At 61.1% G+C, this 132962-nt stretch overlaps 10 protein-coding genes, 1 long non-coding RNA gene and 1 other non-coding gene across 23 annotated transcripts; 3 read left to right on the top strand and 9 right to left on the bottom strand.

The window, feature by feature from the left end:
• Positions 1-5392: 5392 nt before the first annotated feature.
• On the bottom strand, positions 5393-13253 carry ARRDC2 (arrestin domain containing 2). 2 transcript variants are annotated; one of them, XM_037818536.1, is made up of 8 exons: positions 8556-8955; positions 8395-8461; positions 8106-8253; positions 7721-7823; positions 7381-7637; positions 7039-7201; positions 6793-6932; positions 5393-6536 (listed from the first exon to the last, which is right to left on the bottom strand). In XM_037818536.1, the coding sequence occupies exons 1-8, from the start codon at positions 8812-8814 to the stop codon at positions 6483-6485; spliced, it is 1191 nt and encodes a 396-aa protein (XP_037674464.1). In that variant the 5' UTR covers positions 8815-8955; the 3' UTR covers positions 5393-6482. The 2 variants fall into 2 exon arrangements, with proteins under 2 accessions (XP_037674464.1, XP_037674463.1); XM_037818535.1 differs by lacking the exon at positions 8556-8955 and adding an exon at positions 12627-13253 and having other exon boundaries at positions 5396-6536.
• Positions 13254-13996: 743 nt separating this feature from the next.
• Positions 13997-15701, bottom strand: LOC119520199 (basic proline-rich protein-like). The gene is made up of 2 exons (XM_037817902.1): positions 15686-15701; positions 13997-14893 (listed from the first exon to the last, which is right to left on the bottom strand). The coding sequence occupies exon 2, from the start codon at positions 14759-14761 to the stop codon at positions 13997-13999; it is 765 nt and encodes a 254-aa protein (XP_037673830.1). The 5' UTR covers positions 14762-14893; positions 15686-15701.
• A 1889-nt stretch (positions 15702-17590) lies between these two features.
• CCDC124 (coiled-coil domain containing 124) lies at positions 17591-22403 on the bottom strand. Its single transcript, XM_037818561.1, has 5 exons — positions 22334-22403; positions 19838-20007; positions 18316-18505; positions 18106-18220; positions 17591-18002 (listed from the first exon to the last, which is right to left on the bottom strand). The coding sequence occupies exons 2-5, from the start codon at positions 19994-19996 to the stop codon at positions 17798-17800; spliced, it is 669 nt and encodes a 222-aa protein (XP_037674489.1). The 5' UTR covers positions 19997-20007; positions 22334-22403; the 3' UTR covers positions 17591-17797.
• A 15616-nt stretch (positions 22404-38019) lies between these two features.
• On the bottom strand, positions 38020-47619 carry SLC5A5 (solute carrier family 5 member 5). Its single transcript, XM_037817901.1, has 17 exons — positions 47124-47619; positions 46632-46697; positions 46405-46456; positions 46158-46225; positions 45219-45373; positions 44662-44802; positions 44445-44574; positions 43603-43691; positions 42923-43035; positions 42782-42852; positions 42409-42495; positions 41975-42132; positions 40523-40647; positions 39854-39969; positions 38715-38860; positions 38427-38478; positions 38020-38127 (listed from the first exon to the last, which is right to left on the bottom strand). Exons 1-17 carry the CDS (start codon positions 47466-47468, stop codon positions 38020-38022), a joined length of 2022 nt encoding a protein of 673 aa, XP_037673829.1. The 5' UTR covers positions 47469-47619.
• Positions 47620-50858: 3239 nt separating this feature from the next.
• RPL18A (ribosomal protein L18a) lies at positions 50859-53112 on the bottom strand. Its single transcript, XM_037818404.1, has 5 exons — positions 53020-53112; positions 51993-52172; positions 51707-51836; positions 51137-51246; positions 50859-50996 (listed from the first exon to the last, which is right to left on the bottom strand). Exons 1-5 carry the CDS (start codon positions 53035-53037, stop codon positions 50904-50906), a joined length of 531 nt encoding a protein of 176 aa, XP_037674332.1. The 5' UTR covers positions 53038-53112; the 3' UTR covers positions 50859-50903.
• Positions 51319-51450, bottom strand: LOC119520666. Its single transcript, XR_005214206.1, has one exon. It is a non-coding gene; the product is annotated as a small nucleolar RNA SNORA68 (small nucleolar RNA).
• Positions 53113-63042: 9930 nt separating the features above from the next.
• JAK3 (Janus kinase 3) lies at positions 63043-74630 on the top strand. The gene is made up of 24 exons (XM_037818403.1): positions 63043-63170; positions 64124-64320; positions 64719-64842; positions 65128-65239; positions 65403-65548; positions 65631-65925; positions 66461-66583; positions 66656-66813; positions 67166-67277; positions 67571-67757; positions 68290-68417; positions 68611-68742; positions 69036-69120; positions 69738-69865; positions 70516-70648; positions 70720-70871; positions 70992-71142; positions 71676-71815; positions 71893-72082; positions 72366-72490; positions 72586-72758; positions 73130-73247; positions 73327-73437; positions 74056-74630. Exons 2-24 carry the CDS (start codon positions 64137-64139, stop codon positions 74161-74163), a joined length of 3315 nt encoding a protein of 1104 aa, XP_037674331.1. The 5' UTR covers positions 63043-63170; positions 64124-64136; the 3' UTR covers positions 74164-74630.
• Positions 74631-76793: 2163 nt separating this feature from the next.
• On the top strand, positions 76794-78178 carry INSL3 (insulin like 3). Its single transcript, XM_037818533.1, has 2 exons — positions 76794-76983; positions 77641-78178. The coding sequence occupies exons 1-2, from the start codon at positions 76794-76796 to the stop codon at positions 77832-77834; spliced, it is 384 nt and encodes a 127-aa protein (XP_037674461.1). The 3' UTR covers positions 77835-78178.
• Positions 78179-80413: 2235 nt separating this feature from the next.
• B3GNT3 (UDP-GlcNAc:betaGal beta-1,3-N-acetylglucosaminyltransferase 3) lies at positions 80414-92504 on the bottom strand. The gene is made up of 4 exons (XM_037818318.1): positions 92426-92504; positions 85559-85617; positions 83710-84294; positions 80414-82828 (listed from the first exon to the last, which is right to left on the bottom strand). The coding sequence occupies exons 3-4, from the start codon at positions 84268-84270 to the stop codon at positions 82277-82279; spliced, it is 1113 nt and encodes a 370-aa protein (XP_037674246.1). The 5' UTR covers positions 84271-84294; positions 85559-85617; positions 92426-92504; the 3' UTR covers positions 80414-82276.
• Positions 92505-94522: 2018 nt separating this feature from the next.
• Positions 94523-115509, bottom strand: FCHO1 (FCH and mu domain containing endocytic adaptor 1). Of its 11 annotated transcripts, none has more exons than XM_037818284.1 (30): positions 115446-115509; positions 114419-114552; positions 111197-111315; positions 110987-111075; positions 110492-110561; positions 106936-107027; positions 106126-106200; positions 105419-105560; positions 104316-104468; positions 104137-104241; positions 103143-103241; positions 102965-103061; positions 101967-102011; positions 101777-101855; positions 101202-101226; positions 100888-100945; positions 100222-100400; positions 100112-100136; positions 99734-99785; positions 99176-99264; positions 98696-98971; positions 98372-98484; positions 98231-98279; positions 97950-98058; positions 97287-97442; positions 97000-97132; positions 96383-96582; positions 95774-95829; positions 94923-95087; positions 94523-94767 (listed from the first exon to the last, which is right to left on the bottom strand). In XM_037818284.1, the coding sequence occupies exons 5-30, from the start codon at positions 110516-110518 to the stop codon at positions 94745-94747; spliced, it is 2622 nt and encodes an 873-aa protein (XP_037674212.1). In that variant the 5' UTR covers positions 110519-110561; positions 110987-111075; positions 111197-111315; positions 114419-114552; positions 115446-115509; the 3' UTR covers positions 94523-94744. The 11 variants fall into 11 exon arrangements, 10 of the variants coding, with proteins under 10 accessions (XP_037674212.1, XP_037674206.1, XP_037674205.1 ...); XM_037818286.1 differs by lacking the exon at positions 94523-94767 and adding an exon at positions 95201-95402 and having other exon boundaries at positions 94949-95087; XM_037818278.1 differs by having other exon boundaries at positions 94523-95087; positions 110987-111090.
• A 4707-nt stretch (positions 115510-120216) lies between these two features.
• On the bottom strand, positions 120217-128455 carry MAP1S (microtubule associated protein 1S). Its single transcript, XM_037818531.1, has 7 exons — positions 128307-128455; positions 127371-127472; positions 126084-126166; positions 125349-125489; positions 122527-124828; positions 120897-121102; positions 120217-120432 (listed from the first exon to the last, which is right to left on the bottom strand). The coding sequence occupies exons 1-7, from the start codon at positions 128431-128433 to the stop codon at positions 120277-120279; spliced, it is 3117 nt and encodes a 1038-aa protein (XP_037674459.1). The 5' UTR covers positions 128434-128455; the 3' UTR covers positions 120217-120276.
• Positions 128456-129665: 1210 nt separating this feature from the next.
• On the top strand, positions 129666-132580 carry LOC119520610. Its single transcript, XR_005214197.1, has 3 exons — positions 129666-129836; positions 131299-131409; positions 131607-132580. It is a non-coding gene; the product is annotated as an uncharacterized LOC119520610 (long non-coding RNA).
• The last annotated feature ends 382 nt before the right edge of the window (positions 132581-132962 follow it).

The raw sequence follows: 132962 nt of genomic DNA, 5'->3' as shown, positions 1-132962 counted from the left end.
CCTGGACACCCTCTGCCACCCACACCCCGAGATTCCCCAGTGGGCGATGGGAAAGCCCGTGGAACCAAGCCCCATGGGCACAGACAGCTCCGGCCGGCGACAGGGGAATATTCAGCTTTTACTACATTTTAAAATGGTTGAAAAAGCATCAAAAGAAGAGCGGGTGATGCAGGCAGTGGACGGGACTCTGGTTTCCGCGTGGCCTGCCAGTGACCGTCCCCACACGGCCGGGAGCTCGGCACCGACCCCTGGCCCTTGGTGGGGAATTTGCCGCCTCCTGGTTTCTTGGTGTCCTCGGCTCTCCCTTGGGACCCGCTGGCGCTCGGCGGCCTGCAGGGTCCCTGCATGTGCAAACAAATCCATCTCCCCCGTGCAAGCCCCGTCCGGCCTGTGGGTCCAACGTGGGGATTTGGCCCCTGGGAGGGTGAGGACAAGACCCCAGGAGGCCCCAAGGGACGAGCTCCAGGCTGCGGCAAGAAAGCCCCTTGTCTCCCCAGGCAGGACGCCGTGGGTGGGCTGGGAGAGCTGGGTTTCCTCCGGGGGCAATGGGGAGCTATGGAGGGTGTGGGAGCAGAGGAGGGCTGCAGGACGGAACGTCTCCTGGCCTTGGATTTCCCAGCTGGGCAGGGGGCTGAGGTGAAAATAAAGGGGTGCAGCCCAGGCACCTCTGCGTGGGGCCACTCGGGGCTCTCCTCATCCGTGCGTCAGACTCTCCGGCCCCCCGTGTGCTGCTTTCCACGCCCACGCATCATCACGTGCCCCTTAGGCACCCCTAGTGCTGCCACCCACCCTCTTGGGGACCCCAACAGTGGGAAGACAGCCAGAAAATCTAGGACTTTTTCATCCTGAATTTGTGAGGCACAAGGAAGGGGCCTGACAGGGGCCGAGCAAGAGAACAGGGAGGTGGGGGGCTCTGAGCCGGGGCAGGGGGGAGGGCTGCAGGGAAGGGCTGTGGGCCGAGGGAACAGCACGTGCGAAGGCCTTGAGGTGGAGTCGAGCTGCCTGGCTGGAGAGCGAGGCCACAGACAGGGCTGGGCAGGGTGCTCTGAGCCTCGTGTCTGCAGCCCCCACCCCACGCTAACACATGGGTGCAACCAGCCTCCGCCTGGTCCCAGGCCACCCACACACTCGCGTGCAAACGCCAGCACACGCCAGCACATGCATCACGTGGGAGGCTCAGGAAGTGCAGCCGAGGCTCCCCAGAGAGCCGGTTTCCCGTTTTCAGAGAGGCTGGAAACTGCAGACGGGCATTCTCCACAGGCCCGCCCCACCCCCACCCCCCCACCCCACCCCCGCCTGGGCTCCCCCAGCAAGGTCAGCCTGAGAAGGAAACTGAGGTTCAGAGAGGACCCCCTCCCCAGGGGTCACACTGGGTAGGAGGTGGGGACCAGCAGGCCGGGGCCACCGCGGCTCTCACCTGCTCCCTTCCTGAGCTTCATCCCCGGCCGGGGGTCCCAGATGGGGAAATGCCCCCTCCAGCCCCACCTGTGCCCCCCACAGCCCCAGGACAAGGGCCTGGCTCCCAGCCCAGGCTCAGGCCCCATGACCTGCTCGCATCACGAAGCGCCAGCCGCCAGCGAAGCAGATTGAGTCCCACCCTCGGGGAAGGAGGGAGAGAGAATTGAGTCCTGGAGCAAATAAACAAGCTCGGCTGCAGCTTCCCCGCCCCACTGGGTCACTGGGTAGCCGGGGACTCACCGGCTTTCTCCTGCTACTGTGGTCTGCACAGGCTGCTCCCCCTGCTGGAACGCCCTTTCCTAGTTCCCTGGTGAACTTCTCTTCATCCGTCAAAGCCCTAACCCCCATGCCCCCCTCCTCCTGGCAGCCCTCCCTGATGTATGGGGCTGAGTGGTCAGCATCTGGCTTTGTCCCCAGCACGATGTCCCTGGGACTCTTCTCTGTTCCACTTTCCTCTTGTCGGTCCCTAAGGCAACCCCTGCCACCCCCAGGGCAGAGATCGGGTGATTCCACTTAAATGAAATACCCAGGCTTAGCAAATCCCCCAAGATGGGAGTCATGTGCACAGCCCTGAGCCAGTCCTGCAGCTCTGGGGTCGAGGGCTCCAGGTGGCCACACCTGGGTCACACGTCACCCCCCGCAGGTGCCCCTAAAAAAATGTGGTTGTGGTGACATACGTAACAGGGAATTGGCCATTTTAACGGTTTTTGAGGGTGTAATTCAGGTCTTAATCACATTCATAATTTTGTGTCACCACCATCACTGTCCATCACTAAACACTCCCACCCCCCAAGTCACAAACTGCACCCCTTTCCCCTCCCACCCCCTGTGGCCTCCCATCTCGGGGGATTTGCTCAGCCTGGGTATTTCATTTAAGTGGAATCACTCGATCTCTGTCCTTTGGTGTCTGGCTCCTTTCTCCCCGTATGTCTCCCAGGTTCAGCCGTGTGGGGGCGTAGGATGTGCGCCCCTTCGCTTCGCGGCTGAACGATTGTCCGCTGTGGACGGAGCCCCGTGCCTCCCCATCGATGGACACCAGGGCTGTTCCAGCCCCTGTGGCTGCGGCGTTGGGGAGCCAGGGGGACACATCTGTGCGAGCCCTGTGCTCAGTCGTTTGGGGTCTACACCCGGGAGCAAAACTGCTGCCTTCTCTGGTAATTCTGTTTAGTCTTTTGGGGACCCGCAGGCTTTTTCCGCCGCGGCTGCCCCCGTTTCCATCCCTGGCAGGGCCCCAGGGCTCCTGTTTCTCCGTGTCCTCGCCAGCGCCTGCGATTTTCCGTTGTTTCGATGACAACGAAGTGAAGGCCAGGGCCCTCCCTGCCCCATCCCGGTGGGGCCCTGGGTGCCTCGGTTTCCCCAGCTGTGAGTCAGGCGAGGCCGTCACTGCTGTCCTCTCGGGCGCCCTGGGGCTGCCCGCTGCCGGCTGAGTCACTGGTTCCTCCTGGGCGCCCGGCCCGGCCACAGCTTTCTGGGACTTTCCAGCCTTCCCTAATCAGCAGGGCGCTCTGGGGAGGAGGATGGGGACGCGGAGGCGGGGCCACAGCCAGTCCGGACAGGTGTGGCTCAAACCCACACCTGCCCACACCTGTGAGCCAGAGGCCCTAACGGCCCCACCTGTGCCCACCGGTGTCCACTGCACACACTCGGCCACAGCCCCTCTGGGGCCACCTGTGACTATGACGTCTGCATGGCATGTGTTCCCACAGGTGTCAGCGCGTTTTACACACATGTGTGCACGCACTTGTGCGGGTCTGTGCTGTTGGAGGTCCCAGGCACCTGTGTCTGTGTCCCCTGGCTCATTTCTGTGTCCCAGTGTGTTGCTGACATCTGCACACACGAGTGCACGCTCGCGTGTGCATCGCAGCCGTCCTGGGTGTAAAGCCCCCCAGAGAAGCCAGCGGCTGTGCAGGCTGACGGCGAGTCTAGAATGTTTTTCAAGCCCCTCCTGTGTGTGTCAGGCCCTGGGGTCAAGAGGCCACGTCCAAAAACCAGCCTTCATGCAACTGCTGGTTAGAAGGGGCAGGAAGCAAAATGTGGTGGGGGAGAGAGGGGACTGACAGGGCCTGGGAGGGGACACAGGTGAGGGGCCGTGGGAGAAAGGCCGGCAGGTGCGAAGGCCCTGGGCCGGGAGGAGCTGCCCCCAGCGCATAGCAGATGGGGGGATTCGGGGAGGAGGCACTGGGGTGCGGGGTCCCAGGACCCCAGGACGCGCCATCCTGTAACCTGAGCCTGCCCCGGCACAGCCTGCCCGGGACGGAATGTGCTGGAGGATTCCTGAGCGGCAGCCCAGCTCGGCCCCCCGCCAGCCCCGGAGGAAAACAAGCGCCCGGAGCCCTGCCCGCTGTCACCCATGGCCTGGCCAGCCTGGGCCAGGGTGGAGGCGACAGGTGGCAGCCGGGCTGGTGAGAGACAGAGGGAGACGGGGAACCCAGGCAAGGTCTGATGCACAGGGCCCTGGGAGCACCCCGACACCACGGGAGGTGGGGCGGGGTCCCCCCCAGTGAGCCAGTCAACACCCCCCCCCCATGCCTGCTGTGAGCTGGGGCCGCCGGGGCTCAGCCTCTGGGAGGCTATAGACAAAGAAATGAATACCTAAGTATGAATTTCCGAGAGCAGGAGAGTGCACTGAAGACCCGGAGCAGGGAGAAGGGGTGACGGGGGTGGGAACCTCAGCCAGGATAGAGGTCCTGAAAGGTGAGGCCAAGGCTGAGCAGGCGGGGGAATGGCATGTGCGAGGGCCCCGGGATGGGAGACATTTGGAAGTTTAGTCACACCAGGGAGCTCGGAGCAGCTGGAGGGTGGGTGGGTGCCAGCTCCGGGGAGGAGAATCTTCGGCCGCCCGCCCAGGCCCCGTGGGCAGTCCCTGCCTCCTCAGGAGTTGCCTGAACCCAGACAGACCGGGCCAGCTCCACCCCGGGCTGCCATTTACCTGAACCAGAAATCCCGTCTCTGTCGGGGGGGAGTGCCAGCACCCGCAGGTGCAGGGGCTCCGGGGGAGCCCATCCTCCCCAGCTCCACGGAGGGGACCCCTTCATGGAACCCCGTCTGCCTCCACTGCCAGGCCCCTCTCAGTTTGGGAACTCAGATCTGGAAGCTGGATCTTTTCTTTGGCATGCCCCGGCTGACGGGAAGCTCACCCGTCTTGGGACATTCCTTCCACAGCCGCCCCAAGGAGCCCTGAATCCGGAACATTCCTGGCCCAGCTGCCTGGGGCGGAGGTGACTGGGTCAAGGGGACTGGGGGCCTCCAGAGCCGAAGGTGCCTGGAAGACAAGGCCCATCTCAGACTGGAGCAGCAGAGTTGGCTGGGGGCTGCTGAGGAGGGGTGTCCTGGGGTCTGATGGAGAAACTGAGGCCGGCTGGCCCCAGGTGGTCGGGCATCTCCTGGCGGCCAGGAACCCAGCACCCCCAGTCCCCGTCCCTGCACAGCCCAGCCCTCCGCCCCCGGCTGGAATTTGCCCCCAGCTCGGGCGATGGTGCAGGCGGGTGCTCAGCTGGGGGCTGCGAGTGGGGTCACGGGCTCCGTGGGGGACATGGGGGGCCTGGGCAGCCACCTGGCTCTCTTGCTCTCAGTTTCCCCACCTGCGACTCCAGAAATCGACTGCCTGTCACCACGTGATTTGAAATAAAAACCTGTACACGACGTCCACGCAGCCCCAAGCAGGAGCAGCCCGCGTCCGTCCACTGATGGAGACACAGGCCATGGCCCGTCCGCTGGGTGGAGCTAAACAGACCTGCCTCTCCACCCTCCCGGGGTCCACTCCAGCCCCGCTTCAGCCCCCCTTGGGCACCCCAGGACCAGGACCTCTCCGCCCTGAGCCTCAGTTTCCCCTCAGCCCTCCTTGGCCTGAATTCAGTCCCTGAGATTCATGACTCAGGAGGGGCTGTGCCAGGGGTCAGGCCGCCCCAGCTATCTCAGCAATCAGGGATTAAAAAAATTTTTTAATAAAATAAATAAACCCGGTCTCTCCTTCCACACTTTTATTTAAAAAAATAATTGTACAAAAGGGAGCAACTTTTTAAGGTTCATCAGAAATGTTCAGTCCCAGGTGGAGGCCCCGCCCCCAGCCAGGGCTGCAACTCTGCAGTTAGGGGCTCCCCAGAAATGCCCCAGTTCCCCATCACCCCAGCCAGACCGCTGGTCCCAGGCCCCACACGTGGTTTAATGCTTGACTGCGGCTGTCTTGAAATTCTCGATCATTTTTGGACAAGAGGATCCACTTTTTTATTACACAAATTATGCAGCTGGCCTTGTCTGTTCTCTGGGGCTGGGATTCCCCAGCCACACACCAAGCGGCTCGGGTTCTGGGGTCTGGGGTACCTGGAGGAGCCCACAGACTGTCCCAGCTGGGCCAGGAATCCCTGGCTTTCAAAGGCTTTGAAGGCTGAAGCTGCTGCCCCCGACCCCACAGGCCCCCGCAGCTCCAACGACCTGCTTCTGCAAACACCTCATGCCTGGGTCCTCTCACCCCCTGAACTTGCTGTGTGGCCTCAAGGCACGGGCTACCTGAGCCCCCATCTCTCCCCACTCAGGTGAAGGGGGTGGGCTCCAAAGAGCACTCAGCTCTGACGTTCGCCAACTTCTTCCTCTCACGCACCTGCCTACTGAACTCCTATTCATACGCCAAAGCCTCATCTAAAATGCCCTTTCCTCCGGGACGCCTTCCCAGCTCCCCCTCTGGAACTGATCTCAGCCCTGGATTCTCTTCCTCTGAGGCTGTCTGTGTCCAGCTGTCTCCCCTGTACTGGAGGCTCCTGGGGGACCCCAGCATTGCCCCCAGGCTGGACACACATGGGTTAAAGTCTCTCGGCTCCTGCACTTGGCATTCAGTGCCTCGTGAGGACAGCCAGACCAGATCCGTCAGATTCCAGCCTGACTCTTCATCTGTCCCGGGAACTCAAAACAGCCCCACCCGTTTCTGAGACTCAGTTTCCCCAATTCAAAGCAGTCAGACTGGTCTGCCCTGGCTCCATGGTGGCTGAAGCCCGTGTGTGGCCCTGTCCATCAAGGTGTCCGCTTGCCTCTCAGCAGGTCATGCAGCGTGGCCTGATGGCCTCTGACAGGGGGTTGGGGTCCTCCTAAAGCAAAACTTCCCATCAAGCCTCGGGGAAACCGGAGGCTCAGACATACCCCACCCCGGCCCCACACGGCCAGGGAAGGGGCTACCAAGGGGCCCCACCTAGAGCAGACTGGGCAGACTGTGGGTTGGGGCACTGAGGTATGTATAGGAGTTCTTCCATTACAAGTTAAAGTCCCTTTCCCGCATCTCCCAACCCTGTTGTGGGTTTCCGGGGTCCCGGAGAGCCATAGGGGGTTCCCAGACCCTCAGCTCACCTCGGAGTACAGGGGCGGCGGGCGGAAGCGGAACTCCTGGATGTAGGCGAAGAAGGGGTCCTCGAGGCCCCTGGAGTCCTGCAGTGGTGGGGCAGGGACCATCTGCTCGCCGGTCACCACTGCGGAGTACTCGGGAGGGGCTGGAAGGGGGAGACAGGTGGGTCAGGCTGGCAGAAGCGGGAGGCAGGAGCCGGGACCGGTGGGGGCCTGAGGCCTGGGGACCCCTCAGCAGGACGCAGAGCTCACCCTCAGGCCTCTCAGGCAGCGCCCCCAGGCCCCAGTCCATGAGGAAGCTTGTGTGGCTGCCCACGCTGGACGAGCGGCTGCTGAAGGGGTGCAGGGGGATGGTGCCGATGACCAGCGGCAGCTCCAGAAGCAGCTTGGATGTGCCAGGGATGTTCACACAGACCTGGCAGAGTGAGGCGTGATGGACGGCGCCCAGGCAGCCTCGGCCACACCTGGCTCCCATTCCCTCCTTCCCAACTCTCCCTGCTTCACAACCCAACCCTCCCTGCATCACAGGAACCCCCGGTCCAGGGGACGGAGTGGACGCAGCCCCCCGCCTGCTCTGGCTAGCGGGACCCATACCATGAGGGCGTAGTCCACGCGCAGCACGCGGCAGTGCAGGATGGAGGGGCCCACGGCCGGGATCCGCAGCTCCCGGCCCTGCCACAGCACCCGCTGCCCGGGGCCCACAGGCTCCCCGGCCAGGCTGGCCAGCACCGTCCGCTTCTGCTTGCGGGCGCCCCTGGCCATGAAGGTCTGTGTCTGCACCACGGCCGCCCGCGGCAGCACGGCGCGCCTGGAGCCATTGTCGACCTCGGCGAAGATGGGGATCACCTCGCCTGCAGCGGGGTGGGCCGGGCCTCAGTTTCCCCACACCGCCCCGATGTCGGCCCTCCAGCCCACCGCCCCGCCCGCCTGCTACCTGGCGTGTAGCCTTTGCGGTCAATCTTGGCCGAGAGGGAGATGAGGCCGCGGTCACAGTACCAGGCCCGGGCCAACTTCTCCCGCGTGCCTGCCTGGGGGACCTGCCATGGAAGAAAGGGAAACCCACGGGTCACCGTGCACGGAGGGAGCCCCAGAACCCTTTGTAAAACAGGCCCACCTTATAAAACCAAAAATTAATGTGTAGTTTGCACTCAATAAGCCGCAAAAATTGCTGAGGATCAGAGAGGGTGAGACGCTGGCCCAGAACCACACAGCAAACAGGCGCTGGTGCAATCCCCACCCCATCCACTGTCCTCCCCGTCCGCCCCCCTCCCCGACAGCTGTCACCCCAGTCGCCTGGCCAGCCCCCCGGGGCCACGCACCAGCAGGGCGGGCGTGTTGATGTCCACCGGCTCGATGACGGTGAACGCCTTCCTGGCGCGGCGGGCGGGCGCCCAGGGCCGGTGCAGGGTGGCCTTGACGCAGTAGCGGACGCTGCCGTGCTTGCCCTCGAAGGACGTCACCAGGGTCCTGGGGGCGCGCGAGGGGCCTCAGGGGTGGAGACGCACAGGTGGGGGTCCCCAACGGGGAGACAAGGGCCTGGGTGGGGCACCAGTCTTGGGGCTCCAAGGCTTCGTGGGATCCCCTGCGCCCGCCACCCCCCGCACTTACGGGGGCAGCTGGAAGCTGAACGGGAACTCGTGGCGCCCGGGCGGCAGCGTCGCGGCCTCCCCGGTGTCTGCGGGAGCGAGCAGAGCGCGGGGCTCAGGGCGGCGTCGGAGTCGCGGGGTCCCCGCCGTCGGGGCGCGCGGCGCGGGGCCCCCGGCGCCTACCTGGCGCGAGCAGCGTGGCGCGGTGGCTCACGACCTCCACGCGCTCGCGGTAGCTCTGCGTGTACGCGGTGCTCGCGCCCGCGCTGCGCGACTCGGTCCAGTGCACAAGGGCGCGGCCCCGGGCGCGCAGCCTCAGGGCGCCCACGCGCGCCGCGCCCGCCAGCTCCAGCAGCACCCGGCCCGCCACGGCCTGGCCGCCGCTGAACACCGGCCCGCCGTCCAGCTGCACCGCAAACGCCTTCACCTTGTCGAACAGCATCGCGCGGGACGCGAACCCGCCACGGAGAAACTCGCGGTGGACTCCGGCTCCAGACCAAGCCTCCCGGCGCTGGGCGGGCCGCGCCTTTATGCGGCGCACGGGGGGGCGGGGCGACGCGGATGCCCCGCCCCCGGAAGGGATCCGCCAGTGGCGCGGCGAGAGGCGGGGCTCCGTCCAGGAATGGAGGGAAAGCCCGGCCCCCGCCGGCAGGGGCGGAGCCCAGGGGGAAACTGAGGCGCGGGGGCGGCCAGGCCTTGAGGTCACCCTGACCCCCCGACTTAATCACCAACAGGCCGCTCCCTGCAGACGTGACTCGGGGCACGTCCAGCCCTCCGCGGCCAACCCCGGCCTCAGTTTCCCCGTCTGTGAGATGGGGCCAGGAGGAGGATGGGGGTGGGCCCCCCTCTCCGCCCACCCTGGTCCAGTGACCCCTCGTGAGGCCTCAGTTTCCCCGACTGTGCAGTCGGGAGAAAGCCAGGATCGCCAACCCGCCCCCGACACGCCGCGGGGTCTCGCCCTAGCCGCGCTCCCTGTCCGACGCCCCTCCCCAGCCTTCAGCCCCTGGCGAGCTCCTATTCGCCCCCTAGGGCCCCACTCCGGGCGCCCTCAGCCCCAGTGACCGCACAGGCAGGGGCAGGGGCAGGGGCAGGGGCACTAGACGCTCCAGGCACCCCGCGTCGAGGCCTGCAGTGCCCCTCAGGGCGGTGCCTCCCTGGGACTCAGTTTCCCCAGAGGCGAGCCGGCGCCGGGCTCTAGGCCGTCCTCGGGCCGCGGGCGCCCCCTGGTGCCGCGCATGCGCCGCTACTCAGACCCAAACCCCCTACCCGGGCTGATCCCTCCGGCCTGGCTCAGGGACCCCCGGGATCCCCGTCGAGGGGCAGACGAACACGGTTACCCCCAGCCCGTGGCGGGGGTCAGAACAGGACCGAAGAGAGTGGTGGGGGGCGGCGGAGACAGGGCGCACAGGGAGGAGCCTGAAGGGCTGCCCGGAGGAGGGGTCAGGGGCCGGAATGCGGCCAGGTGACGGCGCCAGGGCGGGGCTGACCCACTTCACAGACAGGCTCCGGGAGGCCCAGAGAGGGACGGGGCCTCCTGGAGGCTGCACAGCAGGCGGGCGGCTCTGCTCCTCCAGCGTTTTGGGTTTTTTTCACCTTAAATTTTTATTGTGAGAATGTATGTACAACATAACATTTTCCATTTTAACCACGTTCAAGAAATAACGAGTTCAGTGTTGCTAATTATATTCACAGTGTTGTGCTGCTGTCACCACCATCCGTGACCAAAACCCTTCCATGGCCCCAAACAGAAGCTCTGCGCCCCTTAAGCACTAACCCCACTCCCCCACATCCTGCTGGGTAACCCCTAATCTAATTCTGTCTCTAGGGATTTGCATATTCTGATTGTTTCCTGTCATTGAGATCATATGCTATTTGTCCTTTTGTGGCTTATTTCACTCAACCACATGTCTTCTGGGCCCATCCACATTGCAGGACTAGGATTGGGGCTGAGTCATACTCCAGGGTGTGGCTGGACCCCGTTTTCCCCATTCATCAGTTGATGCACAGCTTCTGGCTATTGTGAATATGCTGCTACGAACACTGGGGTGCAGACATCCCCCCGGGTCCCTGCTTGCAGTTCTTTTGGGCAGATTCCTAGAAGCAGGATAGCTGCCTTGGAAGATAATGCTACATCTAATTTTCGGAGGAACCACCAAACTGTTTTCCACAGCGGCTGCACCAGTTTACATTCCCACCAGGAACAGCCGAGGTTTCTGTTCTCTGCGTCCTCACCAACGCCCGTTATTTTCTGATGTTTTTTCTTATTTAAATACTAGCCACCCCAGCGGTATGGAGAGGTATCTCCTGGTTTTGATTTGCATTTCTCTGGTGGCTAATGATGCTGAGCATATTTCCATGTGCTTATTGGCAATGTGTTCATCTTCTTTGGAGAAACATCTATTCAAGTCTTTTGCCCAATTTAAATTGGGCCGTTTCTCTTTTTGTTGTTGAGCTGTAGGGTTTCTTTACATATTCTGGATATTAAATCCTTATCAGGTAACTGTTCCAATATTCTCTCCCATTCTGTAGGTTGTCTTTTCACTTTTTTGATGACGTCCTTTGAGGCACAAAAGTTTTTAATTTTGATGAAGTCCCATTTATCTATTTTTTCTTTTATTGCTGTGCTTTGGGTATAAAGTCTAAGAAACCATAACCTGACATGAGCTCCTGAAGATGCTTCCCTATGTTTTCTTCTAAGAGTTTGAAAGTCCTGGTTCTTCTATTTAGCTCTTTGATCCATTTTGAGTTAGCGTTTGTGTATGCTGTGAGGTAGGGGTCACCGTCATTCTTTTGGATGTGGGTTCCCAGTTCTCCCAGCACTGTTTGTGGAAGAGACTGTTCTTTCCCTGTTGAGTGGACTTGATTCTCTTGTCAAAAATCAGTTGGCCATAGACGTGAGCGTTGATTTCTGAGCTCTCAATTCAATACTATTGGTCTATATGTCTATCCTTGTGCCAGTACCATGCTGTTTTGATTCCTGTGGCTTTGTAATGAATTTCGAAATTGGGAAATGTGAGTCCTCCAACTTTGTTCTTTTTTTTAAAAAGGTGGTTTTGGCTATTCAGGGCCCCTTACCCTTCTATATGAATCTGATGATTGTTTTTTCCATTTCTGCAAAGAAGGCTGTCGGGATTTTGATTGGGATTGCGTTGAGATGTGTAGAATTGCCATCTTAACAACATTGAGTCTTCCAATCCATGATCACAGAATATCCCTCCATTTATTTAGGTCTTGTTTATTATCTTTCAGCAATGATTTATGGTTTTAAGTGTAAAAAGTCTTTCTCCTCCTTGTTAAAATGTATTCCCGGGCATTTCAGTATTTTATGGATGATTGTAAATGCAGTTGTTTTCTGGATTTCCCTCTAGGGTTGTTCACTGCTGCTGTACAGAAACACCACCAGTGTCTGCGTGCTGAGCTGCACCGGCCACTTTGCTAGCTCATCTTCTGGGCTCTAACAGCTTTCCTGTCGGGTCTTCAGGACGTTCAGGGATTCCGGAGGTTACAGGGAGCCCCGGGCTCCGCCCCAACAGAGGTTTAAGGAAGCCACTGGCAAATACCCAGGGCCAGGGACTGTGGGGTGAGAGTGCCCCAGTGTTTCCTGAGGCATCTCGGGAAAGCAAGTGCCTTCCCAGCCCCTCCGTCCCCCTCCCCTCCACCCACCCGGCCCCCAGAGCTGCCTGGAGGAGGTTTCCCATGCGGGTTGGTCAGCGACCTCACCACCCACCCATTTGGCAGAAGGGGACACCTCAGAGGGGGTGGCCAGGGGACCCGGAAAAGCCCAGTTCCCCTCCGCAGTCGCACAGCACCTGACCCGCGAGGGCCTGGGGGTGGGGGGCACAGGGGATGGAGGTTCAGGGCGGGGTAGCGACAGGTGCCTCGCATCCCCATGAGCCCTGAGGCTGCTCCCCCTCTGGGGGGCGTTCCCACCCCTCCCCCACAGACAACACCAGACTCCCCCACCTCGATGATGAGCCCATAACTGCGGACACTGCCGGGTAAACTGAGGCAGCTTCTGAGAAGGGGCTTTCTTTGGGGCCCAGGGATCCAGGACCCTGGGCTAAAAGGGGCCCCTGAGACCCAGAGGAGCATCTCCCACCTCCACCCATTGGTCCCCAGGCGCTGGATAGGGGAGTCCCTGCGCATGGCGAGGGTTCTCTCCGGAGCACAGCCTCTAGCTCGAGGGGATCCTGGCACTGGAAGAGGGAGAGCACCCAGACCCCGGGAAGGGGGTCCCGGCCGAGGGGGGCTCACCTCCCAGCAGCAGCTGCCTCCTCCGCAGGTACGTCTCGGCGGCCGCATAGTCGCTGGACACCGCGTTGACGCCCACGCTACGGACCTCGAACCAGTGCACCGCCGCTCGGCCTCGCGCCGCCACCTCGAGCGCTCGCACCCGTAGCGGCACCGCCATCTCCAGCAGCACCCGGCCGCACAGCCGCTCCCCGCCGCGGTACGCGCCCCCCGGGCCTCGGGCTAGCTCCAGCGTGAAGCTGCGCACGCCTCCGGGGCGCATGGCGCGGGCCGGGGCGCACTGCGCGCCTGCAAACCTCCGGGGTCTCGGCTCCCGACCCCGCCGCCGCAGGCGCCCCCTGACGTCCTCCGGCCTCCGCGATGTGCTGAGCGCTGCGGTCTCCGCGCGGCGGCCACGGACTTCCTGGTCCCCGGCGCCCGCCCCCTGACGCGTCCGGGCCCGGGGGACGTGCGGGCCGCGCGCCCGCCCTGTTGACTTTGCAAACCGTCCCCACCCCCGGCGCGGAGCGGGCCCCGAGGTCCTCGGGTCGGGGCTGCGGAGTCGGAGGCAGCCGGGGAGGATGTGGCTGGCGCGCCAGAGCGGCCGCCGCTCGCTGTGGCCCTCTCGCTCGCCCCCGACCCTTTCGGCCGCGATTTCCCCTCGGTCTCCCTCCCGCCCCAGCCACTCCCGCCTCCGGGCGGGTCCCGGAACTACCGGGCGCAGGCCCTGCCTCTTGGCGTTCGCACCGGCGGTTCCACTGCCGGGAACGCCCTGCCCGAGCGCCCCACGCCCAGGCTCCCCGGTCTCCCGCGGCCTGGTGGCTTTCTTCATGGCACTGTCGCTGGGGCAGAGGGGGCGCCCCCAGTACTCCTGAACGGAATGGTGCCTTCCAGGCCTGCAGATCGGCCTCCTTCCCTCTTCGGGCCTCAGTTTCCCCAGCCCGCCCAGGGGCTGCCATAAAGCCTGGGAGGAGGCCCAGCAAACGGCTTGGCCGCGCCCCAGGAAACCGGCAGGAGTCAGGAAGTGCTTACACTGGCCCACGCCCTGCCTGTCCCTTTGGGGGGTTTCCTGGTCGAATGTGCGGTTTCCATCTTCCCCAAATGGGGAAACTGAGGCCCAGAAGCAGCAGGACCAGAACCCGGGCCTGGCTGGGCCAACAGCCGCTCCCCCACATCCTCCTTCTGCCCTGACTCGGAGCCCGGCCTCTGCCGGCAGCCGTATCTTCCTCTGGAAGGCAGCCAGCGGCGTTATCAGGGCAGCCAGGGGTTCCCTCCTGGGCCCTGATGAGGCTCCCAGAGCACACCCCCTGCCCCCGTGACCTTCCCAATTCCCCATGTGTCCGGAACCCTCCCCTGCAGCCTACACCCCCTTTGCGTCCCCCCAAGAGGAGCCTCTACAACCCAGGATCTCCCGGGGCCCGGGGGTTCCCCCACGGAGGCCCCGCCACTGAGTTCATTTTGGCTTCTGCTGGGTGACCCCAGGCAGCGGCTTCGCTTCTTGGGGCCTCAGTTTCCCCATCCGAGCCTGTCTGATAGTGAGCTGAGTCAGTGTCCATCTCAAGCGCCCAGTGTTTTTCCTCATCACCGACCCCCCCGGATCTCGGGGGTCGGGGGCCCCACAGGAGCCGGGCATGCAGGGTGGAGGGTGCAGGATCCACCAAAGGCGTCAAGGGCAGGAGGCTGCCGGGTAGATGTCCCTGCAGACCAGGCCGAGCATCACCTCCCGCCCGAGGCGGAGCTGGCGCAGGTGTCCTCGGGGGGCTCGGGCAGCCGCCAGGGCCCGGCTGGTTTGGGGAGATGATCAAGGCCTCCATGGGTGCCCCACATCTGTCCTGGAACCCTGGACTGGGCGTCCCGCCCCCGCGGACGTGATCAGGCACAGTGGGCAGCAGCCCGAGCTCCGGCTTTATTCTGGATTGGCAAGGACCCTGCCCAGGCCGCTCCTTGCCCACTGGGGGCCTGGGCAGAATGGGAGGGGGGCTCCTTGAGGCACCTACCGCTGTACTGTTGGGAGGCCTGGGGGCAGCGGCCACACAATGGCCAAGATTGGCAGCTGGTGGTGGCAGGACTGTCACCCACAGTCCGAAGGGCCCCGGTTGGCCCCGGGCACAGGGCGCTGCAGACTGCCGGGACTGGGGGGCGAGGGGGGCCAGGGGCATGGGGGTTGCAGGGCCTGGGCCACAAGGCCGGGCAGGGCCTGCAGCAGGCCCCCAGCATGCCTAGGCGGCTCTTGAGGGCCCCCAGCAGCTGTCCAGCACCTCAGAGACCAGGTCACACATGAGGCTCTGGGTCTGCAGGGGAGGGACAGACAGACAGAGAGAGAGAGGGGACAGCTGATGAGCCCAGGTGGGGGGCCCACTGGAAGCATCCAAGTGTGGGGCAGCCACGAGGACACCCCAACTCTGGAACCCCACCAGCCGCAGCTGCCCAGGGACCCACCCTCGGTGCAGGTGCCGCTGTCACCAGCAGGGGCGTCGGGACCCCTACCCCAGGCCGCGCAGCCGGCTGGGTTCTCACCTGGGCAGAGGTGAGGGGCCGCTGACCCCCTCCAGGGCCTCCACAGGGGGACGGAAGGGGCTGGTGTGGGCCCCTCACATCCCCTACCCCGGCACCACCTGCACCCAGGAAGTCACCTGCCCAACACCTCGCTCAGCAGGAGGGGGCCAGACAGAGACCAGGCACCCCAGCCACCGCTCCTCCTCCATGATCATGTGCATGGGCCACAGATTTATTTCTGAGCTGCCTAGCAGCCAAAGCAAAAAGGGAAATCACTTCACAGTCCAAAGGGTAAAATCATTCTGGTTATTCTGCAGAATAAAATATGCTTTTTGCTTGTTGGGGATTGACTCGTCCCCCATAACGACACGTTCAAGTCCTAACCCATCTGTAAATAAGATCTTTGAAAATGCTAGCAGTTCAGGAGAGGACTCATTTAGGAGCAGGATCTTCAGAGATCCTATTTGGAGGAGGCCAAACTGACTGAGGGTGGGCCTGGGTCCCTGTGGCTGAGGTCAGAGACGCAGAGGATGGCGCAGGAGGGGAAGCCAGAAGCCAAAGCATGTGGCAGAGGCCGACTCGCTCACCAAGGGACTCCTCGGGCCTCCAAAACCGGGAGACAATAAATTCCTGTTCTGTGAGCGCACCGGGGTCACTGGATTAGATATAGATAGATAGATTGATAGATGATGGATGATTGATAGATGGTGGTAGATGACAGACAGACATACAACGTCCGTGGTCCTGCTCCCCGCGCCCCCCCCAACCCTTTCCTTTACTGGGCCCTCCCTCTGCCCTGTCCCGCCCACCGCGCCCTCCGCGCCCCCGGCCCCTCCGTCCCCGTGGCGCGCAGCTCCGCGCAGCCGCAGAGCCGCCCGGCTTCGCGTGAACCGCGCCCCGCACCGGGTTGCCAAGGCGACGGAGGGCGCCGGGGCGGGGAAGTCCAGGAAGACCCCGCGCTCGCCCGCTCTCCCCTCCCCCGCAAGCCCCACTCCGGTTCGAGCCGGTTTCCCCGCCCCGCCCCCACGGCGCACGGCGGCGGCCGAGGATTCCCCCTTTGAGGCGGGAGGATGACGACGCGTGCGCAGCGGGCAAGCCTTTCCCTCCCCGTCTGGCGTGCAACGGGGAAGCCCCGGCGCGTGAGGCAGGAGTCCCCGCGCAGAAGCAATGTGCACCTAACGTCCCGCTGCTCCGCCCGGAAGACCCCGGTCGTCCTGGCAACGCGCGCGGGGCAGGCTGGGAGCGCAAGGAACTCCCACGCGCGCCTGCCCCGCGAAGCCCTGCGGCGAAGTCAGGGCTTCCCCACCGCCGGCGCGCATGCGTGGGCCCGGGATTCCGCGGGCGAGGCGGAGGAAGAGAACAGGTTTTTACCGTCATCGTCGTCCAGAGGCTGAGGGCCGGCGTCTCCACTATCCAGCCCACCAGCCGACCCCCAACAGGCCCCTGAGTTCAGACGTCCCCTGTCCTGCTCCCACGCCCGCCGTGGTTTCCATGGCCCCGGTGAAGCGCCGCCGGCCAAGGCTGACCCTCCCCGGGTTGATCCCCGCGGGTCCCGGCCTTCCCTCACGCCCGCCACAGAGACCCGCCCTCTCCACTGTTCCTGTCCCACCGAGCTCCTCAGCCGAGGCCCCAGGAGGAAGGCGCGGAGGCGGGAATCGAGCCCCAGCGGCCATTCGGTCTCCTCCGCCGGGGCATCTGCAGCCCCGACCCCGGGCCCGCGCCACCCCTGCTGCCTCCATCTGCCGCTTCCCGGGAGGGACTCGGCTTCCCCGCCCGTAAGGAGGGTCGGAGTCTCCCCGGATGCCCTAGGTACCCTCACGTCCTCGCCTGGGGCCGGCTCCTGGGGGACCTCAAACTAAGCCAGTGCTCAATATATGTTGGTTATTTTTTATGCCAACATCTATTGTTCCGAGTCCCCCCAGCCGCCTGCGGAGTGTTTGTCAACTGCACCCAATTATTGACGACACCCTCCAGGCCTGGGCGCACGTGGTTCCTTTAGCCTTTCCGCGCTCTCTGCGTGAAGGACTCCTATCCATCCTTCAAAGCCTTTCATTAAGGCCCCTAGCCCCACCTCTAGACAAAGCCCTGTCCCCGCAGGTCTGGTGGAAGCGTTTAAGGCCAGGGCCTGCGGGGGAGGCAGGCGGGTCTGGACTTGCGGAAGTTGGAGGGGTGCTGATGGGCGCAGGAGGGGCCGTTGCTTGTGAATCCTCCCACCCCATGACCCCGCCTGCACCTCGTGGGCCACGTGCACGGCTTGAGGTCACGTCCCGTGCCCTGTCCCGGCGGCCACCTCTGGTCTCTCCACTGCCTCCCTCCTGACTCCTCGGCGTGCCTGCAGCGCCGGGCACCAGCCCGGGTTCAAATCCCTCTCCCGGGCCTTGCAGGCCTGCAACCATTCCATCAGCCTCGGGCTCCAGGCGGAGCTGCCCAGGACCCGCCCAGGCGCCGCCATTCGGAATAACGGGGGCGCAGACCCCGCATCCACACACAGCCCCGTCGCCACGCCTTTATTGGGCGCTCAGCCCCGGGACGCACTCGGAGCAGGGCCCCCCCCCCCCACGGGAGCAGGAACCGCGGGTGCTGCGGGGCCTGGGGGCGCAAGGCCCGGGGTGGGAGCCCGCGGCCGGCTCTGCGGCCCTCGGTGCGGGCCGGAGTGGGCGGGAAGGCTGCGGCTGGCGCGCGCGGTGGCTCCGCGCCGGTCACTTGGCGTTGAAGGCGGCGGAGCGCTGGTTCATTGGGTTGTCGGGAGAGCGCAGCCACTCCTTCTTGAGCAGCTGCTTGAGCTGCGACAGCCGCATGTTGGGGTTCTCGCGCTTCAGCCGCGGCAGCTGCGCCTCCTCGAAGGCGGTGAAGGCCGCGCGCATGCGCCGCTCCGGGTGCCTGTCGGCTGCCTCCTCCGCCACGCTGCAAGCGGGGGGCACCGGGGTCAGGGGGCGCACGAAGCCTCGCGGGGCGCGGTAGGACTGGGCGGGGAGCCCCCGGATTTCCCCGGGACCCGCACCCCCACCTGAGCACGGCGATGGCGTCCTCGATGGTGCGCGCCTCCACGCTGCCCTCCTCGGGCACGCGGCGGTTCACGTTCTCCTCCAGCGGCACCTCCAGGTGGCTCCGGGCTTTCTCCACTGGGGAGCGGAGGGGCGCGGGGGTGAGCACAGGTGCAGAGAGCCCCGGGGAGGTGAAAGCGCGCGCGAGGGGGCGCCCCCACCCCCGTGCCCACCTGGGTCAGGGGCCTCGCGGTGCTGGTGGTCCCGGCGCAGCGTCTCCTCGATCTGGGCACGCGTGACCTTGCAGGGCGCGGCCACCCGCGGGGCCCGGCCGCCCTTGAGCTTGGAGTCCTCCTCCTCCAGCAGCCGCTGCGTCTCCTTCTTGCGCTCCAGCTGCTCCAGGCGCCGCTTCTCCTTCTCCTCCTGGGGACCCGGACTGTCAGGCAGGTCCCGCCCCTCTCGCTTTGGGTCTCAGTTCTCAGTCCCCCAGTGAGGACTGAGCCCGGTGCTGGGTGCACGGGACCTGCTGGAGCCTGGGAACGGCAGGCACCAGGGCCAGAGCAGGGAGGGGCCCTTGGAGGACAAGTGGTGACCCGACCGGAGAAGGCCATGGAGAGAGCTGGGGGGCGGGAGAGGCCCGGCAGTGGGGCCAGCAGGTGCCAAGGCCCTGGGGCAGGATCCACCTGCAGGCAGGAGCAGCATGGAGGGCCCTGGGTGGGATCCCAAGCAGGGTCGGGGCTGCTTGCTGGCGGGGACAGCAAAGTGAGGCTGCCCAAGTGGACTGGGGACCTCGCAGGAGACCCGGGTTGGGGTGTCTCATGGTGCCTCAGCCCCTCAGGGAGGCCCGGAAGGCGGCTGGAGAGGGACATCCGGTGAGGGCTGGAATATTCCACCCCCTCCTGCCCAGCAGGGCCTGCATCAAGCCCCCAGCCCCCATGTTTCCTGTGCCTGTCCAGACGGACCCAGTGGGGCCGAGTGTCCCCTCTGTCCACGTGAACCCTGAGGCTCGAAGGGGGCTGACGGGTGGGGCACCTGGTCACCCTCCACACCGGGCTGCTCTGAGAAACCCCCTGTGCTGTGGTGGGGGTGGGGCACCTGCACAGGAGATGCTGCCTGGGAGCCTCAGTTTCCCACCTGCGCCTCTCAGGGTGTCTGCAGGCAGCCCCCAGGCCTGGCCAAGCCCCTCAGCCCCTGCCCCTGCTGCAGACCTGGGCCCATGCTTCCTGCCCCTCTTTGCCTCAATTTCCCCATCCAGAGACAGGCCCCGGGAGGAACCATGTGAAGTCTCCGGCTTCCCTCTCTGGAGACTGCATCTCTGGCAGTCACCACCTTTCCATCTTGGATTTGGTTTCCTATTCTATCAGTGTTTGGACAATCAATATCAAATGCAGACCTCTGTGGACCCAGCACAGCGTGGGGTGTGTGTGTGACATTCATCCCCCACTAAAAAGCAGGCGGACCCAGGCTGAGGGAGGAGTTGGCCTCCCACACTGGGCAGACGCCCACCAGGCACCTCCCCTTGGCCTGGCGCTGGAGCTCCTGGGGGTGCCCCCACCCATCCTCAGGCATTTTGGGTCTTGACCAGCTGGGAACGGGCTCTGCTGCAGCGGTTCCCTTTGGGGCCAGGGCTTTCTGCCGTGGAGCTGCCCCGGGTGCCCGCCCCACCGTCACAACCACCAGGCACCGCCCAACACCCCAGGGGGCTGCGCCAACCCGGGTGAGGCCCTGGTGGCACACGGAGAGCAGCCCACCCACCTTGCGCTGCTCCTTCCTCATGACGTGCTTGTCCTCGTCCTTCCAGTAGGCATCCTCCAGCTCCTTCTGCTTCCGGGCATCAGCGGCTGCCTGGGCCTCAGCCTTCCGCGCCCGGGCCGCTGCCGACTTAGTGTTTTCGCCCTGGAACTTCTTGGGCATCCCTCAACAGGCTACAGGGGTACGGCAGGGGCAGTGAGCGGGGCGGGGAGACCCCTACTCCCACGAGCCAGGACCCTGAGGCCACCACCCTCCGGGGCTCTGGCTGGAAAACGAGGCTCCAGACTTGTCCTCTCCTTTTGAAGCAGCCAAACGAGTGGGTTCTGGAATCGTGAAGCCCACCTGAGACAATGCACAGCTCGGTGGCATTTAGCAGCTTCACCAAGTGGTGCAGCCACCACTGCAAATCTCTTCCAGAACATTCTCCTCCCCTTGTCCCATGTACAGTCCATCCCTGTTTCCACCACCAGGCCCCGCAAACTCTAATCCATTCCGTCTCTGGATTTGCCCGTTCTGGGCATTTCCTGTAAATGGAACCAGGTACTGTCTGTCCTTTTGGGCCTGGCTCTCCCTCAGCGCTGGTGTGGATCAGAACTTTGCTCTGTTTTATGGCTGAGCTGTATCCTGGGTGTGGAAACCCCACTGCCTTTCTCCACCGTCCGTGGGTGGACATGTGGCCTGTTTGCCCCTTTGGGGTGCTGTGGGCATCTTCGGCCCATGTGTGGGTCCAGGCTCGGCCCTCAGGCCTCCCTCCCTGCGGCTGAGCCCCACACTCGGTGCTGACACCCCTTGCCCTGGGCAGGCAACCCCACGAGCTGCTCCCTTGGCCTGGCCCCGCTGGGAGAAGCTGTGACCTAGAACACAAACGGCTGGCACCAGCCCCGCCTCCCAGGCCACCGAGGAGACCTTCACACTCACCAACCTACCCAAGTCCCCCAAAGCCTCACTGTGGGGACTGGGGTTATCCCACATGGGGGTGGGGAAGCCAAGGCCCGGGGCAGATCATACAGCATGCTGGGGTTGTGAGCCGGGGTCTCTCCTCCGGGGCCTGCCTTCCAGGCCGGGGGGGGGGGGCAGTGTGCAGCCAGAACCAAGGGCTCCCCCTCTAGGCTGTGGGGCCCCGGCTCTCCTCGCCTGGGGGCTGGGCTGATGGCCCCTGGATTGTGACTCAGTCCCTTGCTGAACCTTGGAGAAAGAGGCCCAGCTGACCCTCCCGTCTCCAGGACCTGTGGGAACCCCAACACTGGCTCCCGTGTGCATGCAAGCTGAGCGAACCTCGTTTAACTCTCACGACCACCCCAGAAGGCGGCAGCAGAATGGGAGCCTTGCAGGTTCGGGGTGACTCTGCGGGGGGTGGGGGAGGTGGTTAGCACTGGGGCAGAGGCAGACACCAGGCCATGCTGCAGGAAAGGCGAGGAGGCCAGTGGGACAGAGCAGGTGGGCAAGGGGGAGCTGGAGGGGGCCAGAGGCTGGTGGACAGCTCTGGACAGGGCCCAGACACACTCCAAAGCCCCTCCAGCTGCTGTGTGGAGAAGGAGCAGGCTGAGACGGTGCCGAGGGGGGTGTGGGGGCTCTGGAGTTTGGCAGAGCAGGGCTGGGCTACGTGTCTGTCACAAACCATCTCATCTCAAAGGCCCAAGGCCACACAGTGGCTTCGTGGAGGGACCGGGATTTGAACCCAGGCCCAGCCCATCAAGTCCCCACCTTTGTTCCTAACCGCCCCACCACCACCACCCACTGGGTCCCGCTGTGCCCTGAAGTCACTGGGGCCAGGGGGCAACACACAGGGGCAGTACGTGGCCCCACTGTCCAGCCAAGATGCCGTCCAGAGGCCAGGGCAGAGTGGAGCTAAGAGGGGGAGGAGCTCAGCCCCAGGAGACTAGGGTTCGAGTCCCGGCTCTGCGGTCCTGACGGAGGTGCTCCCCTGAGCCTCGGTTTCCACACCTGAGACTGGGAGAGAATCCCAGCCCCTCTCTCAGAACGACGGGAGAGCTGCTGCAGGCGGCCACGCCAGCCCGATCCCACGCTCCTGCCAGCTGCTCCTCGGCCCCCTACCATGTACCAGACAGAAAACGCCCCCTGAACACCCCACGAGGGCACCAAGAGGGGGTTCACTGCCCGGGTTCAGGCTCCCGACAAAACTCCTCCCCTCCCTGCTGCTCCTCTAAGGCCACCTCGGGGCTCTGCACTGGCCGTGTCCCTCCCCTTTTATCCCAGTTTACTCCTGTGTTAACTTCGGGGCCCAGGCGTCGGCACCTCCAGGAACCGGGGGCCTCGGAGACACCCCCGAGCCTCGCCCAGATCACAAGCCTCTCTCGGAGCATCTCTCCGGGCCTCAGTCGCCCGGCCCGGGAAATGGGCACCGCCCCGCGGGCGCCGGCAGCGCCCCGGCCCCCGAGCACCCCACCTCCAGCCCTCCCGGGGAGGGGCCCCCAGGACGCGCTGCCCCCGCCGGGCCCGCCCGGACCCCGGCTCCACCCGCTCCGCCGCCGCTCCTACCTCCTTCCCCGGCGCCGGCCCGGTCGCGCCTGTGTGACGCCACAGGACCGGCGCTCCGAGCTACCAGCGGCGCGCCGCGCGCGCTGATGACGTCTCGCCCCGTCGCCATCTTGGTTAGGGGGACGCAGGCCCGGCCACTGGCTCAAGCCAACGGAATCGGCCCCTTATTTCTCCTTCCTCTTCTAGAAGTGGGTATTTGATAAACGCTCATCCCCTGAGCTTATCTCGGATGCGGGTGAGCCGCGCGGGGCGGGTACAGGCTCACAGCCTGCAGCGTTGCCTTTACCAAGATGGCCGATGCCCGGACCAGAGAGCGGCGGCGGCTCACACGCAGCGCGGCGGGGTCCCGGAGTCGCCCGGCCGCCAGGGTGCGCCAGAGTCCGCGGTCGCGGCTTTGAAGACCCTTTCCCGACCCGGGTGCTGTGGCGCCGGGGGCCGGGGGGCCGGGGGGCGGGGGGCGGGGATCCACACCGGCGCCCGTCCGGGGGAAACTGAGGCCGGGGAGGCCGGGATTGAATGTGGCCGAAGTCTAGGTGCCAGCGGTTGGGGTCCTGCGTCCTGTACCCCCGCCGGGCCCCCGCCTGATCAGTGAACCCCAACCCCAACCCCAACCCTAACCCCAGGTGGCTCTTCCCCAGTGTGAGAAACAAGCACATTCCTAAAAGGAATAAACGCTCACCCCCTTGTGGAGAAGATCTTGCAAGAATCCGTGCCCAACCAAGATGTGGGGGCGTTGGCGGCAGAACCATAGACCCAGCAGAATTTATTCCCTACGCCTAACCGCAAGTCCCTCCCCTGTTCTCCATTGGCTGATACTTCAGAGGTTACATTCTATTCCACAAGCCTAACTAGCCTGCCCAAATTGGAAACTATGAAATAAGTTTCCCTGGGGAATTTGCAACATTTGGAAGGGTTGGAACAAATCTCCACTGCTGACTCTAATGGTGATGCCCAGGCCTCTTTAGAGCCAGTCTGGGCTAGTTTGGTAACAAGTTATGAGGCTGTTTTAGGAACCTCTACCCTTGAGTCTCCACCTTGCAAGGATAGTAGATACTGGGTGGATAAGCAGGGGAACTGACCGTAGATAGTGGGCTGATAAACGGGGACCGACCCTGGACTACAGTTTGTCTTGTTAACATTCTGCCAATTCCTGCACTGCCCCACCCCACCAGGCACACCTATCCTGTGTGAAAGCTAAACTTAATCTCATTCTCACAAATCCCCCTTTTTTTAAACTCTCTTTAGCTTTCACATTCCAGTCTCTCAAATCTCTGAAGAGCTTTCTCACATTCTTCATCGTATAAATCCTCATCTCTGAGGGGGTGTAAATTGTTTCGCGTGTATTGAACCAGCATTTGTTTGGTTAGGGCCATTTCAATAAGTCTTTGAGTCAACCCCGGGACACATGGGTTGATACAGCAGCCGACTGCTGTGAGTGCTCCAGCTACAGTGATAAGAGAGGTCAAGACGGACAACGTCACCCCTTTCCACTTTCCAAACCAGCTTTCCAACCATCCAGTGAGAGGATTATTAATACCTGAATTCCCTGCTAAGTCTTAGGATAAAGCGGTTAGACCTTGCAAAGCTTTGGTGATGGTCCCATTAGGTGCTGTATTATTTGGGATAAATGTACAACAACTGCCGCCAATCATTACATAAATGCCTCCTTTTTTAGCAAGCATCATGTCTAAGGCTGTTTTATTTTCCCATGCCATTTGGCTAGTAGCATCTTGCTGCTTTGTGATTCCCTTACCTGCATCTTTGGTCTAATTGATAAATTTTTGTTGGTTATAATATATGTAATTAATCCAGTCAACATTCTTATTAATCATGACCCATCAGAAAAAAATGACCCAAATCCTGTAGCTACCTGATTTTTAGCCTTAAACTTATTTGGGATTCTCTGTGGAACTCCTATACTGTCTAAATAGATTTGGTCATTGAAAGGACCAGGTAAACTTCTTTTCTCCCTTTTCTCTTGGGGTTCCACGTCCTCCCCTTTCTCAAATGCCAGGGTGAATGGGATGGCCAATTGGACGAGAGCACAGGTCCCTTCCACTTTTCAGGTAACACTGGTTGGAGGATGCCCTTCCTGCAGCACCACCAAAGGTCTGCTCGGGGTTAGACTGGAGAAACCGCCAGTACTATCCTCAGTCACATCCCACACTGGGGTACACGAGGCCATGGTCCTGAGATCCTGGAGCCCCTCTCCCCGTCCAGAGAGACAGGCAGAGTGGTTTCCTGGACCAAGGTGAGGAGCTAGCCTGGCCTTGGTGTTTCCACTCCTGATGGGAGGAAAAAGGGAGGACAACATACTGCAATTTTCACCAGGGGTAGTATTCTGGAAAAGGAGCACCACACACTTGAACTCCTTCTCATGCTTTTCCACACCAAAGGGAAAGGGCTCGATCCGAGCAGTGGGTCAGTCTGTTGCACAAGCTTCACAGTTACTTTTCTCTAGGCTCTGGAGTGTATATTTAACCCATTCTATCCAGGCATTTGCATCCCTGTATCCTGTTTCTATTTCTGTGGTTTGCTTTAAGTTTTCTGCTTTGATTATTCTAATACCTTGCCCCCTTAAGTATTACTGAAGGGCTAACTGGAGAGAATGTTGTTAATGACAAGCTTAATGGAGGGGAAAGGACTTGTAGATGGAATCTCCCCAGAGGATCTCTACCAGTAACCACTACCCCTATGCCATATACCCCATCATCTCCCCCACTGGTATTGGGTCATTTATCAGCTCATTTAATAGTTATTACCACTGGGTTGTATTGATTCCTGCAATCTGGTGGGGTATTACCTTTATAAAAGGTTATTTTATCCTTTAATTTCCAATGGGTTGGGCGGATCCAACTCGTATCTACAGCCCATCCCTTGTACTGGGTTGTCCTCCATGCATCAGCCCAAGAGAGGCAAGGGGAGATGCAGCTGAAAACACTTTTTACTGGCTCTGGGCATAGATATTTATCCCTCCCACTCAGCCACCGCTGGTACTCCAAATTCCCACAGTCCACTGCCTGACATGCATCAAACTGCACTGTTTGAAACTCTAAGCCCTCAGTTATATTTATTACTACTTTGACAGGACTCAGTGCATTCTGAATTGGGAACATTATGGCTAGCATAATCATCCCCATTCCTAGTCTGAGCTTTAAGCTGCCCATTCTTCCGTTTTCTAAAGCACCTGACCAAGTGGTGTGGAGACACAGGGCTTGACTGGCCCCCCACCTTTTCTGATATTCCCTCCCAGCTATTGTCTTTTTAGAGTGACCCTTAAGGGATCTGAAGTTGGAGTTATTTTCCAAGATTTGGGTGGAGTTGCTGGGTACTTATCTTCCGGTTCAGATACTGGTCTCTTTACTCGGGTGTAGTGAGTCCAGCCTTTCTCTGCCATCCAGACTACTGTTTCAGTTGTTAACAAAACTTGATAAGGTCCCTCCCAGGCTGGTTGAAGTCTGGACTCCTTCCATGATTTGATCAGGACCCAGCTGCCAGGTTGGTGTTGATGGACAGCAAATTCAAGGGGTGGCATCTGGGCCAGCAAACCAGGGTGCCTGAGGGATGACAGAGTGGGCGACAAAGCCAATACATAATTTTTAAGGAAGAGGTCCTTTGACTCTAAGGAAGGGAGATCTCTAGTTTTAGCCGCCCCACTGGGGCATCTCAGTGTAATTAACTTGAATAGTCTGAAATGGCCTAAGGCCTTGTTCCTTTACCCCATGTTCTTGTTTCCTTAGGACTTTCTTATTAACCCTTTGGCAAATTATGCATCATTTACATATTTGTTTAGCTACAGTATAAAGGCCCACACACCCAAAATACTTAAGAACCAGATCACACATGGTCTGTGCTCCCCGATGACTCCCCTGGTGTAAAACTGCTAACACGTCCCTCAGGTACAGACACCCCTGAACTCATTTACATGAAGCGCAGCAAGAATTTAGCAACATTTAAGGCTATTTACTGGTAAAAAGAATGGAGCAATTAGACTATAGAACAACAATAATTCAGAATAACCCAGGATTAATGAACAAAAAGGCTCACAATTCCCAAACACCCACTGAAAATCCAGTCTTCAATACACCCAGTTCAGTGATGCCTGAATGTAGTTGATTCACATATATGTACACCTTAAACACACACACAAGGTTTGCTGCCAGATGAGTAATAACCCACTTTTCAGAGGGAGGAGGACAAGCCTTGGTGTGTGGCATTTGACAATATAAGTGGTGCCTCTATTCCCACCAGAGCCAATTTCAAGCTAGCAACCTGCCATCACCAAACACAGAGCTGGGAAGAGATCTGCACCACTCACTGTCCTAAGTTCATTCGATGCAGCTTTAGTGAACCTTAATCTCTTTTACAGAAACATGTGCATACAATCCACTTGCACCCTGATTATGAACCTTTTGCTTTTGCCCAAAATACATCAGCAAAACTATACTACAAATCAAAAGAACACACAGCTCCTTATATATTTGGAACAGACAGAGACATACAACTTACACATACTCAAACCACTTCTATCTAACTAAGGGAAAACGCTGCACACAGTAAAATTCATATATACACACCCATAACCATACAGAACCACACATTATGCCTGTTTACAAGCATGTACAGCCAGTGTCTTTCATACTTTTAAATAAAGAGTTGTCTCATTCTCCACACTATTGTGAACCTGCACACAATTGCCCAGCTTTGGAGTACACACAAACTAGTATATGCTACAAAGACACAAAGAAGTATCTCCAGTCTGCCATAGATGAGTACACAGGAAATAAGCCAAGTCCCAAACCATACACTGACAAACTCCCACAGCTTTAAAGACTCCTACATAATCGTATCACATGCTTTTATTACATACAAATATAATTATCTCACATCCCTGTGTAAACACACAACTCAAACTTCCATTAGATACACGAATCTTCAACTCCCAGAATGCATACGCTAAAATATGCAAATGTGTCCACCAATACCTGTCCAGCCCCACATCACTTAAGTATACAGATGGAGAATCACACAAACCCCATGCCACAGAATCCTTAAATCTAAACATATATGGCACCCCACCAAACCCAGAAATTTCCTTACTTCCCTTTTTGTCCAGGGAAGAGACAAGCCAACCATGGCCTGAATTCCCTCAAGATCAATCCCCCCTCTTTCTTTCTAACTGGCCCCGACTACTTCTCTATCTCGCCCGTCTGTCTCCCCCCTGCTTCATCCCTAATCTCTCCTTGACCATGAGGTCAGCCGTGCTCATCATGGCCTTAGCTTTCTGCTTCTGCTTTTCCTCCTCTTTCTCACAAACACTTTCTGAGACTCTCTCAGTAACTCCTCCAATGGCTTATCCAGCCATCCGTCCATTTTTCGGATCTTTTTCTGAATATCAGGCCAAGATCCCTTTACATAGCTGACCTTTAGCATTCCCTGGGCCACAGGATTACTGGGATTCATTCCTGAGTATTTTGTCACCTGGTCCCTCAATCTTTACAGGTGGGCTGAGGGCGTCTCATCTTTTTCCTGATTTACCTCAAAGGCCTTACTTAGGTTCTGGGATTTGGGTACAGCCAATTTTATCCCCAGTATAACTAGTTCTCTAAGATCTTCCATGTGTGTTCTAGCCCCCTGATCATTATTATCCCAATTGGGGTCCACACTGGGGAACTTCTGCTCTGCTGCCCTCACCCCTTGTCCAGGGGGGTGCTGCCTCTCGCATTCTCTCATAGCCGCCCTCCTCACCATTCCCCTTTCCTCTCCCATAAAGAGGATGTTTAGTATGGACATAAGTTCAGACCAGGTATATAAACTGGGGCTAAGAATTGATCTAATTGTTCAGCTAGCCTCGCTGCATCTTCCATTAATGATTTCATTTCCCTCTTCAAGTTCCTTACTTTTATACACATCAATGGGACATTTACATAACCAATTTCTCCTGATCCAATAGGTACTTCTCTGAGAGGGTACAAAGACTCAGTGGGTTTATATACTCTCACCCTCCTTTCCTCAGAAGCCTCTGGAAACAGAAACAACTCCGAATATTTTTCTTACATTGTTCCAATTCTTTTCTAACTGTTGGTGGGGTGTAACCAGTGGAGCATTTGGCACCAATTGGCTCTCCGACTGCACCTCTGGTTGCCCAGAGATGAAGCCTGGTTCCATTGAATTTTTATGGTTCAACTGTTCCTGCCCCAGTGGGGAAGGGGAAACTTAAGGCAGGGGAATGGTTATCAAAGGATCCCAGGTTTCAGTTTCTAAAGATTCAGTCTCTGAATCTGGGCTCTTAACATTCACGGAATAAAAACTGGTGTCTTTCCCTGCAGCCAGCACATGGCATAGTCAGATTCCTCCTTGGTTTCTTTTTATTAACATAATGCATGAGGTCAGCACAAAACCATTCCTCATCTGCCCCATATTTTGGCCAGAATACATCGGGTGGCAAAATGCTTTCTCTTGTGCAAGCATAACAACAATATTTAATCATTTTCCGATCACTTTTGGCCCAATGTTTCAACATCCTCCCCAATGGACTATCCAGAGAAATGTTCCCTGGGGGACCCTACAGGTACCCCCTTCCCTTTACCCCCAGCCAGCCGGCTGCCTCTATTCCCCATTCTGAGTCTTGTCTGGGCGTCTTTCCCTCAGGATCAGCCACAGACTCACCAGAATGTCCCCCCCACCAAGGTAATACTTAATAGTCCTTTTTTCTTACCTTGGTCTGTGCACCGAGTTACCTGGTGGCTGTGAGGCACGTTTTCCCTCCGCCTTTTCTTGTCCACAAGCAGCAGACCCAAGCATCTGATCGCGGGTCTCACCAGCAGTCAGAGGTGGGCCCCCGATGTTGGAGTCCGAGACTGCTCAAACGGCGGGGCGTGCCTTCCCTTCCTCCATCCCGGGGGTCCTCCTCGGTGCTTTGGGTCCCGGACGAGCCCCCAAGAAGTTGTGAGAAACAAGCACTGTTCCTAAAAAGGAACAAACGCTCACCCGATTGTGGAGAAGAAAAGAATTTATTCAGGATCTTGCAAGAATGGACACCCAACCAAAATGTGGGGGGTTGGTGCACAGAACAATAGACCCAGCAGTATTTATTCCCTACACTTCACCGTGAGTCCCTCCCCTGTTTCTCCAGCGGCTGATACTCCAGAGGTTACATTCTATTCCACAAGCCTAACTAGCCCGCGCAAATTGGAAACATTTGAAATAAGTTTCCCCACAAATTTGCAACATTTGGAAGGGTTGGAACAAATCTCCACCCCTGACCATAATGGTGATGCCCAGGCCTCTTTAGAGCCAGCCTGGGCTAGTTTAGTAACAAGTTATGAGGCTATTTTAGGAACCTCTACCCTGAGTCTCCACCTTGCAAGGATAGTAGATAGTGGGCAGATAAGCAGGGGGACTGACCATGGATAGTGGGTGGATAAACGGGGACTGACTGTGGCTAGTGGGCAGATAGGCAGGGGGACTGACTGTGGACTATAGTTTGTCTTTTTAACCTTCTGCCAATTCCTGAACTGCCCCACCCTGCCAGGCACACCTATCCTGTGTGAAAGCTAAGCTTAATCTCATTCTCACACCCAACCCTAACTCTAGCCCTTTATCGCTTTACTCGTGGGTTAGCTGCAGGTGTCTGTATGTCCTGTGCACCCATACTTTAGGTTTTCCACGTTTTTTGGACCTCAGTGTCCTCCTGTGTAAACAGGGGGGTCCCCGGTCCAGGGCTGGTCTCACGGGGCCTGGCTGTGCAGACGAAGAGGGGACGGGTTAACCTCAGAGGCCCCAGATGTCCCCACACCCCATCCCCCCTTGGGGCCAGGAACGCTGCGCCCCAGCTTTTCCCAGCTGGTGTCTGCTCACCCAAGAGGAGGCTGGGGGCCCCCTGCTACCCGGGCACACGAGCGTCCACGCCGCTTCCCAACCAGGAGGGTCACTTGCAGCCTCCTCGGGGGCAGTTACCAGGCTCGGGAGACGGCCTCCAGGGCGAGCGGCTGCCGGCCCAGCTTTCTCGCTGTGCCAGCTCTGTCCTCACCATCAGTGGATCCCACCAGGATCCCGAGCCACATTTAATTGTCTCTTTGGGCCGGAACGCATCATCTCAGCGACCACTAGAAGCCGATCCCACCAGGAGATCTTCAAGTGAAGATTTTAAAGAATTCTCTAGAAACATACAGCTTCAGGGGTAAGCACCAAGCCGTCCCCTCCGGTGGTGCCAGCCAACGACTGAGGACGCCAACAGCTCCTGCCCGGAAGCCGGGGCAAGGGCACCTTCCAAGGCCTGTAATTGTAGTCGACACCCCTATTGAATGGCTGAAAGTCTCCCCAAAATTGCCTCTAAGACCATCATGCTGTAATACTGACCTGCTGTTGTTTCTTATGCCGCCTAAGAAATACCAAAACTCTCCTGCTTGGTTCTCACGACCACAAGCTCTGCTCTGGGTTTAACTGACAGCTGGTTCTCCTTTCCCCATGTGACCCTCCTACAAAAATCTATTAGCTATTTCTTTCACAGTTCAGAAGATGGATTTCCTCCTGTAGCACACGCTCCCCCACCCCACCCCCAGAGCGTGCGTGTCCCTCACGTGCTTCATTCCAAACTTCTGTCTTGTAAAAACTGGATCTTGGTCCATGCCAACAAAAGGCCTCTGCTGACGTCAAGCCCGGCCCATCGGGAGCGAACACGATTTGGGGACCTCTCCTGTGCTCCTTAGGGGCACCCCAGCTGCCAGGCAGGAACTGTTAAACTCTAGTTACAAAATGCCTCCACTTAAGGGACTGGCTTACTCCTGATAAATAAACGAAATAAACAATATTGCCCTCTGAGTGCCTCTCTGCTCCCCTCTCTCCTTCCCTGGAAGTCCCACAAACCAGTTGAGCTCCTGAGCCAGTGTTGACTTTCCTCTTAGCCGGCCAGGGGGGCTTGTGCTACAGCAAACACTTCTTGCCGAGGACACTCAAGGCCGGTGGAAACCTGCTGCGAGGCGGTGGGGAGAGGCCACGGGGTCTCGGGAGCAGCCCAGCTGGGTTTCAGGCATGTTTTCATCGCCTGGGTGTGGAAATCCGGGCTCCCAGATTTGGGGTTTGTGGGGGGAAGCCTGCGAGATGGGGACCACGGTTTTCATATCCTGGGGGTCGTGTCACCGTGTGACTCCTTCCTCTTGGGTGTGAGCTGTACTTACTGATCCACTTTAGGGAAAACTGCAGCGGGGGAGATGGGATTGGGTTTAAACGATCGTGCGTCTGTCTCGCTGCTTTCTCACCCACTCACACACGTGAGTGAGCAGGGAGGTAGTGCACCACCCACGGGACGGTGACAAAATAAGTGCGCCTTGTTTAAACTGCTGCGCTCCGGGGTAACTTGTTACCCAGCCGTGGCTAACCAACACAGGGCCTGTCATGAGGGCAAATTGAGGTTGTGTTTCTGGCACTGCCCGTGTCATGCTGGCTGGTGGATCCCCCCAGTCTTCCCGTCTACTGCACGGCTCGCTGGCACGTCGGATCATCCAACAACCACTACAAAAAGTGCCCTGAGGCCCAGGGCAGCCAGCTGCAGGCCAGCTCCCCGGACGGCCCCTGGTGGCAGAAGTGGCATCAGGGTGACGGGCTGGACGTCGTGGATTGAGGTCGTGCACCTGATTTTATCCGTCCTCAGCCAAAAGGAGGGGGCAAGAAAAACGTGCAGCCCCGATAGCCCTCGTCTGGGAGCTGACCTGGCGACTAAACATGAGGTTTCACAGACCCTCAAACAGGGCCTCACCGGCCGTGATGGGGGTGGAAAGCCCGGTGACCGCTCCGGCGCAGCATTCTGGTCTGGAAAACATCCTGAAGCTTTACGAGGTGCTGCTGGGGGCTGGGCACGTGGAGCTCGTTGTTGCATTTTTGCAACTTCTTGTGAGTTCATAATTATTTCAAAATTAGAAAATAAGAAAGAAAGACCCCTCCCTGTTTGCGTCTGAGCACAGAGGGAAGCAGGGACCGTGCAAACCACAGAGATGAGTGGCTGTCACCCCTCTCCCCAGGGCCGCTGCCCTGAGCCCCCTGCCCGCCCCGGCAAGCTCGCTTGGCTCGGCCCTGCTGCCTCCCAGAGAGAAACCAAGAAGCCCAAACAGGGACTCGCCCCCCTGCTGTCTGCACCCACCCAGAGCAGAGTTCCACCTCCCGAACCCTCCACAAAAATCACTCAAACCCAAACACCCCTCCATACCCCTTCCTCACCCACTCTGGCTGCAATGACCGTGGACACTCAGGGGGTCCCACACTGCGTGGCCCCCCATGTTGCAACAAGGCAAGAACCCGATCTCATCTCTCCGCAGCCCCTGGGGTGGGCACAGAGGGTCTGAGTGGGACCACGGGCAGCTGACCACATTGGTAAGGTTTCTGTCCCCAAAGCCCCCAAATTCCAGGAATCTGAGGTTTGAAGGTTGAAGATGCTTTTTGATTAAAAAAAAATCATTTTATGTATTTATTTTTTATTGTGATGAATTTCACATAACATAAAACTGATCGTTTTGAAGTGGAGAATTCAGGCACTTGGTACACTCGCGATGCGGTGCAGCCACCGAGGCAGGATTAGAATTAGGGCAAACTCCAGGGCGCGTCGGGCTGCGGGGAGGATGGCAGCAAACAGCACCCGGCCCCGGAGTGGGTTTTCTAGGATCCGCTTCAGCAAAGGAGGGAGACGGGGAGGGCAGCAGAGCGGTTAACAGAAAATCACAGAAGGAGCAGGACAGTGAAAAAGGAAACCCTCTCGCCCGCCACTCGGGCTGCACCATGGCCTTGACTTCTCGCAGTCCACCACCATCACGTTCCGGAACATTTTCGTCACCCCCAAAGGAGACCCCATCCCCAAGAGCCGTCATGCCCCGATTCCCTCCCCGCAGCCCTGGCAACCACTGAACCACTGTCTGTCTGTCTGTTCTGGACGTTTTCCATAAATGGGACCGGACGATACGTGGCCTTTCATTGCACCCCGGAGCAGATCAGCACTTCTCTCCTTTCTGTGGCAAAGGCTGGAGGTTTCTGAGGAGGATCCCCCCGCCCAGGATCCCAGCCCCCTCCCACAGGCCAGGGCCCTGACCCCGGGTCCAGGGCATGAACCAGAAGTGTCTTGTCATGTTTGACTTTGCATCTGAGCCCAGCAAACGCCCCGGGCCTTGTGCGGGATGGCGGGGAACGGGCCGAGCCCCTTGGGGACACAGCAGCCTCTGTTTGCTTTCTGAGGTCACCCTCAGCTCTGCGACCTCCCTGCGGCCCGTCCCCAGCCGGGCGGGGGCCTGCTGGCGGCGACAGGGCCAGGCTGCTGCCCCTTTCCCCTAATCAAACACAGGCCTCCCTCAGCCGCAGGACCCGGCGCCTCAAGCCCGTGCCACCCTAGCCAAGGGCAGGGCCCTCGCCACACCCGGAGCCACCACACCCCAAGTCCTGGCAGCTGAGGCTCCAAGGCCTCTACAGGGGTTCAGCTGGTAGCGGCAGAGCCAGGATTCAAACCCTGTTCCATCCAGTTCCAAGTCCCAAATCTTCGCCGCCGCACTCGGGTGAAGGGGAGGGAAGAGGGAGCAGGGCCAGGGTATCTATCAGGGCAGTGGACAGATTTTGTTCTGAGGGCGGTGGGAGCCATGGTGGGTGTGTGAGTGAGGGTCTGGGGAGGGGATCTGGGGAGCAGACACCCCCTTTCCCTGAAGCCCTGGCATCCACCCCGCCCCATGGGAGCCTCCAAGTTGGGCCAGAGCAGGGACAAAGAGCGACAACGCAGATGCCTCCAGGTGGTGTCAGGGCTTTTCTGGTCCCTGCAAAACATCAAAGCCGTTCCCTGTCCGGATCTTTCTTTTCCCGCTCGGAGCCCACTGTGCTGCCGGCTCGACCCACCTGGCAGAATTTCAATTTGCCGGGTCAGGGTTTGGGAGAAAGTCATGTGGACAACACAGAGATGGGCAGAGAGTGGGTGCAAGTGGCACAGCCACGGCTGCAAGACTCCACATGGCTGTGGGGTGGGGACGGGGGTGTGGAGGGCCCTGCCCCAGCCTGACCCTGGCCTCTGGGAAGGCAGGCAGGGGCCATGTCCTCCATCCTGGCACTGCTGCCCCGGGTGCACCTAGAGCCAGCTGAACCTGAAGCTGACACAGCCAGAGCGCAGGTGGGGGCTCTCCCCAAATCTGGGTTTGTCGCCCGGTGCAGCCAATGTGAGTCACACCGAATGGGTTAAGGAGGCAAAAAAAGGTTTATTTATGCCAGCGGGAAGGCATGGGAAATTTCCCAAATCTCCCCATCGTGATTTTTCAATTGGCTTTTATTCAATTGGCTTTTTATTAGAGACAGAGAGAGAGAAGCTTCTTGGGTAACAGGTAACAGGCTGGAGAACTTCAGTAGTTTTTATGTCAGTTATTTACTACTTCCTTTAGGATTTACTTGCTCCATGACAGCTGGGCATGGTGCTTCCGAGTCTGGGGTGACAGACGAAAGTACACTTGTGTCTGGGTGCAGACTTTGTGTTCACATGCTGATCCTCTGGGAGCCTGAGAGCTCCAGCCACAGCTTGTTCAGTCTTCAGGCCATGTTTGAAAGGCTCCTTCTGGAGCAGGGCTGTGGAGGATGCAGGTGGGGACTTACCTGTGTCCTGTTCATCCTGCCTTCCTCACAGGCCTCCCCCCTGCCCCAGGCCCCGGAACAAGCAAGAATCCGGGGCCTTGCTCCTGGCCTCACTGCTGAGATCAACAGGGGTGTCCGTGTGGCTGTGTCCCCTACCCCACCCTGGCCATTTAGGTGAGCACGAGAGAACAGGCCGGGGTGCAGGCACCCGGGTGGGAGGAGGAGCAGGTCTGGGGTCTGGGGGTCTGGGGAGCTGGGCTTGCGCAGATGTTCCAGGCAGACACCACGCAGCCCCCTCCTCCTTGTGATCAGCTCAGCCGCGGGGTACGGAGATGCCAGGAAGGGGTCAGGAGCCTCAGTGCATGCAAAAAATGCTAAATAAAACATTTGCAAATTGAGCCCAGCTGTGCTATCAAAAGACAACCTCCCAGGGGCAACGGGCCTGAATCCAGGACAGGGAAGTTCAACCTCAGAACACGCCTGGAAGTCATTGGCTCAGTGAAGAGATGAAAGGAGAAAATACTGAAAGGTCATCTTCTGTGGGCTAGAAAAACATTGGGTAACATTCAGCAACAACTTTGGATTTTGTTTTAAGATTCTTCTTCAGTGGAAGGCCAGATAGGGGCGACGATTCAAGAGGACGGCCCCCCTGGGGCTGGGAGGGGAGGCAGGAGCAGTGAATGCAAAATGCTGATACAGAGGAGGTGGCCAAAGCAATAAGACAAGAAAAAGAACAGGAGAGCAGACGATGCGACCTTCCACAGAAAATCAAAAAGAACAAACCAAGAGGGTTGACAAAACTGATGAAGGGGCTGAACGCAAGACCCAGGTGCAAACAGCTCTCTCTGAACTAGCAATTTCTGTCCAGGGTAAAGATGGCCCCATCCCGATGGCCACAAAATGTGTGATATGCCCAGAACAAACCCAATCTAAAATACACGAGGACTGCACAGAGCCAGCTTTTCCACTGGGCATAGGGGAGAACTGGAGTGAGTATTCCCAGATAGAAATCAAGACAACAGCATTTTCATCCTGGGTTAATTTTAAATTCAATGCAATGCCATTCAAAATCCAGCAGGATTTTGTGTTTTGTTTTTTCTTTTTAACTTTTTGGAAAGCTGAAAGTAAATGCGTAAAAATAGCCTAGAAAATATTGAAAGAATAAGAATCATAATGGGGGGCAATGGGAAATTGCCCTTTGTGGTGTTGGCCATTCCACAAAAGTGCGGGAATTTAAACAGTGTGGTTTAGACAGGACGAACAAACAGACCCGTGTGTGTTTGGGAATTGGGGAAAAAGCAGCCGGGGCCAGGGGTCGCCAGAAGAGAACGTGGAAAGCACTTCCAACAGGCCCACAGCAAGTGCTGAATGGTCATCAGGAGTTCCAGAATGTTCTTTTCTTCTGGGTATAAAGGCAAGTTGCTTTTAAAGTGGAACACACACCGTGGAGAAGATCCTGTGCCCTTCTTGGTTCTCTCTGGGACACAGACCCCGGTGCTCACGTTGGGGTGACCCTGCCCCTGGCCGCTCGGCCAGGCCTGGGGCATTTCCCACGGTCCGACTGGGTTCTGTCCCCTGGAGGGGTCACGTCCTGCTGCCCAGGCCATCGAGATGGACACCCGGCTTGTCCCCTCTCGGAAGCCAGGGGCTCCTGTGTTCTGGGGACAGAGCCCAGCGGCTGAGGGGCCCGTTGGTGGTGTCGTCAGAGCTCCGAGTCATCGTTGCTGCTCTGGTGGATCGTCCCCGGTCCCCTCCCGGGCTCAGGGCTGCAGCCACCCCCGGCAGGGCCGACTGGCTAGGAGCTGTCCCGCCCGGAGCCAACCCGCCCGATTTGCATGTGGTTCCCAGAACCGGCCTGAGCCCCGCCCCTCGGTACCAGGCTCCGCAAGGAAGTGAGGACGCGGGTTTCCCACTGACTCAGGAGACCCAGGGCGGGGCGGGGGTGGGGGGACCCGGAACGCACCTCGCTGGCCCCAGAGGGCAGCCCACCCTCTGCCCTGTCTAGACCCCCCAGCACTGACCCTGCCTTTGAATCACCCACCCAGGAACCCTGCCACGCAGTCCTGACACTTCAAATATAACATCTATTTTGTCAAGTTTGAACAAAACACATGCAAAATCTTGTGCAAAAATGTCCAAAGCAGCATGATTCACAACAGCTGAAAGATGGAAGCAACAAGTGTCCACGGACAGGTGACGGGCGAACTGGCTGCAGGGATATTCTCCAGCTGCGAGGGAAAGTGGCACTGGCCCTGCCCCAGGCGCAGGGGGCAGGCAGTGTGTGGTCACACACTCGTTCATGAAATACTCAGAATAAGCAAACTGAGAAAGATGGAAAGCAGAGGAGAGGTTCCCAGGGAAGGGAGCGGGGAATGGGCGCTGTTGCTGAATGAGTTGGAGTTCCGGTTCGGGATGATGCAAACAGTATGGAAATGGATAGAGAGTAGTGACAGCTCCACGGTCTCGCCAAAGTGCTCGATGTCAAAGAATTGTCCACTTGAAATTGTTAAAATGATTTTTATTTTGTATATATTTTCCACAATTAAAACTATAATTTTTTGTAAAGCACACAATGAGATACCACCTTATATCCACTAGAATAGCAAAAATTATAAAGACAGACCATCCTAAGTGCTGGCGAGGATGGGGGTCACCTGGGATGTGCAATGCTCCAGCCCCTTTGGGAACCAGTGTCCTGAGTTACGCGTACACCTGAATCGGCCCTTCCACCCCAAGGTTTCTGCCCGGGAGAAGTGAAAGCACAGTCCACACCAAGACAGGAACCCAAATGTTCAAAGCAACTTTATTTGTAATCACCCACAGCTGGAGACAAGCCGGACGCCCACCAGACTGTGGCCCATCCGTAGGGGACACTGCTCAGCCACGATATGGACGAGTAGCGGTTACACAACAACACGGAAAGGTCCCCAAAGAGGACCCTGCCCCCCACACCCATCCCCACCCTGGGACGGGCCCAGAGCAAGAGGCACTGAGGGCCTGGGAAGTTGGTTCCCACATTACTCAGGAATTTCTTTAAAAGCTGTAATGTTGGTTATTAGACTAAATCCAAAGGCCTCTACATGCAAACACCTGCAGGAAGGTCAGATCCCGGGGGGTGGGGGTGGGGGGTCACTACGAGCAGCTGGGGCCTCCCGCGGCGTGTCAGCTCTCGGGGTCCCATAGCCCCCAGGGGCCGTGCAGGGTTCAGCCTGGAGGAGGTGACACTGGGGTGGGGGTGCCCGGAGGGGTTTGGGGGAACACAGAGCCCCGACCCGCGCCTGACCGGGTTTTCAGAGACACAGAACCCCAAGGTGCAGCTCCACCCACGCGTCCACCCGTCTGTCCATTTATCTGCTGCACAGGGATGAGGCTCCAACGGGGGCGGGGGTCAGGCCACCGGCAGGGACGGACCCCCCCCCAGACCACCCGACCCTTTCGCGCCGATGGAGCTTTTCCATCAGCCAGCACCGGGCCGGTCCTTGCTGTGTGACCTCGGCCAGGCCGCTACCCTGTCTGGGCCCCATTTCCCCGCCAGTGCACAGGGGCCTGGACGTGGAGACCTGCAAAATCCCGAGACCAGACACATCCCAGGGGAGAGCAGGGGGGCTTTCTGAGACCCCGATGCTGGACGCGGGGGCTTCTCGCGTCGCCCTCTTTTGGGGGGAGCGGGTGGGGGCGGGGCCTCGACCAAAGAACCTCCGGGGGCGGGGCTTCGCGGCTTCCCACGGGGCTCATTTGCATACGGCGCATGCAGCCAGTCCGAGCCAGGCCCCGCCCCGAGGCCCCGCCCCCTCACAGGTCCGTCTCCCGCACCTCTGCGCCTGCGTCCGGGCTCGGGACGGCCGCCCCCTCCTCCTTCCGCCCTGGGCAGAGCGCACGGTCCTCGCCGGCGGGCAGGGAGCCGGGGGGCTTCTTGGTTTCAGGGACAAGTTCCTCGGGACCCTGGGGGAGGGGGAGAAGAAACACCCGGTTCCCCTCCGACTCAGCCCACCAAGCAGGCGGGTAAACTGAGGACTTGGGAGGGTGGGACGGCTGGCGCCCATCCCCTCGGGCGCTCCACGGACCAGACCTGCCCCCTCCGCCTCCAAAGCCTCCATCCACCCCTCCTCCCCATGCCCATGTCACCCGCACGCCAGGCCGTTGGCCCCTGAGTGGAAGCCCGCAGCGCTGCCTCCCCGTTTCCCACAGCAGCTGGAGGGAGCTTTAAAAACTTGGACCAAATCCACCCAGGGCCCCTGCGCCTGCACAACCTTCCCCAGCTCTCCCCACGGCTGATTCTCTCGAGGGGCTCCAAGTCGCCTCCTCCGGGAGTCCCCAGCCCGACATCCCTGGCTGAAGTCGCTCCCCCATCACCGTCACCCTTTGGTTTATCGTCTTCCAAACGCTCACTAAGTTGCTGAGGTCTACTTGCTTCTTGCTTTCACTCTCATCCGCCCCAGAGCGGGGCCGGGGACGTAGCAGGTGCACCCTACGGGAGGACACGCGTGGGGGACCCAGAAGGTCCGGGCCTGGGATCCGTGTCTCCCAAACTCCGGGCAGCCACGCAGCGCTGGCTGAAATCAGCCAGTTCCCTGTCACGTACCTCACGTGAGATTGTCTCTAAATCCACTTGCTTTTAAGTTAAAGTAATTTTATTTACAGAACAGATTTGAAGTCAGTGCTGTAAGGCAAACCAGCTGTGCTTGCCATACATGGGAAGTAACCATAAAATCAGATACTCTGAAAATAAACGGGACCAAACTCCGCTCGCTGTTTATTAAAGAGGACAAGAAAGCGTTGACGCCGTCTCAGCTCCCGAGTGTGTCCTCCCACAGGAGGGGACGAGAGTTGGAAGCCGCGGGATGAGCCGCGTCCCCCCCTGGGTTGCAGCCCCGCTCCCAGCACCCAAAGGCGCTGTGCCGCCACCCGCTCTGGGGCCCGGACACTGAGACTGACCTTGGCGGTGCTGCCATCCAGGGGGGCCGCTTCCTCTTTGGGGGCTACCGAGGCCATCTGTCTGGCCAGGTCCCACCACAGCAGCCCGGGGCCCAGGGTGCTGCGCTTGGTGGGGCCTGAGGGGCAGAGAGAAGTGGGGGCACTGAATGAAGGAGCGGTGGGGGCCCCAGGCTCCAGGCTATGATGAGTCCAATGCCAACACCGACAGCGACCCACGGTGGGGGGGGATCCTTCAAGGCCGTACTCCTCTCTGAGCCTCAGTTTTCCCATCTGCACAGTGAGGGGGGGAATCCAGTGCCAGGAGGACCAGGAGGGTCTAACCAGTTGTGCTCCCAGTGCCTAAAACATGCTCCGAGCAGCTCAGCGAAAGCTGGCTGGCTGAGTGAGCCTGAAGATGGGGCTCAGTTAAAGCCACTCATTTCTCTTCGTCCCTTTCCACCTTCTCGACTGGATTCAGAATCCCCGTAGGGGCGCAGCGTGGCCCCGCCCCTGCGGAGAAGCTATTTCAGCACCAGGGACAGCGCCGAGACCCCTCGCCCGCCCTGCGCGGGCTGATCTGGCCGGTGGGTGGGTGACAGGGGCTCTGCAGAAGGGGACAAGCCTCTGCCCCCTCGCGGGGATGTCGGGGGCGCGGCGGGCGGACGCGTCCCTCCTCCCCGCCCGGCTCACCCGTCAGGTAGCTGGCGAGGGCCCCGCACAGCACGGTGCTCAGCGTGCCCAGGGCGCCGTAGTAGAGGTAGGAGATGGCGTAGAGGCTGTCGGCCAGGGCAGGCCGGCCCGCGTCCGCTCCGGGGCTGGGGCGGGAGGGCAAAGCCGTGAACCGCCTCCTGCGGCCCCCAACCCGCCCCTTCCTTCCGTCCCGCCTGCCAGGCCTGGCCCAGACGCATCCAGAAGCCAGCTCTCCGTCCTCTCGCGCTGAACGCTCCCGGGTGCAGAGCGGCTCTAAAGTGCAACTCAGATCCCGCCCAGCCTCACCTCATCACCCTCTTGGGCTCCCCACTGCCCTCAGAATCAAACCAAATTAGTGTGGCCTTGGGTTAGGAAACAGTTCCATAGCTATGACACCAAAAGCACAAGGAACTGAAGGCAAATAGATAAACTGGTCTTCATTCAAATTAGAAACTTGTGGGGTTAAAGAATACTATCAAGAAAGTGATAGAATAGGAGAAAATATTTAGAAATCATAAGGTTCTAGCGTCCAGAATATATAAACAATTCCTTCCAACTCAGCAATAAAAAGACAACCCGATTTAAAACTGGGCAAAGGGCTTAAATAGACGTTTCTCCAAAGAAGATGTTCGAATGGGAAATAAGCACATGAAAAGATGCTCATTGTCATTAGCCATTAGGGAAATGCAAATAAAAACCACCCACAAAACTAGGATGGCTATTAAAAAATAATAATAAAGTAGCAAGTGTTGGCGAGGATGTGGAGAAACAAGAACCCGGGTACATTGCTGGTGGGAATGTAAAATGGGGAAACCACTGTGGGAAACAGCCTGGTGGTTCCAACAGCCAAAGGCAGAAGCCACCCTGGTGTCTGTCAACGGGTGGACAGAGAAACAGAATGTGGTTCCCGCACACAGTGGAATATTATTCAGCCGTAAGAAGGAACGCAGTTCTGATTTGTGCCACTGCACGGATGACCCTTGAAAACACGAGGCTGAGTGAAAGAAGCCAGACACAAAGGAACAGATGCTCTAAGTCCCTCTATATGAAAACGTCCAGAACACAGGTTCGGGGTGCCGGGGGGCTGGGGTCAGAGGGCGATGGGGAGTGACTGCTACAGAGTTTGGGGTTTCTTTCCGGTTACGTTAATGGCGACGGTCGCACTTGTGACTGTACTAACTATTCCTGATGTGTAAACTTCCAAATGATTAATTTTATGGCATGCGAATTATGTTTTAATTAAGAAAGAGAATCAAACCAAATCCCTGTCTGGACCTCATCTCCCACCCGCCCTCCTGGAGCGGGACCCATTGAACACGATGCTACCTCCGGGCCTTCGCATGTGCGGTTCCCTGGGCCCAGAACACCCTTCCCTCATCTCGCCCCCCCTTCCGGTCCCCTCTCTGGCCACGCCCCCTCGGCCCGCCTCCCCCCTCCGACCAGCCTGCTCACCTGAGGGCCCCGAGGGAGGCGTTGGCTGCGGGGCCCGAGCAGCCCGCGGCCGACGTCGGCAGGACCCCCATGATCTGCGCGCTGGGCGGGTACACGGTGGCGCCCAAGGCCACCCAGAGCGCCAGCGCCAGCCCCGCGCCCAGCCCCGCCAGGACGCCCTGGGGGCGGAGCCGGTGTCAGGGGAGGGGCTGCGCGCCCCGCCTTCCACAGCCCCGCCCCCACACCACCACGCCCCGCCCCACAGTCCCCGCCCACTCCATCATGCCCACCACCACGCCCCTACCCCACCCGGCCACGCCCCCAGTCCCCGCCCACTCCACCACGCGCCGGTCACGCCCACACAGCCCCCCGCGCCCCCCCCCGATCCGCCACGCCCACCCGACCACGCCCCGCCTCTCCCGCACTGCCCCTCGCCACGCCCCCTCCCCACTCACCGCCGTGTTGCAGGCCGGGAGGAACATCCCTAGGATGAAGGCTCCGAGGAGGGGGCCGCTGATGACGCCCATGACCGTGAAGGAGCCCTGGGGGTGGGGGTGGGGGTGGGGGGTGAGGGGAGTGTCGGCCCCTCCGCGCCTCAGTTTACCCGCTGGGAAGGGGATTCCTGAGGGTTTCCACTGGGGACCCTGAGATGCCCCCGTGCCTCAGTTTCCCGAAGGGGGCTCGCCCTGTTCCCGCTCTCCCCCTGGGTTAGCGGGGCGCGAAGACGCCGAACCCCAGCCTCCCGGCCTCCGCCCCGCCCACCCCCACCTGCCCCCTCATCACAATGGGGAGGAGGCCCAGCCCCTCGGGGGGCCTGGGGTTGCCTACCTGGAGCACGCCGCCCCCCATCAGCGAGGACAGAGCTGCCATGGTGAGACAGGCCGAGCCGTAGATGAGCGCTGCGGCAGGGGGAGGCCACGGTCAGGGGCGCAGAGGCCGGCCCCCCTCCACCCGGGACCCCCAACTCACAGAGCCCCTTGGAGATGATCGTGAGCCTTCGCGGGGGCAGGCCGGGCAGCCGCGGCTTGATGAGGTCCTCGACGGTGACGGCGGCCATGGCGTTGATGCTGGTGGAGGCCGTGCTGGGGGAGGGGCGGGCCACATGCGGGACTGGCAGCCGCCTCCCCACGGGCCCACCTGCCCCGGCACCCCAGCCGTCCACACTACCTGGCCTGGCCCACCCAGTCCCCAGGGAAGGGTGGCAATGTCTCTGCGTCCCCCAATCCTAGGGCCCCGAGACACCCCCTCACCCAGTAGGAACTGGGACTTGGGGGGGGGGGTCACAGCTGGCTGCTTGCCAGGAAGTGGGGAATGCAGTGTGGCTCCATTTGGGGGGATACCTCGGGGTGGGGGCTGTTTGGTCAAGGCTGGACCCCAGGACTTGGAACAGCCACACCTGCTGGTAGCGACTCAGTAATACGCGTTGCAAGGAAGGGTGATCAGGTGAGGAGGAGGGGAGGGCCCCGCGGCAAGGGTCCCAGGGCCTGGGGTGTGCCCGGCCAGAGCCTGCCTGAGCTGCCTGCGGGGGACTGAGCGGGAACGGTGGCTGGCTAATGGCCCAGAACATTCCTCCCCTCAGAGGGCAGCTGGAGGGGACAAGGAGACCCCCAGGGACTTGGAGGTGGCCGAGGCGAGTGCGGGGCCCTTACCTAAGGGTGCCGCTGTACGCACAGGCCAGGAAGAGACCCGGGACACCAGGCAGGCCCTCGAAGATCTGCAGCACCAGCAGGGGCATGTACTGGGGGAATCGGGGGTCAACCTCTGGGAGCAGCAGCGCCGGGGGGGCAGGGCCTCGTCTGTCCTGACCCTGCTGGCCCCCAGAACCCAGCACAGCCAGCGCCCACCAGGGCTCAGTCCCCGTTTGTTGATTGACTGCATGAATGCGGTGTTGTCCCCGAGCCCCCCATTCACCCTGGTTTAGGGATCCCGGCCGCTGTCGCCCCCACTTAGCGGATGAGGACACTGGAGCCTGAGGTCACACACTGGGACAGCCTCGCAGCCCCTTCCAGCTCTGAACCCCCAGATGTGGCTGCTGAACCCAAGGTCAGAGCTGCAGCCTGGAGCTGCCCCTGGCTTGCCCCCAGAGCCTCAGTTTCCTCATCTGTAAAGTGGGGGCCACAAAGCCTTAGCCCTGTCCGCTCTTGGAGGATTTGGTGGGAAACAAACCGCTTGCAAAGGGAGCAGTGTGAGGAACAGAGGAGGCGATTGGGAGCTGCTCATCAAGATTGTTGACATCAACACCCTCATTTGGAGCCAGACCATGGCCCCATCTCCTCCTCGATCCCCCCAGGGGGCTCTCCCTGCCTGGGCCTGCCCTCTATGGCTCCCCACTGCTTCCCAGATCTGCTCCGAGCCCCGCTCCTGCCTGCCTCTGGACCTCTGCACAGGCTGTTCCCTCTGTGAGCCATGCTTTTCCACCCCCACCACCAAGGTGCGGATCCCAGGCAGGGGGAGCGGTGAGACCCACTTGCCAGGACCCCCTGGGTCTCACCTGGTCGGGGGCAGAGATGCGCCCCGTGAGGAGAGGGTCGCAGTCGCTGTAGAGCGCAAACATGACGATGCCGCAGCCGGCGGCACTGGACACGATCAGGAACAGGCCCAGCTGGTTGACAAGCAGGGCCCTGGGGGGTGGGGGCGGGGCGCTCAGGCCGGAGGGGGCAGGGGCGCCGCCCCCCGGAATCCCCCACTCCACCCCCCTGAACACTCACAGCTTGGCCTCCCTCTCGGTGCGGCAGGCCACGTAGCGCTGCACCTGCGCCTGGTTCACGCCGTACATGGAGAGCCACAGAAAGGTGCTGCCCCACAGGAAAGTCCAGAATGTGTAGCGGCTCCGAGGGTCAGGGTCAAAGCTGGGCAGGGTCAGGGTGAGTCAGCCATGTGGGGCCACAATGTGCACACACACCCCCCTCCCCAGGGCCCCGAATGGCCACTCTGGGCCTTTTGGCCCTTAAGGAGACATTTGGGGTGGGTTTTGAAGGGTGAGTAGGAGTCTGACACTGACAATTCATTCCTTTTGATCCTTGAGTCATTCAGGTTTGAATGACTCTCTCTGGACTGGGGTGGGGTGGGGGAACAGAGCTGGATGCAGACCCCCTTTCCAGCCTAGGGTGGAGGAGGTGAGGCTGGGGCAGACAGAGGGATGGGGGCTGGGGGAGCTCAGAGAGGGGGAACCAGGATTCTGTTTTGGGGGGGGGCTTCCAGCAAGAGGGGGTATGGGCTGGCTTCTCCAGGGCACAAGGGAGCTCAGCTCCAGCCCTTCACTCACTCCAAGAAGTTGACCCGGGAGTGGTTCCGGGCGAGCTCGAGCACCCGCCCGGGCCCGCCGACAAGCACAGTGCCGCGGACCAGGATGGCCCAGAATCCAACCAGCATCACCAGCACCTGGAAGACGTCGGTCCAGACCACCGCCCGCATGCCGCCCTGGGTGGGCCGGGGGGGCAGAGGCTCAGCTGGCGCCCGGCTCGGCCAGCACCCCACAGCCCCCTGCAGCCGGGACCAGTGCCCCTCTCCAGTGCCCCTCTGCGACTCGGTTTCCTCTCCCCTGAGCTGGGGTTAACGGTAGGACCTCCCTCCAGTGCTGGTGTGGAGTAGGTAAGTGTTAAACCCTTGGAGCAGCAGCCGGCGCACACAAATGCTGAGTTCATGGTTTCTGCTGGTTTAAATGTTTCAAGTCTTCCTGTCGTTTTGCCTGTTTTTCCTGCCTCCATGTCTTTGCTTTCTGACCCAGCCCTTGATTTCCCTCTAAAACCCTCATTCGGGGGAGATCGCCCTGCCCCAGCTTCAGAAATGGCCAAGCTAGGAGCCCCCACCCCACTGTGGAAAGGCTCCACCGGGGCACAGAACCCGGGTCCCAGCGGCCCCAATGGAACCAGCCCGGTCCTGAAACATGGGCTCACTTTCTGTGGGACAGAAGCCAGAAGGGGAGGAAGGCTAGACCAGAAGGGGGTCAGAGAGATGGGAGAGGGACCTAGAGGCACCCCTGGATCCAGCCATGCCTGATGCCAGCCTAGTCCTGGATGTAGGAGCACAGAGAAGCCTTTTGGGCCACCTCTCATTGTACAGATGAGGAAACTGAGGCCCAGCTGGGACAGGGACTTCCCTGGCAGCACTGAGGAAGGGGATAGATGGGCTGGCCCAACCTCACCCGGCAACCCTGTGACCCAGCAGGCACCGAGCCCCGGCGAGGGGGGAGCTGACCACTCACCACAGTCGTGTAGATAGTGCAGATGGCACCGGTTGACAGGAGCGATGCCCAGATGTCCAGCCCGGTCACTGCGCCGGAAACCACCCATGAGGCCACTGCGCTGGGGCACCGCGCGCCCTGGACCCTTCTCCCTCCAGCCTCGCGCCGCGGGCCCCTCCCGTCTGCCCCGCCCCGGGCCAGCCTCTGAGCCTTTGCCTCGTCCGTGACCGCCCCCACCACACCCTCCCGGGGGCCCCCAGACCAAGACCTTGGTTAAGGATGAGCGCGGGAGCGTAGATGACGATGCCCGTGTACAGCACCTGCGGGGGGGGCGGCGGCGTGTGAGGCGGGGCAGGGGCGACCCAGTGGGTGGGTCGGGGACGGAGGGAGAAGGGTGGCGGGGGAGGGGGGGGGTGGGCAGGGTCGGCCTGTGGGCGGGGCCAAGAGGCCTGTGGGCGGGGCCAGGACTGCGCGCGGGTTCCGTCGGCGGCTCACCGTGGCCGCCAGGTACTGCGTGGTCCCACAGAGGCGCACCGCGCGGCCGAAGCGCAACTCCAGGTACTGGAAGGAGCAGCCGAAGGCTCGAGGTCACCCGGGCCCCTGTCCGCCCTGCCGGCCTCTGGAGGCCAGTGCTCTCGCCGCCCGTTTCCCCCGCGTATCCCACAGCTGCCCGCAGCGCACCATGGAGACCGTGGCCTGGTCAGCGGTCACCGGTCACAATTTTAATCGCCTTACCCCGCGCCCTGGAGAGAGGCTCGGGAATTGGCCGTGTTTGCCGGCCGGGCAGCCCCAGGGAGTGACGTCGGGTTCCGAACCCCAGCTCGAGCTCGCGCGCGCGCCCGGCGTGTGGGGGAAAGTGCGGGTGGGGGCACTCGCGCACACCTGGCGGGCCCCGCCTCCACCCGCGCGCCTCGGCCCCTCTTCCTCCTTCCTGCCCCTCGCCCGCCGCCTCTTCCTGGAACCCTCGCCTCGGGCCCGGCCCGGTACCTGGTAGGTGCTGATGAGGCCCAGGCGGTAGAAGACGGGCAGGAAAAGCGCGACGGTGAGCAGCGAGTTGAGCGCCTGGCCCAGGCACATCCACAGGAACTTGAGGCCGTAGCGGTGCGCCTCAGCGGGCACCCCCAGCACCTGCACGGCCGACATGAAGCTGGCGGCCAGCGAGAGGCCCACGGGCAGCGCGGACAGACGGCGTCCTCCGGTGAAGAAGTCGTCAGCGCTGCGCGGCCCGCCCCGCGCCAGCCCGACCCCCAGCCCGATGCCCGCCGACAGCAGCAGCATGGCGGCGAAGACCCCGTAGTCCCAGGGCCCGAACGTCGCCCGCGCCCCCGCCATGGGACCCGGCTGTCGGGGAGAGGAGGCGGCAGGGCCCGCGGAGGATGCCCGGCGCCCCGGGGGACTCCGCAGGACTGGAGGGCTGCTGGGCCGGGGTCTGCGGGCTCCGCGCGGCCGCCGCCCGCCTCCTGTCCTGGTGTCTGCCTGTCCTCTCGCGTCCCTCCCCGTCCCTGTCTTCCCTCCGCCGTCCGTCCGTCGCCTGGCGCCCTGCTCTGCGCTGGCAGCTGGAGGTGGCGGCCGGCTGCGGATTTATTTTGCCCCGGGGTCAGTGCGGCTCCGCCCCCAGACCTGGAGCGGGCAGGACCCGCACCCTTTCCGCCCTGGACTGGGGCGAGCAGGCCGGGGCAGGCCACCCTGGAGCCTCCTGGGGTGGGGCCGGGGGCTCCCCGTTCTTTACTTCATGGGGCGCGGTCTCCTGTTGACAGATGGGGAAACTGAGGCTCAGGGAAGGCTTGTCATTTGCCCAAGGTCACTCAGTCGGAAGCAGGGGCTCCGGGATTCAAACCAGCCCTGCCCTTCTCCTCTGTGCTTGAATACTCTGGAGCCACGGGGAGCTCACTCTCCCACAGAACTGGCACTTGCTTTCAGGGCTGCCTGGCTTGAGCCCAACCCCAAGTGGCACCCGAATCCCCCCTTTCTCTAGAGTCAGGCGCCCACAAACTCCTCTTCCAGCTGAGTCAGGCAGAAGACCTGGGCTCAAATCCTGCTCTGCTTACGTTCCTAGTTCTCAGTTTCCCCATCTCTAAGTGGGGATTAAGTAGCTCAGGAGAAAATCGAACCTGCATACCCCGAGGTGGCACGTGGCAAAAGCTGGGTCACTTGTTCCTTTACTTAGTCCTTCAGCAAAAACCAAGCCCCTGCTGTGTGCCGCGGATTTGGACAGGGGCAGAGTCAGTAAACCTGAAGAAAGGGGCTCCTGGATACCTGGGGACAGGATGAGGTAACCAAGGCAAAAGGAGGGAAATCAGTGCCTGGGATCTTATAATCCAGGGGCAAAGGAGCTGCAGTCTTGAGCCCTTTCTGGGGGCCTGGAAGGGGCCCGGGCAGTGGGGGGGGAGGGATGGGGGTGGCTCCCAACTTGCTGAGTGACCGGGCACAGCACAGCTCCAACTCCTCCTGCAGCCCCTGACGCCCTCTGGCCCCCACTGTGCCCCGGGGTGACCCCCAGCTCCCTCAGGGTGCACCCCCTGGCTGCGACGCCCACTGGAAACCAGGAGAAAGGAGGCCCCAGAAGGAACCCCCTTCGTGCAGGGCCGCACCAGGGGGTGCAGAGTAGACGGTCACTGGTCGGCCCAGGGAGGCTGTGGGGGGGTCCCTGGCCCTGCCCTCGCACCCCACTTCCCCCAGTGGATGTTCCCGCTGCAGAGGCCCCCCTATGGCCCTTGCACCTCCTCCCACCGTGGGCTCCGAGAGCCAGGCGGACAGAAACCAAGGGAGCCGGCAGATCAAACCCTTCTCAGCAGGCGACGGACGGCCGCAGGGAGGACGGGGCCGGGCTGCGGGGAGGCCAGCGAGGCCAGCGTGACGGCCCCAGGCGGGAAGGAGCGGAGCAGCCGGGCACCGAGCTGGGCAAGCAGCCACCGGGGCTCAGGGGTAGAGCAGGGAGGACCACGACCGCGCGGTGGGTGCTGGGGCGCTGTGGGGACGTTCAGAGCAGGCGAGGAGCCCGGTGAGATTTCTGGGTTCTGAAAAGCCCCCCATGGCTACTGCCTAGGCGGAGGGCGCGGGGTGGGAAGAACGAGCAGTGGGAACGTGCTGCGAGGACAGGCAAGGGGTCAGCGTAAACTACACAGGAGGGCCAACCCTGAATTTACCCGATAAACTAGGTAGAAGGGAACTTGGGCAGGGGAACGCCAGGGTGCCGATCGGGGCAGAGCTGAGGCCACCGGGCACAGGACCCGCCCCTGATCCCCCAGCGGTGCAGGAGCAGGGGAATTCATTCCAGGTTAACAGCTGGGGATGGGGCCAGGCCACCCCTTCCAGGACCCCACAATTCCACTGGGTGGACCCCGGGAACTGAGGCCGCCTCCGGAGAGGGGCAGGACAGCCCCGGATACCAGCGGCTGTGCACCGAGGAGTGTGGGCACGCTGGGTGCCCGTCCCCTGCCAGCATCTGCTCGGGAACCACCGTCCCACTCGGTGCCGGGAGCCGTGAGGGCCTCAGCTGGGTTTTGGGCCCAGGCCACCCAGGCTTAACCACTGCCCCCAAGATGCTCAAATAACCCTCGGGACGAAGTCGGGGATCTCCCTTGTGTCCTACCTTGTCCCCCAGACCCATACCCAGGACACCCCCCACCTCACCTGCCCCAGGGGATGTGTTCTATTGGGGCCCAGCCCCCAGCAGGGTCTGGGGCCTCACTCCTCCCTCCTGCGAGGAAGAGATGAGGTGCCCAGCACCCGGAGAGCAGCACTGACCGCTGCTGAAATGGAGGGAGGATGGCCAGACTGACAGATAGCTGGGTGAGCAAATGGAGGGTCCCCAGCATTCCCCAGAGGGGAGCAGCTGGGAATCCTAAGATGCGATGCACACACCCCAGAAACTTGAACCCCCAGGATGGCACAGGTCAAGGGGCACAAGCCTGGTGTGGAGGGAGCCCAACTGGGCCATTAGGCAGGACCCAGACTAAGTGGAAAACCATGGCCGGGCCGGGCCTGACACAGACATTAACACTGCCCTTCTCTGGGCCCTGTCTGTCTGCCCCTCCAATCAAGGCCCAAGGGGCCCTCCTGTGTTCACCATGACACCCAGGACACAAGCCTGGTATCACAGACACGCACATGGTATGTAATTACTTTACAAGGGAACTGCACAGCAGGTGCACAGGCCTGGGATCCCCTGAGCCCCTTCCCCAGAGCAGTGGCCATGATCTGGGCCCTGGAACTGCCCCACTGGCCCTGAGGGGTCACAAATGGCCCCGGCGCCTACAGTGGCCGCTCCCCAAGGATCACTGAGCCTGAGCTTCACAGTCATCAAGGCTCAAGGGCCAGAGCTGCCCAAGATCATGTCAAGATCAGCCAGACACAAGGCCTAAGTGCTGCTGGCCTGGTCACTGCAGTCACTGCAGCCCAGGGGGCTCTGTCTGGCTTCAGGGTGGGCCTAGCTGTGTGTCTGCAACTTTCTGGGATGAGGCTTCCTGGAGGACCCACGGGGAGATTGGAGTCATCCTGAGGGGCCTGTGAGGAGGAGTGAGACACCTCACAGCCCATGTCCCTCCTGGGGGCCTGGGGAACTGGTTGGTGACCTCTAGGCGGCCAGGGCCCCACCCCGCAACAGCCCCCAGCAGCGGGCAGGCCGAGCAGGGTGGGCTCCAGCTCTGGGAGGCTTGGGCACGCCTCACTGAGCCCTTTTGGCTTCTGCACAGTGTGCAAAAAAGACAAACAACATCTCAGCCCCTTGGAGCTCCACGGGTTTACTGAGCCAGTCCTGGGCGGGGCCTAGAAGAAGGTGTTGGGTCTCTTGGTGGTGAAGCGCGGCTTGTGCTGGCGCCGCAGGACGCGGTGGGGCAGTGGGAACTTGATCTTGGAGTCCTGCAAGAAGAGGCCAGGTGAGGAGCCAGCCTTCCAGCCCCTGCCCATCCACCAGGGTCACTGAGGTGCGGCCACCCCTGGGATACCTGCGTCAGAGCCCCATGAGGGGCCCCCCACCTGCCCGGCCCACGGGCACTCACGTGGAACTGCTTGACGGCCGGCCGTCGGCACTTGCTGGCCGCGATCTCCTCCACCTTCATGATCTGGATGGAGTGGGCACGGGCGCGGTGCCGGGCCCCCATGTCGCGGTCTGGGGGAGGGGGCACAGGGAGATGCATCACCCCCAGCTCAACACCCCTCACGCACTGACTCAGGCCCACTGGGGTGTAGAACCTCCACTTTCACTCTGTGGGGCACGGCACAGCCCCCCAAAGGCGACGAGATTCACTTGCTGTTCGCACCTCTGTTTAAACCGCTGTTACCAGAAACTGCGGTTCTTGGGTTTGGGTGCGAGCAGGTGAGCCACACCTCAGGACCACTTGGGGTGGGTGCTCAAGTGACTTGACCAAAAATAGGGCCGAGACAGAAGACTGCAGTCCCCACACAGGCTGACGCCCAGATGGGGGGCCCGAGTGTGTGGGTGCAGCGGCCCCGCCCAAGGTCCACTTGCTACTAAGTCCCCGGACAAGGCTGGTTAGGGGGCCCGCGTCAGTGCCACTGCTCCCCGAAGACCCCTGCTCCCGCCCTGCCGCACACGTCCGAGGGCTCACAGCATTGGGTGACGGCGCCGGCCGTGGTCAGGTCGCGGTACTCCCGGTACATGTTGTGGGTGCCGCTGCGGGAGTCGTAGCGCAGCCAGATGCCAAAGTTTTTCACCCGCAGCGGGGACTTCTCAAACACCTGTGGGGCAAGGAGATGGCAGCGTGAGGGCAGAAAGTCCCAGGTGCAGCAGGGCCAGGCGGCTCTCCCCGTCCCGGGCACACCCCAGGTCTCCGGAGGCCCCAGGGGAAGGGTTGGATCCACTGCAGACCCCGCCCTGCCCGGCGACGCCCCTACCTGCCCGCAGTACACAATTTCCCCGGAAGACTTCTTCATCTTCTTCAGCTGAGACACAAAGTACCAGAAGCGGGACTTGGCGACAACATGGTTAGGAGCAAAGATTCGCATGCGGTAGAGGGGCGGCGTCCGGCACTTGGGGGTGGGCAGGCAGCGCCCCACCACCTTGTACTCCCGTAGCTGGAGTGGAGACGAAAAAGATAGGCAGCTGCACCCAAGCCTGGCGAGGCCAGATTCAGGGCTGAGAATCCAGACTGCCCCCCTAGCCCCACCCACAAACGGCCTGAGGGCAGGAACGGGGGACAGAGGTGCCTCCAGCCCCTCCCCTCCTCCTCTCCAGCGGCCAGCTGAGCCCCGCACCAGCTGCCCCGGCCTTGCAACCCCCCGCTCAGTCACTCTGCAGCTCCCCCCCAACACGGAGCCACAGCGTCTTTTCATTCCGAGGCCCAGAGACAGAGAGTAACCGGCCATGAATTGCACAGCCAGCTTGGGGCCGAGCTAGGACTCCGGGGTCTCTGCAAAGGATGCGTGGCCACCTGCAGCTGCCTCAGTTTCCCCAGCTGCGGCGGCCGGCCACGTCCAAGCCTGTAGCGTGCTGCAGGGGAGAGCCCCTCCACATACGCCTTGCCAGCTTCTCCCTAACACCAAAGAACGACGGCCCCAGACACCACCGGCCCCGTACCCACCTCCATTCTGAGTCGTGCCCGCCGGCGTCGGCCAAGGGGCAACACTGCGGGCCCCGTTCTCGAAACCGAGGCTGGAGGGCTGCCAGAGCGCGAAGCCGCGCGGCCTGAGCCCTTCCCGGGGCGGGAACCCGGCGCCCTCAGGCCCCCGCGACCCCGGGCCCGGCCCTGGCCGCCCCCCGGGCTCCCCACGCGGCGGCCGCCATGTTGGGTGCGCCCGGGACCGGCGAACACGAGGGGCCCGGCCGGGAGCGCGCCCCCCACCAGGCCCGCGCCGCCCCCCGGAGCCCTCGACTCGGCCCACGCCGCGTCCCCGACCCCTGGCCCCGCCGCGCGCGACTTACCATGCCCGAGGCCTTCATGGCGACCTCTCCTCGCTCGCCACCACCCGCGAAAGGAAGTGGCCACCCTCGCGCAGCCGCTCACCTTGCTTTGCCTGCCGGAAGTCCCGCCCTCTGGTGGCCGCACGCCCATTGGCTCGACGGCCCCGCGTTCCTCGAGATCCGCTTCTTCATTGGCTCCGGATCGGCCTTTCGCTCCCAGCGCCGCTTCGCCACACGGCAAGACTACATCTCCCAGGAGGCAGGGCGGCGAGTCCCTCCTGTTCCGCCTGCGGCCGTAAAGACGCGTCGGCGCGCGTGGCACCACGGGAGTTGTAGGCGCTCCGCGGGTCTCGGTCAGTTGGCGCGTGTGTCTTCCCAGGTGTTTATTTGGACGCGGAAGTCTGGAGCTGTGGCCTGAGCGTCCTCTTCTATAAAATGGGAAAAACAGTAGCATTTTCCTGCTGCAGATGGCGTCGTAATTCAATGAGAGGGACTCAAAAGGTGGTGTCGGTCAGTCTCAGCCTTGGGAAAGTGATCATCATTTCTTGTCTCTAACTAAAAAGAAAAAAAATTTTAAATCTTTTGATTGTGTGTTTAGCTCTGTACAATGATCAAAATGGATTAGCATTTTTCATATGGATATTATTTTGAGTTTTGTTTTCATTCATAATGATATTTGAATTGTGTTCATAGGTGCTCTTTTCTAATAAAATCTGTATTTTCCTGAAAAAAAAAAAAAAAAAAAGGTGGTGTCGGAGCCCGATTAGCTTTTGTTTGATTAAAATCTTTATAACAGCTTCACTGAGATACAGTTCATACCGTACAATTCACCCACTTAAAATGGACAAGTTAATTTTTTTAGTGTATGCACAGAGTTGGGCAACCACCACCATCAATTCTAGAACATTTTACTCACCCCTGAAAGGAACTCGGTGCCCCTGAGCAGCCCTCTACCTTCCCCGGAAGCCCCCTGTCCCTGGCAACCCCTAACCTGCTTCCTTTCTGCCTCTGGATTTGCCTATTTCTGGATATTTCCTATAAGTCAATCAGACACTTAGGCCTTCTGTGACTGGCTTCTTGCTCTCACCATAATTCCTTCCAGGTCCACCCGTTCCTTTTCATGCTGAGTGACACTCCATTGCAGGACCGACCTCTTTTTGTTTATCCGGGATCAGCTGATGGGCACTTGGGCTGTCTCCGCGTTGGCCGTGATGATGCAAGCTGCTGTGAACGTTCTTGCACGACCATCGCGTGTGGACATCCGCTTCCCCTTCTCGTGGGTTTACACCTAGGAGTGCAATTGTTGGATCGAATGGTAACTCCACGTTTAACCTCTGCAGGTGCTGACGGATTGTTTTCCAAAGTTGCTGCACCATCTTACATTCCCACAGCAATGTCTGCAGGCTCCAGTGTCTCCACGTATCTGTCAACAGTTTTTTCATTTGTCTTTTGGGTTCTACGCGTCCCAGTGAGCATGAAGTGGTTTGGATTTGGCTATTGATGTTGAACATCTTTTCAAGGGTTATAGGCCACTTATATATCCTCCTAGGAGAAATTCAGATCCATTGTCCACTTTTAAAATTGAGTTGTCATTTTATTCTTTAGTTGTAAGTGTTCCTTTATTCTAGATACAAGTCAGATACATGATTTGCAAAAATTTTCTCTCATTCTGTAGGTTGTCTTTTCACTTTCTTGAGGGAGTTCTCTGAAGCACAAAGGTTATTAACTTCATGAAATCTCCAGTATTTCTATTCTTCTTTGGTTGCTTGTATGTTTGGTGTCATAGTACTCCCTAATCCAAGGTCATAAAGCTTTATAGCTATGTTTTAGAAGAATTTAATGCTTTTTATCTCTTACATTTAGGTCTTTATTCCATTTTGAGTTAATTTTTATGTACGGTGTGAGGTAGGGGACCAGAACCATTTGTTTATTTCTGGACTCTTGATTCTATTGCATTGGTGCATATGACTATCCTTATGCCAGTACCACCCTGTTTTGATTATTGTAGCTTTGTAGTACGTTTTGAAATGGGGAAGTGTGAATCCTCCAAGTTTGTTCTTCTACTTCAAGATTCTTTGGACTATTCTGGATCTCTTAAGTTTCCATATGAATTTTAGGATCAACTTGTCAATTTCTTCAGAGAAGCCAGCTAGGATTTTGATTGACTGTAGATTGGTTTAGGAAGTATTGTCATCTTCACACTATAACATCCACTATTTTATTATTCTATTCTCTATATGCATGTTTCTTTTTGTTCCTCTATTTCCCCTTTACTGCCTTTTTCTTTTCTTTTCTTTTCTTTTCTTTTCCATTAAAGGAATGTTTTCTAGTGTGATATTTAAATTCCTTTAATTTTTTTTCTCTATATTTTTGAGCTATTTTCTTAGTGGTTGCTCTCAGGCTTAACATATAACTCTTATCAGAATCCATTTCAGATATATATTAATTTAATTCCCATAAGATATGGATACCTTACTCTATATAAGTCGCTGCCTCTTCCTCTTTTGTGCTGTTACTGTTAAACATTTATGTATGTTACAAACCCAAGGATACATGGTTATGATTATCACTTTATGGAATTTATGTCTAAAGAAGCTGAGAAACAAATGGGGAGTAAGTATATATTTATGGAGTTTGTTCTATTAACCTCCTTACCCCCCTTTGTGCTTCTCTCTCTCTTTTCCTTTGGATTCAGGTCACTACCTAGAGTTCCTCCCTTAACCCAAAACAGCTTTTCTCTCACCCACCTCCTTCGAGTTTTTATTGTCAAATGTATTACATGTCTATATGTTATGGGACCCACAATACAATTTTTTTTCTACAGTTGCTTTTGTAAAAATTTAATTGTGGTGACATACACAACATAAAATCTGATTTTAATCACTTTTGAGTACACAACTCGGCAGCGTTAATTACGTTCACAATCTTGTGTTACCGTCACCGCCATCCCCACCTCCCCACACAGAACCTGTGCCCCGGGAGCCATAGCTCCCCTGCCCGGGAACCTGCCCGGGAACCTGCCCGGGAACCTCCGTCTTCCTCTGGCTCTGGGATTTGCATATCCTGGCTGTCTCCTGTAGGTTGGATCAGATGTCCCTGTCCTTGGTGCCTGGCTTCTTTCACTCCACGGGATGTTCTCTGAAGTTCAGCCCTGCTGCAGCCGGAACCCCGTCCCTCTTCCTGGCTCACGAGGACTCCACCACGTGGCTGGGTCACTCGGCTTATCCTTCCACCTGTCACGGGCACTTGTGGCTTCCACCTTTTGCCTGTTATGAACATTGGTGTACAGGTGCCTGTCTGCATCCCTCTTTTCAATTATTTTGGTATACAATTGGCTTTGTTTTTTAGATGCAGTTTTTTTGAGATATATTCACACACCATACAATCCATCCAAAGTATATAATCAGTGAATCACAGGATCATCAAATAGTTGTGCATTCATTGCACAATCAATTTTAGAACATTGTCGTTACTCAAAAAAAAAAAAAAAAAAGAAAAAAGAAAAGAAAACCCAAATCCACCCATACCCCTTATCCCTCTCTGTTACTGACCCTGGCATTGCTGTGGTGCATTGTTACTGTGCATGAAAGAATATTAAGATATCACTGTTAACTCAAGTCCATAGTTTGCAACAGGTGCATTTTTCCCGGTGCAGCCCTCCATTATGCACTCCTTGCAGTATGTCCTACATTTGTTCTAGGTCATGGAAGAACTTTTCTATATCTGTGTAGTTAGTCACAAGCATCGTCCACCCCGTGGTTCGCCGTGTTGTACGTTCCCGGGTGTTATCCTTCGGCTTTCCCGCTGCTGACGTGCAGGACCCTCAGCTTCCCGTCCCACCACCTCACACACTAGTGATTATCCTCACGAGAACGTGCCGCCGTCACCTCTGTCCGTTCCCAAACGCTTAGGTCCAACCCGGGTAAACATTCTGCACGTTAAGCAGCCACACAATTGCTTTTTAAATCAACTGAGAGACGAAAAGATAATGCATTTTTATCACTTTTCTAATTACCCAGCCACCTCCTCCAGCTCGTTGCTTCCTGCTGCGGATACAGGTTCCCCGGAGGCCTGGCTCGCAGCCTGCAGAACTTCCTTGAGTATTTCTTGGAAGCGATTAAGCTAAAGCCGCTAGCTAGTTCCTGGCGGACACTTAGGCTGCGAAATTCCGGGAAATTGGCGGGAGCAGAGGATTTGGGGGTCCGCGGCCAGGCCAGCCCCCGGGCGAGTCCTTCCCAGCGCACTCCCGCTCGCGCCCGCCAGGGGGCAGCAGAGCCCACGCTGCCCGCGGGACGAGGGTTCGAGTCCCACCGCCGGTCCCGGCGCGTCGCGGCTCCGGGCCTCAGTTTCCCCATCCGTAACATGAAGATAGCAGTCCCCACCTCGCAGGGTTGCTGGGAGATTTAATTGGGGTGTGAGTGTTTGGACTGTTCCTTTTGGCTGGGACTGTAGGGGACCTCCTCACTCCTGGCCTCAGTTTCCCCAGGCTGCCGGGAGGGAGCAGGTGAGTGCAAAGAGGTCCTGGATCGCACAGGGCAGGGCCTGGGAGGGGGCTGGGGAGGGAGGCCAGCCCGGCCTTGGGGCCTGGCGCTTCTATCTCCAAGGCCTGGGTCTGGGTGACCCGTAGCTGGAGCGAGGACGTGGGCGGGGCTGGGTCAGCTGCCTAAAGGGTTTCGAAAGGCTGGGTTTTGGCATTTTGGCCCTGCCTGGAGGGTGCAACCACTGCCCCTCGGTGCCCACGGCCCCCCAAAGCCCTCCAGCCACTCCTCACACCCCTTGGGAGACTCTGGGGTCACTGGACATCCTGTCCCCTTGTCCCCAAGACACCCCAGGCAGCTGGCTCCCCTGCACCTGGGCACCCCCTCCAGGCCCTGACCTCCTGCCGCCCCCAGACCCTGCTCCCAGCCCTGCCAGGGCATCTCCCCATCCACCCCCCCATCCATCCATTCATTTATTTAGTGCCTTCTGTGTACCCAGGCCAGACCCCACCCCACGCCCACCCCTCCAGGGGCATTCATGTTCTACTGGGGAGACGAGAAAACCAAGGTAAATAAGGAAAACACGCCCTGTGGCAGAACGCTGTGTGCTGGGGGTGGGGTGGGGGGGTGTCCACTGCTGCGTGCAGCTGTTTGCCCCCCACCCCATGCCCCCCAGCCAGGGACGAGGCTCTCTGTCTCTTCTCCACCAGATGGGGGTCCTTGGGCATTGTGGGGAGGGGACGCCAAGCAAGCTGGGGCTGCTTCCTTCCTGTCACATGACCTCCCCAGGCCTCAGTTTCCCCTCTGGGGATGGAGACCCCACACCCAGGGCTTGCAGGGAGGCCTAAACGCGTTGCCGCCTGCAGACGGCCCCAGGCAGTGAGGACCCCTCTGTGGGCTTCAGAGCCGGGAGCTGCATGGGGGGTGAAGTGCAGACTCCCGAAAAGACATGTCAGAACCTGAGCATCCGGCTCCACCAGGGAGCAGGGCCTTTGGGGATTTAACTATATTGAGGATTTTGAGATAAGATCATCCGGACCACCGGGGTGGCAGGTGTCCTCCTCTGCAACAGAAGAGATGACGGAGGCTACATGGGACGTGGAGGCCGAGCCCGAGGGATGTGCCACAGCCCAGGGGCCTCCAGGAGCTGGAGCGGCTGCCAGAACCAGGAATGAGCCCGTTCCTGTGGTTGAAGCCAGCCGGGGTTCGGCGATTTGTGACTGTGGCCCCAAGAGACCTGCACAGCTTGGCGCTGTTTGCTGCTCGTTGTCAGCGCTTGTCTGGATCCCAGCTCCCCTCCATCCCTCTGTGTTAAATACCTTATTTTTCAAACATTATTATCATTATGCACATGCATTTACAAATGACGGTAAAAGGAACAAAAAGGTAACACGTACGAACCACCCCTCCTCGCCCCCGCTGCTCCCCACTCCCCTCCAGGAGCCGCCCCGGGAACAAGCGGCTGTGCCCCTGCGGGGGTCTGGGCAGGCACAAGGGTCCTCGTCGCCTGTTCTCTGCTCCATGAGCTGAAGCGTCCTGCTCTGCGCCGGGCCCTTGGCCACGGGGCTCCAGGAGTGGCTGCTTCAGTGCCTCGAGCTGCTGCGTCCTGAAGGGCTGTGTCAGCTGCTTCAGTGCCTCGAGCTGCTGCATCCTGACAGGCTGCATCGGCTGCTTCAGTGCCTCGAGCTGCTGAGTCCTGACGGGCTGCGTCCTGTTCCAGTGAGCTGGCAGCCACCCCCGCCGGCCGGGCATGCGCCCGTTCCCGCTGAGCCACAGGGTTTACCACGTGGGCCTGGCGTGGAGCAGGAACCCAGCCTGCTTTCAGTAGCTGTCAATGACTTTGCGTGTTCCGGAATTTTCCACATGTGCCTCATTTGGCTCCTTTCACTCAACAGAATGGAAATCTATCCTCCTGCTGATGGACTTGGGTTGTTAGCAATTTAGAGCTTTTCTGACCAAAGGTGCTAGGAACACTCACATCTATCTTTTCACCAAACTGTCTTGATTTCTATATATCTCGAGTAAGTCCTGAAATCAGATAGGCAGCTCCTCTGACTTTTAGCTTCTTTTTAAAAATCACTTTGGCTATCCCGGGTCCTTTGCAATTTCATGCACATTTTAAAATTAGTACCAGTTTCTACAGCAACAAAAGGCTGCTGGAATCTTGACTGAATGCATTGACCGCTAGGTCTGCTTGGGGAGAAGTGACATTTTCATGCTATCGAGCCCTCCAGTCTGTGAACGTGCGATGATCTTTCCATTTATCTCATCTCCGTGAATTCCTCTTGCAATATTTTGTAGCTTTTAGTGTAGTGGTTGGCTAAGTTCCCTGACTGCTGAATCAAATACCCTGTAGTGGGTTGGCTTAACGGGAATTAACCGGTTCACGCTTTGGAGGTGAGGAGAGACACACACGACCCTAAACATCCCCTTCCCACCACAATTGCTCCCACATGTCCCCGCTGTTAGTTACACTCACAGGAACGTGTTCCCTGCACCTCCATCCACTTGCAAACATCTAAAGTCAACCTTTTTACAGATTCTGCATAAATTAAGTCTCAGCTCCTCATTCTCCACCCTCGTTCTTCTTCTGGTGACCCAGGAGAAAGATGTTTTTTCTCAGAATTTAGATCAACTTAACCACAAGGTCCGAGACATCTTTTGGTAGATTCATTCCCGGGTATTCTATTTTATTTTTTGGGTGCTACTGCAAATGGGATTTTTAAAATTTCATTTTTCAACTGTGGGCTGCCAGTCTATAAGAAGTCAGTGGATTTTATACCTGGGGCTGCCAAACTCAGCCCAGTGACCTTGATTCTTGAAGATGATTGTATAGCTATGTAGCTTGTACACTGTCACTGTGTGAGTGTGAAAACTTGTGGCTCACACTCCCTATATCCAGTGTATGGACAGATGAGTGGAAAAATGGAGACAAAAATTAGATGAAGAATATGGAGGGATGGGGGGATGGAAAGATTTAGGTGTCCTTTTTTGCTTTTATTTTTATTTTGGAGTAAGGAAAAGGTTCAAAAATTGATTCTGATGATGAATGCACAACTGTATGATGGCGCTGTGAATAATTGTACACTGTGGATGACTGGAGGGTGTGTGAATAAATCTCAATAAAACTGTTAAAAAAAGTAAATGAGCAACGGGGGGGAGGAGGGCAATGGGATGTTTTGGATGTCCTTTTTTGTTTTATTCTTTGGATTAATGAAAATGTTCAAAGCTTGATTGTGGTGATGAAAACACAACTATATGACAATACTGTGAACAACTGATTGTACACTTTGAAAGAGTGCATGTTATGTGATTATATCTCAATAAAATTGTATTAAAGAAAAGTCAGTAAATTTTAGCTTTTTAGCCTGTGATGCTGCTCATTTATTACGTCTCAGAGTTGTCTGCAGATTCCCTTGTATTTTTTGTGTGAACATTCATATCTGCAAACAGGCCGAGTTTTGCATCCTTCCTTATTGAATTTCTTTTTCTTGCCTTATTGCATTGGCTCAGCCGTCCTGCATAACACGGACAGAAGTGGAGAGAGCAGGTGTCCTGCTCTGTTCCTAACCTTGGGGGAAATGACGCATCTTCCACCCGTGGGTGTAAACTGGGAGGGTTTTGTAGATACTCATCATCTACTGCACCAGTTCCTGCGAGTTTTCATCATGAGTGGGGACTGCATTGTGACAAGCACTTCCCAGCAGTCTGGATGTGACCAGGGCCTCATGGGCTGTGGTTTGCTTTTCTCCTGGCATGAGAGGGGCTTGACCTCTCTGTATGGGTTCCAGAGCCCTTGGAACCTCACGTGATGGGACTTCTGGGTCCATATTCTACTAAATTGCTGGTATTTTCTATTGATTTCCAGGAGCTGCTTATAGAATGATGTCATTTTTGTCCACGATGTGAGTTCAGTTTTGTGTCCAGTTTCGTTTGTTCTTTGAGTGTATTTAGGGGCTTTTGGCCAGGGTGATTGCATCACCGTAGTTCCCAGACTTTTCTGGGCAGGTCCCAGGGTTGGCCCCTCAGGGGCTGTCAGAGCCACCTCTGCCCTGACTCCGTCTCTGTCCTGCTCTGTCTCCAGATGCTGCGGTGGCCGTCGCCAGCCGCCCAGAAGGGCGCTGTCCTTCCTGGGGGGCAGGGGCCGTCTGCTCTGCCGAAGCCACCCAGGAAATGAGAGAGAGCCACAGCTGAGCCCGCCTGGCACTTCCTAACACAAGCTGCTGTGACTGAACTGCACTGAGGACATGTCCCTGCCCCTCCATCACCCGGGGTCACCTCATCACCGTGCAAACCTGGAGCCTCTCCCGGGCAGCTGATCCATGGCCACAGGCAGCCGCCAGCCTTGCCCCTGCACACAGTGGCATCTAGGGGCGTTTATTGGTGTCATTTCTTTATGAGGCCATTTCTGTGCTGGGGTCTGTGAAGGGGACTCCTAAAGTCCACCCCAAAAAGGCCACTTCCTGGGGTTCGTGTCGTCACCTGCTCCAAGGCAGCCGGAGGACTTGAAAAATGTTCAGCGCTCTTCAGAGGGTTAAATGCAGAATCACCTGAGACCCGGCAACCCCACACCTGGGAGTGTCCCGGGGGGGAGGGACCGAGAGCAGGGACCCGCAGACACACGTCCCCCACGTTCATCACGGCGTCCTCCTCAGTCCCCAAAGCGGGAGGCAAATCAAGTGTCCCTCGACTGGCGAATGGAGAGACAGAACGTCCATCCCCGCGGTGGACTGTCCCTCGGGTGTGCAAAGGGACGGAGCTCGAGACACGCAACCACACACATGGACCCCGGACGTCGCACTGAGGGAACCAAGCCAGACACAAATCCCGTCTATGTGGACATCAGAGGCAGCTCAGAAGCTGCTGGGGCCAGGAATGGGGTGACTGCAGATGGGCTCGGGGGTCCTTCCTGTTTGGGGTGACGAGTGATGGGGACAGCAGCTCAACACTGAATGTGATCGACCCCACGGAATCACACCCTCGAAAATGGAGAAAATGAGAAATTTCGTGTTCTGTAGATGTTACAACCAGACAAATACAAATACATGTGGAGTCGCACCTGTCGCCCACTCCAAGCCCTTCCGTGGTCACTGGTCACTCCTGGACCCCAGGCCCCGTGTGAGCCCCACAGACCCCTCGCTGCCCCTGCCCACTCTCACCCCGCCCCGGTTTCCTTGATCCCCAGCAACCGAGCTCACCCTTCAGTGCTCACTGCCTCCCCGCCGGACCAAGAGCCCCCCGCAGACAAGCTGGGGCTGCGCTTCCAGTCGGGCCACAGGGCCTGGCACTGGGGGGCTCTGAGCCCCCCAAGTCCCAGAAGAGAAATTCCTCAACAGGGAACTTGACCTTGTCCAGGGCAACTTCCTGGGCACATTCAGCCTCTGTCTTCACGGCTGCCCGACCCGCTCCTGCCTCCAGTGGGTAAACTGAGGCCCGAGGGGGTCCGGGGCCCACGGAGCCCCCCAAGTGACCTGGGGCAGGGGGCTTTCCGGCGGCCCGTTGGAGCAGGGCTTCCGGAACTTTCTGCCCCTCCCTGCCGGGGCCCTCGTGCCTCCCCGCCCCCACCACCAGGCCCAGACTTTCCGTAAGTGACAGCGCTCAGGAAGCGGCGGCTCCGCAGGAAGGGGCCGCGGGGACTTTCCCCGGGGCCGGCGGCTCTGCCTGTGCGTGGCCCGCCAGGGGTCTCCCCGGCAGGTAAGGGTTGGGGGTGCCCGGGGGGCAGCGAGGGGCTGGGGGGGGGGCGGCAAGATGCGTCTGAAACACCCTGATTTTATCCTGGCGGGCGGGAGACGACAGAGGGCCCTTTGCATAAAGCAGCAGAGAAAGCCCGGGCCTGCGGGGCCTGCCCGCTGGGATGGGGGTGCAAGTGGGCTCCGATTTGGGGTGTCTCTGCCCCGTGAAGCTGCCCCAGGGCATTGCTTCGAAATGTAGACTTTTCACCCCACCCCCTCCTCCAAGCTCCACGCAGGTGAATTTCGGTGGCTGCCGACCGTCTCCCCACTTTTCCCGCCCAGGGGGTTCAAAGCTCAAACCCTAACCCCGGCCCAGCGGTGGCAGGGGGCACGGGGTGCTGAACCCCGAGGTCCCCCAGGGACCTTGTGTTGGGGGGCGGTTTCCTCCCATGCACCCCAGGAGGGCCTCCGAGCTGGGGGCCCCAGGGGTATAAGTAAGATGCTGGGGGCAGATAAATGCAGGAGCCGAAAGGGGACAGGGTGAGGTGTCAGAGCAGGGGGAGACAGACACAGAGACCCCTGCCCACTGGATCCACAGGCCGGCCATGCCCCCAGGCCCACAGGGAGCTCAGCCCCCCTGCACTCACGGCGACACCCAGCCAAGCCCCCTCTGCTTTCTGGCCCAGCAAATTGTGACCGTCTGTGATCAGCTGCCCATGCCTGCCCAGGGCCCAGGCTGGGCTGGGGATAGGCAGACGATTGGTGATGTCTGTCCTGGGCACTCCTGGGGCTTGTGCCTCCCCCACATTCAGCCCTGTCTGAGGGGCTAAGGCCCCCAACGCTCAGCAACGTCCCTCCTCCATTGCCAGCACCCACTACCACCCCCACCTGCTCAGGATCCCTGAGCCCCTCTGCCCAGGGACGGGCCAGGCTCTCCTGGCCGGGACTGAGGGGCTGCCTCTCCCTGTGCCGCAGGTAGCCTGCACCCATGGCCCCTCCGAGCGAGGAGACGCCGCTGCTCCCTCAGCGCTCCTGCAGCCTCTCGTCCTCCGAGGCTGGTGCCCTGCACGTGCTGCTGCCCACTCGGGGCCCTGGGCCCCCTCAGTGCCTATCCTTCTCCTTCGGGGACCACTCGGCTGAGGAGCTGTGCGTGCAGGCCGCCAAGGCCAGCGGTGAGTGGGCTCCCAGAGAGCCAGACCAGAGGGCAGGGCAGGGGTGTGGGGGCTCAGAGAGAGAGCCAGAATCACTGCCTGCAGGAGGTAGCACTGGATCTGGGGCTTTGAGGGATGAGTAGGAGTTTGGTAAGAGAGGAGTAACTGAGGCAGAGGGAATGGTATGTGCAAAGGCTCAGAGGGATGGCAATGCAAGACGGGAGCCGCTGAGCATCCCTGAGATCAAGGGTAGAGTGGAAGGGTTAGGGGAGCTGAAACACAGGCTGACAGAGGGTGTGTGAGCAGGGGTGGGATCCAGTGTCAGAGCTGGAAGTGAGAAAGAGCCTGTGGGTGGTGTGGGGTGACCCATGCAGGGGACTGGGTGACTCGGGAGGGAGATGACGCTGCCGACTCCCCAGGCATCCTGCCTGTGTACCACTCCCTGTTTGCCCTGGCCACGGAGGACTTGTCCTGCTGGTTCCCCCCGAGCCACGTCTTCTCCGTGGAGGATGCAGGCACCCAAGTCCTTGTCTACAGGCTCCGGTAGGAAGCGCCCCCTCCACCCCCCACAGGTGGGGGTTAAAATGATAAAATGACACCTGCACAAGACACCTTGTGTGGATTAGGGAGTGGGGATTTAAGGCAACAGTGATCCCACAATTTTACCACCAGGGCTGGAGGGACCTGTGCCCGATTCACAGGGGCAGGGCCAGAGAGGGTGGCCAACTTCCCCAAGGCCACACAGCCAGCCCACAGCACAGCCCTGAGCCCCACGGGAGTCCTCCCGGCCCCGACCTCCACCCTAGGGCTCCCCCACCCCACCCGCAGCTTTCACTTCCCGGACTGGTTTGGGCTGGAGAAATGCCACCGCTACGGGCTGCGCAAGGACCTGGCCAGCGCCGTCCTCGACCTGCCCGTCCTGGAGCACCTCTTTGCCCAGGTGGGGCTCGGCCGGGGTTGGGGTTCAGTCCTGTTTGGGGGTCAGCCCTGGGTGGGGGTCTCCCTGGGTTGTGAGCCGCAGGGGTTGGGGTCACCGGGGCTGGGGGCCACCAGGGTGCCGCGGGCCGTGGGGGCGGCCTGGCTGACCCCTGTGCGGCCCCCAGCACCGCGGGGACCTGGTGAGCGGGCGCCTGGCGCTGGGCCTGGGCCTGCAGGAGCAGGGCGAGTGCCTGAGCCTGGCGGTGCTGGACCTGACGCGGCTGGCGCGGGAGCGGGCGCAGCCGCCCGAGGAGCTGCTGAGGACGGTCAGGTGAGGGCGGCAGTGTGGGGGTGTCCCTGCGCCCCGGGGGCCCCGCCCCGCCCCGCCCGCGCTGAGCCCCCGCCCCCCGCAGCTACAAGGCCTGCCTGCCCCCCGGCCTGCGCGACCTGATCCGGGGGCTGAGCTTCGTGACGCGACGGCGCATCCGCACCACCGTGCGCCGGACGCTGCGGCGCGTGGCCGCCTGCCAGGCCGACCGGCACGCACTCATGGCCAAGTACATCATGGACCTGCAGCGGCTGAGCCCGGCCAGCGCCGCCGAGACCTTCCGCGTGGGCTTCCCGGGGGCCTCGGGCGGCCAGGACGGGCCGGGGCTGCTCCGCGTGGACGGAGGCCGCGGCCTCGCCTGGAGCCCCGGGGAACACGAGGTGGGCGGGGCTCGTGGGGAGGGCGAGGGAGTGGGAGGAGCTGATGGGGTGGGCGGGGCTGGACGGGGCTTTATGGGGAGGGCGAGGGCGTGGGAGGAGCTGGCGCGGTGGGCGGGGATGATGGGCGGGGCTTGTGGGGAGGACGAGGTAGTGGAAAGGGCTGGGGCGGGGTCTGGTGGGTTGGGCGGGGCTGGTGAGTGGGCTGGGCGGGAAGGGTGGGCGGGGCTTTGCAGGGATGGGCTGGAGAGCGGGAGGGACTGGGGTGGGTGGGACTGATGGACTGGGTGGGGGCAGTGGGCGAGGCTGGTGAGGCGGGCGGGGCTTTGTGAGAGTGGGCGGGGTGGGCAGGAAAAGGCGGGGCTTCTCGGTTGGGGCGGGTGGCGTGGGTGGGGCTGGCGGGAGTGGGTGGGGCTGGCGGGAGTGGGTGGGGCTAGAGGAAGCGGGCAGTGGCTGGCGGGGTGGGCGGGACTGGCAGGTGGGGCGAGGCGGGGCCAAGTGGGCGTGGCTCCAGGCCGCACCCCTCCCGGCCCTGCAGCCCCTGCAGCCATTCTGCGACTTCCCGGAGATCGTGGACATCAGCGTCAAGCAGGCCCCACGCGTGGGTCCAGCGGGGGAGCAGCGCCTGGTCGCCGTCACCAGAACCGACAACCAGATCCTGGTGGGTGCGGGAGGGCGGGACGCGCGGGGCGCGCCCTGGGGTCGCGGGGGCGCTGACCCGGTTCCCGCGCAGGAGGCCGAGTTCCCGGGGCTGCCCGCGGCCCTGTCCTTCGTGGCGCTGGTGGACGGCTACTTCCGGCTGACCACCGACTCCCGGCACTTCTTCTGCAAGGAGGTGGCGCCGCCGCGGCTGCTGGAGGAGGCGGCCGAGCTGTGCCACGGCCCCATCACGTAAGGGCCACCCCCTCCCGGGGCCACATCGGGCGCCCTGTCTCCCACCTGCTCCGGCCTCGGCGGCCTCGCCCCAGGCTGGCCTGCGGAGCCTGGACAAGGGGTCAAGCCTCGGAACTGGCCTGCTGCCCTGCTGCTCCCCTCTCTCACCACCTGGGGCTCAGGGCCATTGCGGGGGGGGGGGCCACACAGAGTACCCAGCTTCACCAGGGGCCGGTCATTTAACCCCCCAGCCAGGGTCCCCAAGTTGGGGCTCATTTGAGAGACGCCAGGGTCCCAGGGCCGCAGCCAGCCTGTGACTCGAACCCAGGTCTGGTGTATTTCTCTAACTCCCCCCCACCTTTCTCAACAGCCTGGACTTCGCCATTGAGAAGCTCAAGACGGGGGGCTCAGTCCCGGGCTCCTACGTCCTCCGCCGCAGCCCCCAGGACTTCGACAGCTTCCTCCTCACCGTCTGTGTCCAGGTCAGGCCTGCTCGCCTCCACGGCCCACCCTCGGGAGGGGGCTTGGCTCAGAGTGGGGCCAGTGTGCTGGGGACCAGGAGAGCAGGGAGGGCTCCCTGGAGGCAGCGGCATTTGTGCTGAGGCCTGGAAGATGAGTGAACATGTGCCTGGTGAAAAAGGGGAGGGAACAGCATTTCTGGTGGAGGGAACAGCACACACGAAGGCCAGGAGACCAGAATGAGCTTGTGGTGTTCGAGGAGGGGCAGTGAGGGCAGGGGGTGCCCACTCGCACTCACAGACCACTTCCTTTGCAGAGCCCACTTGGTCCCGATTATAAGGGCTGCCTCATTCGGCGTGACCCCACGGGAACCTTCTCCCTGGCTGGCCTGGGCCGGCCCCACAGCAGCCTTCGTGAGCTCCTGGCATCCTGCTGGGATGGTGGGCTTCATGTGGATGGGGTTGCACTGAACCTCACTTCCTGCTGCCCCCCCAGACCCAAAGGTGAGCCCGCCCTCTCCCCTGAGCTGAGCAATCTGCAGCCTGATTTTCTGTCTGTCACAGCTCTTGACAGGTCAAGGTGATTTAGGGAAAAAAAAAAAAAGTGATTTATCGGCTTGTGGGAAGACAGCTTCAGGCATGGCTTGATCCAGGCACAGCCAGAGCCTGGGATGGTCACTAGCACATAGTCTCCATCTTTTGCCTGTTCCTCTGGGTGAATTTCACGCTCAAACCCCTCAGAGGGGACCACTCAGGTGTGTGCCCGATGCTGTCTCCCCAGGGTCCCCGGGGGGACTGGGTCCTACTTGCCCACCCTGTCCTTTGCTCATGGCACCCCTTCCTGGAAGGACCCCTTCCCTTCCTGCCTCATGTCCCCACCCCAGGGGTCCCTCCTGGGTAACCTGCGAGCCCTCAAGTCCTCATCTCAGTGTTGGCTTCTGGTGGAGCAGACCCCAAGCAAATTCAGGGAGCCCGCTAACCCTGGGGTACCTTTCACCCCTGACCTTCTCTGCTTCCCTCCCCTGCCCCCCCACAGAAAAGTCCAACCTGATCGTGGTCCGGGGGGGCTGCAGCCGGCCCTCGTCCTCTGCTGCCCTGGCGCAGACCTGCTGCCAGCTGAGCCAGATGACGTTCCACAAGATCCCCGCTGGCAGCCTGCAATGGGTGAGGGGCCGGAGGCGCGGCTCAAAGCTATCTCCACCGTGCAGCCTCAGGAGGGGGCGGGGGAGCTCCCTGCGCCTCTGTTTCCCCAGCTGTGAAATGGGCCCAGCCCGTGTGCCTTTCTGGGACCAGGGCTGGGGGCTAGGGTCCCCCGGGAGCCCCTCACCGGCCCCTCCTGCTGTTCCCTCACCCCCAGCACGAGAACCTGGGCCACGGGTCCTTCACCAAGATTTACCGTGGCCGTCGCCACGAGGCTGTGGACGGGGCGGCCCGGGAGACGGAGGTCCTGCTCAAGGTGATGGTCGCCAAGCACAGACACTGCATGGAGGTGAGAGGGGTGGGGGCGCCTGTGGGGAGAGGGCACCTGGGTCTGACTCACACGGGGTCTTCCAATAAGAGCAGGGTGGCCACAGGGGCACGGCTACAGCCCTTTTCTCACCCCCAAGCTCCCACTTCAGTGGGAAACTACAATAAGAACTTCCGCCTCCGACAGAAAATCAGGGTACAGGGTATGGGGTGCAATGATGGAGGACCTCAGATCTCCTCTGGAGGCTTATGTGTGAGCAGCCAGTTTGGGGGTCCTTGGTGTGATCTTGGGGTGCTTTCTCCTCCCTCCCCCAGTCTTTCCTGGAAGCCGCCAGCCTGATGAGCCAAGTATCCTATCAGCATCTCGTGCTGCTCCACGGCGTGTGTGTGGCCGAAGACAGTGAGAGCCCCCCTGCTCCCTGCCAGCCTGCCCTGCCTGGGGCCCCAGCCCCAGTGTCCCCACCGAACCCCACCCCCAGCCAGAATCATCCTGAGTCCCACAGCCCTGGTCCCATTCTGGGCTTGGATGTGTCCCCGCTCGGTGGCTCTGGGTTCCCCGATCAGCTTGAGTCAGTAGCTGTTTGTCCAGAGCCCCAGATGTGCCAGGAGCCGGGGACACGGTGGAGAACGTGATGGATTGGGTGGGGGTGTACGATGGGGGCCGCAAAGGACAGTGTGGGTGGCCAGGGGAGGCCACTGAGCCCTGGAGTTCGGGTGCAGCTCCTGGGAAGGCGAGGATGGGCAGAGATCAGGGGAGGGCAAGACGGGGAGTCAGGCTGACGGCGCAGCTGTGCAAAGGCTGGCAGCTGGGAGCACGGGGCTCAGCGCTGCCTAGGCGTTTCGACCAACAGCCCAGCGCGGTGGGCGGTGGGAGGAGTGGTGGACGGAGAAGCCGGGAGGACCAGCAAGCGGGGCTGGGGGCTGTCGGCATGAAGAGTTCCAGAGACCCCGAGGGTGGGCTGTGGTCAGAGCCTGTCAAGCACAGTGATGCCAGCCCCCGCCTTGCCCCTCCACCAGGCATCATGGTGCAGGAGTTCGTGCCCCTGGGGGCCTTGGACACGTACCTGCGCAAGCACGGCCACCTGGTACTGGCCAGCTGGAAGTTGCAGGTGGTCAAGCAGCTAGCCTATGCCCTCAACTACCTGGTGAGAGGCCTCCGTCTCCTCCACCCTTGACTCTCAGAGAAGGCTTCCTCTGGGTGGAAGGGACATTGGGGGTGGGCTCTGAGGTATAGGAGTTTGGTAAGGGTCCATGATGGGAGGGCATTTCAGGCTGAGGGAAGAGTGTGAGAGCACACGAAAGTCAAGGGAGTAGTTGATGAGGCTGGGCAGCAGGGGAGTCTTCCCAGAAGAGGGGGCATAGGAGCTGGGGCTTTGGTGATTGAGTAGGAGTTCACCAGAAAGAAAAACGAAGGCGAGCATGTCAGCTGAGGGCACAGCATGGGCAGACTTGCAGGCTAGACAGTGTGTTGTATGTCCTGGGACCCATCTGGCAGTTCCACAGCCCTCAAACCAGGGTGGGGGTGTGGAAGAGAGAAACTCATGAGAAGAGTAAGGGCTGGATCTCAAAGGGCCTTGAATGCTAGGCTGAGGAAACTTGACTTTGTTCCAAAGACAATGGGACTGGTGGTGGGAGATGGAGGGGACACCGGTCAGCATGGGGGCTGGACTAGAGGGGAAGACAGGATATCTAGGGAGGATGCTGGAGCAGAGTCTGAGCAGTACCAGCTGGGCTTTGAAGGATGTGTAGGAGTTCACCAGCCAGAATATTCATCCCTTAAACCCGGCCCACCTAGGAGGACAAAGGCTTCCCCCATGGTAATGTCTCGGCCCGGAAGGTGCTCCTGGCTCGTGAGGGGGTCGATGGGAGCCCGCCCTTCATCAAGCTGAGCGACCCCGGGGTCAGCCCCACCGTGCTAAGCCTCGAGAGTAAGTGCCAGGGGGCGTGGAGGGTGGGGCCTGGCCGAACGAGGAAGCCCTAACCCCACCACGCTCCCCAGTGCTCACCGACAGGATCCCCTGGGTGGCCCCCGAGTGTCTGCAGGAGGCGCGGACCCTGGGCCTGGAGGCTGACAAGTGGGGCTTCGGGGCCACCGTCTGGGAGGTGTTCAGTGGTGTGGCGATGCCCATCAGTGCCCTGGATCCTGCCGAGGTCAGTGTGCCCTGCGCGCCACGGCCCTGGGCAGCCCCCGGGGGGCAGAGGGTGGGCTGAAACCCGGCCGGCGTGGCTGGGGGGGACTGCCAGGGTGAGCAGCCCACCTCCCGCCCCCAGAAACTCCAGTTCTATGAGGAACGAAAGCAGCTGCCGGCCCCCAAGTGGACGGAGCTGGCCCTCCTGATCCAGCAGTGCATGGCCTACAAGCCGGGCCAGCGGCCTTCCTTCCGGGCCGTCATCCGGGACCTCAACGGCCTCATCACTTCAGGTGCCCACCGGGGCGCGAGGGGCTCGGGGTGGGGAGTGTGAACTCCCACTGCCATGCGAGGCTGGAACAGCTGGTGACTGTAATAGTCAGCGAGAACTGCCGTAACAAACAGGCCCCTCGGCTCAGGGGTGAGTGTGATGGATGTTTGGTTCTCATTCCCTAAGGACGTCCAGGTTAACAGGCTCTGCCCACCCCAGGGCTGCAGGGTCCCTTTGGATCCTCTGCAGACCAGGACCGTGTCACCCATCAGCCCGAGCTCGGTCTCATGGCCATGCCTCACAGCAGTGGAAGCTGGGACGTGGGGGTCTTGCTCTGCCCCTGACTGCATCTCCATAGGCATGTAGAGTTGCACAGGATGTGCACTGCACAAGGGGGCTGCCTTCGCCTCACCCACGAGGTGCCCTTTGGCTGGCGGTAACTCTGTCGTGATGCACAGAGAGGGTGACCGTGCAGGCTGGGATCACACAGCAAGCCAGGTCAGGAGCTGAGCCCTGGCTGGGACGCGCTGCTCACCCCCTATCTGCATGCCCCAGATTACGAGCTCCTCTCAGACCCCACGCCTGGTGCCCTGGCGCCCCGTGACGGGCTGTGCAATGGTGCCCAGCTCTACCCCTGCCAGGACCCCACGATCTTCGAGGAGAGACACCTCAAATACATCTCGCAGCTGGGCAAGGTGGGACGGGCAGCCGGGCCGGCAGGCGGGGGTGGATGGCAGGGCCCCAGTGGCATCACCAGCCCTACCCTGCCCAGGGCAACTTTGGCAGCGTGGAGCTGTGCCGCTACGACCCGCTGGGCGACAACACGGGTGCCCTGGTGGCTGTGAAGCAGCTGCAGCACAGCGGACCAGAGCAGCAGAGGGACTTCCAGCGCGAGATCCAGATCCTGAAGGCGCTGCACAGCGACTTCATCGTCAAGTACCGTGGCGTCAGCTACGGCCCGGGTGAGCCCCGAGGCGGGGGTGCCCGTCCCACCCCACCTGCTCCCGCTCCCGCGGGGTCACTAGGCGATGGCCGCGATGCCCTCGCTCACCTGCTTCAGACCGGCCGCGGGTTCGAATCCCCGCTCCGCCCATTGCCGGCGGGGCGGCCTGGGGCAGGCGATTTCGCCTCTCCGAGCCTCAGTTTCCCCACCTAAAAATTGGTCACTGGGAATGGGGGACAGGCCTGGGGCAGAGGGGGACGGGGCGCCGGGCCGGCGGCGGTGACCCCTCCCGCGCCCCCTAGGCCGCCAGAGCCGGCGCCTGGTCATGGAGTACCTGCCCAGCGGCTGCCTGCGCGACTACCTGCAGCGGCACCGCGCGCGCCTCGACGCCCGCCGCCTGCTTCTCTACGCCGCGCAGATCTGCAAGGTGCGGGGGCGCGCGGGGCCGCGCCGGGGAGGGCCGGGCCGGGGGCGAGGCTCGGGGGGCGGCCCCTCACCGCGGGGCGTGCCCCCCGCCCGCAGGGCATGGAGTACCTGGGTTCCCGGCGCTGCGTGCACCGCGACCTGGCGGCGCGCAACATCCTGGTGGAGAGCGAGACGCACGTCAAGATCGCCGACTTCGGGCTCGCCAAGCTGCTGCCGCTCGACAAGGACTACTACGTGGTCCGCGAGCCCGGCCAGAGCCCCATCTTCTGGTGTGGACCCCGCCTGGCCCCGCGCGCAGCCCCTTTGCGCCCAGCCGGTCCGGCCCCGCCCCCCACAGCCTCTGGTCCGGCCCCGCCCACAGTCCCCGCCCACAGCCTCCGGCCCTGCCCCGCCCACAGCCCTGCTCCGGGCCCCGCCCTGCCCCCCCACAGCTTCCGGCCCGGCCCCGCCCACAGCCCTGCTCCCGGCCCCGCCCACAGTCCCGCTCCGCCCACAGGCCCCGCCCACAGCCCCGCCCCATCTCGGGACCCGCCTCCAGCCTCCCGACTCCCCCCACGCCCACCAACCCCCCCCACGCCCAAGGCTGCCCCCTCCCTGTCCCCGCCCTCCCGCGCACCCCAACACCTCCTGGGCCCGCCAGGTACGCGCCCGAATCCCTGTCAGACAACATCTTCTCCTGCCAGTCGGACGTCTGGAGCTTCGGGGTCGTCCTCTATGAGCTCTTCTCCTACAGCGACAAGAGCTGCAGCCCCTCAGCTGTGAGTCGCCGCGGCCCCCTCCCGCCCGTCCCCGCCCCGTGGCCCCGCTCCCACCACGCTGACGCCCCCCTTTCCCCAGGAGTTCCTGCGGATGATGGGGTACGAGCGAGACACGCCCGTCCTCTGCCGCCTCCTGGAGCTGCTGGCCGAGGGCCAGAGGCTGCCCGCACCCCCTGGCTGCCCGGGTGAGGTAAGCACAGCAGGGCCAGCCTCAGTTTCCCCATCTATAGGTTCACTCGGGGTCTCCGGCCAGTGAGCAGGCTCCTCTGGCGCCAGCCCCTACCAAGCTGTCTCTCGGTTCTGGCCTCGACCTTGCCACCCACTCACCCCTGGACAAATAGCAAATGCTTTCAGAGCCTCAGTTTACCCATTTACTTGGGGTGTGGGGGAGGGGAGGCTGGTCATGCAGTCCACAAGCCCGTGTCACCCTGTCCTCCTGGTAACCAGCAAACACAGGTGCAGAGAGAACGTTCCAGGGGTGACAGCACAGAGAAGGAGATGAATGGAGGGATGAGGGGGTCAGGGAGGGGCCTCCTGGGTGGCACCTGGAGGAGAAGGGGGAGCCGCCCTTCGGGTGCAGGGCACGGCTGGTGCAAGGGGCGTGTCCACGTCAGAGCCAGACGGAGGCCCGAGTGGCTGCAGTGAATACTCTGGGGAAGGTGGGGGGAGGCGGGAGAGGAGAGGGGGTTTTGTTCGAAGGGCCATAGGGAGCCATGGATGGTTTGGAGCAGGGGGCGGTCAGCATCTAATCCATGTTGGAAGACTTGGACGGGCCTCACCTCTTCCTTCTGCTTGGCCCCGTCCCCAGGTCCATGAGCTCATGAAGCTGTGCTGGGCCACCAGCCCCGGAGACCGGCCATCCTTCAGCACCCTGGGTCCCCAGCTGGACGCGCTGTGGGGTGGGAGCCGGGCCTAGTGCCCTCACCCCCAGAGCAAATGCACCACCCCATCCTCCCAGCTCTCCCACACACCGACCCCTGGGTTCCAGTCCACATGGCCTGCTGTGTGACTGCGGGCAGAAAAGCCCCCTCTCTGGGCCTCAGAGTCCTCACGAGTGTCCCCAGCCTCTCAGGGACTCCCATGGAGCAAATGAGGTTGCATCTGGGCCACAGCGTGACCCTGGAATCTGTCAAGATCAAGATAGTTGCATCGGGGGCCCTTCTGAGTCCTGAGCTCCATCCGCAGAAGCAACAGGCTGGGCTCAAGCCCCCTGCCCCCCGGTCCCTCCCAGCCTGGGGGTGTCCAGTCCCGTGTGGTATTAGTTAGGGTTCTCTAGGGAAACTGAATCAATGAGAGGTGTCTCTGACTATTAAATTATAAAAGTGACTCATGCAACTGTGGGTATACACAAGTCCAAGTTCTGTAGAGCAGTCAGCAAACTGTCAACTCCAAGGAAGATGTCCGATGAACTCAGGAAACAAACTGGCAACTTCAACGAACTCCTCAGGAAACGCTTCACTGGGCCGCCGATGAAGTGAAGGTCCTCTATCTGTCTCGCTTATAAGTCTTCAACTGATTGATTGAATTAAATCCAGCCAATTGTGTTCTCTCATTGTGGAAGTCACGCCCTTTGGTGAGTCATCAGTCACAGCTGCAGTCAATTGACTGATGATTTAATCAACCAGCCTGTTGGTTTATTAACCAGCTTCAAACGTCCCCACAGCAATTGTTAGGCCAGTGTTTACTTGGCCAGACAGCTGGGTACTGTCACCTGGCCAAGTTGACACATGAACCTGACCATCACACCTGTGCACCGGGGACGTCAGTGGGGCTCCAGGTTAACGCTTTCGGGCCTCCTCTCCCCACTGATTTGCTGGAGGAAGCCAAGGCCGAGGGCAGCTTCTCAGTTGGAAATTCGCTTTCTGGGGGAGCCGTGGGGAGGCTCCCGGTAAGATGGGGTCTTTTCTGTCCTGACCCTTCGAGGGTCACATGAGAGATGACATGGGAGCCCGACGGGAGCTGTTCAGGCCGTTGGGCAAGGAAAGGCATTCCCACTGGGTGGAAGAGCATGTCGAGGGCTCAGAGGCTCAGCGTGCGGAGGTCAAGAGCTCAGGGGCTGCAGCCATGTCTGCTGCTCACAGGCTGTGTGACCCTGGGCCGATTGCTTTCCCTCTCTGGGCCTCAGTCCCATCTGCAAAATGGGGTGTGAGATTGCAGCAGCACCATGTGAAAACCTCTGCATCTTGTGCCCCTCTCCAGGGTAGACACCACCGTCTTGGTCTCCCTGCAGGGCCTTTCTGACCCTCTGCCTCTCTGGAAAACTCTTATTCATCTTTCAAAACCCCAGCCATCACCTCCTCACGGCCTTCCCCAGCCCCCATGACTCTGCTCCAGCCAAGCCTGGACCCCAGACTATCCAGTCCCTGACTGGCTCTGCCTCCACCCCTACCCTGGCCCAGGGGCTCTTGGGGGAGCCAGGCTGAGGCCTCCAGCCTGGGGTGGGCACAGAGGGGGCACCAGGAGTGTCTGTTGACTGAATAAAGGAGTTCAGTGGAAAAAGTGGTTTGTTGCTGGACCTGGGGTGATGGGGGTGGGGGCATGTGGTTAGGGCTGTGGTTAGAGACCCTGGGGGCTCCCATGGCTGCCTCAGGGTGGGCTGGAGGAGGGAGCCCCTGAGGAGAGGACAGCTGGGTGGGGCCTTGGCTGGAGCCCCAAGGATGCCCTCCCCCCCCAGTCCCAGCTGGTGACCTTGGCTCCGTCTGGGGGAGCTGACTGCAGGCCTGGGGGGTGGAGGGGGCTGCTCCAGGGCGGGGGTGTCGGGGCGAGACTGGGGGGGGGGCAATGTCAGCAGGGGCTGGGCGGGTCCCTGTGTCCACCCAGGACTGCTGACGGCTGGAAAGATGCAGAAAATGACATAGATGGAGAGAGACAAGGGGAGAGAGACAGACAGATAAACAGACAGAGGTCCAGAGAGCCCAAGACAGGAGAGCTCTGACTGTGCTTTTAGTGCTGGGAAAATTGAAAGGGGGTCCCTGGGATCAAGTGAGACCTGGGGCCCAGGCGCTCCTGCCTCTGGGTGAAGGTTCTCCCTGACTCCCAGCCTCAGTTTCCCCTTTTGGTAATCGAGGGCATAAGTCCCCTGGGCCAAGGTGGGACCCTAGCAGAGGCTGAGAACCTTCTGGGCCTTCTGTCCCGGCCCAGCTGGAGGAGCCCCCAGTCCCGGGTCTGGGCGAGGCCAGAGGGGCTGGGCTGTCCCCGCTCTAGCCCCACCCTCTGAGCCTCAGTTTCCTTATCTGTGAAGCAGCAGAGATGTCCGGGCGCTGGATGCCTTTTCTGGGCTGACCAGATCTCCCTGAATGCCGGGGTGACTTCGCCTGTCTGTTTCACCTCCTTAAAACGGTTTAAAAGCCCAGACCCCATCTCCTGCCCCCGCAGGCAAGACGCCCCAAGGCCCCGGCCCTGAGGAGCGACTCACGCCCTGACCCCGCCCGTGACCTTCCCCGCGGACAGCCCTGCCGGACGCCCGGTCCCTGCGCCAAGGCCGCCGCTGAGGGGGGCGGGCCTGATAAATAGGGGGGTCTCCGCCACGCCGGCGCCTCCGCCGCCATGGACCCCCGCGCGCCGGCCTGGGCGCTCGTCCTGCTGGGCCCCGCGCTGGCGCTCGCCCTGGGCCCCGCACCCGGCCCCGCAGCGCCCGAGAAGCTGTGCGGCCGCCCCTTGGTGCGCGCGCTCGTGCGGGTGTGCGGGGGCCCGCGCTGGTCGCCCGAGCCCCGGCGGCCCGCGGCCCGCGGCGACCGTGAGTGGGGGGCTCCCGGGGGCGGCTGGGGGGTCCTGCTGCCCCCGGGGTTCACCTGCCCAGCGAGCGCTCCGCGGGGCTCCCCACAGACGGGAGGGGATGAGGCCGGGAGGGACCGCGTCACTAGTGAGGATGCTCGTGGGCCTGTTACACACGCGCGTGCCCCTGTGTGTGTTGACGCGACACGGGGCGGACGGGTCTGCAGAGGTGCATGTGGGGGAGCGGGCTGGGGTGTGCGTGTGTGCCCTCCACCTGCACGCACACGCACAAGCGTGTCACCCCTGCTGTCCTCTGTGCTGAGAGGCGTCTGTGTGTCTCTTTGGGGGTCTTGTGTCTCTGAACCCCTGGGATGCACTGAGAGCACCCCCAAGGTCTGTGGCTCCAGCACCCCACCCCCCTAGGCCACGCTTGGGTCATTGGGGGTTAGCTGGGGCTCTGGGGGTGCAAATGGCGAGGTGACCAGCGAGTCACCACAGGGGGAGGAAATGAACATCCAGTATACAGTAGGTGCTTATAAGCGCTCGCTGCTTCTATTCATGTGCACGTCAGACTGTGGGGTGGGGTGGGTCACTGGGTGGGATGTGAGCGTGCAGGTGTGTGCAGGTGGCGGGTGGAGGCCCCCAGGGACCCTGCCCCTGAGTTCCTCTCTGTCCCCAGGTGAGCTGCTGCAGTGGCTGGAGGGACAGCATCTCCTGCAGGGGCTGGGGGCCGACCGGGATGCCGGCTGGGAGCCCCTGCCCCAGGCCTCTCCCCATCCCCGCCGCCGCAGGGCAGCCACCAGCAACCCCGCCCACAGCTGCTGCCTCAGTGGCTGTACTTGGCAGGACCTGCTGACACTCTGTCCCCAATGACCCCTCCCAGGCCCGGCCTCCGGGGTCCCCAAGGTCCAGGCAAGCTCCTGAGGCCACAGAGCACCCATAGAGCCCCCTGCCTGGTGGGGGGCATTGTTGATTACCTCCAGGAATGGGGAGCTCACCACCTCCCCCAGGTGACCAGTGCCCCTTGTCCTCTGTCGGGGGTGGGGGGGTGAGTGGCACCCTCCAACCTGGCCTGGAGGGTCCTCGGTTTTACAAAGTGCCAGAACAGCGAGGGCCAAATGCAGAGCCTTGAACACCACCCCACCCCCTGCTTACCTGGCACCCCTTCTTGCTCTCTCCCTAGCAGCAAATAAACAACCCTCCTGCAGAATCCAAAACTGCTTCTTGCATTTTCTCTGGAGAGGGGACAAGGGTGGGTCAGCCCCGTGCGAGCTGTGTCTGCTGGCAGCCATGGACCGCCAACCCCTCCAGGAACTCAGAAACAGCGTGGGAGTCATGACAGCATGGAGTGGGGAAACTGAGGCCCAGGGAAGACACTGCTTGCCCAAGTCAGAAGGGAGGGAGCGGCCAAGCCCAGGATTCAAGCCGGTTCTCTCTAAGCCTAACTCAGTTCTCTGCCAGGGCCTGTGGAGGACCCCAGCGCCAAGTTCCCCTTCACCCTGAAGTGGGGATTTTATGATCTGACCCCCTCGTAAAAGTGATCAAACGTTAGATGATGGGGTTTTAAAAATTTATGAGAAACTTCATCTCTCTTTCCCTCTGACCCCAGCTCCACCCCACTCCTCACAAGCAGCTGCTGGCTTGTGTCTCCTTCCGGCCAGGAGCATCCACCTGCATTTCAGAATTCCCCACCCTTTACACATGCTGCGCTCACTCCGGTCACTTGAGTGACCGTCCCCGCTAATGGGCTCGTGGGCATCTCCAGCTCCCGCTGGGCAGCGGAGCTGGGACTGTCCCGAGGCCACAGGGAGCCACAGCGGGTGTGAAAGCAGGGGCAGGGGAGGCCGGCTCTGTCCGCCAGGAGCCCCCGCAGCCCGGCGCCCCCAGCCGCCCCGTCTGACCCTGCCTCGGCCTCCACTGCTTGGGAAAGCTGCTCGGCGGTTCCTCAGAAAGTTAAAGGGAATTACCCCATGACCCAAGGGCAATAGGGAGCCATGGAGGGTGTGTGAGCAGGAGAGGGCGAGGCCAGTGCCACCTTTAGAATCCCCTGCAGCCCCCACCACACCCAGGCCACTTTCTAGTGGAAATGAGCCCTGGAGATGAATGTAGAGTGACTTGTATTGAAACTTTTTATTTAAAAAAACAAACCCTCCAGGTCTTCACAAAATGTTCAATCCTTGAGGAGCCACCTCTAGCCCTTGCTCTGCTGCTGAGGTTTCCCTCCCAGTCGGGAAGCCCGGGTCCCAGACACCTGCCCACGGCCAGCAGAGCAGGGGGCCACAGGGCTTTCCCCAGTCTAAGGGCTCAGGGCAACCGAGGACCAGAACCTTCCCTTCTCGGTGCGGTGGGGGGAGCATGAGCTCTGGCCCCAGCGCAGCTCCCCGAGATCTTGGAGGGCACAGATGTGGGGGCTGGGCCCCGCCAGGGACCCCGGCAGCTCTGAGCCCCCCCAGAGCCCAAAATGGAGAGCCATCCCCCTCCTCCGCCCAACACACCCCCCTCACAGCCCCTTCCGGGCCTTCGCACCATCCGAGGGGTCCAAGGTGGGGGGAGGGGAGGGTAAGAGCAGGACTGGCGTTTCCAGGCTAAAAGCAGCTGCCCGCTTCAGCTGTACGTACACCCAGGTGTCCTAAGGTCTGGCTGGGCAGGGGGACCAGCCCTGACGGGACGGAGACGTGGCAGGGATGCTTCCACCGTTAGCCACATAGGAAGGAGAGAGGGTGCTGGAGCATGGTCTGAGCAGTTAGCAGGTGGGTTTTCAAGGATGTGTAGGAGTTTGCCAGTAGGAATTCATTCATCAAACCCTCCCTGGTTACAAAGCCACAGTAACCAAAGCAGCATGGTACAGGCAAAAGGACAGACACAGAAACCAAAGGAATTAAACTGAGAGCTCAGAAATCAGCCTTCACATTTATAGCCAATTGATTTTTGGCACGGGTGCTAAGTTCACTCAGTGGGGAAAGAATAGTCTCTTCAATAAATGATGCCAGGAAATCTGGATGTTCATGTGCAAAAGAATGAAGGGGGACCCCTACCTCACACCATATACAAAACTCAACTCAAAATGGATCAAAGACCTAAATATAAGAACCAGGACTATAAAACTCCTAGGAGAAAACGCAGGAAAGCATCATCAGGACCTGGTGTTCAGCAATGATTTCTTAGACTTCTTAGACTTTACACCCAAAGTACGGCAATAAAAGAAAAAATAGATGAATGTGACCTCATAAAAATTAAAAACTTTTGTGTCTCAAAGGACTTTATCACAAAAATAATATGACAACTTACACAGAGGGAGAAAATATTTGGAAACCACATATCCAGCAAGGGTTTAATATGTAGAATATATAAAGAAATCCTTCAACTCAGCAACAAAAAGATAATCAACCCAATTAAAAAAAAAAGGGCAAAAGACTTGAATAGACATTTCTCCAAAGAAGATATACAGAGGGCCAAAAAACACAAGAAAAGGTGCTCAAACATTAGCTATTAGGGAAACGCAAACCAAAACCAAAATGAGGTTCTATTTCACACCCATTCAAATGGCTGCTATCAAAAAAATGGAAGATCACAAGTGTTGGCGAGGACGTGGAGAAATAGGAACATGAATTCACTGTTGCTGGCAGTTCCTCAGAAAGCTAAGTATAGTATTGCCCTAGGACCCCCAATCCACACCTAGGTATGTACCCCAAAAGGACTGAAAGAGGGACTAGAACAGATATTTGCACACCGATGTTTATAGCGGCATTATTCACAATTTCCAAAAGACGGAAGCGACCCCAGTGTCTATTAGCTGATGAATGGATGATCAAAATCTGGTGCATACACCAGTGAATAAAATATAGAAGCCCCCACTGAGCCCCCCATCAGCAAATCCAAAGCCTACGCTGGTTTCTATTACATGTAAATGCCCGGCTTGTCCAGAAAACCACAATTACGGCTGATCAGTTCTTGCCGGCTAACTCCTCGTCCCTAAGCAGCCACCTGCTCCCCACTTGGTAAGACACCCCCCCCAAAATAAAAAGGAAACTCAGTGTCAGCTCACCCTCCATAAGCCCCCTGCCCACCCCTCGGGGGACACCCTGACCCTTTGAGAATGGGGCGCTGCTGGATTCATAAGTCTCTGAATAAAGCTCCTAATCTGCGGGAAAGTTTTTCTTTAACACCCGTAAAAAGGAGTGAAGCCCTGATCCGCATGACAACACGGACAGACCCAAAAGATGTCATGTTGAGGGAAATCAGCCAGACATGAGAGGACAAATATCATCTGATCTCACTGACATGCAGTGATTAGAACAGGCAAACTCCTAGAGTCAGAATCTAGAAAACGGGTTGCCAGGGGACAGGGTGTGGGGAGGGAATGGGGGTTGAGGCTTAAATTGTACAAAGTCTCTGTTTGGGATGATGGACAAATTTCGGTAACCGATGGTGGTGATGCCAGCACAGCTTGGCGATTGTAATGAATGGCACCAAATTACATATTTGAATGTGGCTAAAAGGGGGAAATACTAGGTTGTGTGTGTTACTGGAATAAAAATTAAAAAAGAAAGCCATGGAACGCCACTAGACAACCAGTGAAGCCTGAGTGAAACAGAGGACTTTGGTTAATAGTACAATTATAAAAATGTGCTCTCACAGGTTGTAACAAATGCTCCACACCAATGCAAGAGGTTAATAATGGGGTGGTATATGGGAAGCCTGTATTTTACACATGATTTTTCTGTAAACCCAAAACTTCTTTAATAATAATAATAATAAATCACTCCAGAGAGTAAACAAGTCTGCTGACTCATGGGTTTATATCGAGAATTCACATCGCCTGTGAAGTCTGAACAATTTCAAGCCTAAACTTTAACTTCAAATGGTCCTGGGCAGGTGACTGCGGAAATAAACACAAACCTTCTTTGGAGAAACTCAACTTCAGAGCAGACAAAGCCCAGGTACAATGACATCCCTTAGTTAGAGATCACAAAACACACAAGGCAACACCTCCCCGTACAGCTAGAAGGCACAGAAACAGCCAACAGAGCCAGACCCTTAAATACCAAGATATGGGCACCACTGGGTGTTGGCAAATAAATAAATTTAGGCTACTTAGAGAAATTCAAAAAGAGTTTGAATGCTCTTAAAAGCAACCAAGCAGATTTAAAGAAATAACTAAAATTTAAGAATAATAATTGAAATATAAACAAAACAAAACGAAACAGCGTCCCAGGCGCTCTCAGCGCGCACGCACTCGGGCCCAGCGCCGGGGAGGAGCGCGCGGCTGCGCCTCCGCCTCCGGCCGCGCGCGCTCTGGTGACGATCCCGGCCGCTCAGTACACGCGCGCCCGCCGGCCACAGGCCAGGTCGGGCCTGCTCAGCGCGTCCCACATGAGCAGCATCTCGTAGGGCACGAAGCGGTGGACCAGCAGCAGCTCCCGGTAGAAGCAGGGGTCGAAAGAGGGCAGGCGCGCTGAGGGCGCCTGCACCCCAGCCGTGCGGATGCCGCTGTGCGAGGCGGGCGCCAGGCCCTCGTGCCGCAGGCACATGCCCAGGAAGACGTCGTCGATGGGGAAGAGGTCCAGGGCGCGGGCGGCCCGCTGCAGGGCTGCGGCAGTGAAGCGCGACAGCAGAAAGCCACCGCCCCCGCAGTAGGGCGGGTAGCGCTCGGCCCGCGTCACCAGGAGCGGCACGTAGTACTTGCTCCAGGGAAGCCGGATGGGACCCACCTGGCGGATCAGGTGCCCCACGAAGAGGTGGCGGCCGGGGTCCTGGCCCTGCAGGTAGGTGACCATGTTGTCTGTGTGTGCGAAGACATCGTCATCCCCGTTGAGCAGGAAGCTGGCGTTGGGGCACCGGGTCTCCTGCCACTGGAGAAAGAGCACCTGTGGGCCGGGCACAGAGGCTTGAGGGCTGTGGCCATGGTCTGGTGTCCCCTTTGGCCACCACAGCCTGGGGGAGCCTGGGAAAGAATGTCTGCTCCTGTCAGCCCTGCCTGGGGGATGCTGGGGTTCATGGAGATGACGTTCCACAGAGGGCTGAAAACACAGAGGGCTGAAAAGTGCTTGAAAATTGTCACGTTTACATTTATTGTTATTTCTTCCAACTCCTGGTGGGAGCCCTGTCTTTAAGTCACTGACTGTGTGGTTGTCATTTAACACCTGCCTCTCCCACCAGGCTCTGGGCTCACCCAGTGTGGGACTGTGACTCTCCTCCTGGCCAGCCCCTGTCCCCCAGCACCCTGTCGGGCCGGCACATCAGAGCTCAGGTTTTCCGGCTCTAAGATCAACCTTGGAGCCTCCTGGAAGCCTTCCTTCCTCACAGCCAGGCAGAGCCCTTGGTCCCTTCTCCCAGGGCTCCCTCAATGTCTTTCTGTCTGGGAAGGTGGTGTCTGTGCTGTTTCGCAGCCCTGAATTAGAGGCTTTTCTTTCCAGTGCAGCATGAAAGTGTTGGATTAGACCCAAGGCAGGACTTCCCTGTTCAGCAAACACTTACTGGCTTACCCTGGAGAAGTACCAAGCAGCCCAGCATTTGAGGGCACAGACTCTGGAACCCAGCTTCTGGGTTTGCACCCCTACTCCACACCCCCTGGCCGTGTATCCTTCCTAACCTGGACCTCAGCCCCTCAGCTATAAAGGGGGCGTCTGAGAAGTGCCTGCCTCCCTGCCTGGAAGAAGACTTCAGAGTCCAGTGGCTGCAATGGGGACAGTAAGGGGGGGTGTGGCCCTGGGAGGGAGGACCCCATCGGGCGACCCTGCCGGCCCACCTGCTTGAGTGTGAGGTTGAAGAAGGAGTCGTGGAAGTCCCACTGGAGGATGTCGCCGTGCGCTCGCGCCTCCAGCGCCAGCAGCCGGTTCACCTTGCGGGCCTCTAGCGCGCCTGCCGCGGTGCCCACCAGGAAGAGGCGGCGCAGCGGGGCGCCCCGCACCTCGCGCTCGCGGCCCCAGGTGCGCCGCACCACCTCGCGCCGCTCGTAGTTGCCCGGCGACGACTTGACCACTAGCAGCAGGAAGACGTGCGGCGTGCACTTGTCCCGCGGCGCGTCCTGCAGCAGGGGGAAGTCGCGGCAGTGCTTGTAGAGGAGGAAGTCCTTCACGTGCCGCGGCTGCTCCGAGAAGCCGGGCTGCGCCGCCGCCGAGGCGTTGGCCCGGCACCGGGGGGCTGCGCGCGGGCGCGCGGGGGGCGCAGCGGGGGCCGCGGGAGTGCCCGCTTGCTCCTGGGGCACCGCGAGCGGGCAGGCGGGCGGGGAGGCGCGCAGATGGAGGAGGACGAGGGTGAGGGCGCCCAGGGCCCAGGCCAGGCCCACCTGGGGCCGGAGACACCTCATGGCTGCGGCGTCCCAGGAGGCCCCCTGCAGAGCGAGACGCGTGCTAAACCTGCGCCAGGTGCTGCGCGCTTCCCCGCGAGGCCCCGCCCCCGGCTCACCTGGGCGGTGGCTCAGGTTGTAAAATACTTGTAGCTTAAGCCCCGCCCAGCCCCGGGGCCCCTCCACTGCCCCAACCTGTGTGGATTCTGAGATGCCCAGACCGGCTGGGTTCACTGCGATCCCCATCACCTCCTTATACCCCAGCATGGAGATATCAAGGAGGGCTTCCCAGAGGCAGCGTGCTCAAATCCACCCACCAACCTGGTCCTCCTCTCCTCCCTGCCTCAGAGATGCCCCAGGAGCCTCCCTGAGGGGCGGATGCTGTGCTGAGGAAGCTGGACAATCCCCTTTTATCAGCTCAGAGCTTCTGGGAACCCTCCTGCTTCCCTTTTCACTTACCCCTCCAGGAAGCTCATAGCTCTGGTTTCCAGGTGCAACCACCCATGACCCCGGCTCCTCAGAGGTCCCTCAGGCCCTGCCCGTCCCAAGCCTCGGTCAGTGTCTTCCTAGGAAAACTCCTGTTTTTCCTTTAAATGCCATCTCAAAGTATCCTGCCTCCAGGAAGCCCTCCTGGATTCTTCAGGAAGAGTCCTGGCTCCCTGTTTAATACCCCCAATCTCTGTCTCTGTCTGGCCCTATCCTAAACCCCCGGCACTGGGGTGTTTGGGTCTGGCTCTGTCTTCCCCAGACTACCAGCTGCCTGGGGGTCCTGGCATTGCCCAGCATGAGACAGACACATGGAGGAGACCCGAAGGGTTTGAGGATATCAGAAATAATTGTGAGTTTGTTAATTCTATGTCTGGCAAACTCATGCATCCTTCAAAACTCCAGCTCAATGATCTTTCCTCCTGGAAGCCTGCCTTCCTCACAGCCAGGCAGAGCCCTTGGTCCCTTCTCCCAGGGCTCCCTCAATGTCTTTCTGTCTGGAAAGGTGGTGTCTGTGCTGTTCTGCAGCCCTGTATTAGAGGCTCTTCTTTCCAGTGCAGCATGAAAGTGTTGGATTAGACCCAAGGCAGGACTTCCCTGTTCAGCAAACACTGGCTTACCCTGGAGAGGTACCAAAGCAGCCCAGCATTTGAGGGCACAGACTCTGGAAACCGGCTTCTGGGTTGGCACCCCTACTCCACACCCCTTGGCCATGTGTCCTTCCTAACCTCGACCTCAGCCCCTCAGCTATAAAGGGGGCATCTGAGAAGTTCCCAACTCACAGGATTGTTTGTTGAATGAACATGTGACCCTCAGTTCTTACCTCAGACTGTCTTGGGGTGTCCGTGCTTGGCCAGGGTTACCCTGATCTCCCGACAGTGCCTGAAATAGGGTGGGGCAGAGTCAGTGGATCCTCTTGGGCCCCCTCCTGTGTCCAAGAGGCCATTTCCCCCCCACACCCACCACACCACTGCCCACTGCCTGGCCACAGCCTCTCCAGCCACAGGCAGATTTGCAGCCATAGCCTGGGCTCAGGCCCTACCCCACGGGTTTTGCTGTGTGGCCTTGGGAAAACAGCTTGGTGTCTCTGAGCCTCAATTTTTGAGATGTAAAATGGGGGGAATGAACCTTAAGTGAAAACGTTGTTCTGGGGATTTCACCCTCACACACCCTGGGCCCGGCGTGGCCCTCGGGACCTAGGTCCCGGCCATGTCTCCTGCCTGGGACGCCCCACCCCCACCCCAGCTCCCCTTCTTGCCTCCCTCCTGCCTTTGCCCAATGACCCCTTCTCGGGAGGCCTCCCCAGGACACCCCATTTCCTCAGCAGCCCCAGGCCCCTGCCCTCTTCTGCTCTTTCCTTTTTCCATCACACATTTAACCTCTTAAAATACATAACAGTAATTTTTTGATCTGCTATGCTTCTTGTCCATCTCCTCCACCATAATGAAAGCTCCACACAGCCCGTCTCGTTCACCATTTTACCCCCAGACCCCAGGGCAGGGCTGGGCACACAGTGGGGGCTCAAGACGCAAGGCTGAGGGGGCGAGTGAACGAAGGGGCGCTGAGTGGCCACAACATCTGAAGGGCATCGGCTCTCACGACGAGGGTTGTCTTTCTTCACTCAGGCTGGCATTGGCCACAGCCTTCTGGGCCCCGGGCATGCCTGGAGACCCTGCAGTGGCAGGATCGGGGCACACAAGGCTCCGTCCCCTGGGCAGCCCACGCCACGGCGGGGAGCAGACCCCAACCCAGCACGAGGGTCCCGGCACTGAATGAGGCCCCGGGGTCCCAGCGGCTGGAGTCCAAGCTCCAGGGGATGTTTCAGGTGAGTGGGGACAGCAGGGAGAGACCAGCCCAGGATGGGGGCAGGAGCGGGCTGGGTGGGCCGGGGGAGCCGGAGACCCTGCTGGGGGTGACCCCTGGCTCCCAGCCCAGGGCACGGCTTCCCAAGGGCAGTTCCCAAAAGGCGAATGGGGGGGTCTTGAAGAGAGACCATGAACGGTGAGCAGGTGTAGGGGCTGGAACTCGGTCCGTCTGGCAGCCCCTCAGGGTTACACATGGAGCTGCCTGGGACCCCACAACCCCGAGGACTGAGAGCAGGGCTCAGACAGGGGCTTGCACCCCAACATTCACTGCAGCATTGTTCACAAATAGCCAAGAGGTGGAAACAACCAGCGCCCATCAACAGATGGGGGAGAAACACAACGCAGCCCACCCAGACGACGGGATATCACTGAACCCTAAAAAGGAATAGAGCTCTGCTCCCCGAAGAGATCACATCGACTGAAAGAAGCTGGACTCGGAAGTCCAAGTATTGTCTGATTCCACTGAAAGGAAACATCTAGAACAGGCCAATCCATAGACACAGAGAGGGGGTCAGAGGTGACTGGACTGGGGGGTGCAGAGCGTCTGTCTGGGGTGGTGGGAAAGTTCTGGGAATGGAAAGCGGTGATGGTTGTACAATGTTATTAAAGTGAGCGATGAGTTTAGGGACATGTGTGTCACCAGCAGGAAAGCTGGACGTTAAAGCCTGGGAATGTATAACCCAGTGAACCTCTGGGTGGACGATGACTGTGATTAATTTACAAATACAGAAAAGTTCTTCCATGAACTAGAACAAATGTACAACACAAGAAAAGAAAGAAATGAAAGATCATGCCGAATCCCAGAAGGATTGGGGGAGGGGGCGGTGCCACTGGCCCTGAGGCTGGGGTGCTGCTAAACGCCCCACAATGCACAGGGGAGTCCTGACCCCATGGAATGCTCTGGCCCCGGACACCCGCAGCCGCAGCTGAGAAACCTCAGCAAATGTGGATATTGACAACTCAGCAAAACCCAGGTCCTGGGGCTGGGGACGAGCGAGGGGGTAAAACTACGAAATGGATCATATTTCTGGGATGGGGGGTGGGCACATCAGGGGAAAAGAGAACCTCTTGGGGGAGGCTGTTTTGTTTTGTTCGTCCATCAGTGTCTGTTTGCGTATCTGCAATTTTTTTCTTTCTTGTTTACTTGTAAGAACTCTTTACATATGAGGCACTTAACCCTTTGTTGGCTACCCACATTCCCCATTTTTTCTTCCCAGATCTATGGATTCTCAAGTAGAGGGATCCCATGGATAATCATCACCCCCAGCCCCCGAGGTCTCCTCAAGTTTCATTGGTTGGTTCTGAGTAGGCCAGCCCGGCGGCTCGCTCCCTTCCCTTCCCCTGTTCAGTAGACCTCTGTTGATGCAGACAAGATGCCCTTCCCTTTCCCATCTGCCGAGACCAACCCAGCCGCGTGGATCTTATGGTCTAGAGGGGCTGGGGCCCCACACCTGTGATGGAGATGCTTGAGCTCGGGGCCCTGCAGGGGTGAGGGACGGCTTCACTGGGGAGGGGACCCTCCGGCAGCGGAGGAGGGGAGGAGCCCTTCACTGGGCCGGGCTGGGCCGTCAATGGGAACCCCACCCAGCCTGGGTTCGGGTCCCTGAGCCCCCACCCCAAGGGCTCACCCCTCCAGCACCAACTGTAAAACAGGTTTATTGGACTGTTGGAGTCCAAACAGCTGCTCACTCTGAGGTTCGTGGGGTCTGAATGACGGGTGAATCACCACCTCCCATTTTATACTTGGGGAAACTGAGGCTCAGGGAGTTGCCCAATTGGTCCAGTGGGTGCTTTGTGTTACTATGGAAACAACCATTTTTCTCTTGGCTCCTCCAGTCCAGAGAAGGGTCTCCAATGCTTATCCCAAAATATGTATAAGAAAACATTCATTCATTCATTCTTTTATTTAACACATATGTGCTGGGTACTTCTGGGAAAACTGAGAGACCAACCCTGGATGTAGCCCCTAAGAAGTCCCTAACCTGAGGAGACAGAGTTGGACCCCTTCAGGCTCAGAGCTGGGCTGGAAGAAGGGATGGGGATATTGAAGCCGAGGCTTTGCGGGATGCATAGGAGTTCACTGAGCAGAACCGGGGACTTCAGGTGAAGGGAGCGGCAAATGCAAAGCCCTGAGGACAGAGCAGACCAGGCCCGCTTGGGGAGGTGGATGTCGTGGGGTGAAGAGCACCCCTCCCCCAACTCATGTCCACCTAGAGCCTCAGCATGTGGCCTTATTTGGAAATAGGGTCAAATAATCAAGGTAAGATGAAGAGCAGCTAATCCTGGGCCAGGGCCTGGTGTCCTCAGGGGAAGAGGGAAGGCAGAGCGGAGACGCCGGTGAAGACGGACAGAGAGGGGAGCGGGCGAGCCAGGGGTGCCTGGAGCCTCCAGGGCTGGACGGGGGCAAGCAGCCTCGGGTCCTACCACCAGGGTGTAAGTTCCCGCTGTTCGCAGCCGCCCCGTTTGTGGTTCCCTGGTTGTGGAGGCCCCAGGGAACTCACAGGGAATTTGGGGGCCCTGATTTCTGACCCCTCCCACACCTTGCCCAGCCTCCTCCCACTGAGGGCACCCAGACTCTCAGGGAACAGCGGGCTTGGCCCCAAACCCCCGATGGGGACCTCAAGGCTGAGTTGGTGGCATCAGCCATGACAGACGCTGCCGAGGACGAGGGGCTCCCGGGGGGCCTGGGGGGGTACCGGGGGGCCTGGGGGCCATGGAGGCCGAGCAGTGGGGGCCGGGGTAAGTGTGGGAGCAGGAGAGCCCCTGTGGACCCCGAGGGGCGGGGGTGGCGTCAGCTGAGCCCCTATCTCCCTGGGGTGACAGCCCAGTCCCCGCTAAGTCACGTTCCCGGTAACTTTATAGAACATGAGCATGACGGGCAAGAAGCGGCTGGACGTAAATGCATCCGAGACTGTTAACTCACTAAACAGCCCCCGGGTCTTCCTGATGCAGAATATGAATGATGTACTCGATCTGCATATTCATGATCATTGAATATTAATAAGCTACTGCTGAATATTAAGAAGCCTGGAGGGATTGGCCGCTCCGGAGGCTCATTTGGGGCTCCCCTCAGTGGCAGGAGGGCTGGGCCCCTGTCCCTGGGCTGCAGGGACCCCCTGTCCCCTCAGGCTCGTCTCCCTCCCGTCCACGGGGAGGCGGCCAGAGGGGCCCGGCCGGGGCCCAGGGGAAAGGGACCCCCGTCCCTCCCTCACCCTGTGAGACCAAACCCCTGCAGGGTCTTCCAGGATGTCCACGACGAGGAAACTGAGGCTGGGAGAGGGGCCGTGCCTGCACCCCCAGGCCCGGCAGACCCCAAGCTCCATCTGGGGGACCCCCTGAGCAGCCAGGCCGCGGGGTCCTCGTCGTGGGGACGAGGGTGTGAGCCGCACTTGGCCCAGCCAGGAAGGATGCACAGAGCCTGGCCCAGGATGCCCACTGGCCGCGGGGGCCCCCTGCCCTGCCAAGCGGGGTCACCGCCGGCTGCACCCACGAGGCGCACCCCGCGGTGCCGAGGGCCAGCCTGTGTGGCCACTGTCCCTGCTCCGGAGCTCACTGGGGCTTGGCGGCCTGGCCAGCAACATGGCTGCAGGGAGCTGAGGCCAGGGAGTGGCTGCCGGAGCTTCTGGAAGGTTCCCAGGGCTGTGCGTAGAACCTGAGCCCGGGATAGGCCAGCTCCGTGTCCAGACACCAGCTGGGGTCTGGGGCCACCGCGAAGAGGATGGGGAACAAGACAACCCCCTGAAGCAGACCCCATTGCCTGAGTGAGCCCCTGCTCCCCGCCGGGGGTCCCTGGCTTCCGGTCCCAGGGGGGTGGGTGGGGCACACATTTGACCCCCACCTGCCCGGCTGGGCCTCCAGGAACTATGGGCTCCTCCCTTCTGATAGGGAGCAGGACTCACTATTGTTACAGACACAAACAAATAAAACCGGGGGTGGGGGGCAATTCTTCACAAAGGCGTGAGGGGTGGACCCACCGGGAGGGGAATGGATCTCACAGCCCCGCGATGGTCGCACCCTGAACGCCCGGTGTTGACGATGGTGGGAAGATGGGGTGCAGCGGAGGGTCTGGGTGCCCTTTAGACCTCACCATCGTCTTCTCCAGTGACTCACCAGATCAGCAGCCCTTCCCTGCCACAGGGCCTGCTCCTGGCACCTGGCGTGAGTGCAGGAAGGGAGCCGGGCTGGGCAGGGGCCCCCCAACAAGTGCCAGCTCTTCCAGCTGGGGCTTCAGGGTCAGCCCTGGGCTCGTTTCCTTCAGAGTTGTGTGGTATCTCCCGGTTTGTCTGATGGGGGCAGCTGAGGTCTCGTGGGGCCTCCTCCGGGACCTCCGGACCCCCACACCCTCCAGCTGGCCCAGTCCCTCCAATATTCCCGATGTTATTTCTGTCGCGCAAAGCTAAATGAGCCACATAATGGGGATTACAGTCTTACATGTAGGCTTTCCGCCATCTGCTCATCTGAATGTGACTCCCGCATCTGGAGGAGGGCTGGGTTAGCCCTATATTTACAGAAAGGGAAACTGAGGCACTGAGTGAGGCAGCCTGATGGGAGCCATCACATGACGGGGCTTCTCTCAGTTTGCACTGTAGGTAGTGAGCTCCCCAACATGGGGGGCAATCAAGTTGAGCCTGGAGGAGAGACAGCAACTGGAGTCCTCCCTGGCTCATGGGGCCTCAGGGCTGCTGGCAGGGTGGGGGTGGGGGGTCTGGGCGCGGCTGGGCAAACAGGAGCCTCCCACCCAGACCAGGTGTGGGCCCAGCTGTCGGCATGGGAGCCACACCTCTTCCTCCTGAACCCAAGGACGTCAGCCCTGCCCAGCGAGCCAGTCACGGAACCGCCAGAGGGGTGAGGAGGAGGTGGCAGGGCCCCTCCCTGCTCCCCCGGTACCCCAAGTCCCAGAGCCGCAAAAGGGGAGGCCTTCCCGACGTAAGAAATGAACATGAAAAAAAACAAATCGGACCCTGGGAAAACTGATCAGAAACCTGGAAAGTGGAAGGGATGGAAATGGGGGCCGTGATATTATGATTATTAATATTATAATCATGGCCTTGCTGGCGGCCCCTGGGCGGGCTCTGGGTTCATTTCACCTTCACCGCAGCCCTTCACACCAGGAAAGTGAAGCTTGGAGCCCCACGTCCACTCTCCAGAGGTCCCCAGGAGCCAGAAGGGCCCATCAGAAAAAACACAGCCCAGTCCTTGATTCAACTCACAGTGGGGTAACTGAGGCACGTTCAGAGGCTGGGAGTCCCCTGTCCAGGTCCCACAGCCAGGCGCAGGCTGAGCCGGACCCGAGCGCCGCGCTGCGCCTAGAGCGACGCTGGAGAGACGCGGAGAGGCTGGGGTGCCCCGTGGTCCTCTCCAAGGACGTGACGAACGCAGCTTGGGGTCTCCGGGCCCGGCGCAGACTCTGCCAAAGGGCGCCAGAGCAACCACAACAATAGCGACAGCAGTAATAGTAACGGCCGCCGCGTTCTGAGCGCGCCCAAGCCTGGGACTGGGCGGGGTCCGGGTTCGCGCCCCGGACGCGCAGGGTCGCCTCCCGGTGTCCGTTTCCGAGAGCCGACGGCGGGGCCCGGGTGCAGCCGTGCAGACCCTCCGGGCCGCGGCCGCCCCTCCGCAGGCGAGCGGGAGCCCCCCTGCTGGGAGCCGGCGACCACCGCCGACGGGCCATGGGGGCTATGGCCTGGGGCTCCGGGCCCTCTCAGGATGCGAGTCCACACGACCGAGACGCGACCTCCAGGAGTCGGTTCAGGCCCCCTAGAGACCCACATTCCCCCACCCCTCCCCAGGGATCCGCCAGGACCTCAGGGGCCCCCAACGCTCACCCCCAGGCGACGGTCCGGCCTCTGCGCCCTGGTCCCAGCTCCTCCCCGCCGGCGAGCAGGAGGTCGAGCCGCACCGGAGCCTCGGACCTCGCCTCCCGCGAGGACCCTCCCTCGCCGCCCCGCCCCTCCCCACTTCCAGCCCCGCCCCTCACTCTCTAGCCCCGCCCTTCCGGGCTCTCCACCCCAGCTGGGTCCTGTCCGGAGCCCCGCGCGCTCCCCGCACCCCCCCAAGCAGCGCCTGCCCAGCCCCCGGCACCCCGCCGGGCCCACGAGGAGGAAATGGTTGAGTGGGGGGCGGGGGGTGGGGAGCAGGGAGGCAGGTTGAACCGAGGTCTCTGCAGGGGGCCGAAGATTCCAGAACTGGCAGCCCGGCCTGAGCCCGGCGAGGTCCGGATGCGCCCGCAGAAGTCCAAGGTCAGATTCGAAAGTTCTTGGGGTGGGGTTGGCGGGGTTCGGGGGTGCGGTTTCTGATCTCAGAAGCTTCCGAACTTTGACCGGCTGGCGTCGGGAGGGCTGGGGGAGCCTTGCAGTGGGGGGATTCACCCCAGCCTCCTCCCCGCCCCCCATCCCTGCTCCTTCCTGAGGAGGAGGGGGCGTTGCTGGCCGAGCCTCAGTTTCCTCGTCTGGAAGGTGGGGGCCCTGGGTCCTGGGGTGGGCGAGGGCTGGAGGAGGCGCCTCACCCCCGGGCGAGGGGAAGGCCAGCACCCATCGCTGCATCCAGTGCCCGGACTTTGGAGCCCGGGGAGCTGCCTCTCGGCTTCTCTCTTGGGGGCCTCCGTCCTCGCCATAGGCAGAGCCCAGGCCCGCCCTATGGGGGTTCCCGGGGCTCCCCGAGTGCGTGAGCGTCAGCGCGGGAGCTGTCCCCATAAAGGAGGGGACCCGAGTGTCCACACCCTCAGGGACATGCCCCTGCCCCAGGCGGGGTGGCTGAAGTTTGAAAAAGTTCTGCAGAGACAAAACGTCAGGTTATTTTATGATTCCCCGTATGCGAAGTACCGGGAGCAGGGGGAGCCTAGGAAAGCAGAAGACAGGTTCTCTAAATTCCTTCTCAGGAAAAGAGGAAATACATCCCGACTAGGCCACTCCGCCCGGCTGGGGGTGGCCTGGGGCTGGGGCTCTGGGGCCCCTAGGTGGGGAGCACAGGGGATGGTGCCCCCCCCAGCAGTCTCCAGGTACCAGGGCTGTGAGCTGTGCCCTCGCTGGGAGTGGGCACCTCCTCCAGACTCACCCACCCCAGGACCCAGGGCCACCCACCTTCCAGATGAGGAAACTGAGGCCCAGCCATCACCGTCCCTCGGGTGGACTCCAACGGAGGATCAGAGAGAAGCAGCTTTGGCCCCAGTCCTGCATCCTGCTCCATCCAGCCACGGTGGCTCTGGGGTCTGCTCAGCCTCGGGCGGCATCCAGGGTCACCCTGGGCCAGCAGACGTGACCCCTGCCCCCTGCCTGCTGCCACCCCACACCACCTGCACAGAGACCCCCCCTCTGCTCCTGTCTCCCAACAAATGAAAGATAAAAGCCGCCAGCCCCACTGATGTGCTCACTCTGCCCAGCACAGTCTGAGCATCCCCAGTGAGGGGGCTTACATATGAGGAAACTGAGGCCCAGAGTTGCTCATGGCCAAGCAGGCTCCACACCCAGGCCTCTGGCTCCAAGAGCCTTGTCCTGCTCACAGCTGTGCCTGGTGCCTGGCATACAGTAATCACTCAATCCATGTTTGTGGGTTGCCTGACTGCTTCACCAACCTTCTGCTTGGGATGCCCTGTCCCACTTTGCAAACTCCTACTCATCCCACAAAGCCCCACTTATAATGCCCCTGAATCAAGGAGCCTTCCTGACTCCTCTGGCAGAGCCCTGGCTCCCCCCATCTGGGTTCCCCTGGCCCCCATCGCTCCCTGCAGCCCAGCTCTGACCCTGCAGGGGGTGTCTGTAGGGCTGGGGGTACCACCTTCCAGCTCTTTCTCCCCCAGCATCACCCTGCTCAGGTTGGGCAAGCTGGGGGGGGGGGGGGCAGCATTAGGAAAATCAGCTCTCTCCCACACATCCCCCTCGTCTTCCTCCTCTCTGTGGCATGAAGGAAGCTTCCCAGCGCAGGAAGAGAATGTTTATCGTTTTATTAGAAAATAGAGTGTTTATTTAAAGAACATTAAAAGGCCGGGACCTGTGCGAGGTTGGCATGAAGAGGGGGGTCTCGGGCCCAGCCAGCAGGGCTTGGGGCTCCTCCACATGGAGTCCGGGCCTCGAGGAGGCCGGGGTGGGGGTCCCCAGTGAGCACCAGGCGCGAGGGCAGAGTGGGGCCTGTGGGGCGTCGGCTGCGGCTCAGCAGCTCACCAGGTACATCCCTGGGGAGGGGGCGGTTGGCATGGGGGTGGAGGGTCTCGGACTCTGGGCCCCTGGCCCCCACCCTGGGGTCCCCCAATCCTCCTCAACCCCCCTCTATAGCGCACTGCCCTGGCTGCCCAGAAGCTGCTGGTGGGGGCGGGGGGCCGGGGCGCACCTGTGGCGAACCTCCTCTTCACCAGCGACATGCGGTAGCCGCTGCCCACCAGCTCCACGTCCACACCCGAGAGCGTGGTCCCCTCGCTGGTGAACTGCGCAGCCACGGGGCTGGGGGTGCTGGGCCCCGAGCACGGCTCCCAGCTGGCGGAGAGGCGGCCGGACCCTGGGGGGGAGCTCAGGGGTCAGCTGTGCCCCGACTCCAGCCAAGCCCCCCAGACCCCTCATCTGCCCCCTCCGGCTCCCCTCTCCCTGGGGCGCCCAGGAGGCTGCCCCTACCTGCCCTCCCCTCCAGCTTGCCCGACGCCCGTCCACGCCGGCGTTCACGGCGGCTTCACTGATGGGACCAAGGGGAGGACACAACCGTGTCCGTCCACAGGTGGAGGAACAAAACGTGGTGTGTCCACGCAACGGGATATCGCTTCGTTGCAAAAAGGGGTGATGCTCTGACACCCGCGGCAACGGGGCTGAACCCTGAAAGCTTCTCGAGTGGAAGAAGCCAGACACGAGAGCACGTGTTGCGTGATTCTGCTTATAAGAAATTTCTAGAAAGGGCAACTGAATAGATGCAGGAAGCCAAGGAGTGGCTTCCAGGGATGGGAGTGGGGTGGAGAGGGTCCCTTAACAGGTGTGGGGTCTCGGGGGCCGTGAGAAGGGTTTGCCCGTGGCTGGTGGTGAGTGTGACTGATCTCACCAAAGCGAACACTCAAAAACGGCTAAAATGGGAAACCTGTGCCCTGTGTCACCACACGCCTCCCAGCTCTCGTGTGCCCACCCTTCCTGCCCCCCATCTCTGCTGAGTGTCCCCAAGGGGGACACCCCCGCCCGAGGCCCCACCCTGCTGGAACTCACCCCCTGCCTCGGACACGTCCGGAAGCTTCCATAGGAGCCGCTTCTCCTCCAGGTTCCTGGCAGCCAGCGGACCTCGGTTAGGTTTTCCCCAGAGGGGGCTGCGCCCCAGCTCAGCCGCCTCCCTGCCCGGGACCCCAGCCGGCCTGCAGCCCTCCCGCGCCTCGGTTTCCCCACCCCTGAAATGTGGGCTCAGCGTAGGGTGGCCTGTCAAAGGGCCCCACAGCTTTGCGGTATTTTCAGGCGATGCTTTTGGGTCCTGCATCCCCTTCTCGTGGCCCCTGTGTGGCAGCCGAGACCCAGGTGGCCAGGTTCAGATCCTGGTGTGAACTTGGACCAGTGAGGGAGCCTCCCCATGCCTCAGTTTCCCCCCTGGAAGTGGCGAGGTGGCGGCCCACGCCTCTTGGGGTTAGGAGACCTTCAGAGGGCACACGCCTGGGGCACAGGGACACACCCAGCACGTGGGACGTGCAGGTCACCCTGGAGCAGGGCAAGCCCCTGGCGTGTGACCAGAATGGCTGTGCCTGGGGCGGGCTCTCGAGGGGCTCCTCGGGGGGAGCCTGGGGTCCCGGGGCTCTGCCACGTCCCCCTGTGGTGCCCACACACCCTCACCAGGTGGCGGCCGGCTGCAAGCTGACATTGGTCACTCGCTCCCCCACGGGCAGCAGGATCTGGAAGTTGGTGAGAGGTGTGGACACAGCCGTGGCACCAGGCCGGTAGCTGTACTCCACCGAGACCTGGGTGAGGGTCGCACTGCACTGCCAGTGGGCGCTCAGCTGCAGCGGCACCGCCTGGGCACCCGGGCGGGAGAGCTGGGCGGGGAGAAAGAGGGAGGAACTTGTTCAACCATCCGTCAGGCCAATTGCCTGCCCCTGCGCCGCTGTGTGCCACTCAACTGCCCTGATGCTGCCCCACTGTGCGCCATTCAACCACCCTGCTGCCCCACTGCGTGCCATTCAACCGCCCTGATGCAGCCCCACTGCGCGCCATTCAACCGCCCTCCCCTGCCCCACTGTGCACCATCCACCTGCCCTGCCCCTGCCCCACTGTGCGCCATCCCTCCACCCCTACCCTCCGCTGCACACGCCTCTCCAAGGGGCGCCGCTCCTGGCAGGTGTATAGCCTGGAGCCTGCTCCCCCGCACTTCCAGCAGAGGGCAGGAGAGGGCCTGGTTCTACCAAACTCTCCCCGACAAGTGGATGCTGCCTGCCCGCCCCATCCGTGCCCACCTGGTAGCGCAGCAGCACCACGTTGTAGTAGGACGCGGCCGGGTTCTGCTGGGCCTGGCGCTGCAGGGCCTCAGTCAGGGCCGCCATGTTGAGCCAGAAGTCTTTGGCCTCAGGGTCACTCTGGGAAGGGTCACTGTGGAGATAAGGGGCCACGGCCCGTGCCCTCAGGAGCCGCTGCCCCAGGGCCTCCCAGCCCAAGCAGGGGAGGGGGCCCGAAGGTGAGGCTCAGGGAAGGCAAGCAACTTGCCCAGGGCCACACAGCAAATCCTGAAAGCAGACTTTCATACCTAAAGAGCAGGTCGGAGTTGGGCTGGAAGTGCTCGATGGGGGCCGTGTGCACAAGGCGGAAGCTGAGGACGGGTGGGGGCGGGGTCCCACTGAACACGCGCACGATGCCGGCCGGGAAGGTCATGGTCAGCTCCCCAGTCACTCGCGCCAGGCAGCTGGGGGGGGTGGGGGGCTGGGCATTGGCTCAGGACCCTGGTCCTTCCCCCAAACCGCTTCCCCTTACATCCCTGCCCTGAGGGATCCGGAGGAAATCCACACTCTGCTGAGGAAGCAGGAAGGGCTCCCTTCCTATTTTCCCTTTTCTCCTAGGCTACCAGGAAACTCATAACAAAACATCCCGTTGTGTAATTGTCTTGGGCTTGGATTTCACCCTCCTCTTCTTTGTGGCTTTACTTTACAGTCTTTTCTGCTGGACCCCAAGTTCCCAAGTTATCCCACCCACCAGCCGCAGCCCCCCACTTTGCTGGGCCTGGCCTCTGGTCTTGCTTCCTTATCTTGATGCCCACAGCAGCTTCAGAGGAGTCTAAACTACAGCCACGACCGCACCTGACTCTGCTCCTCACCCTCGGGACAGGGACCCGGTGGCTGAGCTCAGTGCTCAATGTCGCAGGTGACGACGCACCTCTGGTTTGCCCCCCTCGCCGTCCCTGATGACAGCATACCTGGGGTTGTGCCCACGGAAGTAGGCATGGACATACTCCGTGAAGGCTGTGGCCACGGGCAGAGCATCCTGGGAGCCCAGGACCACCGGGCTTGGGCCCCGGGAGACCCCTGGGGGCAGGGGTGGGGAAAGAACAGGGGACACACAGACAGTGAGCACATGTCCCAGGACCCAGAACCAGCCCTCTGCGGACGTCACCCCCCATCACATCACTACTACCACCCAGATCAGAGAAGAGGAAACTGAGGCCCAGAGGACACCCCCACCCCCAAACCCCCTCACCGTGGGGGTGCGATGAGAAGCTGGGCCGCTCTGGGCTCAGGGAACGAAACTGGGGGAAAAGGAGACGGGCTGGGCTGCAGACACCCCAGTAGGAGACCCCAGCTGTGCCTCCCCCGCCCCCGCCCCCGGCCCCGGCCCTACCAGGTCCCCGTTGCTGCGCGTGAGGGGGCAGGACGTCTGCTTGGAGCGCGCTCTGCGAGGCGGGGCTGCCAGGCCCTCCCTGGCTGCGGGGTTGGCGGGAGCGGGAGTCAGGTCTGCGGAGAGGGGACCGGGCATCGGGAGACGCTGTCCCGGGGGGCCGAGGCCTGGGGGACCCCGACGTCCCCGCGGCGCCTTCCCGCACCGCGGTCAACCCCCTCGGGGCCGCCCCCACCGCCGCACCGACCGCGTTGGCCCTGCGGTGTCCCAGCACCCCGTTCAGACCGGGGTCCCGCCCGCCACCCCCAACCCGGGACCTGGCCTCACCTCCTCCGGCCACGGCCTCCAGGCCCCAGGGGCCCGGCGACGGCGCGAGGGGCTGCGGCGAGTCCGGGGGCAGCGGGGCCCGCAACCCCCTCGACTCGGGGGGCGGCGCCCTCCGGCCCGGCGGGCTCTGCGGGGTGCCCGGGCGGGGGACCCAGGAGTCCGGGGACGGGCCGGGCGCCGCGTGGGACGGGGAGTCCAGCCCCGAGTCTTCCACGTTCTCGGGCGACGAGGAGGAGAAGGGGGAGGGGCTGGAGGTGAAGCCGAGGCTGCTGGAGCCTGGGGGAGGGGAGAGGAGGGGGCGGTCGGTGCCAGGCCCCGCCCAGCAGAGGCCCCGCCCACGTGCAGATCCCGCCCCCGAAGGTCCGCCCCCAATCAGGCCACGCCCTCCGGTCCTGTACACCTCCCCATGGAGCCCCGCCCACTCCACCTCCGGCGAGCACGCCCACCATGTGGCCCCTCCCCCGGCCCCGCCCACACCACCTGTAAAGTCTTCGTGGTCGAACGCGGACTCCAGGGGCGGCCAGAGGCTCTTGGAAACCTGCTCCTCCGACTGCGGCTTCTCTGCACAGCTGGGCGGGTAGGGGGGCCCCACCTCGCCTGAGCGGTGCCGTGTCCTGCTGGGGCTCCGTCCCCCCAGCTCTCCCGCCCAGCGCGAAGGCCACCCCTGCAGGCAGGCCCCACCCACCACCCCAAAGGGGGTCGCCCCTCCGCCCCCAGCAGGTGATCTGCTTTGTTTCCTTCTCAGCGCTGGGCAGCGTCCAGGATGCCCTCACTTATTTACTACTTTACACAGCTGGAGCACTCGCTCACACGGGACTGTGGTCACCCCACTGCCTCCCTGGAGCCCAGAAAGCACTAGTACATGGTGCGTGCTCCTTAGATGTCCACTGAAAGGATGGCAAAGTGGTCCCCAAGATGGCACAGCTCCCACTCTCCACCAGTGTGAGAGAAGGGGGCAGAGACACGGAGAGGCAGGGGGACCGGGCGGGAGGGGGTGCAGCGGGGTCGCACCTGCCCCACCCCGTGCGTGGGACCCACCTGCTGGTCCTGGGGGCGGATCGAGGCCTCTGCGGTTTTCCGGCAGCGTCCCCTATGAGAGATGCACCCCTGAGCCTTCCCGTCACAGGCCAGGGGACCCGGGCTTGGGGCTGTCCAGCTGGTTGCCCAGGGGGACCAGCACGCAGGATTTGAACCTGAGCCAGCCTCTTCCAAGTTGGGCCCTTTCATTTAATTCTCACAATGATCCCATTTACAGATGAAGAGACTGAGGTTCAGAGTGGTTAACCAACCTGCCCCAAGTCGCCCAGCAGAGCTAGGATTCACACCCACAGCCACACTGGAGTCATCCCCTGGCGCCAGCCCAGCCTCCCGTCCACCTGTTCCTGCCATACCGAGAGCCCCCAACTCGCTACTCACGGGAAGAATGTCGCTTCATGGTGCCCTGTGGACAGAGACGGGTATCAAGCCAGGGTGTGGCCAGCCTGCCCCCCACAGCGCCCTGCCCACAGCGCCCCCCCACGCCTCACCCCCGGGCCGGGAGGAAGGATGAGGGTGCCTGCGGTGGCCCTGAGCTGCGCAGCCGCGGCCTTGGGGCTGCCGGCTGGGTCCCGGGCTGGGGCTGGCTTGATGTGCACGTAGAACTTGCGTGGCTCCTCATCGTCAAAGTCGGAGTCACTGGACGAGCAGCGGGGGGGCTCGGCTGTCAGTGCGCAGCCGTCAAGGGCCAAGCAGATGCCAACACCGTGCCTCCCTCCCGTCAGCCCTCAGAGCCGGCCATGCCCATCCCGCTCAGACGCCTTCGAGATCCTGCACAATTCCCACTCTTACCACTTGCCACCCTCAGCCCTGCCACCACATTTGCCCCGTCTAGACCTTCCCACGAGCCGTGCCCTCCCCTAACTGGCAAACTCCTATTCAGCTGCTAAACCCCAACTCTGGTGCCCCTCTTCCAGGAAGCCCTCCTGGCTCCCCATTTGGGCTACCCAGCCTCCCTCCCTCCCTCTAGTCCAGCCCTGAGCCCACAGAGCAGCTGTCTGCATCTAGATCTGCCTCCTTCACACTAGGGGCCTCTCGGGACACATCTGGGGCTCCAGCAGGGCTCACCCCAGGGTGCACACATAGAGGGTTGCTAAGGGTGGAGTTTTGTCCTTGTTGTGCCAATGGTTGTCTCCAGGGAGCGCTCAGAAGGATATTGTTCTGGGCCACGTCTGGCCGGACAGTAAAGCCTTCTTCATCCACCTCTGGACACGTCTGGGGGGTGAGCAGTGGACGAGGGTCCTCCCTGGAATCTTCCGTCGCCCTCTGCCACCCCCATCCCCCGCCTCCAGACCCAGCTAAGACCTAAAAACAACTCCGAACCCATAACTGTCTTGGCACACCCTGCTGCCCCGAGAGGGGGGACCAGGGGGTAGACTGAGGCTGGAGCCTCGCTCTGGGTGCCAGGGAACGCGGGACGGACGGAGCCCCTCTCGCTCACAGCCCGGCCCACCCCTCCCAGAGCACTCACCCCCAGACTGGGCTCCAGGGAGTCTCTGGGACAAGAAAAAGATGGCGTCAGCGGCACTCCTCATCCTGCACACCCCACCCCGGCCTCCAACACCGGACACGGCCCCTGGGCAGCAGGAGGCGGGACCCCAGGGCCCATGTGGAGTGAATCTGGGGTCAGCCCCAGCACGGGGTGTCCCCACACACCTCGGAAGAGGAGGAACACTGAAGCCAGCCTGGAGGGCTGGCCTGAGAATGTAGGGACCGCAGGGGCTAGCCTGGGCAGAAGGTGAAATCCCGGGTGAATATTCTGGTCTAGCCTGGGCACAGTTATTCTCGGCTAGCCTGGGAAGTCATGGGCTTGGGGAGGAATTTGGTACTAGTTTGGGAAAGGGGACTCCTGGGCTAGCCTTGGCAAAGAGGAACCTTGAGCTAGCCCAGGCAGGGGTCATCCTGGGCTGTCCAGTCTGGGCATGCAGCTCCTGGGCTAGCCTGGGATAGGGACACTTCCATCCAAGCAGGGGACCCCGAGTCCAGCCTGGGTGGAGGGAATCCTGAGCTAGCCTGGGCTGGGTCCAGCCTGGGGCGCTTCCTTACACGGCTGCACGTGGCTCCCGCTCCCGCCAACTCAGTCCTGGGAGGCGAAAGGCCTTGGTCCCCCGCAAGCGTTTCATGGCTGGGGGTCAGATGGAGGAGAGTTGAGAGCTGGGAGGCACCCCCTTCCCGTTCCGATCACCCCCGCTGCCCCCACGGTCCAGCCTGGGCACCCAAGCCCAGACGTACGTGCCTTCCTGCAGGGCGGCCGTGCTGTATGCCTCAAAGTCCAGAGGGCCTGGGACAGGGGAGAGGGAGAAGGTCAATCAGGGGCCCTGGGCCTGAACCGAGTCAGACCCCAGGGCAAGAGCGAGATGCCGAACCAGCCCTCGGGATGGTAGGTCGTGGCTGGGCCAAGGGGCTGGTTCCAGTGCCAGCTGGGCAGGGCAGCTCAGCTAAGCCAAGCTGTGAGTTCCTCCCAGCCACATCCAGCATCTCTGCCTCGGGTGGACACTGAGTCTCAGGGCGCTGGGCTCAAGTGCTGGCTGAGGAAGGGTAGTGGGGAGCCATGGAGGGTTGGTGAGCAGGGGAGGGCATGGTGGATCAGGGGCCAGTGAAGGGCAGAGGGGTGTAGCCTGCACAGGGAGGGGCAGCCAGAGTGGGGGCTGAGCCTCAGACCCAGGAAGGGGACAGGCCTGGGTGACGGACGAGACTTGGGGACGAGTGCCAGCATTTGCACACACCTTGCCCTTCGCCCGCATCAAGTTACTGAGAGTTTATGACATCAGAAAGGGAGGGTTATGCACACCCACTTTGCAGAAGAGGAAACTGAGGCTCAGAGAAGTCAAGACCCTCCTCCAGGGTCACACAGCAACTGGTGACAGAAAGACTTGGCCCCAGGTCTGCTTCCAAAACGTCTGTGCTCAACTCTTTCCCAACCCTGCATCTGGGCATTTTTCTCAAACTGATCTTTTGCTCAGCAACCCTCAGTGGCTCCCGCGGGTCCCTGAGCCCGGCACTCAGGGCCCCTCAGAGATCTGGTTCTGGGAGATTCACAAAGTTAAGTACCAAATCCTCATCCTGTGTGGGCTGCAGAGATGGACTGTCGTCAGCCCATTTTCCAGTGAGGCCCAGGGAGGTTCAGTCTCCTGCCCCTTGTGCCCTGATGTTTCCCTGCAGCTGCAGCCCCGCAGCCCCCCCAACCCCGTACCCTGCAGCCCCCAGCCCCCCAGCCCCCCAGCCCCACCTCACCCGGCTTCTCCCGGCCTGTCCCTTTGCTCTCTGCAAACTTCCTGAGCAGCATCTCCACGCTGACGTTCTCTATGTTCTGCTTGAACTCCTCGTGGACCTGGGCAGGGTCAGGGGGTGTCACCAGGCTGGGCCCCCTTGCCCAGCACCCCAGCCTCGCCCCCCACCCCGGCCTGCTCACCTGCCCGATCTGCACATGGGTGTCCTCCACCGAGTGTGCGTAGGAGCCCAGCAGGGCCTTCATGTGCCGCAGGTGCGTCTCCTCCATGGCCTGGAAGCGCTGGGGGCGGGGGGCAGATGTGGGGTCCGGGTGGGTCTGGGGTGGCCGTGGAACCCAGAGTGTTCCAGCCCCCGCCTCAGGGACTGCTATGGGGCAGCGCCAATGAGATGCTGCCCTGAGAGTTTTTCTGGAACTAGGGGGACAGAGCAACTTTCATATCCTGAGCTGAGCTGGGATACAAGCCAGAGCTGCTGGTGGCTGTGTTGCTGCACACTTGCGTGTGCACACACACACACACACACACACACACACACACACAGAAGAGGGCATGTCTGCCTGCAAGTGACATCACCAGGATGGAAATCAGGTCTGAGGAGTGGGCAGGCGCAGTTTCCTGCCAACACCATTTGAGCACCTGGATCCAGCTGTGCCTGAAGTCCCCCCACCCCTGAACGTCTCAGTTCCCTGAGCCTGTACATCTCCTTGTCTGTTTGAATGACTGTCTCTATCACTTACTTCTTGAAAAATCAATTAATACTCCTGAGAGTCCAGTCAGCTTGTCATACATTTGAGCAGACAGAGGCCCAGAGAGGTTCAATGCCCTGCACAAGGTCACACAGCTAGTGAGGGGTGCAGGCTGGGCTGGAACCCAGGAAATGTCAGGCCTAGAAGGTTCTAGAGACTCTGGACTCTAAACCTTCCTTGTCTTGTTCAACAACCTCACCAATAATAACAGAAACATCAACAATTAATAAAATAGGGTACGGGCGATACTGGTCGGAGAGCAGAGCAGAGAGCGACCGTTTCAGGCAGCTACTTGCATTGGCTCCATTTTACAGGATGCTTTGAAAACCACGGCGATCACAAGCACAACCGCCAACCTGCCGGGAGCCTCTGGACTCAGCCCATGGTTCTCAGGACCCCAGGTCGGGGGTCGCAGGGCCCAGGCTCTCACCAGCGCCGAGTCCAGCATCTTGTGCTCAAAGTCGGCGCGGGCCGAGTTGTACTTCTCCACCGAGCGCCGCAGGCTCTCCGCCGCCTTCTTGGTCTTGGTCTCTGCCTGGGGGGATGAAGGGCAGGTCAGGGCCGGGGCTGGGGGGCCGGTGCCCCATCTGGGACCGGGCAGCCCCCCACCTTGTCCATCTCCTTCTGGCTGGTGCTCTCCCTCCGCAGCCGCTCCAGCTCCAGGCAGCGGTTCAGGTAGTTCTCGCGGGACTTGGGCAGGAGCTGGGAGACGCCGGCCAGGGTCTGCACCGCGTCCAGGGTGCCCACCGTCTCCTCCTTGCACTGCGGGGGTGGCGAGGGGTGTGGGTGCCACCTGCAGCCCCCAGAGCCCCAGAGGCTCCCAGGCTGCAGCGGGAAACTCCCAGCCCCCCAAACACTCGCCTCTGGGAGTCCGGGGCCAGTCTTTTTCTGAATATTAATTAAACATTTTTAACTTTTTAAATAGATAATCGCTTCACACATGTTTAAATTTGGGAAGGTGCTAGAAGGGACAAGCCCAGGGAGAACCCCCTGCCCCAAGCCTGGCCCTCAGCTGCCCAGGCAGGCCCCGAACCCCATCTTCCCTGCCTCCCTCCTCCAGGAAGAGCCGCGTGTGGGAGAGCAAATGGGCATTTTCTTTTATCTTCTTTTTTATCACACGCAGTGGTGGCCACATAAAACCTAGAAAAGTTCCTGGTTCCCCAACCCCATTTTCAACAGCTGCCAATTTGCAGATTCTGACACTCCATGAAAATGCCAAGCTGCAACAATTGCAGAAAGAGGAGGCCTGGATATTTGGGGATCCTAATGCAAGGCTGGCATGTTCCATGATTCCAGGTTTGTAAGAGTCTAGACATGGCAAATATCGAGCTCTGTGGCTTCCAGGGGTCTAGAACAGGGGTCGGGAGACTTTTTCGGGAAAAGCCAGCTTTGAGTGACCATGGGGTCCTCCACTCTGCAAAGTGGCCGCAGACAATATGCAACGGATGGGGGTGGCTGTGTGCCGATAAAACTTTAATTATGACACTGAAACTCGGGCCTCCTATAATTTCATGTGTCACAAAATAGCCTTTTCCTTTTTCCAGCCTTTTGAAGGTGTACAAGCCACCTTCAGCTCACCCAGGACAAGGACAGGCGGGGGCTTCGCCTGCTGACCCCCTGGGCTAGACCCCAGAAGCTGAAGCTCTCGGAGCCTGAGCCAGCGAACTCCTACGCACACGCCGAGGCCCTGCCCTGCATGCCCCAGCCCGCACCTTCTTGTGCGCCTTCAGCTGCTCCTCGCTGTAGCGCAGCACGTCCTTGATGAGGTCCTGCAACTTCCGTGTCAGCTCCAGGTGGCACAGCGCCAGCTTGTCCGAGGAGACGCGGAAGACCTCCCAGAGGGGAGCAAACGTCCTGGGGGCAGGCAGGGCTGGCGTCGGTGCAAACATCCGCTGTGCATGGCCCTGCTCGGTGACCCCGCGTCCTGAGTTATTGCACCCTCACTACCCCCAGACCCAGCAGGCCTGTGACCGATGGGGAAACCGAGGCCTGGGCGACTCCGTAACTCCCCCAGGGACCCTCAGCTACTGAGCATCAGGATTGAAACCCAGGCCCCAAGCCTCAGACTCCTCCCTCTGGATTCTGCACAATGTCCCCTCAGGGCTCCAGGACCCCCTGATAATTGTGGCAGCTCGCACGCAGCCCTGGGGTCTCCCACCTCAGCAGAGGCTCCCTCCAGCCTCCTTCCTGCCCCAACATAATCTAACGGGGCCACGTCACTTCCTTACTTAAAAGCCAACCGGTGTCTGGCCCCTGTGACCCTCGTGCCATCTGCCACACCTGCCTCCTCCCCCTTCCTGCCACCTGCCAAGGGTGGAGCTGCCCGGGGCCTCTGTGCTGCTCAGTGTTTGTGGAATGAATGAATGGGTGAGCGAGTGAATGACTGACGTGCACTCTCGGGGTGGCCCCGGCCACTTACCCGACAGGGGCCCCACTGCTGGCCAGCCTGGAGAGCTTCGCCATGGCCTTGGAGTAGGTCTCCTCGATGGTGGCCCTGGTGGGAGACAGGGGAGGGTGGGGGTGCTGTGTGCACCATTCCCAGCCCAGGGGCGGCCCCTGTGGTGCAGTGAGGGGATTTGGACACTCATGGGCCGGGCTCTGACAGGCATTTGGGGGATCCAAGAATGAAACTGAGGAGCTGTCCGGCCTCGGCGAGTTTGGCGGGTCCTGCTGGGCATCCTCGGAGGAGAGGACTGGCGGCAGCTGCCCAGACTGTGCTCCCTGACCCGTGGACACAGGACCTGTCCGCAGTCCACTGCCGTGGCCGGCTGGGGGCACGGGGAGCGCGGGAGGTCAGGATCCGGGTGTTGGGCACTTCTGCTGCTTGCACGGGAGCTGGTTTCCTTTATTCCGGGCAGGGCGCGGGACCCAGCCTTTCAAATGCTCACGCAGGGGCTACGTATGAATTCCTTTTTCGGTTACATCACCTAAGATTTTCTTTTCAGGAGGAGCTGCTAGGCCCCCGTGACTGTTGTTTAAAAAGTGAAGCTGGCAGGGGTGGGAATGGCAGCTTTGAGGGTCTTCAAGCCCCTCTGGGTTCCCGAGTCCCGAGCATATCTGGACTGGAAAGGCAGGGAGCCTCGGGTGGGCGTGGCCTGTTGTGGGGCGTGGCCCTGGGGCGTGTCCACATAATGGGCGGGGCCCAGGCAGGGACATGGTCTAGGTCTGGGGGTGTGGCCTGACACCGAGGGGCGTGGTCTGGTGGGCGTGGCCTGGCGGGAGGCCTCACCTCTCCCGGATGAAGTCCGCCAGTTCCTTCGTGGAGACCGGCCCCTGCTTCACGCTGTGGTACAGGACCTCGAAGCCGTGGTTCTTCTCTCCCTGCGAGGGATGGGGGTGGAGAGTCAGAAAAGGGATGGAGAAGACATGGGAGTTGCCTAGCAACAGGGCCTGGGGGGCAGCCAATCAGCAGAAGTCCATCACCCCTCCCAATAGGGGTTGGCTCAAGCTGGAGCCAATCAGCATGCTGCCTTCCACCCTGGTCACAGGGATTGGTCCACATGCTTTAAATTGGTCCATTCGGAGAAAAGCCTGAGATTCTTGTTTCACGGATGGAGGAGGGACCGTCTCATTGGCTCCCAGAACGTCTGTCTGTGTCTGTGAACCTGCCTTTCTGTTTCTCCCTATCTCTTCCTCTCTGCTTTTCTGTCTGTGAGTCTTTCCATAAGTGAAGAATTATTTGCTCACAGGAGATACTGGTGGAAACTGAACTTTCAAAAGAAGCTGAACTGGAGGGAGTCCAAATTTTTTTAACAAGTGCCCTGAGTTGAGCTGCTGGATCAAACCCACCCTGAAAGCCGCATTACACCACACCTTTCCAATTCTGTGAGCCAGTGCAACCCCTGGTGTTTGACACCGTAGTTGCGTTTTCAGAACAGAGCAGTTCTGAGTCCTTTCTCAGTTCCAGCATCGCCCCACACAGGGTCGGCACAGAAGGGGCATTTACATGTGTGGACCAAGTGAACAAATGCTGTTTTTGCTGATTCATGGTATTTGCTATTCAGCATTTTGCTTGCAATTGCTTATGTGTCCTCCCCAAATACATTCATTTTTAAAACGGCAACTTTTAGCACTGCTCTAAATGGGAAACCAGGACCCCTTGTCACAACGAAGGTGACTGGGAGAAAATCAGGCAACAACTATGTTTTAATGCCAGCCAGATCCTGTTGTGTGGGGGTGTCATGTCTGAGCCCCAAGCTGTCCATTAAAAAGGGATGAGCAGAGGTCTGAGGGAATTACAGATCTTTTAGCACCAAAGAGGGCCTTGGAATTGGGTGGGAAGGAGGAGGCCGGCAGAGGGATCCACTGTTAAATATCTCTGAACCGGGCCCTTCGGCAGCCCTCACGGGCCTGCACCTACCAGGCCCTCTTTAAAAGGTGTTTCCTCCATTCTCCACCCACAGAGTTCACTCTTCCAGTTACCTGGAAATTTGAAGACTAAAGGCAGAAGTCACTCCAGGTAACCCCCATCGCTGCACAGATGGGGAGACCCGCCTAGCCTGGAGCAGACCCAGGACAGCCTCAAGCCCAAACCTCTCAGGGGTCATCCCCCTCCTTCTAGAATCGTCAGTAGCTCCCTATTGCCCACCAGCTAAAGTTCGACGTCCTAAGTCTGGAATTGCCTTTCCAACTTCATCTCTCAGCAAAACAGCAAACAGCACGGAGGCAAGCTGGGTGGACCCCCAACAGCATTTCCACCACCCTGCTCTCCATCTTGCACCTCTTCCCCCTCTACATCCTTCCACTTCTGAAGGGTTCCCAGCAGCCCCCCTCCTCCAGGAACCTTCTCTGACCCCCACAGACAATTGACTTTCTCGGGCTGTCATGGTTCCCTCGGGATACATGTCCTCACTTCTCATATCTGGAATGGTACTTCCAGGGGTCAACTATCAACCCCCCCCCCTTTTAAATCACTGGGTCCCCTCAGACCCATGCCTCCATATCTCCAGGCCTCGGTTTCCCAGTTTGACAAACAGGGATACTGTCCACACGCGCTGCCCAAGGACCTCAGCCAGATGGGGATGACAAATTGCTGGGCCCCAGGTGGTGATGGGTGCTCCCTGCATGGCCCCAGCAGCCCCCACCCGCCCCGCCCGGGGGATCCTTGGGTGAGGCTGCACCAGGCACCACCGCCCAAGCCAGCATCTGGGGCTGACTCAGAGCCAGCCGCTGGCCCGTCTCCCGGGCCTGGCAGAGCCCCGGTGGCATCTGCCTCCCTGGAGCTGGCCGGGCAGCTGAGGGTCCCGGGAGGGTCTGGCCGGCCCCGGCAGGATTCCTGGAACGAAACTCCATCGTGTGCCTCTCCTGCTCACACTTCCTTCATAGCTCCCCAGTGCCCTCCATGCCTCTGGCCCAGCCCTGCCCCACAGGGTTGGGCCAGCTGGGTTCCCAGCATCACTCAGCACAGAGCCAAGTGCACGTCAGGGCCTTTCCCAGATGGGGAAACTGAGGCTTGGGGAGATCAAGTCACCTGCCCAAGTTCTCCCAGCAGAGTCCAGATTCAAACCCCGAACCCAAAGCTCTTAACCACTCTGCACTGGGCTGCCTTTATTGGGGGAAGAGAATTGGGGGTGGCTTCTATTTTCTCTTGGCTGATCTGAATTTTCTGCAGCAAGCTTGCACGCCTCATGCAATTAAAAGGAATTTAAAATAAATGTAGGTGCCTCATGCCGTTAAAAGGAACTTAAAGTAAATTTAGGTGCCGCTGCCACGGTTTCAAAACGTGGGCGACCACTGATCCCCAAACAGTCAACCCCCTTACACAGAGGAGCTAACAGAGCTTCAGAGAGTGGCAGCCCCTCGCGGGGTCACGCGGCCATGCAGAGGCAAATCCGGGGAGTCTGCCTTTTGGGGCAGGGGTGGAGGTCAGACCTCTGCCCCCTACAGGTGGTAAAGGGCTGTGGCCCCTTTAAGAAGCAAGAGCCAGTAAGAGAAGCCCCAGCTGGGAGGGAGGGAGCAGGCCTGTTGCCAGGGACAACCGGTCGCCTAGCAACGGCCTCTTCTCTGCAAGCTCAGTCAGAGCCTACAACTGGGGAAGGGGCTTCTGCCAGCGCCCCTCCCCGACTCCCCTCCTCTGCCCGCGCATCCTCCGTGGTTCCCCACTGGCCTGGCCCCAACACGCCAGCCGGTGCCACGCCTTGGGGCTCTCGTCTGGAGCGTCTTGCTCACATTCCGCAGAAGCTCTTTCGCCTTCAAATCCACAGCAAACGTGCTGCTCGTCCTGGCTCATCCCCCAGGGTCCCCCAGGCTGGGCTCAGCCCTGACCCTGAGGGCTGGGGGGGGGGTCTGTCTGTCTGTTTCCCCAGACCAGGGGCTCCCGGGCTGGTGGGCATGGGGTGGTGGCAGGGAATGACTGAGCAAATGAATGAATGAGTCAGTGATCCCCAGTCCAGAGGGCGGAGGGCTGAGGGGTGTGCAAAGGGTCAAGCCAAGAAAACCCCCCAATTCCCCAGGATGGGAAGGACGTGGAAATTCCCTGAACGGAATGTCCCTGCCGCCTGGCAGCTCGGTCCGGGTCAGGCTTGAGTGCTGACCCTGTGCCTTCTCCCTGGTGGTCTCAGGTACAAGGCGCCCACTCGGGGCCTCGGGGCCTCTGTCACCCCTTGGGCACACGGCTGGGGGGGCAGAGGTGACCGACTCAACCCAGCCCCCTCCTCCCCGTCAACGCCCACCCCCAGCTCTGAGGACACCTCACCTGCCCACAAGCTGCCCAGCTCCCCCACCTCCATAAAAGTCCCCACAACCCTGCCAGGCACCACCCCCCAGCAGGAGTGGGTCTTACTTACCCAAAAGTGCTCCCCGAAATACGACATCCTGGTGGTCACTGTGAGACCCCCTCCAGCCCCTGTCCAGTGCCTGCCCAAAGAGAGGGGCCAGTCTGAGCCATGGAGTCACGGCCAGAGGCAGCCTGAGGAGGGAAATTCCAACCATCCCTTCTGTGGAGGGAGAGTGAGGATAGAGGAGGAACTCAAAGCCCCAAGGCTGTGAGCATGCCAGGGTTCCTGAGATGAGTTGGGCCCAGGCGTGGGCCCCAAGGTGACCCCAGTCTAGAGGAACAGACCTGGACACAGATGCCCCCAGTCCTATGGGTCAGGGAGGGGCCAGACAGACAGGGACACAGGGACCCCAGACTGGAGGAGGGGGCATGCAAGTTGGGGTTTTGAAGCATGAATAGGAGTTCACTGGGGTGGGTGGGTGGGATGGGCCCCAGTCTGGGTGGGGAAGCACTGGGTCATTCCAAAGATGGGGGAACTGAGGCCCCCAGAAGGAAAGTCACTTGCCAAGGTCACGCAGCCTGGAAGCAACCGTGGATCTGCACCCTGGGCTGCCCGGCCCACACCTGCCCTCTCAGCTCCACACCGGGCGGCCTCTGCGGGAAAAGGGTCTGGTGAGAGAAGGACGCGGAGAGCTGTGAGCTCTGGGGCTGGGGTTTCCTGAATCCCTCCAGCATAGCCCCCACCTCGTGTACACCCCTGAGATGGGGAGCTCACCCCTCACTGTGGTGACCGGCTGGCATCGGGGCCCCCACAAGGCACGACTCGGCCCCCCAGGAGCCAGTGTTCACCTGGCGCCTGAGTCACTGGCCAGCTCTGTGCCTCAGTTTCTCCATCTGCAAAACAAGAAGGAATGCCTAGCAGTGGTCGTGCCGGGGGACCCCAGGCCTCTCCTTGGAGGGGGCTGGGCCAGGCTGCCCAGGGGAGGTGAGCAGTGTCCTTGGCAGGCGTGACACTGGCCTGTCACTGGAGCCCGCGGACCTCATCCATAATTCACGGCCCCGCAGAACAGGATGGCAGCTGGGAGCCTGGGAGGCGCAGAGGCCCGGCTGCCCCAGGAAAGCCCCAGGGCAAGGCTGCCCCCCACTGAACCTCGGTCTGCCTAAGCTCAAAAGCAAGTTCAATTTGATCTATCATCCAGCCCAGAGGCCCTGGGCTTCTGCGAGTCATCCAGCACACACTGTGTGCCCACTCTGCCGGGACACGCCAGGGCCCCTGAGGTGACTCAGCCCCAGGCCTGGCCCCTGAGGAGCCCCTGGTAGAGGGGGACGGAGCTGGACACAGCCACTTTCACTCCCGAGGGATCACGACTGGGCGGCATGGAGGGACAGGGGCTGAGGGAGCCCAGACTGGAGGGGTGGGCATGGGAGTTGGGGTTTTATAGGATAAGTAGGAGTTCACCAGCAAAGGAAAAACTGATTCTTTGATTCAACAAGTGCTGTCAGCTACTGCCCTGTGCTGGGCGATGGTGGGGCCCCTGAGAAACCTTAGCCTCCGGTACAGCCCCTAAGGAGGCACAGTCTGGGGGTGGTGCTAGGCTGATACCCCAAAAGGGAGAAGTTCTAAATTCCTGTCTCATTTCTTAGTTTCTGGCCGAGGGCTGGACCACAAGCATCTCCAAATACCTTAGGCTGGGCTGGCTGGTAGAGACACCATCAGCCACATGTGGCTAATCAATTTTAAACTAAGTAAAATGAGAGACAGATACCCTGGGTTGCACCAGCCGCATTTCCAGTGCTCAGTTGGCGAAGAAAACACTCCAGAGGGTCCCAGGTTCCCAGAAACAAACAATCTCACTATCGTTTTTACAGCTCCATTTGGCTGCCCGCCCCCACGACACACTCACAGACACAGACACACACATATAGACACACAGACACACACAGACACAAACTCACTGCCTGCCCGCCTGTGTGTGTGCCATGTCTAGTTCTTCACATGTAGCTGCTCATTCAAGCTTCACACCCCCACAGGGAGCCTGAATCCTGACTTGGCCACTGGGACGGCCCTGCATGGCGCTGGACCTCGGCGTCCCCTCTGCCACCCCCTGCCCCCCCCACCGCTCGGAGCCGGCCTGGGGACAGGCTGACACAGTCAGGGAGGCTCCGCAGGCCCTTACCCGGCCCAGGAAGTGACACCTGCCGCTGTTCCCCAAACCCAGGGCGGGCGGAGGGGCCCCTCCCATCCTCGCGGGGGCAGGGGGGCAGGGGGGTGCAGTGGCGCCTTCCCAGCCCGGGGCTCAAACTTACCAGGCAGGCAGCGTGGGGCGGGAGCCCCTCAACCCGGACGGGTGCCAGGGGAGGCCACCGGCCCTGTCACTTCCGGTGGAGCCAGTGGAGGCCCGTGAGCATGGGGGACAGGAAGCCGTCTGCCCAGCGCCGCCCAACCGCCACAGCACCCCACCCCGGGCGGGCACCCAGAAACCTGCCCGCACCCTCACCGGCCAGGAGGTGGAAATCAGGGCCAGGATTCCCAAACGCACGATGCTCAGGGCAACAACTGTGAAACCCAGCACCCAATGGAGTGCCAAGTCCCATCGAGCCCATTTCACGGAGCGAGAAACCGAGGCCCAGGGTGGGGATCCATGGGCCTGGGTTGCTCAGCCACTGAGGGGCCTCTTCCTCCATCGAAAGAGATTTAAAATTAGATTTTACAACTGCCTTGATGTAAGAGCCCAATAAATTAACATTATACATCGAAACACTTTCTTTGACTGCAAAGTTCATTTTTTCCCTTCTGATTTAAAAAAACATGGGAACACTGTCAGGGGCTCACCCCCCCACCCCGCACCCCCACCCCATGCCTTCACGGCTCCAGAGCAAAGCCCAGAGAAGCACGGACACTCGCCCAGGGCCACACAGCAGGCCCTAGGCTGAGACAGGCTCCCCATCCTCGGGCTGCCACTGGCAGGGGTCAAAGTCCTGCAGGGTCTGACGGGCTCCCCAGCAGTGCTTCCCAAAAACCCGGGGCCCTGAGCTGGGCTCCTGAGTGGGCCCAGGAGCAGATAAAACTTGGAGCCAAGTCAGCCAGCAAGCTGGGCTCACTCTCCGGCCCCGGGTCAGCGTCCGGAGCCACTGACCCCTCCAGGGCCCCGAGAAACGGGGTCCCAGGTTCAGCTCCCCGCTGGATGCAAGCCGGCACCCAGGAGGGCCATTTTGGGGTCCTCCCCTTGCTTTCTGGAACTGGGCCCCTGCTGCCCTTTCCCATCTCCACCGGTGCTGTGTCCACCCAGACAATCTGGAAGTTTCCGCTGGGGACGTCCCCTAAGGGAGACGGAGGCACCTGCCCGGGACATACGGTGCCCCGGCCACCCAGGATTATGTCAGCTCTTTCCAGGGCTCTTCCCACCTGACAAACACCTATTGAGCGCCGACTGTGTACCTGACATCTAGGTGCTGGGGACACAGCAGGAAACTGACTGCCGCGGACACCCCGTCTCCTCACCCCTCCCTGTCAGCCGTGACCCCACATAACCATCACTTATGTAGCAACGAGCATTTAACTTTTAACGGCAGCGTCTGCTCTGAGGGCTCTGGGGCCTCCCACGGGCCCCCCTGTTCTCCCCGAGGGCTCAGCCCCATTCCCAGAAGAAGAAATCGAGGCACTGCCCCACAGGTGGGGGCGCTGGACGGGGAAGGGGCTCCCCGGGCCCTCCCACGTCCTCCTGGCCTGCCCGGGCCCCACCTGGAGGAAACGGCCGGCCCCTGGCGTGGGAGACGGTATGTGGGGCAGGGCGTGCCCAGCTGCCACGCACCGTGGCCTCCAGGGCGGCGGAGCCCCCGATCCGACCGCATTCCGGCCTTGCTGGGTTTCGCTGTCGGGCAGGGCACCCTCCACCCCTTCGATGTGGCCACCAACCCATTGTGCAGAGAGGTAAACTGAGGCTCAGGTGCCAGGAAGGCCCGCTGGGGGGTCCCCAGATCTCTGACCCCAAGTCACCTTAAGCAAAAATGTGGAGTCACAAAGCTGCAAGATGTAGGGAAGTGGGTTTCGGGATCTGTAGAACTCGGGGTCCAAAGGCCTCAGCCCCAGTTTTCACACAGGGCAGGTGGTGCTCGGAGTGGCGCTGTCACCTGCACAAGGTCAACCGTGAGTCAGGGCCGCCCGGAGCCGCCTCCTGCCCGGCCCGCGGCGACTCCTGGGTCCCAGGCAGATGGAGGGGCCGCCCACTCCCAGCCCTCCTCTGCACCCCACTCGCAGCCAGCCTCCTGCAGGATCCTAATTTACCTCCATTTATTTTAATCCCCCGGGGAACAGATGCCCGGCCCCGTCTCCTGCCGAGCACCCCCATCCACCTCCAGCCCTCTCCGGCCTCGGCTGGCGGGTCCCTGCCAGGCTGGAGACCACACACTGGTCCCCTCCCCAGAATTCCAGCCTCAGGGAATCTCAGGGGGTGGCAGTGACCCCCCTGCTGCCCCCTGCCTAGTGCTAGGGTGGGACAGTCTGGAGAATGGGCGAGGGGCCCCCCACCCCCTGCTCCTCAGGCCCCTGCCAGGCCCGGATGGGGTTCACAAAGGAGGAAAAGGTTAAGGGGGTCCCTTATCTCGGCCTCCCGGGGCCTGCCGGTCGGAGCTGGGAAGAGGGGAATTGGGGGGTGGTCTCCACCTCAGGGTCGCCCCCAGGCTGGAGAGAACGCCCCATCTTTGCAGCCCCGGAACCCAGACCCAGATAGAGGCTTAGAATAAAGGGATTTGGGGAGGGGTCTCGCGCCGCAGCCGCCCCCCTGCACGCTCCGGCTGGCTGCAGGAGACGGGGTCTGGGAGTGGGGTCCCCGGGTGGGGTCCCCATCCACGCCCGCCGCGCCCCGACAGCTGCCGCGGGGAGGCCGGGGCGCCCACCGCGCAGCCCCCGACCCTTGCCCGCCATCGCCCGCGCCTTTCCCCGCCGGGGGTGCGGGGCGCAGGCGCGCGGGGCGGGGCGCAGCCCGGACGGGGGGCGCGCGGCGCGGGGCGCGGGTCGCACTCACCTCCCCGGCTCGGCCCGAGCCCCGCGCCCGCCGCCACCTGCGGCTCCGTCGCTGACACCCGAGCCCGCCCCGCCCTCCGCGGCTGCGGCGCGCCGCCGGCTGGCCCCGCCCCGGGGCGTGGCCCGGCGAGGCCCCGCCCCCGCGACGGCGCCGGGAGGCAGGGGCGGGCTCGGAGCCCGTGCCGCCCGCCATTGGGCCGTTTGGGCGGCCGGCTCCGCCAGCCCGGCGCGCTGATTGGGTGAGCCGGAGAGGCGGTTCCTCTTTCATTCCCTCCCCCCATCATTTGCATATTTTAAACCGACAGGCGCGGCTCCCCCCACGCACCCTCGGTAGGAGGGGGAAGGGGTGACCAGTGTCTCCTGAGTCCCCGCCAGCGCCAGGCACTGAGCAGGGCACGCGAGGCCCCTAAGGAGCCTGTGAGGAGTGATCCTCCCTTACAAATGGGGAAACTGAGGCTCAGCGAGTCCGCCACGCGGTCCCAGGCCTGCTCCCCCGCCAGCCCCCCAGCTCCGCCCCGGAACAGCTGGCCACTTCATCAGCAGCCCGGCCTCGCCGAAGCCCCCGGCCACCTGCCCGCCTCGCTGCGCCCCTCCCTGCTCCCCTCCCTGCGCCCCGGCCTGGCCGGGTCCTGATCCCGCGGCATCCACAGGTGCTTGCTTGTTTTATGAACACGTCATTCCAGGGCAGTTTCAGAGTTACAGGGAGTCCACATACCCCGCACCCAGTTTCCCCTATTTTCTTGCCTTAGTATGGTACACGTGACACGATGAACCAAAATTGATACATGACTATTAACAGACACCCACACTTCACCCAGGTGTCCTGTTTTGCACGTGCAGACTTACCGGGACTGCACATCTGTGTCTGCACAAGCTGCCCGCGGCCTCCACCAGCCACCACCGACCCCTCTGCCCTCCCCACTGCAACGTTTGTTAGCGTCTCCACGGTGGGAATGTAAAACTAAAGCCAGCCACCTTCGCCCACGTGCTCTCCAGAGAGTCCCCGGGCTCTGGCCCTGCTCTGGCCCTCTCCCCTGCCCTCTGCAGCAAAAGTCACCCCACCCAGGCCCTCGGCCGAGGGGCTGCCCTCCCACCCCACCACCTGCCCAGAGCTCTCAGTTCCTGTGCAGCCCCTCAACCGGGAAGCCCCCTCTGGCCTCCCAGAGTTCCGCCAAGCCCTCCTTCCTCGGGAGGGGCAGTGACCCCTGTATCACAGGTAAGCCACAGCCACAGGCCTGGACACAGGAGGCCCCTGTCCAGGTGGCACCGCAAAGCCCTGGAGACGGGCTTGCCCTGGGGGTCTGGCACCACAGCCCCCTCCTTCCCCTCCTGCCCCCACATGGGGGCTCCCCACATCTGGGGGTGGGAAGGAGTGGCCAGTCTGGGGTATCTTGGTGGCTGAGCAAGCAGGAGAAGGAAACTCAGGTCCCAGACCCCAATGGATCCCCAGGCCCCCCAGAGAGGTTAAGTTAGGTGCCCAGGTCACCCAGCAAGTGCTGCTGGGCTGGGACCCACCATTTCCTGGACACTTACTGTGTGCTGGCAGATGCCGAGCACCTACTACATGTGGGGGTGGGGGGGCACCTACTGTGTGGGGTGGGCTCCTGTGTGTGGCACCTACTGTGTACAGGGGGTTTGGACACCTAGCAGGTGCCGGCGGGTGGCAAGCACCTACTGTGTGCCATCGGGCGATGTGCACCTACTGTGTGCAGCCCCTATTGTATGAGGGTGGGTGCCAGACCATTCTGGGCACTGGGGACCCCGTGGCGACCGAGGTGGCCAGGCCTGCCCTCACAGCTCACGTCCGGAGGAAGAAAGGACAAACAAATCAGCATGGGCCAGGAAGGGCCTGAGGAGGGCCAGGGGAGCAGGAGGGCCTGGGGGAGTGTCCCACAGCCGATGCGCCCTCCCGCCTCTCCCAGGGCAGCTCACACCTTCATGTCCCCCAGGAGGTCCTGCTGACCACCAGGCAGTGGGGGGCCCGCCCTGGGCTCCCTGCACCCCACGTCTGTCCAGGACCCTGTGGCAGCGTCTCCTAGTGACTGCTGGTGGAGCTCTGGGGGGACACTGCACGTGCAGAGGTCAGTCAGGCAGCAACAAACGGCCGGGGCAGCCCGGGGGGCTGCAGGGGGGCAGGACATGAGGGGTGGCTGCTCCTGACACCTGCTCAACAGGCCCCAGGTGCTCGGAGATATTTTTAGTGGTTGCCCAGTAGAGGGTGGCAGGGGCTGGGCCAGAGGGAAAGAGACAAACATAGACAGATGACAGATGGGGGGAGGGGCCAAGAGGGATGACAGACAGACAGACAGCCTATGTCAGGAGGGCCAAAAGGAAGCACGCACAGCCGGGGTGAGGACTGTGGTTACGCCGGGGAGGGTCAGGAAGCCCCGGGCAGGACAGAGCTGGGGCCACCCAGCCCGGGTGTGAGCTCAGGGGCAGAGGACAGACACAAGGCTGCTGGAGCCACCTCCAGGGGTCCGCCCTCGGAGAGAAACACAGTGCTGGACTCTGGATCCAGCCGCGCCTGAAGCCCAACCGTCCTGGACTTGAGGTGTGTGAGCTGATTTCCCTTTTACTTCGTTTGTTCAAAAAAATAACAGATTCATTCCTCGTACCTCAAAACATTCCAATTCACGCCAAAAACCTGCTTTGGGTTCGGAACCAACAGCTTCTCAGACCCCCAAATTGTTCTAGCATGTTGAGGGGAAAGGGTCAGAGACTGATGCCCAGACGTGCGTCATCAACTACATCTCGTGGCACATCTGCCCCACTGCCGGTTTCTGCAGACACAGCCACACGCGCCACCTGCGGTCTCGGCTGCTCTTGTGCAATGGCAGAGTAGTTCCCGCTGAGCCCCTGTGGCCACAAGCCAAAAACATTCACTATCTAGTTTTTGATCCCTATCCAAGACAAAATAAGCTTTTGGGGGAACTGTCTGTAGCCGTTAGTGATTTTCACCAATGCTCCTGGTTCTCAAGCACTTCTCTGTCCCGGGGCTTGCTCGGATGAAACGAGGGGAGTGGCTGCCCCATCTCCCGGCTCCCAAACGAGGGTGAGGAGAGATTACACCGGGAGCCCGACGGCAGGCAGAATCCACCAAATGCTGAGGGCAAAAGCCCAGAATTCCAGTTTACCAGAATAAAAATACCTCCTGACAAGGTGGAGTTCTGTCTCGGAACAAGCACATGGACTGGTGTTAGGAAATCTAGTAACAACTAATAAACAAAAGTTTAGCTTGTGATCCCCCCAGTGGTTCCTAACTTGACATATTTTGAGGCTCTTTTACAAGGCACATACAAGCTTGGAACTTTTAGATCTTCTTGGTGAATTAAAAGCTCTGCATTGATGCTCCTTATTGCTAGTAACATACCAAAAAATATAATTTTTTCCTATTATAAGCATAACTATATCACCTTTAATTTTCTGACTTACTTTAAAAAACGTTTGCCAGCTTTATCTTTTTCCCATCCTTTTCTTTCAATTTTTCAGCCTCTTTACGTTTGGATGTCTCTTGTAAACATGGAACTTGAATTAAAAAAAAAAAAATGCAGCCTGACAGTCTTCTGCCTTTCAACTGGAATTCCTGCCCGTTTACATTTCCTATAATTACTGGCAATTTTTGTGCATGTCTGTTGTCTCACTTCACGCTTTCCATTTGTACCACTAAGCTTATGAGCCACCTTTGGATTGTTTCTTACTCATCCTAACTCTTAATTTTCCCCCTCTACTAGTTTGAGAGTTACAGGCTATTCCTATACTCCTGGTGTTTACACTAAGATTTTAAATATTCCCACTTTCTTTACCCAAGTTAACGTGTCATCGTCTTTGAAGCCACAAGAAGATCCTAGGCCCGGTTTACTCCACTCGGCTCCTGTATATTTGCCATCGTCTACGTTCAACTTCGTCCTGAGTCCTGCAGTGGCCCTTTATCTGCTCCTCTGACCCCGGTGGGCATGGCCACAGGAGGTCCCCTGGGGACACCCTCACGGCCACATGGCGACACAACAGCCACCGAGGGCGGCTGGCCGGCTGCTGGGACCCGCCGTGTCTCCACTTCTGGGCGGCCTAACAGAGCTGCACACGGCCCAGGAGGCCGGGAGCTGGGGTCAGGGGTCGCTCACCCGGCCTCTGCCTGCGGCTGTCACCCCAGGGCTCTCCCCTTTCCACGAGGACACGCATTGCTGGGTTCAGGGCCCACCAGATAACCCAGGGTGGTCTCATCCGGGATCCTCCACGCCCTCACTCGGCAGAGACCCTTCCCCAGATAAGGTCCCTGCGGGTGCCAGGGCCAGGATCGGGAGGTGCCACTCTGGGGTCACCCTTCACCCACTCTGGAGCCTCTTTCCTGCTCAGTCTGTGCAGGGACAGCAGGAAGGAGCCAAGCAGGAAACCGGGGTCTGGTGACCGTGGGTTTTGGGTTCTTTCTGGAAGCCTTTTGGTAAAGTCCGACTTCCAGAGTGACAAGAGACTGTAAGGGGGACAACTGTCCACCGGTGCCTCCAAGGCTCCCAGGCCTGGTTCCAAATCTCAGCCAACCCTACCGGTTCGTGGATGGGGCCGGGCGGCTGCCCTGGGGGGGCTGGCCCCTTCTCGCAGGGTCCCTCACACCTTCCCACCCCACCTGGGCCTTGGGCCCTGTTGAGGAAAGAGGGATCGGCAGTGGTTATCAGCTCTGGAGGGCCCCCACCGGGCCTCAGTCTCCCCTTCTGTGAAACGGAGGCGAGGGTGCACCAGGGTCCCCGAGGGGATTCCGCGGGAGAAAGGAGCCACGGTGGAGGAGCAGGCCGTTTATTCTTCCGGGGAGATCCCGGGGAGAGGCGGCGGGGGAGGGGCTAGAACTCGACCTTGCAGGCGGGGAAGGTCTCGTCCTGCATGGCCACGGTGCTGTTGCTGCCCAGCACGGTGACGCCCAGCGCCTGCTGCCGCGCGTGCGTGTCCTGGTACCACTCGCGCAGGGCGGCCGACTCGAAGGTGGGGATCAGCGTCACCTGCGGGGCGGGCGGAGGGGAGGGGGGAAGTGAGGGGAGGGGCGATGAGGGGTGGAGGAGAAGGGAGGGGTGATGGGCGGGGAGGGGCGGAGCGGGCACCGCCCCCGGCCACCTCCCCCACAGGCCTGGCCCCTCCCCCAGAGACCTCCCGGCCCTCCCCGACGCCTCCTGCTCAGCGCTGGGCGCCCCCGCGGGGACCCCCCCCTCAGGGCTCAGCTTCCTTGGCCATGAGCAGCACTCACTAGGGATACAGGGGAGCAGTTACAAGCCAGGGCATCGAGGGGCAGGGGAGCCACCCCGGCAGGGAAGACGACGCTGCTCCCAGGGGACACGGCCGAGGGCCCAAGCTGGCAGTACCCCTGCACCTGCCAACACTGGGGAGGGGCTGCGGCCTGACCCCTCCGAGTCCCCGCTCTGTGGTCTAGACACGCCCCTGGGGAGGCCGGGGCCCGGGGTCCCCGCACCTGCAGCTCACAGTTCCAGCGCGCCTTGCCGGCCAGCAGCGCATCCAGGATGCCCCGCATGGCCTCCTCCTTGCTCTGGTCCTGGCCGCTGATGACGTAGCAGAGGGCGCGCACCCGTGCGAAAAACTCCTCACCCACCAAGCCTGCGCTGCGCCCGCCAGGCACGTAGGCCAGGTCGAGGTAGACGGGGCGGCCCGGAGGAGCCCCTGCGGGAGGGAGATGCATCAGCGCCACTGGGCTAGACCCCAGGACCCCCACACACCCCCCCCCACCCCATGCCGTGACCCTGGGCTGCCTGACCCACCCACCCCCAGACCCCCAGTGTCAGGGAAGCAGAGGAATCGGCCGATAGAAGGGCAGATGGTCTCGGGCATGGGGGGCCCAGCTCAGGGTGGGCACTGGAGGGCAGCCAGGGCAGCGATGCCCAAGCGCCGGGCAAGTCATGGCCCCCAGCCTGGGTTTCCCTGATCCGTGGGAGCCCTGAGAAGAGAAAGCTGCCTCTCCACTTATCACAAGGCTGGAGAAGCAGCAAGGCACGGGGGGTCCCATCCCACCTCCCCTCGCACATGGAGCATTGCTGGAGCCCGGCTGGCAGGACTGGAAACACTGGCTCTCAGGCCCTTCATGGAGAACAGCTGCCGACAGGCGGCACTGAGGGTCGGCCGGGCGTAAGAGGAGGCCCCTGGGGCTGTGACCGTGGCCTCTGGGGATTCAGGCCCCGAACAACCCTTGGCTCTGGTGCTGGCCTCGCTGTGGGCCCTGGGACCCCCTCCCCGCCGTGATGGAGCCCACTGGGGTCCCTCTGACCTGACCAGGACACGTGCCCGCAACTCAGGCAGGAAGGAGGATGGAGACGGGGCTGGGGACTGGAGCCGACCGCAGGGCGGGAGCTCCTTTCTCAGACCCTCCCCAGGCCCGCAGGGCACTCCCCCAGCCCGGCCCACGGGCGCTGAGCTGCACCAACCACCAAGGCCGTGGGCAGCACAGGACACACGGCCCAGAGGACAGAGGCAAGCCTCTCACCGGCACTGGTCTGTGTGGATCTCATGCCGAAATATCACCCCGGGCCAAATTGTGTGGCAAAGGGTGCACGCAGCAGCCCGGGGTGCGCTCCCCAAAAAGGCCTGTGGGCAGGGCTGGCTCTCGGCCGGCACCTGGCAACTGGGACCCCGAGCTGACAAGGGCTCCCGGGTGTAAACCGTCTGCACTCCCATGGCCTCCTCCCATGTGGAACACAACTGGCCTTCAGGAGCAGCCCCGGGACTGGGTCTCCTCCAGCAGGCTCCCCCAGCTCAGACAGGACCCCGAAGCCCCTGCCCCACGCCTTCCCCCTCGCAGCCCTGAGTCTCAGCAGTGAGGATGGCCCTGGGCCAAAGGCTCTCAGCAAACTGTGGGACCTGAAGGTGATCTGGGGATCCCAAGGCAAGTGAGTTAAAGGAAACACACTGTTAAAGCTAATGTCCCATTTCTTTTCACCTCCTAACCTGACTACCAGAAAGTTCACCTAGATGTGCTGGAGGTGGCCAGAGCTGCAAGGCCTTAAAGGCTCAGGCGCAGAGAGAGCAGGCGCCGAGGCCCAGGCCACACAGCTGACAGGAAGCAGCGGGCGGCGCCGACCCCAGGCACTCACCTGGTGTCCCCCGTGTGGCCGTCTTGGGGACAGGCTTCCTGGGCAGGGCTGCTCGGCCTCCCTTGTCACTGGGCTCGCCCCGGGCGCTGAGTGGCCGGCCAGCCCGGTCCCCGCTGACCAGCCCTTTGGTTTTGGCAGTGGCCGCTGGGGTGGCTTTGGAGCCAGCTGTGCCCGGGCTAGAATGGGGCAGGGGCTTCCGGGCCCGGCCGAGGCTCTCAGGCGGCCGAGCCTGCTCGGGTGGCAGCATCTCGGGGTCCACCATGCAGATACCGGGTGGGGCAGGCAGTGGGCGGGGATCCTGGAGTGGGGCAGGCAGGGGGTCACGGCGGCGAGGCCCCTCAAAGCTCTCGGTGTCCTCGTCAGAGTCCACGGGGACAGGGGCGGGGGGCAGGGGGTCCGAGTCGGACAGGGTGGGCAGGGACTCGCTGACGGACGTGGGGGGGGTCTCCTCAGGCCCCGGGCGGCCTGCTCGCTCCTGGGACCGAGCGCTGCTGTCGTTGGAGCCGCCGGGGGAGGCGGGGGGCGGGCCCTTGCGGTGCTCAAACTCGCAGGGCGACACCAGGCACAGGTCCACGTCGTGCGGTGAAGTGGAGCGGCGCGCCCGGGGACCCCGCAGCGGGAGGCTCAGGCCGGCCTCGCCCGCGGGCGGCAGCACCTGCTCGGAGGACGCCGATAGGGACTCGTCCACCTCGGTGGAGTGCGGAGAGCCCACCTCGGCGGGCAGTGAGGGGGTGGTCACGGTGGGTGAGGCGTCAGGCGCGGGCTCCCCGGAGCGCAGCGGGCTCAGCGACAGGCGCCGGGCGCTGTCAGCGGGGTCGCGGCGGGGCCCAGGGGGCGAGGGCGAGCGCGGCCGCGGGGGGCTGGCAGCGGCCAACAGCTCAGGCGTCTTCTCGGGGAGGCGGCTCTCCCCGCCGGCAGGGCTGGGTCCCAGCTCCGGGCCGCGCTCCAGCGCGGGGGAGCCGCCGGGCACCAGGGGGGGACTGCCTTCTCCGCAGGGGAAGCTGGAGGGGCTGCACGGCCCGTCCTCCGCGACGCTGGGCGCCCTCCGGGGCTTGGCGGCCACCTGGACCCCCGCCTTCTTGAGGTCGGGCTTGGCGGTCGCCCCGCGCCGCGCATCCCGGGACTGCATCCGGAAGGCGCCGGGCTGGGGCTCCCGCTTGGCCTCCCGTGGAGCAGTGGTGTCCTTCTCCGCCCGGCGCGGGGCCTCGGGCCGCGGCGGCTCCTTCCGGGGCGCCCCGGGGCGATCCTGGCCGGGCTTGACAGGCGCCTGCCGGCCCTCCCGCCGCGCGCCGTCCCGGGAGCCCAGGCTCTCCCGGCTCTCGGCGCGCCGCGGCCCCTCCAGGTCCTGGGACGTCACCACAGGCTCGCGCAGGAAGCCCAGGTGCTGCACAGAGGCCAAGCCCTCCAGCAAGCGAGCGGGCGGCGCGCACCCCGGGAACAGCACACGCACCACCTTCTCGGCGGGGCCCGCGGGGTGCCACACCAGCAGCGCGCACACCGAGGCGAGCGCGGGGTCAGCCTCGGTGCTGCCGGCCGCGGGTGGGTGCAGCACGTACAGGTCCAGGCGGCCCACGCCCATCTTCTGGAAGAGCACGGTGGGCCGCGGGGGCGCGGGGCCGCGGCGCAGGGGCAGGGGTGCGATGCCCAGGCGGCCCAGCAGGCCCAGCGCCAGCCCCGCCTCGTCCTCGCCGCGCACCAGCCGGGGCGCGGGCGCGGGGGCCGCGGGCGCGCGCGCGTTGAGGAAGACGACGCCCAGGTCCGGCGACGCGAGGCTGCGCAGCGCGTCCTCGCCCGCCGCGCCCGCGGCCGCCGCCTCGCGCTCGGCCACTTTGCGCCGCAGCAGGCTGTTGAGGCCCGGCAGGCTGTCGGCGCCCGCGTGGGTCACCAGCACGGCGTCCACGCGGTCCAGGTGCCGCACCAGCTTCCAGAAGCTGGACTTGGGGCTCGAGCCGCCGTTGACCAGCACCGTGAAGCCGTTGACCGCGAAGAAGGCGGCGTCGCCCAGGCCGCCGGGGAAGACGTAGCAGCAGGGCCGCGCGATCTTGAGGAAGCCCACGGCGGCCGGCGGCTCCAGCAGCTCGAAGGGCGACGGCGGCTCCAGCGACTCGGCCACGTACTCCAGGAACTCGCGCAGGCCCTCGGAGGCCGCCCGCTGCGCCGGCGGGTTCAGCCGCAGCCGGAGCCAGCCCTGCAGGCCGGGGGCCTCGGGAGGCAGCCGGGCCCAGCCGCCGAACGTCGGGCAGGTGACGGTGAGCGAGGGCGGCGTGGGGGGCCGGGGCGCCGCGGCCAGGAGCTCCGCGATCTGCGGGGGGGACAGCGGGTGAGGGGACGCCCCAGGGCAGGTGGCTCCCGACTCCCCACAGGCCCCTCTGGACAGAACCCCAAATCAAGGTGCCCCATGAGGTCTGGCCTGGCCCCCCTCCATCAGCCCCTCACTTCCCCAGGCTCCTGTACCCACTGTTCTCACCTCTGGGGACAAGGCTCTCCAGCCCCACCCATGCCCACAAGCATCACCCCCAATTCCCCTCCAGCCCTCCCCTGCCCACACCATCGCCCCCACTTTCTCCATCCTTACAGTGCCCACACAATGCAAAAATACTGTTGGTCCAAGGCTTTGCCCAACTCCCCAGAGCACCTGAGGACTCAGGAAGGGCTACAACCCTGATCTGGAGCCACCCTGGGCCCCCAGAACATTGCTGACTTAGGGGCCCAGCTCTGGGATCTGCACTTTGGGGGACAATGGGCCGCCTGCCCCCCAGGAAACACACACGTCTCCACGTGCCCATCGAGGGGCGCAGAGAGCAGGAGTGGGGGCAGCTCACCTCTTTGTCCGCCAGGACCTGGAGGAAGTGGTGTGGTGAGAAGCCCCCGGTCTGCAGAAGCAGCTCCCCTGTCTCCTCCAGGCAAGGCCCTGCCAGCACCAGCAGCTTGTGGGGGGCGGGGTCCAGCAGAAGGTTCCGGAGCTGGAAAGGGCGCAGCGTCAGGGGGTGTACCCCACTCAGGATGGGGCCATCATCCTGCTTTGGGGGCCCCCAGCCCAAGTCTAGGTACAGTCACCTCCTCCAGGCCCCTCGCCTCGCCAGGAAGGCAGCCTCTGGGCCGCTGGCAAACTCTTGCTCATCCTACAAAGCCCTAGTGTCTCCTCTGCCTGGGGGCCCTCCCCGCTCCTCCTCGGCTCCCTCTGGCCCTCTCCTGACACTGTCTCCCCTGAACCATGAGCCCCTCAAGGGAGCAGAAGGGGTGACCCTGGGGAAACATCTCCAGTGGGTGCCCAGGGCTGTCCTGCTCATCTTTCTGACGAATAATGGGGGTGAGAGACCAGATGCCCACAGCCAGGGGCGAAACCAAGTCCACCCTCAGAGAGAACCACGGGATGTGAGTGTGGGTCGGGTCCTGAGACCTGCCTCTACTGACCACTTGAGGAGAGAAGCTGGGGCTGGAATCGCCAGGGGGCTTCCTGGGGCAGGGTGTGTCAGGGAGGATTTGGGGCAGAGCGCAGTGGGGGGCCCAGGAGCCGGGAGAGCCCAGCAGCCCAGGCCTGCACCGACCGTCCTCACCTCGTCACACAGGGACTTGTCGGACGGGTTGAGAAGGACCAGGGTCTCCAGGGCATCTCCGCGATGGTGCAGGCTGCGCTGGCCTGTGGGGACACCAGGCAGTGAGCAGGGCCATTGGGGGACAAGGTGAGCCAAGCTGCACGGCCGCCAGAACTGGCCCCTCCAGACAGCCCCGTTGTGGGGTGAATTGTGGCCCCCAGAAAGTCAGATCAAGACCCCACATCCCCCAGTCAGGCTGAAACCCTGCAGCCCCAAGAACGCGACTCTATTTGGAAACGGACTTCTGGAGCTGTTAGGACAAGGCCACACTGGGCGAGGGGGGCCCTAACTGAAGGACGACTGTGTAGGGACGACGGCCGCGTGTCGGAGGTGGGGCCGTGCCACCAGCTGAGGAGCACACGCAGCCTGCACAGGACCCTAGACCCCAAGGGACGCGGCCTCCGGGTGTCAGTGAACACGGCTCTGCTGCTCCGAGACCCCGGTCTGGCCCTTGGACACAGCGTCACCACCCCACCCTACGACGGACGCTGTGCCAGGAGGGGGCACGGCACAGGTGAGGCTGCGGGTGGGAGGGAGGGCAGGGGGGAAGGGGGGGTCGCAGGGCCGCTCAGAGCCTCCAGGGTCGTGGGGGAGCTGGGCTGACCCTGGCTGTGTCCCCAGAGCCCCGGGTGAACCCCCAGTGTCCCCAGCTCCGACCATGCGTGCATATGGTCCATTCACAGGTAGGGAAACTGAGGCACAGGGTGGGGATGTGCCGTCTGCAGTCCCACGAGCAGATTTCCAGCCCCCACCCCTGTGGGGCCAGGAAGCTGCCGACCTGCTAGGACAGGGACGGTCACTTCCTTCCCCACCACATTGGCAGCAGTGACTCAGCTGTGCCCCCAGGGGACATGCAGGCCCCACCAGCAGCCACTCGTTCCCCTAAGCGCCTCCACCTTGCTCCTCCTCGGTTCCCCATCTATTGAGCGCCTGCTGTGTACCAGGCCCTGTGCAGGCACGGGGTGTCCATGAACCACCCTCAGGGCTGCCCCCCACCGTCCCATCCACACGTCCTCCCACCAGCCCCACCCAGCCCCACTGCTTCTTGGCCACAAAGCCCCCTCCTCAGACGCCTCCCCACTCCTCATGCATCAGTTTCCCCATCTGTAGAATGGGGCAAAATGCTAGCTCCTGCCTTGTGCATGCTTAGGACTGGGTGGGGTCCCCACTGGGCCAGGCGCCTCGGCACCTCCAGGTGTTCTCATCCCCGCTATTCTCACGCCTGGCACCCGGGGGACCCCTCCTCACCTTTCACGATGCTGGAGAAGGTGGCTGAGTGCCGGGACACAAAGATCTTCAGCTGCTCGTCGAGGCTGCACACGCTGGGGTCCACATCCCAGGAACGGATGCCTGGTGGGACAGAGGGGTGGGGTCAGCCGGACCCCCAGAATCCCCACCTGCCCCCACAGGCCTCAGGGTCGGGGTGCATCTCAGAGGCTCAGACCCCGCTGCCCACAGCTCCTTTCCCCAGTCCCTTCCCCCACCCTGCAGACCTGCGCTCACCTTGCTTCCTCCCGAGGGTGCCAGGGTCCCTCTAGGACACCCTGAGCCCCGGGACATGGGACCTGAGCCGGCCCCGGACCCCTGTGCTCCTGCACCGGACCAAAGGCTCAGCACAAGAGGTGCTCAGGTGGCTCCCCCAGGTGCACAAATGCAGGTATGTAGCCCCCACACACACACCTTACAGGAGACCCGAGGGGGAGGGACGCCAGCCCCCCCACCCCCACCCCACGGTGCCGGAGGCTCAGGTGAGCCCCCCAGGTGTGCCGTGACTCACCCGCGGCTGCAGGTCCCCGCTGCCAGCTCCCCCAGGCCCTGCCCGCCCACACCCGGTTAACAGCTCCTCCCGCGGCGCGGAGGGAACGCGGGCCCCGGGGCTCCAGCCCTCGGCCTCTCCCTCCGCCGCCCCCGGCACTCGGCACCGCGGCCTCCCCGGCCCCGCCCCGGCCAGCCCCGGGGGGAAGGGCCGCCCGTGCCCGGCGGGTCCCAGCGGGTCCTGCGCATAACGGATTCCGGGTTCCGGGCCTGGGACCCCGGGCTCTCGGGGGGAACCCGCGATGCCCGGAGGCCGCCGAGCCGCCCGGGCCGGGCCGGGGGTGCTGGGACCCCGGACCTTCGGCGCAGCCGCCCCCCCCCACCCCGGGCCCCTCTGCTCCCCTCCGGCCCGCGCCCCCGCGGCCCGACCTCGCTCCAGCTCCTCCAGCACGTAGGCCAGCAGCCCCGGGCGCCCGCACTCGCCGCCCACCACGAGCAGCAGCGAGCTCGGCGCCTCCGCCGCCCCGGGCCCCGCCGCCGCCGCCGCCGCCGCCATCTTCGCGCCGGCCCCGACGCCCCGAGCGCCGCCCGCCCCGCCCCGCCGCGGCCCGTGACGTCACCCGGGGCCAATCGGACGCGGCGCGCCGGGCCAGGCCCCGCCCCTTAAAGGCGCCGGATGGGCGGGCTGCAGACCCCGCCCCGCCCGGAAGCCCCCACCAGTCCCTTTGTCTGTCCCCTCGTGGACCTTTGAGGTCGTGGGGAGCTGGGGATGGGGGTGCCGAAGCGATTGGCCGCCTCTGGGTCTCCGCCTTGGGCCCCCCAGCTGATCATTCATTCAGGCATGCATTCATTTAGCAAGCATTGTCCTGTGCCTGCCGCGTGCTAGACAGAATCCCCACCCTCAGGGAACTCACATCACATCATAGTAAGATAACCAGAACCCGGCCCAGAGGCTCCCAGCCCCCTCTGTCAGGGCTTGACCAGAGAAACGAAACTCGTCTTTAGGGCTTTGAGGGATGCATAGGAGTTTGGTAGGTGTGTCAGTGGTGGGGGGTGATGGGCAGGGGAATGCCAGGCAGAAAGTACAGCACGTGCAGTTTCAGAGGTAGGAAAGTACAATGGTGTTTCGCTTTGGAACACTCCAGCTCTGGGGGAGGGCAGCATGCTTTCTTGGCACCGTGTGCCAGTCATTTTACTCCATTAGCTCCCTTGTGTGCACAGGCCTACGAGGTAAGTGCTGTCGTTATGGCCATTTCAAAGGAGAAGAAACAGGCTTGGAGAGATGAAGTCGCCAGACACATGGCAGTAGGGCTGAGACCCGATCCCAGGTCAGTCCAATTCTGTGACACAGATTGCCTGCCTGGCTCATGCCACTGACCCTTTCCTCCCCAAACAGTCACGTCCAGCCCTTTCATCCACAGCGACTAGTCCTATTGTAGTGGCCCTTTGTAGTTGCCTGTGCCCAGGAAGGGCTGGGCTGTCTCCTTTGGTAGTGAGCTCCCTGTCTCCAGAAGTATCCAAAGCAAACAGAGATGGGAAATGTTCTGCAAAGCAGCACCAGCCTCCCTTTGTCTCTCATTCTCTGTGTTGTTTGGCCCAACTTCCTCCCTGGCGAGTGTGTAACGGCCCCAGGGGCCACGTAGCATCTGACTTCCTCTCTCTCCTGTATCCCCGTCACTCGGCCTTGGCTCCCTGCCTCGTCTCCTGCCCGTGTCCCGGCGGCCTGTGATTTCCTCTGTTATCACAGTGATGGCGTGGGAGTGTCGGCGCCAGGCTGTCTCCCCAAACAGGCTGAGGCTCTCCGGGTCCCTGGCCTTGGGAAGGAGCTTGTAGGGTGGGTTTGTCCACCATTCCTTTGCTGATTTGGCCCTTCCATGTGTGCTTATTGATTGGGTCTGGATTCAAAGCAAGGACTGTGTCGCTGGAGCCCATGCCCTTCCCTGTGCCCAAGGCAGTGAGGTATGATTTTGGTATTAATTCTAGTTGGTTTAAAGGGCCTGAGGTGCTGAGATGTGTCTCCATGAGGAGTCTGATTTGGGACTCTCTTAGGCCTTTGGGGTCTGGTGTCCAGAGTGTTCTGGAGTCCTGGGGTCTTTCCGTCCCAGAGCACCCCTCAGGTGGGGGCCCTGGTGTGGGGTACAGAAACATCTGGAAACAATTCCCAAATCCAGGCATGGAACTTGGAGCTCTCCCTCCTGCCCCATTTCCATGTCTACCGTCCCAGAGGGGCCGATGGTGTCTGTGAGGAAAGCAGACCCCGAGCCATCGGGATGCTGGAGGGTCTCAGCCACCCTTGCCCCCAGGCAGTTCTTTTGCCTTTTGAACATTTTCGTTTAGGTTTAGCCCAGATGCCGCCAGTCCCGAGAATCAGGAGGACGGCCCTCAGGTGGCCGTTCCCAGCCCCCGCCTAGTTGGGACCCACTCCCCAGGCGACCCTGACCCCTGTCACTGCGGCTCGAACTTACCTGGTTTTAAACTTCGCACAAATGGCACCACACGGGCTGTCCGGCTCGGGTCTGGCTTCCTGGCTCCTTGGGTTGGGTCAAGAGCAGACATTTGCTCCTTTTCTGGCCAGGTGGTGTTCCCAGATGCCGACAATTCTCTTTTATTGTAAAATATACATAAAATTTACCATTTTAAAGTGTTCAGTTCAGTGGCATTAAGTACATTCACAATATTGTACAACCATCTCCACTCTCTAGTTCCAGAACTTTCTCATCACCCCAAATGACACCCTGTCCCCATTAGCCGTTGCCCCCCATTCCCCCTCCCCCAGCCCCAGCAACCCCCATGGACTCGCCTGCACCAGACACTTGATTTCAATGAGATCATGTAAAATGTGGCCTTTTGCATCTGGTTCCCTTCACTCGGCATCACATCTTCCAGGCTCATCTGGCTTGCCATGTGGATCACGGCTTCGTTACTTCTTTTTATGGCCGATTAATATTCCGTTGGATAGAGATACCATATTGTGCTGCTCCCTCCATCTGTTGATGGACATTTGGGTTGTTTCCACCCCTGGGCTATGGTGAATCATGCCACTATGAGCACGTGTGTGCACGTTTTTGTTTGAACACCTGCTTTCAATTCTTCTGCATATATACCTGGGAATGGAGTTGCTGGGTCATGTGGTTATTCTACCTTTAACTTCTTAAGGCACTGCCAAGCTGCTTTCCACAGCCGCTGCCCCATTTTATATTCCCACCAACAATGCACGAGGGGTCCAGTTTCACCACATCCTCATCCATGCTTGTTATTTCCTGGTTTGGGGCCTTTTCGATTGTAGCCACTGGTTAGCAGTTTGCCGCCGTTCATCCATTTACCTGTTCATGGACATTCGGGTGGTTTCCAGTTTGGGGCTAATAAAGCTGTTTTGAGCATTTGCACACTTGTCATGGCGGTTGTACCCTTTTCTCCGCAGTAATCACCCCCGGATGGGACCGCTGCATCACAGGGTCAGAAATGGCCAGGCTGTTTTCCCGAGGGGCCCGTGAAGGAGGCGGCTCTGCCCACGTCCTCGCCAACATTTGGGGTATCAGCCTTTATAATATCCACCTTTTTCTTTCCCTCCTCTCCCAGCCTCCCCACAGATCCTGTCTGTCAACTTCCATTAAGCACAGTGGGTTGATGTCACTGAGGAGGGGACAGGGAGGGAGGCTGAGGTCCCCGTGTTAGCTCATTTCACCCTTGTGTCAGCCTGATCTCTGTTCTGAGTAAACGCATCTAAAGACAGGGACATGAGGTTCGGGAAGTCGAGGAGCCGAGTCGGTGCCTGGGGCCTGGCCAACATCAGACCTGGGAGGACTTCCTGGAGGAGGCCATGCTCCAGCAGGGCCTGGGGCGGCAAGAGGAGTTGAGTACGTGTGTGGGACAGTGAGAGGAGGGCGGCGAGCAGGAGGGAAAGCACCTCCTGTGACGGGAGCACGCTGCGAGGAGACAGCCCGGGGGCTGGTTTGGAGTGACAGTGCTGTCTGCGAGATCCTGGGCCCAGGACGTAACTCTCTTGGCCACAGCCTCCCCACCTGTACAATGTGATAGCGAAAGAGCCCACCTTTCACATGTGTTAGTTTTGTAAAGTGGTTGGGAAGGGCTCACGGTCGCCTTCACAGTTCACCCTCCGCATCTCCTCTGCTCACACACCCTCCATGGCTCCCCAGGGCCCCCAGAGTGCAGCCCACACCCCTCTGTGACCCGGGAGGCCTCGGACAGCCCAACGCCCACCTGCCCACACCTAGCAGCACCCCAGCCTCTGCAGTGTGGCGCCACCTGACTAATTCCATCCCAATTTCCAAATCAGGCCCCGTTCACAGGCACCAGGGATTAGGACGCGGGCTTCTGCTTTGGGGACGCCACTGAACTCACGAGGGCCTTCCCGGCAGTGGAGGACGAAGGTAGAGCCCTGGGGCAGGGTGGAGAGTGCCAGCATTCAGTCCAGGTCCAGAGGGATCAAGAAGGGCGGCCAGAGGGGCCAGTCAGGGTGGCTGCAGGGTCAGGGCCAGCCCCACGCCCCCATCCCACTAACACTCCTGGTGCCTGGATCAAATTCCTGCCCTGTCCCTCCCCGGATGTGGGAACCTCCCTGGGCCTCAGTCTCCCCACCTTTTAAACAGATATGATGACAACAGTCCCCATCTTTCCAGGTCATTGTGCGTTTAAACTAATTAAACCATGCTGAGCCTGCAGCCTGGAGCCCCCAGGAAGCACAGCTGTCCTAGTTATTTTTGTAATTTATCATTTTGCTTTAGACACTGGCCACAAATAGCTCTCGGAATAGAAAGCTGGTGGGGCCACCAGGGTCTCCCTCAGACCTGGCTTCTGGCTGTTTCCAGATGCCTGAATTTAACCTGCATGAAGCGGACACCTGTTCTGGGGCGCAGTTAAACCCGATTCATTCGGGCGCGGCAGGACTGCTCTGGCACCCTGGAGCCAACGTGTGCGCACATTTCTGCATCTCCCACATTTCCGGGGTCTCTGGGGCACTTGCGGCCCCGGACACAGGGCGGGGAGACGGCCCCACCTGGAAGGCCTTAGAGGGGGCATAGAGGCATGGGGGGCTCCCGGGGGCCTTGGCAGATGTCTCGGGGT

This window comes from Choloepus didactylus, chromosome 25, assembly GCF_015220235.1.
Source record: "Choloepus didactylus isolate mChoDid1 chromosome 25, mChoDid1.pri, whole genome shotgun sequence".
Taxonomy (NCBI): domain Eukaryota; kingdom Metazoa; phylum Chordata; class Mammalia; order Pilosa; family Megalonychidae; genus Choloepus; species Choloepus didactylus.
Note: the sequence above shows the minus strand (reverse complement) of the source record. Positions and strands in the feature narration are given on the sequence as shown.

Bases quoted from the DNA above. Each gene is read 5' to 3' on its own strand.
- B3GNT3 (XM_037818318.1), bottom strand. From the start codon at position 84,270: ATGAGGTGTCTCCGGCCCCAGGTGGGCCTGGCCTGGGCCCTGGGCGCC. The intron at 82,829-83,709 runs GTGGGCCGGCAG...CCCGGCCCACAG, and splicing joins TCAACCTCACACTCAAGCAG to GTGCTCTTTCTCCAGTGGCA.
- MAP1S (XM_037818531.1), bottom strand. From the start codon at position 128,433: ATGGCGGCGGCGGCGGCGGCGGCGGGGCCCGGGGCGGCGGAGGCGCCG. The intron at 127,473-128,306 runs GTCGGGCCGCGG...CTGTCCCACCAG, and splicing joins GCTGGAGGAGCTGGAGCGAG to GCATCCGTTCCTGGGATGTG. The intron at 125,490-126,083 runs GTGAGGACGGTC...CGCCCTTTCCAG, and splicing joins ACAAGTCCCTGTGTGACGAG to CTCCGGAACCTTCTGCTGGA.
- FCHO1 (XM_037818278.1), bottom strand. From the start codon at position 110,518: ATGTCGTATTTCGGGGAGCACTTTTGG. The intron at 105,561-106,125 runs GTAAGTGGCCGG...GCCTGCCCCCAG, and splicing joins AGCAGTGGGGCCCCTGTCGG to GACGTTTGCTCCCCTCTGGG. The intron at 95,088-95,773 runs GTGAGTTCCAGC...GCTCCCCCCCAG, and splicing joins GGACGTGTCCGAGGCAGGGG to GGTCCGGCCGCCTCTCCGCC.
- SLC5A5 (XM_037817901.1), bottom strand. From the start codon at position 47,468: ATGGCGGGGGCGCGGGCGACGTTCGGGCCCTGGGACTACGGGGTCTTC. The intron at 39,970-40,522 runs GTGAGCCGGGCG...TCTGCCCCTCAG, and splicing joins CCTCGCCAGCTACCTGACGG to GCCCCACCAAGCGCAGCACC. The intron at 38,479-38,714 runs GTGAGGGGGCGG...GGGATTTTGCAG, and splicing joins GAGGTGCGGGAGACGGACCT to GTCTCCACGTCCAGGCCCCT.
- INSL3 (XM_037818533.1), top strand. From the start codon at position 76,794: ATGGACCCCCGCGCGCCGGCCTGGGCGCTCGTCCTGCTGGGCCCCGCG. The intron at 76,984-77,640 runs GTGAGTGGGGGG...CTCTGTCCCCAG, and splicing joins GCCCGCGGCCCGCGGCGACC to GTGAGCTGCTGCAGTGGCTG.
- LOC119520199 (XM_037817902.1), bottom strand. From the start codon at position 14,761: ATGCCCCTGGCCCCCCTCGCCCCCCAGTCCCGGCAGTCTGCAGCGCCC.
- RPL18A (XM_037818404.1), bottom strand. The intron at 51,837-51,992 runs GTAGGGGCGTCG...CTTGCCCCACAG, and splicing joins AAATTGTGTACTGCGGGCAG to GTGTTTGAGAAGTCCCCGCT. The intron at 51,247-51,706 runs GTGAGCCCTCGG...CCCCTCCCCCAG, and splicing joins CGGCGCCGTCACCCAATGCT to ACCGCGACATGGGGGCCCGG.
- ARRDC2 (XM_037818535.1), bottom strand. From the start codon at position 12,885: ATGCGCCCCGGAGGCGTGCGCAGCTTCACGCTGGAGCTAGCCCGAGGC. The intron at 8,254-8,394 runs GTAAGTGCGGGG...GCGCGCCCCCAG, and splicing joins TTCAGCTTCCAGCTGCCCCC to GACCCTGGTGACGTCCTTCG. The intron at 7,638-7,720 runs GTAGCAGGCGGG...ACCCCGCTGCAG, and splicing joins CCGCAAAGGCTACACGCCAG to GCGAGGTGATCCCCATCTTC.
- CCDC124 (XM_037818561.1), bottom strand. From the start codon at position 19,996: ATGCCCAAGAAGTTCCAGGGCGAAAACACTAAGTCGGCAGCGGCCCGG. The intron at 18,506-19,837 runs GTGGGTGGGCTG...CCGGGTCCCCAG, and splicing joins TGAGGAAGGAGCAGCGCAAG to GAGGAGAAGGAGAAGCGGCG. The intron at 18,003-18,105 runs GTGGGGGTGCGG...CCCCGCTTGCAG, and splicing joins GACGCCATCGCCGTGCTCAG to CGTGGCGGAGGAGGCAGCCG.
- JAK3 (XM_037818403.1), top strand. From the start codon at position 64,137: ATGGCCCCTCCGAGCGAGGAGACGCCGCTGCTCCCTCAGCGCTCCTGC. The intron at 64,843-65,127 runs GTAGGAAGCGCC...CCCCACCCGCAG, and splicing joins GTCCTTGTCTACAGGCTCCG to CTTTCACTTCCCGGACTGGT. The intron at 73,438-74,055 runs GTAAGCACAGCA...CCCCGTCCCCAG, and splicing joins CCCCTGGCTGCCCGGGTGAG to GTCCATGAGCTCATGAAGCT.